The 144,179-nt window shown below is 37.7% G+C and overlaps 1 protein-coding gene across 2 annotated transcripts; it reads right to left on the bottom strand.

Annotated features, from left to right (window-relative positions):
• Positions 1 to 27,261: 27,261 nt before the first annotated feature.
• UGT8 (UDP glycosyltransferase 8) lies at positions 27,262 to 119,302 on the bottom strand. 2 transcript variants are annotated; one of them, XM_036851947.1, is made up of 7 exons: positions 118,569 to 119,302; positions 93,886 to 93,914; positions 91,869 to 92,692; positions 38,300 to 38,442; positions 36,769 to 36,845; positions 34,001 to 34,220; positions 27,262 to 29,901 (listed from the first exon to the last, which is right to left on the bottom strand). In XM_036851947.1, the coding sequence occupies exons 3-7, from the start codon at positions 92,688 to 92,690 to the stop codon at positions 29,538 to 29,540; spliced, it is 1,626 nt and encodes a 541-aa protein (XP_036707842.1). In that variant the 5' UTR covers positions 92,691 to 92,692; positions 93,886 to 93,914; positions 118,569 to 119,302; the 3' UTR covers positions 27,262 to 29,537. The 2 variants fall into 2 exon arrangements, with proteins under 2 accessions (XP_036707842.1, XP_036707843.1); XM_036851948.1 differs by lacking the exons at positions 93,886 to 93,914; positions 118,569 to 119,302 and having other exon boundaries at positions 91,869 to 92,694.
• Positions 119,303 to 144,179: the final 24,877 nt, after the last annotated feature.

The raw sequence follows: 144,179 nt of genomic DNA, 5'->3' as shown, positions 1-144,179 counted from the left end.
TTACGCAAAGGAGTTGAAAATTTACGTCCATACAAAAATCTGCACACAGATGTTTATAGCAGCTTTGTTCATAATTACCAAAACTTGGAAGCTATCAAGATGTCCTCCAGTATGTGACTGGATAAGATCTCCAAACCCATAGAGTGTACAACACCAAAACTCAACCCCAACTATGGACTTTAGGTAACAGTGATGTGTCAATGTAGGTTCATACTTGATAAAAAAAAAAAAGTGTCATCCTGGTGAGTGATGTTGATAACGGGGGATGTTATGGATGTACTGGATGGGGAGGTGTGTGGGAAATTTCCGTGCCTTCCTCTCAATTTTGTTGTAAATCTAAAACTGCTCTTAAAAAAAGTAAATATACATATAATTCTCCCCCTTGCTCTAGTAAATAGAGTCCCCAAACAGGGCATCCAGCATAATCAAAGGCTTCCCCATCTACCCTATTTATAACTGTGACTCCTCTCCCCACTCCCACTTCACCAGAACTCCCTTTCTTCCCTCTTGACTTTATTTTTCTCCATTGCATATTATATTTCTCACTTGTTGATTTTGGTTATTTTCTCTCTCCCTGCTCTATAATGCAAGATCCATGAGGATAGATATGTTTGTCTGTCTTGTTTACTATTGGATCCTTAGTGCCTATAAAAGTGCCTGATACATAATAGGTGCTCCATTATTTCTCGAATTTATCATATTTTTGAATAAGAAAACCTAACATACTTGAAACATAATGAATGCGATCACTCAGAAAGAACGTTTAGAGTGAGAAAACATGGAGCAGAGGAAACAAGGAAGGACACTAAGAGGGAATGGTTGAAACATCTGACTTGATTTCAGCCCCCCAAACCCATAATAAGTCAATTGCTTCCTATGATAGAGTAAATCATACTGATGATTCTTGAAGTTGTCAAATTATTTCTAACAAGGACTGTGTGAGTGTGAGTGTGTGTGTGAGTGTGTGTGATGGGGAATTAGGAGAGGGGAAGAGATGACTAACAATTTTAGTCTTACCTTCAAAGATCAGAAATCTTTGGGAATTCACTCCAATTAATGGCTAGCTTGGAAAACCTCAGGCTAAAGTAAATTAGACAACCAATGCTCAGTTGTATTCCTGTTTATCTTTTCTCTGATTACTGTCAGTCTCTCACAAAGTACAAAACCACAAGTGGTGGAAATAGCTCAAAATAGGTGTCAACAGCTCAAAAATCAAAGCAAGCAGCACTCACATTTGAAAATCAAAAAATAACACTTTGCCTTATCATTTTCTAATAGAAGATCTAAATTTTAAACTGCATTGATTTTACTAAAATTTTATTCCTTTGCATCAGTGTATCTTCCTGGTACTGAGTCTTTTCAGTTAGATTGTAATTCAGTCAATTACACAGAAAATATTAGAAACTTTTAAAAAAGTAACTTCTTTGCTTTCTATGCTCCTCTGTTTTTCACCTCATAGGACGTCTCCTCTCTATTTGAATGTGTTCACAAACTGCATATGTCCACTACACTGGAACTTCCTGAGATGAAAGACAAAATCACCCAGCTGCACCATTACATGCATAATTTATCAGACCAGTTTCTTTCTATGGAAACAGTTGTGAATTCTCTGTTCTATGATGTCAATTCTCAGGTTCGTATTATTGTTCATTGTCATATTACTTGCTGAAATCAGTTCTAAAAGTATGATTCCTGATCCTGTGACATTGGATTCCAACTGCTAAAATACCAGTTGCAATGAACAGCATGCTCTGACTGTCAACTCACATTAACAGACTGCTCTAGCCAGGTCTCTTCCTTGCCCTTTCCATTTGCCTAACATTTGTCCTGTTCTACTAGCCAACTTGTATGAAATTAATTGCTTAAAATGGCCAAATGATGTTTAGACTATATAGAAAGCAACTCTAAAAAATGGTGTTTTTCCACTTAAAGTTGCTTATTGGACAAACACTGTGAAAGACCTTTTGGGGACTAATGGCAAAGTTTGACAGTGAACTGGGGAGTGGATGGCATTTAGAAATTTTTATTTTCAGATGTGTTAATGTTATTGTAGGTGTTTGTGTGCTCTTATTTTTGTAAAGATGCACATTGGAGGTGGTTAGAGATGAAATGTAATGATGTATGTAATTTATTTCACAATAGCTCAGTGAATAAAAAATGGAATTATAAGGTAAAAAATAAAGCTATCAATTCCCAAAACATAATTGATGATCTTCATTAGCTCTCATATTGGCATGTATTCTTCCAGTTATAAAATAAGTGTTACTACAACATAGTTATGGAATGCTTATTTAGTGCCAAGCACTCTAATAAGTATTTCATATGCATGATATCAATTAATTATCCAACAAATTGTTTGCTACGTAATAATATTTCCATTTTAAAAATGGGAGAGATTAAATAATGTTCCTACATTATATAGTTTTGTCAGTTATCCTCCAAGGTGTATACACACACACACACACACACACACACACACACACACACACACATATACTATAACAAGAAGACACATACCTCCCCAAAGGCTTTCACTCAGATATGATCTTTGTTTCTTATATGTATCCCTCACTACTCCCAAAGTTTCTTAGACACAGACTCATATACCTTCACCCGAGCAGGTCTCTAAAGACATTTGGGCTTGCAACCCCAGATTTAGAGCAGCGGCTTTCAAACTGTTCATTGCAGAGCTGTGGGTTCCATGGAAGGCATCATGGGTCCCATCTCATTCAAAAGAGACTCCCTTTGGGTAGCCTCCTCTTTTAATCCACTTTATTTATCAGGCTGCACATAAAATCCCACTTGATAAAAGTATCCTGCTACTAAAAAATGTTTGAAAAATACATATCTAGATGAATGGATGGATAATACCATCTCCATGCAGTCCTTTATGACTATTGCTTATCTTAACCAAGCTTTTGAAAGCTATTGAAAGACAGGTCAAGATTATACTCCTGGAAAGGACCCTGAGTACAGTCGCTTTCACTGTGGGACGTCAGTGCAGTGCTGTCTGCTTCAATAGGCAGGTGCGCTGGGAGTGGGATGACATCTTCTTGTAAAAATTTTAAAAGGGCATGTACCTGACTAGGGCTGATCACCTCTGCTCCCAGGTGAGCCAGGTAATACCCACGGGTAAGACTAAGATGCTCATCAGACAGCAATTCTGGGTGTTATCTTATACAGCAACAACTGGGCAAGCTAGCCTTCACAATTCCAAGCCATAGTGCATGCCTGAATAATTTTAGCTTGGAACATGTTTACAGGGTTCTACCCATTGCCCCTTAAACTATATGAAGATGCCCAATAAACCATGTAGAACACCTGATGAGCCTCTGTATATTAATTTGCAATGAATTGTAAATAAGCCAAACGTTTTCCCTATGTTAACTTTCACTTTAGAATATTTTATATGTAATTCTTTATTCTGCCAAGAAATAGATAATTGGAGCTAGCTTCTATTGAGGCCACTATTAGATCCTGGTAATAAAACGAATTCATTTTCATACAAGAGAATGCTTATCATTCAATTGCCTGTAGCAGGGGACTATTCATCTAGAGATATAAAATATTTATAGAGTATGTTAAAATGGTGGGGGGAGGAAGAGTGACCAGAACACATCTGTTTCCTTCCTCTTGAAGGCATTATCTGATGCATCAATAGCCCATTCCTAGTGACTTGATTCTCTTAGTAGTATTACTACATAAATCTTTAGACGTTAACTAGTTGATGTTAATTAGTGCAGTATAATCCTTAATAATCTCTGTCTACAAATTTAAAGACAGAACACTTCAGTGAAAGCCAGTTTTAGTTTCCCATGGAAATTTTGGGCAACAAAGTGGTACAAAGTGTAACAGTGGTTAGTCCTGGAATAGCAGTGCCTAAATGCAGCTTACATTTCCTATGGAATATTGGCCTGAGTTATTTGTACTTGTATTAAGCAAGAAAATAGCCACATTTGCTATTGAAATCTTAATGGGTTCATAGTTTGGGTGAAATAAAGAGCTGCCTTTTATAAAATAGGATGGACCATGTTCAGAGTTATACCAAATAGGAAAATAGTGACAAAAGGACCTACTGTGTAACACAGGGAACTCTACTCAATACTCTGTAATAACCTATATGGGGAAAAAATCTAAAAAAGAGTGGATATATGTACATGTATAACTGATTCACTTTACTGTACACCTGAAACTAACACAACATTATAAATCAACTGTACTCCAATAATTTTTTTTAAAGCAAAACATGAAAAATCTTTATACAGTCATAAAAGAACCAACTTCCCCACCCCCAATACACTATTTAGCTAGACTTTATCATTTCAGCTCAATTACTATACATGGCCCAATCACAGAGTAGCCAAGAATCTGGCAGTTGGGATTGGTATGTTATACTGAGAAAATTAAGTCACTCCTGTGTGAATTTGTATCTGAGCTTCAACAGCTTACTTACCAAGTTCATATATGGATGATATGTCTGCTTATCTATCTATCCTCCTTCCTGGATATATCCACCAGCACTGGTTCCCCCCACAGAATCACGTGTAACTAAGTTGCAAAGTAAACTTATGCATTTTTACGTTTAATCAGATTCTGAGTGATCACTTCCAATTTTCATCTTTCTCATTATCTCGCTAAGATGGTTAGAAATTTTTCCATTGTCTAATCTTTAGCAAGAGCAGATACTAAACCAGAAATTTCTAGTTTCCTGGGATACTGTACAGATAAAATAAATGTAGGTTATTTATCCTCTATGGTGAGGAAAGGAGAAGCTCTCCCTCAAACACCAAGAGAGTTTTCAGTGGTCTTCAAGTAGCAGCAAATCTCAAATACAACCTGAAAAGACTCTGTTCCTCTTAGCATTTTCTCTGTTCCACCCATCTTGCTCAATTCAAATTTGTGTACAGAGAAACCCAATATTCTGGGAGAAATGTGCTAATTAAAATTATGCTAAAAACCACTCATTATCAACTGTACCTCAAAGGAAAAAAAAATGTAAAGAAAAAAAACACCCAACCCCCTTCATCTGTTCCTATCTCAAATAATAGAGCATTGATATCTTTTATTTTTCTCAAAATAAAAGAAAAATACTCTTGCAAAGTGCCTAGAGCGTAGTAGGCATTCTATAAGTACATGTTGAATGGAATCATTGAATAAATGAATGAAAAAATGCTGTTAATTTGAATTTCCACATCATGTCCATCATGGTTCCCTTTTCAATTTTTTTTCAATGTGGCTCTTGAGCTCTCAGTCTAGGCTATTGAATTTATCTGAGTTGTGAATAAGAATCCATTCATTCCTGTTGGGAAGGATCCACATTGCTTTCTGCTGACAAGAATGCTACAGGCCTAAGGTTCTGATTTCCACTGACATCAGTGGTATTTTAGAAAGACTCATTTACACAGACTATGATTTAGTACACCAGCACTAATGGCTCGTTCACGTTTTTTAATTGTTAAAGCACATCTAATTATTTAATATTAGAAACAGCCAAACGTTGACTCAGCCCAACCATACCAAATTATGAGGGGAAAAGCCCACAGTAACTCGTTGCCTTTAGGATGAAAAACATATCTTTTATAGGTTTATTTTAATGTCACAAGTATAATTATTTGTAAGCAAATGATAGATATTTACTTAGTGATGAGAGTCTGATGACCTAAGAAACAAGTATTTGCCTACAGCTAGTTTCCAATAATCAACCACAACAAAAAGAGATTACAACAGAAAACTTTTAACATATTTATACAACTATGTTGATAATTTCTGTTTTAGATGGACAATATAGAGATATGAATTTATATGAGTTAAAATTGAATGAATTCTTCAATGTGGACAATTTCTTAGAATAAGCAACCCCTTCCTATCTCTTCAAAGGAGATGAACAAGGTTTTATTTGTCTCTCCTTTGGACATCAGTATTTTACCGCTAAAATACCACTGGCACCTTACTGAAAAAAAAATTAAGCCTTTATGGAGAAACTCAAGAATCAAGCAGCTTCAAGTAATTTTACCTGCAATCCAACTAATAATCTCACTGTTTTTGCCTGGTATACTGTCTTTGTGATGCTTCTTTTTAGCAGCTACAGAATCCTGTTGGTTCAAAAACGAATGCCTTTGAAACACGACTTGAAAATGTCACCACCACTTTGAACAACCTTCAAAAACGCTTAGAGGAGGTCAGTACTCTGTCGAGGCTGGTGCACAAGTGAGGATGATTAACTTTTTAAAAGGCTAATAATTCAATTTTAAAAGATACACAGTTACTCACCTTGAGTGCAAGAGCCTATTTGTTCATTTTGGAGGTGGTTGGCAGGAAGCTACACAATGATTTCTGAAACTGCAAATGGAGGTATATAGCATATCATAATATATTTATTAAGGACTAATGCAAACCACGTTGAGTTATAGGAAGGAAAGTGTATTCCCCAGTGCTTAGAATTTACTGAACATGAAGAACTCAAATGAGATTGTTTAGTGAGAAGGAGGAGGAATTTCCATACATACCTCCCCAAACAAATAAATCACCACTTATATCCTGGGAGTGTTTTCAAATAGACTGTGTTTAATGATACGAGTAGTATTAATAACTGAGTTTACATTCATATGTCTTTTCTGCTTTACTTTTTTTTTTTTTTTCTGCTTTACTTTTCAAGTGTGTACTTCAGACCAGGACTGCGAATATTTTATGCTTAGGATATAATACAGGATATCAAGTCAGTTATCCTTGAATTGTTCTTTTGGGTTTAAGACAGTGGCAGAGTTTCTTCACTGAATGGTTAGCTTGTATTCATCCATAAACAGCACAGAATAATTTCATACAATAGCATAAGAGCACCTTTGAAATCATCCCTATTCCAGCCCAGAAAAAAGGGTCAGTAGGCTAAATAGAAAAAAGGAGGCTTTCTTTCCCAGATTTGTCATCTGTTCATGCCATTTTGTTAAACCTTTTTCTTTGTTTCTGAGTCAGTGTCTTGTTGCTAATTGATCGAATGTTAAGTGATTCACAAATAGGCAGACATGGAGCTTTTCTTGGAAAAAATGCTGTATCAAAAGAATGAAGCTGTGTTTTCAGAAGTCCTCACATGACACATCTGAGATCAAACATATTTAGGAGACATTTGAACAAAATCGCATTGAAATGAGCAAAGGAACAAAATGTAAAAGACAGACATCTAGACTTGATGTCAGAAGATCCGAGTGCCAATTAGCTTATCAGCAGACATCATAGGAAAAATGATAAACATCATTCAATGAATATTCGTCAAGGTCAGTGATGGGCAAAGCATGTAACAGGATGAAACCTGAACAAAGAAGGAAAATAGACACCTTAAACAAGACACAGACATTGGCGCTGATAAAAACTTTTATGTGACAAAGAAAGCGTGGCCAAATCAGAGCGAAGAAAGCATATAGTAATGAAGGCTGGAATTATTGTTTATCAACTGGGGAGAGAATCAGTTTAGGCAAATATCTCACATTAAACACTAAAGCTAATTTATATTGATTAAAAATTAAAATACTCAAAATGAAACAATGTACAACTAATAGAAATTAGAGCTAAATATCTTTCAACACTCTAGAGGGGACAGAGGTGACTTTGTAAGTCTGAAAACTCGTAAAGGAAAAGAGATTAGAGAAAAATTAAGCTGTTATCTACAAACATTAAAGGCAAATAATACAGTAGGAGATATTTTTTGCCAAAAAATATGAAAAGTTACAGGAAACCTGAAGAAAAAATTTAAATACTAACAGATAGACAAGAAACCATACACAAATATCTTTTTTAGTGAAGAAATGAAAATTAAAATCAAACGGAGACAAAAATTTTCACTCAGCAAACTAGCAAAAGAAGGAAAAACAAGTTTAACCCATAATAATGATGCGTTGTAGGAAAATAGGCACTAATGATACTGTAAACTGTTGAAGGTTTTTTTGAAAAGCAGTTTGACAACGCCTACCAAGAGCCATCAAATATTCCTCTCCACTGATCAATTGAATTTCAGTTTCTGGGCTCTATTGTAATAAAAGAATGCAAATATATGGGAGTAACAAACTCAAAGATATTCCTGAAATCATTTTTCTTAATAGTAAACAATAGAAAGATATAAAACAGAAAATTATATTTATACACACATGCACACAATGATTAAGCCATGACGTATCTTCTGATGGACTATTATACAGGACAACAAATGTAAATATAATCCTTAGCAATGTGGAAAAATGCATATTCTTCAATGCCGGGCAAAAAAAGAAACAGAAAAATTATATATATATTACCATGATTACGCTGAAGAAAAAAGTTACAAATACTTTAATGAAGATAAAAAAGAATACTCTAAAACAAGGACATTCTCATTTGGAGGGTTATGCACGCTTTTGTTTTGCTTTGTCTTTATTTTTCCAATGTTGTTAGCTCTATGTTACTCAGCCTCTCACAGCGTCCATTTCTTTTTTTTTTTTATGTATAATGGACATTTAACTTTGTATTAGTTTCAGGTATACAACATAATGATTCAATATCTGTGTATATTGCAAAATGAATATCAGGATAAGTCTGGTTAACATCCATCACCATGCATTACAGATTTTTTTTTCTTGTGATGAGAACTTTTAAGATCGACTTTCTTAGCAACTTTAAAATAAGCAATACAGTATTATTAACTACAGTTACCATGCTGTACATTACATCCTCATGATTACTATTTTATAACTCAAAGTTTGTGACCCCCTTCACCCATTTTTGTCCCCACCCCCTACCCTCTTCTCTGGCAGTCACCAGTCTGTTCTCTGTATCTACGAGCTAGTTTTGTTGTTGCTTTTAGATCCCACATATAAGTGAGAACATACACTATTTGTCTTTTTCTGTCTAACTTATCTCACTTAGCATAATGCCCTCAAGGTCCATCCATGTTGTTACAATGGGAATATTTCATTCTTTTTATGGCTGAATAATATTTCATTGCATATATACACCACATCTTCTTTATCCATTCATTCATTCACCCATCAATGGACATTTAGATTATTTCCATGTCTTGGGTGTTGTAAATAGCGCTGCAATGAACATGAGGGTGCATATATCTTTTCGAACTATTGCTTATCAGCTTCCATTTCTTTACATTTAAAATCATGTTGTGGGAATCACATAACTTGGGCAGGGGTGGGTGTTTATTAGGGTCTCAATTAGAGTTGTGGGATCTGAATCCTAGAGCCAAAGATGCCAGGTGCAGCTTTAAAATCTGTAGATTTCTTGCAAGAAGACAAAAATTGCCCCCTTTTCTGGAACACACAAGAACCCAAGAATCATATGACACCAAATCAGAGGAAAATCAAATATTACAAAAGATACTCCAAAGCGAAGGTAATGGCTTTGGTTTCTTCAACCTTCGTGTTTAGGACAGACAGCATTAACAAGCCCCTCTCACAAGCCTGTAAAAGTCCTGATGCACCAGGTATAGACAATTTCTCCCACTCACCAAAACATCAGAACAAACTTGAGTGAGAATAGCATTATTGCAGAGTGACTTTGAATTGCCTCTATTGTTAGAAAAGTAAGCCATTACTTGTGACACACATAGCAACTGATCATACCCCCCAAAGTCTTTCAATTCTGTATTTTAGTAATGCTCTCATTTTTAGTTCTAGCAAGAAGACAGACTAAAATAGCTGGAGAATCTTTGTTTTAGAGGCATCTAGAAGTAGTGGATACAATATACCTTTTTAATGTGCATCTTAAATTTCCTGACAAAATTAAGCCCTCATTATTATAAAGGCCCATAGGATCTCACACCACTCCATTTAGTTCTAATGCTGTCGATGCTAATTCTCCCAGCTAGGCTGGCTGGCCACTCTGTGAAGACCTGGGTCCGCTGTTCACTGTCTCCTTAAACACAATGCCCTTGGCATGTAGTAGGCATTCAGTAAATATTTTTTAATGAATTAATAAAACCAATAACTGGTCCTAAAATTTTGACCATGTATTTCAAATATTTCCTTGTTCATTTAGAGTATGATTAATGCATTGGAACTTATCTAGCGTAAAGAAAACACGCATTTCCCCTGAGAAACTCTAGTAGTTTAGATTATTATATACTGTCTCATTATCTCCCTTTCAGTTCACGGGGCTAAATCAACATAGCAAAGTGCAGACTAAACATTTAATTTAATCAATATAGACACATTAATGTAGGTAAATGAGGCTATGAAAAATTGAGTTTGGACTTAAATGCCTAAAGTAATTAAATTAACTGGATAATTAATGAAAATTCCAGTTCCGCTTGTAATATGTAGACACAGCCTCCAGAAGAATAATTGTGAATTTTTTTCCTCCTCTTTGATAGAATTTTGTTCCAAAGAGTAAATAAAGCATATGGATAGTCATATAAAAATCAAATGAGATTGGGATTCAGAGGGAGCTTGGAGTTTATCTAGTCCAATATGTTCATTCTAAAAATAAGGTTGAAGCTTAAAGACATTAACTAATTTGCCCCGATTTCTGTTAGTAGATACACATCTGAATACAGGCTCTGTCTCCAGCACTGTGTTTCTGCCACTGAAACGTGCTGACTCAAGCTCTAAGTTCATGTGTTAAAAATATAGATCATTTTGTACCTTATAGTCAAGTAAATATCTAACAACACTTCATTGTTTGGCAAGTTATTTTGCTTAAATAACATATAAATTAGAAACCTAGGTCAACAAAATTTGCTGCCACCAATTATAAGGACATCTTTACCCCATCATCCTAAAAATATAATGGTTATAAAATATAATGAATAATGGCAGGTTATGGAAAATAGAAAATATATACACAGGTTCCGTCTGAATTCTCTTAGAATTCCACATTTCTGGAATTTGCTCAGTCAGAGTAAGTGAGTGTGGTACTTCTACTCAGAAGTGGAGCATATCTACATCAGGAAAACATAACTTCAGAAAAAAAAATATTTATAATATAAGCTGGTGAACAAATTGTTTTAAATTTTATTCTCCACATAAATTTCTCACAATAAAATGTAAAAATCTTTAGTAAAAGTTGCTTTTTCTCTTTCATGATTTTCCCTTTGTTCTTAAGCAGTTTTATGGTATTTTTTCTAAAGAAAATAAGTTTACTAAATTTCTCCATTTTATTCCAATCTCCACATCTCAGCATCTCTGAAGATTGTATTCAATACTGACATCTTAGGTTAGAAAAAAGTGAATAGATAAATCTACATTTTACCACTAGATGTCACTAAAGGATTGTTTATCATAACACTACCTATCCAGCATTTAGCCATTGGATCCCCAGTTCCTGTCAGAAAAGTATTTGTTCTATTTCTCAACACAACCAGGAAACTAATTTTAGTAAAATGTTCTTCACTATATTTAATACCTCAACACTTAAATAATGTGTTTCTACATGCAACACAAAATAACTCAAGTACATATTAATAGAGAGGTCACTGTTTACCACTTTTTAATTTTGAATAGACCCAGCTGGCAGGCATTGCCAACTGGACAGTTATTTTGTAGTGAATACTTATATACTAACATAGTCATAATAAATATATAGAAATATACATATTCATGTATATTTTCTCTCCAGTTTTCTTTAGAAAATAAGCTTAAGTTGGCCTCTTTCACCCATGAGAGACCTCACTGATGTGGGGAATTATAAGACTATTTGTAATTTAAACTGTTCATATCATTATGAGCATTACTATGAGCCCCAGATGGAAATCTGACAATTAATTTTACATGTGTAATTGCCTTAAGTATTTGAATATATATTTTTCATTTATGGGGTTTATTTCCTCAAGAAATAATAATGGAATTGTTTGCTTCATAAGGTTTTATGGTAGAATTCCTTCACAAAGCAAGCTTCCATGCTACATGTGCAATTTTATTGGAAAAATCCAACCTAACCATCTCTTTTCTTTGTTTCAGGTGAGTAAGGTAAGACTTACCTGATGGGCAAACTTTTAAACCTAAATGGATCAAGAAGGAAAAATTGATAATAATATAATTTAAATAATGAATAAGTTATCTTAAATATGGAATTTTTTCTTTATAATATACTATCAGAAACCACCTTTGGGTATTAAATATTTTCCCTAGATGTGCTTTTTACAATAGCATCTCTTTTTTTTCCGGACATGATGCAATGTAATTGAAACTATTTTGATTGAGCATTTTTTATCTTCCTTTAAACACTCACTAATTATAATTTGCTTCTAGGACATGGATGGTGTTTTTTTTGCAGCTTTCCCAACTTAAAGACAATCTCTGTGTTATGGAGAATACATTGAATATCACCAGGATGGAATATTTAAATTTATATACATTACCAGCTCAACCCTTCCAAGAAAAAGAAAAGAAATTTTATACTACAGGACTCTCATATGTAATGTCTAGTTAAAATTATTATATTTCTGATATGTTGATCATTGGTTATATTGATAATTTGCTTTAGTATGATATTGAGAAAAGGGTGGGCATAGTACATGTTTAGTAACTCATTGTCTATCCTCAGACCTATTTCCTGGCACATATTAGGCATTCTGTATGTATTCATTGAAGGAATGAATAAACACATGAATGATACACGGCAATAATCATGAGAAGAGAGACTTTGGGTTTTTCCACACTAATCCCTGTTTCTGTAGATAATCCAAATGCCACATGTAATATTAATGGCAGCAACATACTGACAAAGCATTTTACATGGGAAATATTTTATTTGCGCAACTTACACTTGAAAAAAGGCAGAGATTATTACCAATAATGCATGAATGGAGAAAATTAGGAGATTGTCCAACTTGTCACAGCAGCCTGAGATAAATTGAGAAATCGAGTCACTGTATTTAACAGACCTTTCTTTGAAACTTTAGTATGGGTATTCCATATTCTTTGCAACTCAACATTTTTGGTATTCAAGTCCATGCTGACCAGGGGTAGAGTTTGGAGGGGGTTGTTATGCTCTAAGGAATGTATTGTTTACTTATATTTAAGGAAAGGACATCTATAAGATACAGTGCTACCAACAGAGAGAATATATGGCCTGTCCTTGATTATTCCCACATTTTATTAGAAACATCCCCTCTTGAACCTGCACTTATTCAACACTATTTATTTAACAAGTACCAGGTGCCAGGCATAGCTCTGCTCACTGAGGACTGAGCATTGGAGAAGATCCCTGCTCTTGTAGAGACTGCATTCTTATTGAGAGAAATAAACATAAACAAGGAAGAAAGAAATGCATAAATAAGGTGATTTTAGATAATGATAAGTGCTATGAAGATATTAAGAAAGAGTGATTAGATAAGAAACCACCAGAGAAGGGTAGTTTAAATTGAGTGATCAGGAAAGTCCTCTCTGAGTAGAATGCATTTGGACAGAGGCCTGCATGAAAAGAAAAGGCATCAGATAAAGATCTGAAGGAGGGGCCTTCTAGGGGCAGAACAGCAGTGCAAAGCCCTTAGGGAAGACATGAGAAACACAGAAAGTCTAGTAAGGCTGAAGCTCACTGAGAAAGCGGAAAGTGTAGTATAGCTGGTTGAAAGCACAGGTCATGGTGAGAACAGTAGGATCGGGGGGGCCACAGTAAGATGTTTAGGAAGCCAGAAGCTTTCAATAGGGTAGTGACATGGCAGGATAGATGTTTTTTAAAGAGGACTCTGGTTGTTGAGTAGAAACTAGATATTAGAAATCCAAGCACGGAAGATGAGAGACCTTTTAGGAGCCTTGTGCAATAAGCTAGAGGTCATCATGGCTGAGGCGGAGAGAAATGAAAGGTTTCAGGAAAACTCCCAGTGGTAGAGCAACAGGACCTCACTGTTTGATTGGCGAATGAGAAAAATATAGCCATCGAGGTGTTTAAGTAACTGGACAAGTATTAGTACTGTATACAAAATGGGAAAATCGCAGAGGAAACTAAAAATTCTGCTTCTGACGTTTTAAATTCGAAGTGCTATCAGGCTGAAAAGTGAAGACGCCAAGTAGACAGTTAAGTTGGGAATTGTAGGGACAGGGAAGATCTGAAGATATACATTTTGGACATCAACATATGTATGATAATCAAAGGCATGATGTTCTGTGGGATCATATAGGGAGAGAGTTCTGATAGAGAAAAGGGCCCAGGATTCCAGTTCTGGGGAGCTCCCACATCTGGAGTTCTAACAGCAGAGGAGTAGCCAGAAATCAAACCTAGAAAGGGTCACTGAGATAGGAGGGGAAACAGGAGAGCACATCTTGGGAAACAATAGTAGCTTTCATTTATTGAGAAATACCATATGCTAGGCACCATTCTAAATTCTGTTCCTGTATTAACTCATTTAACCTCCACAACAATCATGACACAGGTTAAACATAGTGCTATGTTCTCCTTTATAGAAAATGAGATGGAGACAGAAAAATTAAGAAAATTAATTATTTCAAGGCAGAGGGAATTATGTCAAATATTCTGAGAGATTGAGTTTGAATAAGATAAAGACAAAAAGTGATCCTTGAGTCTGACGAGATGGAGGTCATTGGAGGTCTTGGAAAAAACAGTTTAATAGAATAATGAGGGAGGAAGTCCAACAAAAGTGGGTTACATAAAGAATAGGGGGACCTTTTTGAGAAGTTTTGCATTGAAAGAGAAAGCAAAAAACAAATTAATTGGAGGGAAACACAGTATTAAGAATTTTTTTTAAAAGACAGGAGATGTCAAGAAATATTTTTATTCTGCTGGGGATATATATGGAGAGAAATCAATGCACAGGAAATATGATGGGTAATTGCAGTAGTAAAATCCTGAAAAATCAGACTGGGATCCAAACTGCAAGTAGAGAGAAACTGACTTCTGATGGCAACCAACACATGATGCGTTTTAACAATTACTAAGGCAAAAAGAATGCAGATACAGAGGCAGGGAAGACTGGTAGATTTGATGTAGAGTATGTGAGGAAGTTCATGACTATTTCTATTTCCTAAAAGAAGTGTGATGTAAAATCATCATCTGAACCTGAGGGAGAAGAGGGACTGTAGAAGGATTAATAAAAGAGAAAGTAAAAATAGCAAATCTACCAAGAAAGCATAGAGGGAAGGCTGGGCAGTGTTGCCAGCCCCGTTAAGATTGGGGTCAGGAGTATAATGAGGCTGACCAGCCCTGTGGTTTCTCCAGCAATATTCAGCTGTTCTGGAGCAGGTGTGGGGCTGGGAAATGAGTTTTCCCTGGTGAGTAAGTAGACGGGGGTTGGTTTTTCCCAGGAGAGTTTGATGAAGATCCACATCTGGAAGCTAGTGCAGTGTAATATCCATCAATGCGACTTTGCTGGACTAAAGTGAGAATTTCTGCTGTCTTCACTCCCTGCCTCCCTCTCTGAGTAGGAGAACTTCCACTTCGTTTGTAAGATGCTTTTGGAGCTATCACTCTCACGAAGTCCAGTGGTGTTGAAGTAGTACCGTGTTTGAAAAATTGGGGATGTTAACTCATATCATGAGAATTTATATGGGTTCATATACATTCATTCACAAAGTGAATCTCAGCAATTTGTCCTTTCCTATTCTCTAGGACCCCCAAAACCCTTGGGGATCTTCCATTCTTGCAGCAGAGTGAAGTCTTTCAAATCATGCCATCTGATGTTTTATCAATATACTTAGTCAAAATTTCTCTTTACAGTTCTCGAATGGGTAGATGTTGCTTAGTTTCTTGAACTACTTGGAGTCATTCTTTTTATGTCTGTCATTGTCACCATGGCTATTCGTTAAGAGAGTTGGTTGAAACTACATTTAAGAATACTAATTATACTAGAATTCTCAACCTGGGCACCTTCTACAACATCACACTTCGAAAAAACCTCTTGCCGTCAAACTTACCGTTAGACAGTAGAGTCTTTGTGCGAAAGACAATGTCTTATTCAACCTGGTATCCACACACACATTACTGTGCCTAGCACAGAGTGGGAGCTCAATAAATGTGTCTTTGAAAAGACAAAGAAGTGGATTATCCTGCTGAGGAGTCTGAATAACACACACAGGAAAGCACGAAGCCAAGAGGGGAGAAGGAAATGAAACATTAACTTGTGAGAACACGTATAACTGAAAAGAGCATGGAATTAAACATTCTGTTCCAGATCACTTGGTGAGATGATTATAGCGTGATAATTTAGACCCACATTTTGTTTGCCTAGATATCCTACACCAAGTATGTGACTATTCAGTTTCCCACTTCTCTTAGACCAAGGTCACTGACTGTTTTTCTCTCTTTAAAAAGCTGTTCCAGAACCAGCATCACGAGATCCTAAAGATGTAGTAGATTCTGAAATATTGGAAGAGAAACCCAAGACAGTCATTTCATTCATAAAGAATCTTAACAGGTAAGTCTTACAATTTGATGTAAGGCTGAGTGCCCATGCATATCACCTGGAAAAGATTCAACAAGTAAGAAGTAGTTTGTCTCCAAATCACCTGCCTTATTTTTAGTAGTATCTATCTTATAAATATTAAATGTCCAAATTTTAATTATATGTACATATACTTTTTCTTTTGCCGAAACATTCAATATATTTTTGTATATTTAACTCTAAAATAACTCTAAGGCTAGGGATGACTGAAAAGTGTAATTTCTTCATTTTGTCCTGCATCACTACTCTATATATAGTTTATTCTATAAAATGAAAGCAAAAATTATGTGAACTTAAATGATTAGTATCCAAGTTTTAGAAGCATAAAATGAAGTCACACTAAGACTAAGAGTGAAACTTGTCCAAATATAAAAACTTTTGATTAATTTATATTATCTGGATATTCATGAGTAACCTGTTAATATTAGTTCATAAAAAGATAACAAAGCCTTCCAACATGGGGGAAATAGTGATTAAAGAACTTAAGAAAATGACTGTAGGTTGCCTGCCTTTGACATGGCTAAAATTGTTATTATTTTAAGCTTTCCATTTGCATTAAAATGATATGTTTGCATGGGTTTATTTTTTAATAACATCTTTATTGAGATATAATATATATGCCACATATTATAACACATAATTATATATACAGTGTATAAAATCGTGGTAAATACAATATATTTGATTCATGTTTTCCACTAAACATGGAAAGCCAGTGTGTTTATACCTTAATTTGTAACATCTATAAGTTAATCAGGGCAACGAGGGAGAATGGTAACTACTACACAAACAGATAGTGTCAAAAAAAAAAAGTTTATCTTTAGAGAATCAAGAACAATGTGGACTCTTTTCTCTGCCAGTGGGTGAAGATAGCTAGGCTATAAAGTTAAGAAATGGGTACTGGAATAACAGGAAGCTAAGCCAGAGAGTGAGATACTGGCGTAGAATATTTCAGAAATGGAGAGTCTCCATGAAAAAAAGCCCAGATTTGGCTGGAGGTGATGATTGAAGAGGAGGGAAGAAAAGGTCAATGGCTTTGACAACACCAGGCAAATATGATACTCATTTGTCAGGTGGTCCACCCAATATTTGGAAAACCCTTAAAGGGTACTAATCCAACTTCCTTAAACAGAAACTTATATTGAGGCATAACCTTCAATAAATCTTGGCCAAGTAGCTGTCATCCTAATCATAAAGTAGTGACCCAAAATAGAACATTCTCTAGGAATGATTTTACTCACGTTCTTTAAAGCAAGTGTAAAATACAATCAGTGATACTTTTTGTTTGTTTGAAATTAATGATGATTTGCATACAGTGGTTTGTATTTTTTACTTTATTTTCAGAAGAAATCGTTGACATAATGTGGAGAGAGGGAAATTTTGATTCACTCTGGGTCAAAACCACTTGAACAAAACTTCTAGTGGGAGAAGCAGTCAAGGATGTAACTAAGGTTCTCTTCGAGTGGACATTTAAATTACTTTTCATGCACAGGCATGAAGCCAATCTCCGTTTTCCCAGCCCAGCTACTCTTGTTCAGCCAGCTCTATTACCTTAAATACCCAGGCTTGGCAACATATCAGACAGCTAAATTCTATTTTTTTAATCTTTATATAAATGCATCCTGGACTTCATATGGAACCAAACATGATTCAAGACATCAATACCTAACCTTGGAGTTTTGAATCTATCAGAAGATTCTACCATTATCGGCCTCTATCGAAAGAAAACTTAAAGCTGCTTGCTTCCCCAGTCTCTTTTTCTCTCTCTCCAAAAATGAGTCAAGATCAAGGAAAAAATGTTAATTTCCCCTCCTCCCTGAGAAGGAGTGTCACTTATTGCCAGCTGCAAGGCAAGAATAGGCCTGTTGAGCAAGAACAAGCTAATTGAACCCTAGTAAAAAGCATTAGAAGATACACGCACACGCTTCTTAAAATTTTCCTGAAACCTTTCTTAACTTTATAGCCTATCTTCACCCACTGGCAGAGAAAAGTGAATCTGAGAAGAGAGCTAACTATTGAATTAAGAGTCAGATGCCATGATTGCTTCATTTACCACACGCAGTTCCTTCAACAGTCCTGCAGTTGAGTTTGCCTATCCTTTCCTTCTGCGCTTTCGGGAAGCTTTAGGAGCCACAGCTGATCTGATTCTGGGACCTGGGTTTGGTGTTCGGAATACAAGCTTTTGTGACATGGAGATAAATAAAAATAGTAATAACTGCTAAAACAAAGCCCCAAACAAAACTCCAAAAACCCAAGTGTTAATTGGATAATATGCATGGTTAGATTTAAAAGCTCTAAAAATTGTAATATAGAACATTTAGTTATATTTCTTGTATATTGCTGTTGTTGCTATAGTAATTTCTCTTTCGCTGTCATGGACAACATTAGCTCATAACTGCTGTACTCACATTTAACCCATGACTGCCTAGAGAATCGTAATGCTTACTCTGTCACTGTCTTTCTCGAGCACTGTCAGTCAATATTCCTAGACATTTATTTTTCTTTACCATGTTAAGCAAAACATAAATTATAAACATAATTTATAAATTCATTTGTAAATGTAATTTCAGAATTTGGCTGAATCCTTTCATTACCAGAACTCATTTTCCTTCAAACTAGCTAAGAAGTTGGACTTATTACAACTATTTTGCAGATTTCCTAAGTCAAGCACAAGTAAACTTAAGAGTGTTAGAATCTGGTCTTTTTCTACAATTTAGCAGGATAGAAGGGCCTTTACATTATGTCAAATAATGTGTAACACAAGAAGCTTGACACCAACAGTAGTGAAAGCTGTGCCATAAGACCAGGTGTTCGGCACTCAGGCACAGACACAGGCTCGGGGGGCGGGGGGGCAGTTACTGCCTAGCTAAGGCAATGCAGGTTACATTTGAGAGTAATTAACTGAAGATCCAAAGGGAAGACAGTTGTCAGAAAATGTTTTTCCTTAGTATGTTGGCCATCCCGTCTTGAACACATACCGTCTTGTCACAACAAACTACTTGCAGTTTCTGACTGTGCCGCCCTGCTCCGTAACCCACGATCCGCCATAGGATCATGCCTTCCCAAAATTACCTCTACTCACTTCTCTGCCTGGTGAACTTCTCTTCATTCTTTATAATTCAACTAAAACAAGCCCCAGGTGGAACATTCCCTCATTCTTCTCTATGCCTCAACAGCAGATTGTCTATACCTAATTACAATATATATTCCACTGTTGACTGCAGCTGCTTACGTGCGGGTTTTGTCTCCTTCAAGTCAGGGACTGTGGCTTCTTCATCCTTGTATTCCCAGTGGCACATACAGTGAGTGCCTGGCACTTTAGAAACACAGAAAACAATGTTTGATTGTGTTTTAATAAAGGCAGTACTGAGATCAGTGAGATGGAGAGGATAATAAGAATACTGACAAAGGAATGTTATTTAGTGGTGTTATAAATGAAGAAACAACCTTTGATTATGTGTAAATTAAATGTTATAGATGACATCCAGCTTAGCACAGGAGACGTCGGTATGTTCAGAATTGGTAGCAAAAAGAGTAGGCTACTTTTGATGTAACATTAAGAAGCGTTAGAAAAATAGGAGGGAGAAAGTGAATATAAGCAAATGATTCAAGGGCTTGGGATAAAAAGATCATTACAATGTGGTCAGATGGATATTTTTGGTAACAGTTTGGTAACAGTTTTAGTAGAGAATAAAGATCCAATAGATACATAAAAAACTGTAGTATACATGAAAAAGAATCATTTCATTAAAACGCTTAATGAATGCAGCAAATAGAAAGCAATAAAAACACTGAGTTTATGGTTCAACTATAAAAACACCTTGAGAACACAGATAACAGAACGATAAGTATTAAAGTAAATGATCAGATAATTCAGAGTAGAATAAAGAGAAGTGATAAGCTGGTGTTAAAAGGAAGGTAAGGAACAATTGACTTGTTAAAGAAATGTACAGCAAAAGCCCAGGTGGGGAGTAAAAATGACTTAGGTATATCTGAAGAACAGAAGCACCAACCCAATGAGAACAAAGCACTGTTCTGATGGGTGGTAGATGTTTGAGTTGACACCAAAAATCAAGTCTTTCATTTCCATAGATCTTCAAATCTTTTTCTATGGTGCTGACAACGATGCCAATGGATGTTTGACTTACAATGAAATAGAGAGTCTACTAGGAGAAGAGACACCAGAACAAGAGTTACTGGAGCTATTTGATGCTGATAACAATAAGATGTTCTCCTATGTTGAACTAATAAGAGCATTTGGACTGACTGGTAAGGGGCTTCAGGGGCTGGGACATGGGTGAAGGCCAGGGGACAGGTAGCCTTGAACAGCATTCTGTATTACAGCCCCAAACTAAGTAACCCACAACTTATAATCTTTAGTTTAAAATTAAATCCAAAAGCAAAGGTGATAAGAAAACCTCAAAAGTAACAAATAAACATGGCATCCCATGCCAAATGCAATGATAAATAGGGTAACAAATCAGTGTAACTGCATGAGTAGAGGGTTTATGTCTTCTGGAGGTTAAGGAAAGACATAGTAATGAGTGTTCCTCTGTACTTGCTTAAAGGATTTTAGGATGACACTCTTTTAAGACTGAAACTTTAAAGCTTGACTAGTAGAAAGCAATGAGGTAAAAACAAAACTAGGTTACTTACTATTCATTGATAGAATAAAATGTTAAAGAAATATAAGTGACATGAAATCATACAGAATCTAAAGCACCTTTTAAAATTATACTATTTCCCTCATCTGCTTCTTTTCTATTTAGTTTTCATAGACTCCATGGTGTAAGGAATTTGAAAACACTTACATTAAACAGCTAGGGGTAGTTTCTTAACCAGTGATGTGAAGAACAGCAGAAGGAAATATGGGTGGCTATGGAAAGGGAGTGTTCAATCAATTAAATGAGAAAATTCTGATGTGAAAAAAAAGGAGACTTCTTAGGTCTAAATTTTTTGAAGACATTAGAGCTGACATCTGAAGCTGGGAGATTAATAGAACACACTTGGCCATAAAACAAAATTCCATGTAGTCAAATGCTAAATTCAATCTATTTACTTTTAAAACTGGAGAATAATAAATTATTAAATTGCTGTCATTTCCCTCTCATTTGAGAAAATATACAATAGCCAGCAGAGAGTTGTTCTGAACCGTTCCGTCTTGGCATGGAAACACATGAGCTGACTCTACCTGCCCCTCCAGTGCTGTGGCTACATTCTCAGGGATCACATCTGCTGCACGGTGAAAACATCTATGACGTAAGAGGACCCACATGGCTGTAGATGCCTGGATACTGCCAAGGTCTTGCATTCGCCAAATCCCATTGACTTCCCTGGGTCCTGTATTCAAGACTTTAAAGGTCTTTGCTTGATTTTGTCCCGTCCCACCTTCATTTCGGTGAAGAAGAACAGAAAAAAAAAAAAAAAATGATGGGCTAGCATTCCAAAATACAAATTGCATGGTTGGAGGAACCATTCATCCAAAGCATCCATTCTGAGGTAGTCATGGATCTGAAACTTCCGCCTCCTTCCCAGGACATCCTTGCTTTGTTCCCCACACCTGTTTACTGCTACAGGGAAGATGAACATGCCGCCATCCTAGGCTAAGTTCTTGAATGGCTGCCACCTATCAGGACTGGGCCTATCTCTGGCTCTACCTGACAGCTGGCTGCATTCCAGCATCTTCTTTTAATATCAGGGACAATGAGTGATGCTAAATAAATGAGAGTTAGAGAATCAGAGATAAAATGCATCCTGGTGCAGAAGATCCTTTTAGAAGCTCCAATAAATATGAGGCAGGCTCCCACGGGAGAAAGGTCAGGTCTCTATTTGTACAGACCAGTTAGATAAAAATTTTGATTGACCAAGTGGGAGGTAAGAAGGGGTATACATGGCTTGACAGTTTAAAGATCCCTAAGCTACACCCCAAACCAGTTCACAGGGTCCCCCAGCCAGAGGTCTACACAGTGCCCTAGTCAGTGCAGCATTCTTCCCAAACCTATGAAGAAGCACCACCTGTGTATTCATTGTTTTTAATGGAATTTCCATCCAAAATGACATTCAGCTAGTTCAGACAAAATATTTTTTTTGAATTTTATTTATTTTTTATACAGCAGGTTCTTACTAGTTATCTATTTTATACATATTAGTGTATACATGTCAATCCCAATCTCCCAGTTCATCCCACCACCACCACCACCCCCCGCGACCTTCCCCCCTTGGTGTCCATACGTTTGTTCTCTACATCTGTGACAGACAAAATATTTTTTAACACAGTTGAACATTTTCTCAATTTGGCCTTTGGTAATTTGGAATGCTTGAACTTCCAATTGGGTTTCCATACTCTGTTAAAAAACAAAGGCATCATTATATACATAAGCACAATCTATGCACCATAAACCTGGAAATGCTAGGGCAACTTAGAAAACATCGAACAGTAGACAACCCAAGAGAGGAAACTGAAAGCTTGGAAGCAAGAAGATGGTAAGCAAGGAAGGGAAGAAGGCAGTTTATGCAATAAGTAGTATGAAATCTGGAACCGGAAGCCAACACACTCAACTCAAAAGTTAATTGCGGGGCTTCCCTGGTGGCGCAGTGGTTGAGAATCTGCCTGCCAATGCAGGGGACACGGGTTCGAACCCTGGTCTGGGAAGATCCCACATGCCGCAGAGCAACTAGGCCCCTGAGCCACAACTACTGAGCCTGCGCGTCTGGAGCCTGTGCTCCGCAACGAGAGGCCGCGATAGTGAGAAGCCCGCGCACCGCGATGAAGAGTGGCCTCCACTTGCCACAACTAGAGAAAGCCCTCGCACAGAAACGAAGACCCAACACAGCCATAAAATAAATAAATAAATAAATAAATAAATACATAAATAAATAAGTTAATTGCGCTTTCACAAACAGCAAAGCTGGCTTATCCATTCTCTTGGATCTGTGAAATAGATTCAGAGGTACATAAGTAAATTTCTTCCTGTTCTCATCTCCTTGAGACCCTAAATGAAAAATTGTGTGTCAGTTGAATTCATTGTAAGAGAAAATATTATTCGTAACTAGGATCTAGTTTAAACTTCTAAATCTCAAAATATTTTTTACTCTAGAATAAATAAGAAGATGGAAGTTCCAGAAAGAAGACTATATGTTCAGAGCAGTAGCTTGATTTTATTTTATAACAATTTCATCCTGTTTTCCACAATACTTTAGCAAGAAGTGTTACAGAGGTCCATCTGAGTTAGATGCTAAAACTGGCTAGTTCTTTTGAATATCATTCAGTTTCAAAGAAGTTTTTGTCTTTTGAAACAAACTTTAAGTTTGTAATACCACCATTATTTAAAAAATAGGTGAAGAATTTTTGGTTTGAGTTAATTTTTATAATCTAATTCTAAAGAATTGTTTAGTATAATTTAAATGTTAACTACACATATGCATACAGAGACTTAGTATTAACATTATATATTTATATAATACATATATATATATACACACATTTGTATTTGCTTTTTTTCTATTGGCCAAGGCTTTAACCAGTTGTTCACAGTGGCATATTTAAGCACCTAGAAGCACCTTCTTATTCATAAGGTGAACTTGTTATATACAGAGGGCAGAATCAGGATTGGAAGCAGAATTGACGATTTTTATATGTTAACCTTGGGCTTTTCTAAATGCCTGATCTCTAACTACCAGTTCCTTCGATTTGAGAACAAAATGCCTAGACGTCACTCAGAAATATAACACCACACATCATCGTTAACTTGAAATTTAATGTTACATGCTATTTACCTAATATGTTTATACTCGAAGTTACCATTTTCTGCTAAAAGTAAGGAATACTCATGGACTTCAGCTACAGTTTCATGAGGGTAGCTAAAGCAGAATTAGCATAAATATATAAAATTCTTCCTAACATATTAGTTTTTGACATTCTAATGCAGTGCTGTGCTAAGAGTAATAGATCCTTCAACAGCAAAATTATTTGTTTGCATCTAGGCTCTCAATAAGAAACTATTTTTTGTTACGTTGTCTTTTACTTATTTCTGACCTGGATGGAAAATTGACCTTAATATTAGGACTAAGGACTTACGGCTTAGTAGAAATTACCTTTTAAAAGTGTAGATGTTATATTAAATTCAAGCTAATTCTGCCTTTGTAATAAGAAACAATCGCTTACTGCATAAAATACGTTACTGAAAGAGTCAAAACTAACTGTAGATAGAAACTAACACAGCAATGAAGTATTTTTAGTTCTATAAAATTCAGTGAGGACTTCAGGTTTTATTATTTAATAAATGAAAATGCTTTGTAATACCTGAGATACTTAATGTTGGTGTTAGACTTCTTTGAGTAGATTTACACTATAATTGTTTTATTTGAATAACAGTATAATTTTACACGTAGTTTTTCAATGTTTTGAAAAACAGTTTTTTTACAATAGATTTTTAAGTGTGACCTTGGATTATATCAATATTTTGCTTTCTGGAAAAAATCTGCTGGTTTTATCACACTAACTAGGCATATTATCAGTAATCTTGTGGATTATATGAATTAATTCTTTCTTAAATTATGTCTTGTTTACCCAAAAGTAAAGAGTGCAAATTACATAATTATAGTGGGCCTTTTGGTTTCCATATCTTGAAAAGTAAGACCATTCATGCCATTCCCCACCCTGGCCCCAAGTCAGAAACCCAAATACCCAAGTGATTAGGAACTTGTAACATTTTGCAGAATTTGTAGAAAAATGACAATATGTCATTTTGACATATGTCTTAATTGTATAGATTTCTAAGACACCACTAGCTAAAATTTGTTAGAAGAATGTTTTTGCTCTCTGCAAAAAATTTCACTGTCTCAGAAGTAAGAAGGATAAGAAGCTCTTTAATGGAATTCACATAATTCTTAAACTTTGTCATATAAGATTTAAAAGTTTTCTATTTCAAATTGTTTTTGATAATACCAATTGCAAATAAGCATTCTCTAATGTGATTTTATATTTATAAACCAGCTGAATTACTTAGAAACAAGAATGAAAATAATTATACTTCCAATAATAAAACATCACTGTATTATCCCTTGAAGTCGTTTTTGTCACCTTATACTGGTTCTCTCATTTTTAAACCTTTTCAAAGCGGAGTCATTCCATTTTAGCAGCATTTTGGGATCTGGTGAATAGCTGAGCTATGAAGAGAGAGGACAAGATATAACTGTGAGAGCCAAGTGCACCACTGACACCTAAAATACCACCAGGTGAATAGAAGCCTTAATAAATAGTTGAATAAATGAATGAAATGAATAAAACACATTTTCCTAAACAACTTTCAAAAACTGAGAGCACGATGATGTGAAAGAAGTTAGTCTATTCAGTATATCCATGACTAATACCACAGATCTGAGGGCTCATCCTGTGCGGGCCATTATGCTAAATGCTTTAAACACACGCACGCACGCACACACACAGTGTATTAAACATTCAGTATGATGGCCAGCACAGTGTGTGTGTGTGTGTGTGTGTGTGTGTGGTGTGTATATGTATTCAAGATAAGCCCATGAGGTAACCATCATCATACAAATAAGAAATTCAAAAGTTAAAGATTAGTAAATGTTGGGGTAAGCCTTCAAAGTCAGGACCCTCAGACAATCAGAGCTTGAATTCAATACATGATTCACAAAATAAATTCATGAGGATGTTCCTGATGAAGCAATTGATGGCATGGACATTGTGTTACAAGACAAGCCAGTAGTGAGTGTGGATTCTCTGGTGCACACAGAGAGGCTTCTTTGACATGTATTCTTGCCTCCCAAGTGTTCCCACAGTACCCTGCACATACATCTGCTATGGGCCCCAGCACTTTATAGTTACTTCTGTGTCCATGTCTCCCACTAGATCACAAGCTCCTTGAAGGAGAGACTGTCCTTATCATCTGTAAATTCCCCTAGTATCCAGCATACTGTCTGCAATGGGACAGGCATCCACTGAACGTCAAGTCACTTCCACTCCCCACCCCTCCATGGCAGTTCCTGAGTTCTTGCTTATAAATAAATATTCTCTCTTCAATTCACTACAGTTGTGTATTTCAAAGAAGGTTCTTACCGTTTATAAATAACAATGGTCCACGAAATGTTTCACAACAACAAACCGAACTTCTTTCATGTTAATTTCATCACAAGTGTTATGCCCCACAATGTCGAATTATCATGTCTAATCTACCTAATTACAAGGCAAAGCTGGGAGCACGGCACTGAGACAGGTCATCTGAGCATAAATATTCTTGTAGTTTTGGTGGAAACAGGAAACGGGTGGGAAAAAACCAGGATGCTACATCTTGTCTCAGCAGTGCCTCACCACTACTGGCTCCTAGAAGGGAAGGAGGGCGGGGCAGATAGCAGATCACCTGAATAGGTTTTTCGGAATTGGAGTCCGCTGAGGATCTAGTGTGGTGGATTCCAGCAGTTGGAGAGGGGTGTTGGGTATCACAATCTACGGGGAGAGGTGGTCAATAAGTTGTTGGATAGGTAAGGTTCAGAGGTGATTCATTAAGGACAGTACTCCCAAACCTTAGTTGATAAACACCACCAGAGACTTTGCCAGAAGATATCAATGTTGTATTTGGGAGTCTGAGAATGTCCCCAGATTGTTATACAAAGTGTCTACGTCCTCAAGAGAGAATCGCTAGCTTTCTCCAACTTCAATCATAAACCACCGCTTTAACCCAAACATCACTCCCCTCCAATCCCGGACATTCAAATTCTGCCTCTACGTCTATGTGGAGGGATATTAAAAGTTATGGCTCTAGAGGAAAAACGATTGATGTCTTAATTCTCATTTGCATTTGATATGATGACCAGCGATAGAAATACTTGCAGAGGTTCTTTTTAAAAAAATAAATGAATAAATACCTTCTTGAAAACTTTACTTTATTAGAGAATCTAGCCCAAGCGTGGAAAATTTAAAATCACTCTATTTACCAAAACTGGCTAACAATAAGCTTACTAAAAAAACAAAAAACAAAAAAAACAACAATGATCAGTAAATACCTACACTTAACATTCTTAATTATGGGACAATTTTAAGATCAATGTTGATGCACTTGTAAGGTAAATTCCTCTGTTTAATAATAATAAAAAAAAATTCTCACATGTAACACTGTTTTCACACTCATATACACATATAAAGGTTGGGAGACCTGTCTCAGAAACATGTTTATAATGGATTTACATAATATTGTGAAATAAAATCTGAATAAAAATTTTATTCCAACAACATTTCTCTATTTTTAAATAATGTTTATTGTTTAAGTTTTTATCACAGTGGAGATTAATTTATGCTTAATCATCCAGTGAATGCCTACTGTCACCTTTATCCAATTCCAAAAAAGCAAAATCAACTCATTCATACACTCTAAGTCCTGTTGCCATCCCACCATTCATTGCCTGTGTCTTTTTTCCCTTTTAACGGCAATATTATAAGATTGTGAAAAGGTATAACTAATAGGCTTATATGTGTAATACCATTTCTTCAAGTATTCAGACAGCAATATATTTGCCTGCATTGTACATTAGAAAACTACTTGTGACATTATTTCTAAGTACAGGAGAGTGGCTCCTGGTGGGAGTGTGATGAAGTTGTATGTCATAGTGTACGATAAGGATTTAAGCATTCTAGAATTTTCACAACTCTTTCCGTGTTAGCGAATGTCATTAGGTAAATGTTGTATTTTTCTACTCTCAGCTGTCAGACATAAGATTTCAAACTACAAATAAATAAAGCATACACTCAACATGTGTAGTGCAAATGCTAAGTAAACAGAATGGCAGGGAATGAACTCATAGTTGCCAGCAAGTGAATGGTTCAGTTGGGAGGTCCCGACTTTGTGATATCTGTGACTTGCACCCCTATCCTCAAATGAATACTATTCCTGTCCCATGTCAGCCACAGTGGATTGAAGTGGGGGTGAAGGCAGTGAGGAGGGGAGTGGGAACTCATTTTCACAAACAAGTAGTACAATTTCTCTGTCACTTCTGTATATCATGTAAAGTTTGACTTGGTAACCAGATCTCAAACCTCTCAGACAAAGCAGGTACCAATATGGAGAAAAGCAAATGTTCCAATGAAAAGAATTAAATGTTGGCACCTATGTAACAGACTGTGTGGCCCAGACAACAAAATAGGATGAAGGAGGTGGGTTTTTAAAGTTAAAACTTTGGAAACACCACACCTGAACATTCAAAAATTACATTACAGAAAAGCCATCAAACAGTTACAAAACATTCAAATAACAACCCTGTTTAAAGATGCCATATAAGCAGTTATCTTCAGTACTCTGAACAAAAGTCAGAGCTTTGTTGCTTTGTTTTAATTATACATTTAACATACTGTTATTCATTAAAATGAAATAGAAAAAAACTATAAAATTCTCCCAGAGGCAAATTATTGGTAGGGAGAAAATAGAAGTAAAACGTGACAACCAATTTATACATTTACTTAATTGTATGTTTTTTCCCCCAGAAGTATCCACAGTCTGTAAGAAAAGTAAAACTAAAACAAAACAAAAAATCTAAAATGAATAAACAAAAAAACCCTAAAAGTACAAAAACCAGTGTCACCTATCTTTTCATTTTCTTCCTCTGCATTCAGTTTTGAGGGAAAAGTGTTCTTTCATTTTAGTGTTCTGAGCTCCCATATATTAAATATTAGAAGAGAAACATTTGTATCCTAACCGTCTTTCTATTTCATTCTTGAATGTGTTGTACCATCAACAAATATAACAAGCAGCTGGCTGAAATAATCTTAATTAGGAAACATACACACACACACACACATACATACACAAACAAATCTTTTTAAGAGAAAAGAAACCATTCCTTAACCGGGACACACATATATCAAGACTTAAAACTAAAGTCTGACATGGTCACTTAACTGATTTGAATAATTAAGGCTTCTAAAAGGTTCAGTGCCAAAACTCTCTGCATCAGTATTCGAATAAAATACATTTTTGCATTTTAGGTTTGTGCTTTTTACAGCCATCTTAATTCCACAGAATTTCATTAGTAAGATCAGATAAGGGAGTGTTAGAATTGTTTACTGATGTTTTCCTTTTAGTAGTTGTTAGACTAAATTATAGCAATAAAAATTCAATGACTGAAGAGATTTGTTACTATCAGGTGGGCTGTTGGCTCATTTCACCTTCTTTTCATGTTTAATGTGGCCATTTCTTTTATACTTGCCATTGGGGATTCCATTATGGTAATGTCCATTAACTGTGCTATGCTTATTTCTAGACCACAAACTTTTGATTTTTCTGTAGATAAATTTTGTGACCCAGGACAAGAGGAAGTAAAACAAGGCAGCACCAAGCAAAAGCACAAAGGCAACATCCAGTAAAAAATACTGACAGAAAGAGATTTGATGGACAGCGGCACGTAGGTGATGGGCTCCATTGTGACGGAGAATGTAATCGATCCAATAGACAGTCCGATTGACAGGGTGACCTGGTTGATCCTTGTGGATTTCTGAAAGCTTCTGAGCCCTCTGACGGTAGCTATGAGGTGGAGGTAAGACACAGAATGATCATGTAGCTACAAGGCTCAGGATCATAACTCCCTAAAGTTAAAAATGGGGAAAATAATAAAAATAGCTATCCTGTATTAAGTACCTAGTATGTGCCAGGCACTGTGATAAGTGCTTTCAACACATTACCTTATACTAACACAGTAAAATAAATTTTACACAGATAAGGAAAATGAAAATCAGAGAGACCAAGTGAACTGACCATGATTACAAATTTGAGATTCAAATTCAAGTTTTTCTGACTCCAAATCCCATGCTCCTTCTACACTAGACCATGCCTCTTATATACACGTAATCCTCTTCATATGCTTTTAAATACTATTAATCAATGAGTCTCAACCAGGAAGAGGAGCGAATTTATTAGATTCTGAAACAGAGGGATGGCGGAAAAAAATGCAGAATTTTGTCCCAACACCTTTTCCTTTTAGCAGTGACATTTAATTTTGTTCTGATTTAAAACAGCACTAGGTGACAGAGTGAGATTATTATATTTAGTAAATCGATGAAAAGGAGTTGACAAACACTATGAAGCCATATGTGACATTATATGCAGTAGAGATACATATATGTATATGTATATACATACGTATAAAGAAAACACTCTTAAATGATTGATAAAAATCAGCTAAAGAGGGTCATCACAAAAAGTGATCAAATATAATGTAAACATTTTAATTTAAAATATTTAACTGTACATTTATATGCCAATCTTTGGCACAAAGCCCCTTTGAGCATGGATCTCTGATTAGAGTTTGCATTGTTCAAACGTAAGAAATAATTTCCACATGGAAGGATTACAAAACACATCATGGAGGGTGTGGTCCTCGAGCTGTGCCTTATACAGGAACAAAAGTTTGGACATGTGAAAGCTTGCTAGGCCAAGAGAAGAGTGTGAACTAAGTAATAAAGGTGGGAGAGCAAGAGTATGCCCAGAACAAATTTATCTGGAAAGAGTATGTAGCACAGGGGTGTTTGGCTGGAAGTTAGATTGGAACGTGAGGCTCCTTCGCGTGTGTTCAGAATGACAAGATATACAGCCCTGTTCTTAGAATCAAAGACCATTAAATCAGAGAGACTGGCTTTAAACCAGAGCTTTGGGGAGAGGATTAAAAAAAGGAAGAGACTGATGGTGGGAAGATCATCCAAAAGACTGCCCTCATGGCCATAATTTCCTGCCTCCCAGGGTCCATGATCTTTCTCCTAAGCCATACTGTCTACCATGTGTTGAAAAGTTTGTGAAAAAACTATAGAACACTGTAAAATGTTGTTACCTATTGTTATTTTTAATTGTTTTCTTGTATTTTGAATACTTATATAAGTAAATTTTTTAAAAGAGAAAGCACATTTTCTCTGTCATCTTAGCCTTACAACAAAATTAGTTATATAATAAACCCAGTTGCTTCAAAAGTGTAAAACCTCACCCAAATATTAAGAGGCCATCCTTGTAATATTCCTTGTACTATTAAGAGGCCTTGCTTTGTAATCTTATCATTATTTCTAATCAATGGCAAAAGGTAAATTAGAAACTTTTGATTACTCTGTTTTGTGAGAAAATTCTTACAGGATAAAAGGGCATCTTTAAAATACAGAAGTGAAACATGGTATCTTAGAAAACGAAATTCAACCTTCTATTTTAACATAGAAGAAGGAGGATGAAAAACAATCTTGGTCCTCAGGTACCTTAATGTCATGAGAATATGGCCCATTCTCTAGAGATGATTAAACAGACTGCATGTGACAAAGATCCTTCTGCAGGGAATCTGGCTTCATTGCCACCTATGAAATTCCAATAGGTTCACTGGTCCAGAACCAGTCCTTACCTGCCTCAGCTTACGTGAGTATGGAGTAAGGACTCATCACTCAGACCTTTACTTCTCCCCAAGAGCAGACTCATAAAGCTAGCTGCTCACTAACCAGCCCAATTTTCCAAGATTCTCCCTTTCAGAGGTAACAAGTGGCATTGTCCTTTCAGCATAGTTTGCTTTACAACTCAAAATTTCTTCCAGTAGGAATATAAAGTTTGTGGGGGAAAAAAAGAACAGTGTGATTAAAATGGTCACTTAAGACCACTTCTAAACTCTCCTTTCGAATGTCTTGGATAAAATTACTTTTAATAAAACAAATTACCTTGTAAGGGGCTCATGTGACTTGCACATTTTATTTTACAAAAGGGTAAGTGTCTCCTGTCAAAAGTAATAACCACGGGCTGGATATGTGTTAAGTTCATAAGGATTAACTACCCGTATTTCTCTACAACTTGCTTTAATAAAATCTCCAGAGTCTAAAGAATTCCTTCCAAAGAACAAAAGCAATAGCTTTCATTAAATAAATCCAAACAACTAGTATGGGAAGAAGGAAGACATGGTTTAAGTTGAGTAAAAAAGAAAGAAGTAATACTTCTTTAGCACTATTGGTTTAAACTAGAATATCTTGGACACAATATTAGTGAATCAAATCAGCCTTTTCAATAATTATGGCATGTTAAATATGGAACATTATCATGTATTTGAAACAAATAAAGATAAATGCCTTAAGTTTACATATAATTACTTTTAGCAAAGAACATACTACCTGAATCATTGTCATTTTTACAATGAATAAAGACATCTTCCTACCCTGAATGTGCAAAAGGCTTTAGTTAAATATTTAAACTTTTCAAGGGTTATATGCAAATAACTATTTATCTTATATGGATACTTTGTGGAAGAATGTAAATTCATTCACTGAACAAAATAAAACCTATTTTGAAATCAAGCACACATGTATACTTGAAGATGGCATAGCTGGGATTTAATCGCAGTGTGACCTAAGACTATAGCCTGGTCTCTGATTTGGCCCCTTTTACACCTCACAGAACACAGCCAGACTGATTTTGTGTGGATAATCCAGACTTTTGCTTTTTCTGCATAACCGACCCAACCTCGGCAGCTCTGCCACTATCTCTCTACAAACTCTCCTTGAGGGCTGCATTTTACAAATCTTCCTTTAAAAGCCTGTATGATACATTTCATCTTCCCTAAGAACATCACATTTTGAAAAACACTAGACTTTTAAAAGAAAGGCTACAGAACACAGACGAAGGGATCTCATATTCAGGTACCTCAGATCAGCAAACATACTGATCCAAGTGCCAAGAGCTGCGACCAAGACACTGGATCCTCTAAGGGGTCAGCACATGAAGGCCGCCTCTGAGCCCACATAAGACAGCATGATGAACTGCAGTGCCTTTTACATAAAAGCTACATCGCTTTATATGAAAGAATTGTTCTTATTGTTGGTTGTTTCTTAGAATACGGCAGCGTTTCTCAGTCTAGTGTTATGCCATCTACCCTGGGTATAAACAGAAAAAGCTCACACTCTTCAGACATTAATGCCATTTGAAAGGCAAGATCAATGAAATGTCACATAAAAATGGGAAATATTGTTGCTTTGTTTTAAAACTACACAGGCCAACTCTCTACTCTTTCAGGCTCAGTTGTGAACTGGGTTAACTCAAGACACATCAAGAATTTAAGAAAAAAAATAAAATAAAGATTCTGACTAGTCATTCACCTGAGTAAAAAAATCTCGGCATTTCATTGACGCCCCGCACTAGGGAAACCCAGCACCAGGCAGTATCAAGAGCACCAGCTTTGGAATCAGACAGGCCTGGTTCAAATTCCTACTCTAATAGCTTTGTAACTATGGGCAAATTACGTAAGCTCTCTGAGTTTCAAGTGCCTCATCTCTATAATATGAATAAGGAGAACGGTGATATATAGTTTTATGAGCATCAAAATGAGATAAAGGACACAAAAATGGACACACAGTAGGGACCCAACGGTTCCCATGGTAGTTTTTCCTTAGTTTGTCAAACCTTGGTAGAATATTATTCAAGGTCATACAAGGCTGGCCAAATGATTGCTATTTCTATTTTTCAAATGACAGAAACATGCACAAGGCATTATACCCAGGAATCTAAAGGATATTTCTATAATTGGTTTATTAACAACCTACTGGCAATAATCAGCTATTGACAATGTGCTGTGGTATATATATTTCATCTGCTTTAATATTAATTGAAACCTTACCTGGGATTATTGATAACCTTCACTAGGGCTTCATACAGCTCTCCTTCAGTAACTGTCTTCCATTCTAGCAGTATCCCCATACCTTTTGCCTGTACCCGGGTCATGGTATCATAATGGTCTCCAAAGAGTGGGATTCCCACTACTGGAACACCATGATACATAGTTTCAAAAATACTATTCAAACCACCATGGCTCAGGAAGGCTTTAATATTTGAATGCCCTAAAGAAGGATTAAAAAAAGAAAACAACTTAGAATATTGTGTATTATTCTAGGAAGAGATTTTCCAGAAATTTCTTAAAAGCTGATATTATAATAAACATGCATTTCAGATACAGGATTTTTAAAGGCACAGTTTCACAGATTCTTGCTCTACACCAATTACAATGCTTGTTATATACATAATTATCTGATTTATATATATCAGTTAAAAGCCATTTTTAAGCTAACATTTATAACTTTAAGAATTTTATCACAATATCTTCTCCCAAAACACAAATATCAACTGCATTCAAATGGCCAATAATTAACAGGATATCAATGAAAGCAAGAAATGACAAAAAGTACCAGGGGGCAACCACATTCTACTAAACACAGACACCCACTTTCTGGCTACTCAAGCATTTATCTATATTAAAGTCAAACACACTTTGCAAAAAAACATATGTAAAAATGTGGGGCTGGATTCCAGATGTCCATGAAGAGTTTCTGTGCTTATCCAAAGAGGAACATTGTATGGTGCTTAGCATTTACAACATTGAAGTCATATCAGCACCTGTGCTACACAATCTTAGGGTCTGATTTTACATTTTAGGTATAAAAACACGTAGGGACAGACAGTTACAAAAGTTAGTTGTAAGAGATGGGACATCACATAATATCTAGCTGTCATGGAGATAAAAGAGATAATTCATCAAAATTAATGAGATATTTAAAAATCCAGATCTCCTTCTGAGCAGAAAGTTTTGCATAAAAAGTTTAAGACAAAGAAACACTGCACTCAGGATAAGTGCTATACGGCCAGAAAGGAATTATAGCTTGCAAAAACACAAACATTTAAAATAAACATACATCAAGTAAAAAAACGAACTGTGTGTGAACCTGGGTCTCAGTGGGGCTCCAGGACTCTCCCACCTCAACATCTAGCGGGCTGGTCACTCAGTGTCTCTTGCTCTGACCCACAAGCGGCTTCTCAACTCAGCCCAACTAAGGGATCGACCCTCGCAGTGGATTTCAAACTTTCTTTTCAGTAGTAGAACCGACCCTTTTTCCTTGAACAAAATTTTATTATCACCAAGCCCAGCAGTGAAAAATAATGCAGAGCTGGTGTAAGGAGAGCAGGGGGGAGTGTCATGAGAGGAGGGGAGGGGAGACACACTGATTTGGTTCCTGCTTCTCATCCTGGAGGAATCCTCTGAGCATAGTTAGAAACCAACAGAGGACCCACAGAGGTCATGGCTAGAGTTAAAAAAGGATGCTAATCTCAGAAAAGGCAGAGAGCTGAGATTCTGAGGAACCCAGAAGAGATGTGAACTTGAGGAGGGCCTCTGGGTGTAGCTACACCTCACTGTAGAGCCTCGCAGAAAAAAAGCCATAAGACCAATTTAGATGCTCCCAGACAGCAGTGTCCCCTGCTGAACTGAGATGGCTGATGATCAAGATATCTTATTTAAATTTACTGCTTCCTTCCTACCTTCTATGGAATCTGAAGTCATAATAGTAAAGACATAAAAAAGAAAAAGAAAAAAAATATAAACATCAAAAAAGGCAAACTGTCTTATTATTTTTTTCTCAGTTTTACCATTTATAGAATAACATTTATAATAAACGAAACAAAAGGAATTATTTATATATATACTTACTGTTTTTCTTACTGTTTTTTAGTTACAAAATTCAATTTGCAGGTTTTTAGGGGGTCAATTTAGCTTCTAAAAGATATTCTTTAAAAGTCTATTTTTAAGAATATAACTTAAAGCTACTTTTACATAATCTGTTAGATTAGTATTATTGAACAAATGATGGTCGATATTGCCAAAATCAGTAACATTTTTATAATTTCCTTAATAAGTATTATCTTAAAGGATAATATGACCTTATATTTTCCTAGAGATTTAATGAATGAAACAATTTACATTTTACTATCTGTGCTTATTAAAGAGAATTAGATTTAGATTCAGATATCTTAAAAGATATGCATATAATTGGTATTTTAATTTTGAGTTGAGGATCAGAACCCCAAGAAATAAATAAATCAAAAGAAATAAAGTGTTCCAAAGTGCCCAGTGATTTAGGGTAAAATCTAGGCAGATAATCCAAGTAAAGTTAAAATAAACTGACTGTGTTTTTGGCTTCCTGCTTCTCTGTGGCTTCAAACAAATGAATAATTTCAAATTTCTCTGGGTTCTCGGATACATCCGTAGTAAAACTATGACATACATCTAAATTTTCACTGTTTTAATTTTACTACTTTTAGCTGATCGGCATAACTAGGTATAACTTTACTCACCACTAGCTTATATAGTATTAAGTATATTTTTCAGAAAATTAAAATTTGTGACTGGTCTAAAAATTTTAATTTATAGGCCTAAATGATTATACTTTAAAATTATTTGCCAATAACTAAAGGTTTGACTTGTTGGTCTGAAATCTAGGACTTAACGCACTAGATAACATAATGATTCTATCATACACCATACATGTATTGTATAAACTCACATTTACACAATTAAAATCTAAAAGCCGAGTAAGCACCCACATGTCACTGACTTACCAAGCAGGTCATTTTGTGGTAACCATTCTATGAGCTTGGTGTTGTTTCCCAGATTCTTTGGTTTGGTTCCAGAAAACCTGAAATTTACACCAGACTATGAATCTTCCAAAAAATCACACTTCACTCCTGGTATGAACTCTCTGGTTAAATTTTTGGATTTAAAATAAATGTTACATGATCTTTCATTGATATTCTTAAGAGGGAAGCCATGTTTTAGTAACAACAAAAATTTCAGTTTCTTTTTCACATTTTCACTGACTGAGGGATAAATAAGAAACACTCTGATTATACTGAGATCTATTTTCCTTCAGCTCTCCTCACCTATCCACAGAGATGCGGGAAATAGCAACCAAATTACCCTATGCTAGAAAGTCATTTTCTACCAGCACCTAGAAGGTGAAACAGGAAGGACCAGCAAGGGCCACCACTGGGCAGTCAATAGCTCCCATCTGGACACCCAGAAACTGAAGGAAGGCTCGAGAATTGGAAGAAAGCAGGAGGTACTCTTCTCTAGCTGGGCCCCAGAGACAGTTCTGTGGGGCAAAGGACATAATTAGGCTGTTTCCTGCCTTGATCGTTGAAAGATAAACCATAAAGTGCTTATCAACTGAGAGAATGGCAAGAGTTTGAAATGAGCAGATACAAACTCTTCCAAATAAAGTAGAAGGGGCACTTTCTGGGTTAAGCCTAACAGAAGAAATCCAATAGGACTGGAATCTAAAGGGAGAGATCTTAAACCATTGCAATAAAATATGTATCCATTTCATAGCTTAGCCAGGAGAAGTAGGAGCTAATCCTCCCACAGGTGTTACAAAGGAAAAACCCCTATTAATCAGAGCCTACTTGTAATGGCTTGACACTGGGGCCAACCTTGATCACTGCTGTATCCCTAGAGCCCAATGGTGCGGACAGGTACTAAGTAAATACACACTAAATAAGTGTTCAGATCCAAGTTTAGACACTGGGTTAGAAACTCCAGAGACAGACACATGTTGGCAGTGCCTCCCAAAAGAAGTGGGGTCCGTTTTGACTAGCATTAACTGGCAAGTTACTGTATTTTTAAAGGCCTGGTCTCTTGGATAAAGGAAATCGAAAGCATTTATAGACAAAGTGGGAGCCCAAAAGGTTCCATGAAATATTTTACCTATTTAATCATTCATCCATCGTTTTTTCCTCATTCCAACACTGACTTGAAGGAGTATATAGAAATGCATGCAATTACACATTTTTAAGTGATAATAAATAATAGAAGGGTAAATGAGGGTAACATAAAAATGCACCCATCACAAAAATACATCATTGTGCATCAGATCTTCTTTTTATGCTATGGGCTAGATGTCTTTTTATCCATCACAGAGTATTATATAAGTTAATCCTTAGATTTCGATACACTAAGAAACAAAATGAAAAGTCAAAGGCATCCTGGTAATATTGCCAGGGAATCAATGGGCTGTGCTTACTCAGACCTGCGGGCTAGGTAAGAGGATATGGAAAATCAAGAGTGAAGAAACAATCTATATTATTACCTTACCTCCAAATCACTTTTTGGGGCAATCTCCCCAGAGCTCCTGCCAGTTTGTTAGCAATGTCTTCTGACAGATACTTGACACCAGCTCCGAAAGACACCAGGACAAAGCCATGTTGATTAGCACCATTCACCCACCTTTGGAGATCCTGCAAATCAAAATGTGGCAGTTAATTTTATGAAGGAGTAATACAGTGTCATCACAGCCCAGTTTTTAAAAAGCCTTCAGACAATTTTCTTAAACAATTAAATAGTGAAGATAATGTAATATCTTCCTTTAGATAACTGCTTTTTAAAAAAAATATTTCACTGAACGATGTTAACTAAAATAAGGAGGGCAGATAGTTCATTTGGTTAAGATCAATAAACAACAACAAAAAATCAGTAATTAATGACCTAAGAGCTCAGACAGAAGTAAAAAACAAAAAATTGAAACTCATGTTTAAAACATGGTCAGAGATAAATTTGTATGAGGACACAAGTGAAAGATTAGACACATGACAAAGACATTAACTACCACCCCCCCACACCCACCCAGGGAGACTTTTATTTTAGGAGTGGGCTGATTTTATCTTGGTCTAAGTTTGATAATTTTCATTTCTGAAGAGCATACTGTATTAATGACAGAAAGAGAAGGAAGTAGCTAATAGTTCCAAACATCCATAGGCCTAACAAGTTTTACTATTTCTCTAATTATTTCTTCAACTCACACAGAATAGAAATCATGCATACTGTATAGTGAGGCATCCAGGGGTTCTGGAAATCTCTGAGCAGAAGCTTTCTCTCATTGAGTGGGAAAATGCTAAATTCTCAAACATGTCCATCTACAGCTAATAGATAAGGGGCCATGGCATATCTGATGTTCAATAGGGACAACTGTCAAATTTCAGGAATACTCATTTCATAGGAAGACACATTAACACATTTCAACCAGCATTATTGATTTAACTGAAGATGAAAGAAGTTCGTTTTAAGGGATGCCACCCTTGCTTGATTTTATTCTGTAGGCACCAGCTTGTTTTTATGGTAAGTTATCCCTTTGAATAAGTCTTTGTCAAAGACACTGAGCTTCAGTTTCCCATATAAAAATGAATAAAGCCACAGCACTTTGAAGAACACATAATTCCGTTGTAAGGAAAACAAACATGCTGTCTACTGGCAACACCTATGCCATAATATAGTCATGGAAACGGGACAAACCCACTGTGTATTCATAATGTGCAGAGCAAGCTGTCACTGCTATTATCTCGCAGACCCGGTAGGTCTCTCGTTCAGGATGAAGAAGTTACCGAGACGACTGTGTCGCCCGTGCTCTTTGCATTTCACACCACTGTCTGGCATAACCTGATTTGCAGCTGGGAGGTAAGAAGTACAGTAAGAAGTATCATCGCAATGGCATCACCACATAGCTCAATACTAAGTATTTATATGGAATGTTAGCCCTCTTTATGTCTTTATTTTCTTTGCTTTCTTTCCCTTTTCTTTTCCTTTTCTCACTTAATGAGATCTGTGTTAACTGGCTCTATCCCACTTATATTCTTAGCAGGGAAGAGAGGACCACATTTTATGCCTCAAATCAATTAGTGAATAGTGTCATTATATGACCAAGAGTGATGATGGAAAGGAGGTACATCCTTCCAGCTACTGAGTGAGTAAAATAGGCTATAGTTATTCGGGAGGGAAGAAAACCTTATCAAAACACCTCATTTTCTAGGAAACTCTATTTGTTTATGAACATATAAAAGAAATCGAGAATATATCAACTGTGGATTAAAGCTTTTAACTTATATTCTACCACATTTACCAAGACTATCACGTGCTGAAAATTTAACAGCGTAACTTGTAGATTCAAAGTAGGAAACAAAACAAACCGATTTAGAATTTTCAATTTATATATAGTCTTAAGCCAGATATACTTAGAACAATAGAATAATCTGCACAGTAGAATAATCTGAATTCATATGGTGTTTTCTGCCTATGGTTTGTCTTCAAATAATTTATCACCTACTATCCAATTCTCTAAAGACAAAAATTTCAGGGTCAATGCCATTTACAAAATGTTTACATTCAGAAATACTAAGCGTTATGGGAATAACATTATTTAAATTTCGTTTCCCGAGGACTTAAAAGGTCTTTGAGTTTCAACTGACTCTTTGTATACATGTTTGTCCTTTGTTTTGCATGATACAAAATGAAATCCATAAACCTATTTTTCCAGCTTTTTTCCTACCATAGTCATTAGCCGTAACAAGAATATATTCAAGTATATAATCTTTATTTGTATGGAAGGGAATAGAGAAAATGTTATTCATTATGGTTCCCTCCAGGGAAAGTACTCAGCATTTTTAGAAGATAATACTGCACTTGGCTTAGAGGGGAGAGTGAGGCCCCGAGGTGATATCCCAACTGCTAGGTCCTGAGCTGGAGACGGAACAGGGGAGTGAGAGGTGGGAGTAGAGAGAGTGAGGGGCAGGGCCACTGGGCCGCTTGGGGATGTAACCCCTCCCCGTGATCTGTGATCGCCAATCTGCAGCCTCAATTCAGAAAATGTCTGGTGTGACTGATGTTTTATGGGAACATAGAAGGGGCTGGGTTTGGGGTTTGGCTGATACAGTGACCTTCTGGTAGCATGACTAGATGCACGAGCCAGAGGCTGAAGGGATCTAGAATTTGCTCAACTTGTGGTGAAGGCTTTGGAACCAGAACTTCACAAAAAGTGTGCTTAGGTCTCCAAAGGGCTGGAAGGCCAGGCGGCATCTCAACTCTATATATACATACCGTATTTTCTGGAATTTAAGACCCCATCAGTTATAAAATATAAACTGATTTAATAACAACTCTTCACTAACACCCCCCCTTCATAATACATGTAATTAATGTTAAAAAAGAAATCCCAATTCTAGAAACTTACCACTGTTAAAAATATAGGTAACTTTAGAAACCCCCTGTCCTGGGGCAAATACCAACTTAAAAAATTGGACTGAAAAAAAACCCTCACAATATCAACAAAAATAATACATATTTAAGACTAGAGTAAACCTAAGGATGCACATAAAGAAAACAAGAAAATTTTACCGAAGGACAAAAAAGAAAATCTATTCAAATGGAGAGATGTAACATGGGCTGGGAAGGAAACATCAAAGTTATGAAGATGCTGATTTTTTATAAAATTAAGTTCAGTGCATCCTCAGCCTACATTCCAAAAGGACGGTTATGGAACTTGAAAAGCTGAGCCTAAAATGTACAAGAGAGGCCAAGAAATTTTTGAAAAAGAACAGAGAGAGTTTACCCTTCAAGATATTAAAATGTACTCTAGAATCTAGAACCATCACAATGCATGTCTTCATTATTAGGAGAAGGAAGATAGGAAGTCAGCGTTTTCATCAGCGGAGAAAGGAGGCCTCCAGCTACTGATTCAGAAAAAATAGTGAGTTAGATCCCTCCACTAACACAAATTACAGAAGGATTAAAAAGTTAAATTGAATTAAAATATATGAAGTACTTGAAGAAAACCCCCAAAGATAATTTTAGTGTATTGGGGTGGGGAAGGCCTTCCTGAGCCAGTCACAGACTCCAGAAGTCATAAAGAAAAGACTGACAGATCTGACTGTAGAACAACAAAAATCTTCTAGAGTATGAAAGACATTTTAAAAAGCAAAAGAATAATAAATAGATGCAGAAGTATTTGTAACACACAAAACAAAGAATTAATACCTAAAACAAAATAATGAGGGAAAAAAACCCCGCAAACAACACGAGAAAACACCTCTTTCACAGAAGGAGAGCAAATGGCATAAAACATGGATAGATGCTTAGCCTCAGATGGATCATCAGAGAAACGTAAATTCAAATTGTTTTCATCTCTTGTTCTCTCGGTAGTCTGTATAGTACTCTATTAGATGCTGTCAATATACTATTACTTAATTGATTTTAACTTAAGAATTGACTGTAGTATTTCCCTTTAAGTATTATTGCTGTATAATTTTCTGTCAACTATTTTGTTTTGCTAGAAGGATAAAATGCCTTTTCCTAAGTGGACTCTGGGTTTATTTTCCAATTATTTAGCAAACTTTTCCCACTTTAAGATTATCTTTTAAATAGCTCTACCTGTTTTTTTTTAGTAATTTTACATAGTTTCATGTCTTTAATTTTTAACCTTTCCTCACCAGACTTTTTTTGGAGGAAAGAATGAGACTGCAATACATCTTTATTTTTAAGCAAACAGCCAGCCTTCTCAACACTACAGAGTATTTCATCTTGTCCTCATTTATTTGAAATGCCGCCCTCTCAGTCAATTTCTAAATTCTATTCTTTTCCACTGATCTATCCATCCATTCCTGTGTCCTGTCAAAGGGTTTTACTTACTGCTATTTTATAATACATTTTAATATTTGCAGGGATAGATTTCTCAATACTTTTCATTTAAGGACTTTGTTTTTTAAACACATCAACTGCCACGTGTTAGCAGTACCACTTTTTCTTATGTATGTTATGGATATTTGTGCATATATGTACAGAATACACACCTCACATCATGTACCATAGGAGTTTAGTAATTGCATTCAGTCCTTTATACTTAATTGGCCAGCACTGCATGCTCGCTGGTCCACTAGATGGCAGGGCAGGAACAGAGCATGGATGTCCGGGCTCTGCTGAATTTCCCAGGCTTTCAGCCATCATCACAGACCCAAACCCAGAGCCTGTCTCTATGGTTTCTCCTGCTTATTGTCCAGGGGAAAAACTGCCATTTCCACAATGTCAGTAAAAGCCAAATCGTCACAGGAATAGAACAAATACTGAGCAGGAAAGCAGCAATAGTCATAGGTGCCTCTCTCACTTTATGACCATGAATACTTCCATTTCTATGCAATTAAAGTAACCAATTTAGATACTTACCTATACTTTGCTATAATTTTATATACATAGCTTTTGAAAAGACCTTACAATAAGAATAATCATTTTATCTTCTTGTAGAGTTAAATAGGGAAGGCGTCTTATGCCCTTTGTGGAAAAAAGTAGCATAATAAGGAAATATGGCTAACATATTTATCATAATCAAATGCTATATACTAACATGTTTGCTTTTTTTTTTTTTTTTTTACAATTGTGACCTGGTCCACATGATGTGTTTCCTGGTATGGCCAGATTCCTTTCCCTAGAGTAATTATACACCAAATGCCTTGACTTGGTTGTTGGAAGAATAAGGCAATGAAAAGTATATCATCTTCCCCCTCCCCACTTCCCTCCCTGGAGCGCCGTTCAGGATGAGTGGGTAACGTAACCTGGCCCTGTGAGACAGCAGGTGGGGGTGGAACAGGAGCCAAGAGATGTACCAGAGTTAGACTGGGGCAGCAAACGCCCCCAAAGTTTAAAACTTCCAATAACTTCAGGTAATATTTTGACATGGTGAATGTCGAGAAATGGAAGATAGTGAAAAAATATTCTAAGAAGGAGTAGAGAGCAGATTCTGAGACTTTTAGAGAAGACAGTCATTGGGTGACTCCTTTCTCCTTTTTTATACACTTAGCCTCCTATCCAAAAACAAAACTTCCTCTGAATTGTACAAATGTAAAACATATCCCAATTCCAGAAATGTAAAAGTAGACTTTTAAAAGATCATCACTTCAGAATCAATGAAAGAATATCTAATGAAAAGGTGGATGGTACAGGCCCACCTCTATCCTGTCTAGGCTTAATTTTGAGGACATCAGCATCTGGATAGACCCCAAGGAAATCTTTAACAGCTCCGAGCCTGGGGACAGACTGGGCTGCGGAGGTTAGCACCAGATCTGTCCTGACGGCAGCCTATGACCCAAACTTACTCCTTTCTCCCCACAAAATAGAGCCTTGAGAGGGGGCCAGTGCAGTGGAGACACCAATAACACTGCATCCTTTGTCAGCCCCATCCACTCTGAGGCAAAGAATGCCTGGACTGTGAGAGAATCCTACACAGAGATGGTGACGGGAGAAGGGGGGTGGGTGCTGGGACCTCTGTTCTTGTTCCCAACACCAATATCAATGGGCCTCTTTTCCCATTTTAAAGGGCCTGATACAAAGAATGCTCCAATTTGGTCAGGTGGGCTGCACAGAACTGAAATATTCATTCTGCAAAATCTAGTAGATAAGAGAATAATGAACATTTTTGATATAAAATGTTTTAAAAACACCGCGGGACATCAAACGTGATCTTTGACGACTGCTAAGATAGTTAGCCAAGACTTAGTAAACAAACAATAATTAAAAATACCATTGAAACTATAAAAGTTACCATTCAAAACAAAAATGGACTAACCATTGTTTTTACTGAGTTAACTGGCAAAGAATTTGGTTTAAACCCCAATTCCACAGTTTGCTGTGCAATCTCCATCAAGTGCCTATTTTCTCTGAGGCCCAGCTTTCTCTTCTTAAAAAATGCTGATAATACTTCACAGGGACATTGTGAAGATTAAATGGGATCAAATATATAAAAGTGCTTTGAAACATAAAAATTATGGTGTTATTTTCCCAGGGCAGGAAGTCTGAGAAGCAACACACAGATGATGGACTGAAATGATAGCCACATTGAGAAAAGGAAAAAAATAAAGTTATTCTGCACCAAGACATTTTCTCTGAATTATACATACTCTCTTCGCCATGTTTTTGATTCTTCAGAATAAAGCCAGTTAAAACAAATACATAAATGAGAAAAAGTACAAAAAATGTTTTATATGCAGTATCAAATCTAGTTGTCAGTTTTTCAGAACAGTCAAGTAATTTCTAAGATTATCCAAAGGGGTTAAGCCACAACTAACCTGAAGAAGCAATACAGTGACCAATGTCAAGGAGATGGTTCTATTAAAAAAAAAAAAATCTCAGAAGATGCCTTCATTAACACAGTGAACATTTTCAGGAGGATGTAATAAGTACCTAGAAGGGTGTATTCATTTCCACTGAGATTCTGCAGTATCTTTTTTCTTTCTCATAAGGCTTTTAATTGTTGCCAATACAGTTACAATTAAAAGAAGTAAGCAAAATTTGAAACCCTGATTTGACTTTGAAGACAGTTAAATTTTCAAGGTTCTTAAGACCTTCAAGAAACTGCACACAGTCAGGATGTCCCAAGGATATGATCATGGCAAGGTACCCAGGCACTATGGAAAGTAACCACTGGGTGTAAAAAGATGAAAATCTCATCAGGAGAAAAAAAAAAAAATCAATGCAAAAAATGACAGCTAAATCTTTATGTTACAAAAGGAAATGAAGAATCCAGAGGTTTGGGGAGGATGAGAGAGATTTGAGCATGATGATTTGTAACAGACAAGGAGGATGGGGGTATGAAAGGGAGGGATAAAGATGCAGAAAGAGTAGGCGTATGTTGTCTTTGCACATGTGAGTGTAGTGTACAGATCTGTGATCCTGGAACATTCCAAAACAATCTGCTGTCAACTCTAAACATTCACATTCCTGCAGGGAAAAAAAAGGACCATGGCTAACAAATACTTGTTTATCAAATAGTGTCTCAGCAAGTGAGGAGTCCATTCATTAATTCAGCAAATACTACTGACTACGTGCTGTGTACCATACCTGGCATTCTTCTAGGCACTTGATACACCAAAGAATACATTTATCACCAAAAATTCCTGTCCCCGGAAAGTTTACATTCTCAATAACGTGGCCACAACCTAACTTTCTACCCTCACCTCCCATCAGGTTTCCACCCCTCATCTACTCTTTCTTCTTCAAATATAGCCTGCCCCTCGGTGCCTGGCATATCCTCCTCACCTCGTAGTTATTTATCAAAGTTCTCACAAAGGATACTAACTCTGTGAGATGTGCTCTCTCAGAGGACACACATCACATACCTTGTAGTGTGTGAGTTTAGGCACAAGATTTTCTCTTCTTCCTGGGTTGTGAGACATCGTAGGTGCTCACTACTTATTTCTTTTCATAACTCAAGAAAGGCAGTAGTAATCTACATCCTTAAAAGATAAACAATAAATGCATTGCTTTATTTTTTCATTCAGTTCCTTAGATAAGTGACACCGTCTCTTCCCTAGAATTTGAGCTAACGAAGAGAATGTTGGGCATTTTAAAATTCGAGTTTAACTACATGGCCTGCCTGGAGAAAATAAAGGTAGGTTCGTCAGCCGGTCCACCCGTCTGCCTTCTTTCCTTCCAGGAAAGGCAAAGTGAAAGCTTCTTTGTGATAATCACAATATTATGCCAGAAAGACACGATGAGGGAGGCAAAATTCATGTCTAGTGTGAAGGCGGACAAGGGAAATGGCTGTAGCAGAGTGAGATGGGTGCAGGAGGAGACCGTCACAGGACAAGATGAGGAGACCGGGGGAGATAAGGTGAGGCTCGAAGGCTGAGAAGAGGAAGCAGTGGGTGCAGGTGCGTGTTTGTTAGAACCAAAGACAGTGAGGGGTTGGGAGAGGATGGGGCTAGCATGATTTTCAGGTTTCTGGCTTGGAATAATTCTGTAATTAACCAAGAGAAGAACCCTATAAGGAGAAGCAGGTCTGAAGGGGGGAAGAAGAAGAAGAGTTTATATTTGAACGTAATGAATTGAGATTTCTGTGTAATATCCAAGTGGAACTACTTAGAAAGCAGTGGGAAACAGAAAACTTGGGAGGGAAAATTGGGTTGCAGATACAGTTTTTTAGAGCTCTCAAATACATCAAGAGGAAACACATGAGTGTTATGGACAACCGGCGGCGACACAGTGGCCTCTTTAAGGAGAAGCGAGAAAAAGAGATTCTGGGTCTAGAATACCTAACAGAATAAATCAGTTACATTTGTGCTCAGAGCGCTGGCTAGAACGTGGTCCCCTAGTTCAGTAAGTAGGAGTGCAGAGGACCCACGGCACCCGCCTGCAGTTCTAGCCCAGGGAACCCCGCAAAGGGTCGAGTGGGCCCTATACTCAATCCAGTGCCTTCAGGGAGGATCCCAAAGCAAATCAAAACCACGAAATGACCATCAGTTACTCTGATTCCACAAAGAGTCCTACTTAATCTGATGGCTTTAATTCCGTGCAGTCCCCTGCTGGGCTCTCCAGACGCCCTTCATGCTGAGAGAGGCTGAGCTTTTCTCTGGAGTCTCACTCACTGAATTCAGTGCTATTCAGGCAGAAAAGACAATGACTTCCTGACTAGCAAAGCTAGCACCTGGCCTAAAAGAAGGTGATATAAAACACAAGAAGCAAGTTTGAGAAAGGGAGTCCATACCAGTTTTTATTTTTCTTAGAACTATTTTCCATTGAGAAATTCCTGTATAAGATATCTGTATAACTCCCTGTCCTATCACAAAATATAGCTTAGTAACATAAAGAAATGGACATGGTAGTTCACTGACAAGTACGTCTTTGCTATATGTCTGAATTAAGATGTCTTTGATTAAAATTAAAGGCAAGAGAAGAGTGAAATAGCATATAGCAAAAAGAAACTGGAAAAAATTACCTAGAAGGTGAGTATTCATTATTGTGCAAGAGAAGGATGAAATCATTTTATTCCTTTTACAATCTAATTTGATTATAAATCCTAACTATTTGCTCTCCAAAGTATTAACAAACCTATAATTGCCTCACTGGGAAATACAAATAAAAAATTCTAGATAATCTATTAATTTTTATTTTTTAATTTAAACTTCCCTTCGTCAATTTCAGCATGTGATCAACACATTTAACAGCAAGTTATTAAAAAACCAAACAAACAAACAACTAGATACAGGGAATAAGTAGACTATTTGGTAAAAACAACCTAGAAAGATACAAATTATTAATCATATGTGAAAATTACAGCAAAAGACATGGGAAGTATACGGTGTGGCAGACTGTATTTTCCCCGCAATAATTCAAGCACTAGTTCCAGTCTTGCACGTACTTTCAGAACCTTGCTGCTCCCTCTCACGATGGGGCTGTGTCCACACCCCTTGAACCTGGGAAGGCTTGTGACTTTCCTGATCAATTGATATAGTAGAAGTAACGTTATGTGACATTCAAGGCTAGGTCATAAAAAAGGCTACAGATGCCAACTGCTTCTCTCTCTTGGAACATGCACCGTTGATGCCCAATCACCATACTGTGAGCAAATCCAAACCACATGGAGAGGCCACAAGCAGGTGTTCTAACTAACAGCCAAAACCAAAGCCTCAGCCACCAGCCAACATCAACAGCCAAACATGTGACTGAATGAACCTACAGATGATTCCAGCTTCTAGTTCTCAAGTTGTCCAGCTAAGGCTGCAGACAATGGGAAACACTAGAAAGCCCTTCCCACTGAGTCCTGCCTGGATTCCTCATCTACAGATTCTGTGGGCCAAATAAACGGTTGTTTAAATGTCACTAAAGTTGTCCTTACAGCTCTAGTAACTGGGATATCTCAATACATCTGCATTTGGTTAGTTTCTCAAGAGTCACAGATGGACTCTAAAAACAGGGCTAAGAGATCCACATGAAGTCCCTAGCAGAGCATTTTGTTCTCAGAAAAGACTGGGAGAATAGGAAGTAACTGTCACTGAATACCTATTCTGTGACTTTCAACCCATCTAAATTACTTCTTCTAAGAAAATAAGATAATGAATAAAGGTGAGGCCCAATAATACAAAAGAACCTAATTCTGAGCCATGGACCTGTGGTCCTCATCAATACTTCAATAGAGAAAAATGTAATATTTACCTGGTATTTTTCCAAAATAATTCTTATAGCCACATTCCCTTTTGATGTGTACTGATATTAGCAACAGGGACTGAGTACAGTGCCCTTAATCAATCTGCAGTCATATTCACGTCATCAATAATTCAGCCACAGTTCAACTGTTGCTGGTCACTTGCTTTGCTCCAGGTAACAGGGGCCAGGAATACAAAAGAGCAAGACATGGTTCCCTGCCCAGAATGTCACTGTCCAGGTCAGACGCACAAGCTTCACTATCAGCATCGCATGAACACTGCCTTTGCCCCATTTCTTCCCTCCATGCTGGGGAAACGGAGACTCTAGGAATAAATAATTTCAGAATATGCATTTACATTAAATTTCTGTAAATTCATTCTTGATTTCAGAGTTGAATTTCCAATGGAAGAGTGTGGCAACAAGCAATGAACACTTGTATGCTAATAGTTCCAAAACCAATTGGAAACACATTGATAGTTCAATTAAATAAAATGGCAAAAAAAATTTCCTTGGCAACTAAAGAATCCCTTCATAAATCAAAGAAAATCTCCCTTTTTCTGATATTATAATACTGATATTGGTGTTTCTAGATTCTAAACCTATAAGAGAGGAATAGTAAATGCAGAAACTGGCTAAAACTAGTCTAGTTCATATCACTTCCGGGGTAAATCATTCAACTAGGTCCTTGCAGGTCAATGACAGCATCAGAGTGCACCTGAGTCAGCTTCTCCCAAATGCCTAAAGAAATACATAAGAAGCTAGACAAATAGCAAAATATGCAATGAGACTGAATCCTAGGACCTAATGGATATTTCCATTAAGTCTTGTGTCTTTCCATGTTGAACATGAGTGGTGCACATGGCTGTGAAGAAGGCAGGAGAAGTCTTTGGTTTCCTTTGGCTGTCAGCTTAGGGTAAGAGGCTATACAGACTAGAAAACTAGGAACTGACCCACCTCTTCCCCTCCATCTCACTCCCCCTTTAGATAATCTACTTTTACAACTCTTCAGGAAGTACGACTCCCCCTATGCAACAAAGCCAATGACACAGAAGGGTCTGGGCAATGGCGCATTGATCCTGGGATGAGTAGGTGAGTCATCTTAGGGAAAGCATTTCTCCCCTGGGGCAGAAACACGCAGAGCCACGGTAACAGTGCCAGCTAGACTGTGTAACCTTCCATGCACTACCCTACGTAAAGACAATTTACGAAACACATCTCACTCTCTGCTTGGATAGAGAAAGGGAAGCTCAGAGTAAGATGAAAATCCTAGCTGGGCCCAGCAAAGGCTATACCAATGGAGGAAAATCATCAGAAGGCTGTGTGGGTTGTTATGCCTCCCGGTCTCCCTGCGGGCATGAGAGAGGCACGCTCCCTCCAGAAGCACTCCCTCAGCATCTTCATACCCTCAAGTCAATTCTGTGGAACTACAACTTGGATTGATCTGTTCTTCTACTTCACCATTATCATGACTTCCTTCCATCAACACAATTAACCACTGTGCTCCTAGAGAAGCTTGCAGTAGAAGTCTATCTTTGAACAAGAAACCCCAAATTTCCTTTCTCACCGATCTGCTTTTTGTCCTAAATGCCTGGGCCCTCTCAAAAGTTTACTGCCCAACCTGAACCAGTGTATTTTAAAAGTCTTATTCAAGTACTCTCCACTCGGTGCTTGAGTACTCAATTTCTCTTAACTTCATCTATGAGAAAAATCTTAAAATTGTCATTGACAATGCAAGGTCAGTCTGTTTCTCACTTCTGACCCTGAACCACACCAGATCATTCCACATTCTCTTAGCCTATCCCATCCTGCCCTCACTGGTAACTGGGTTCTCTGTTTCCCCTGCATCATGGTATTCCTAGCTATCCAAATTCAACAGGCCCTTCAAGGTCAGAACAAACACCACCTACTACATCAATCTTTGCTCTTGCCAAGTTTAAGAATTTATTCTTTATTTCTCTTGATAGTACTTTACATCTCCATTATGGTACTGTCCACATTTGAACTTGTTATAAAATTATTTGCATACATATATCATCTCCTTTAGCAGACTATAAATTCCTTGAATACCAAAGCACCCAAAGTAGTGTATGGCCCATGACTCATCTACACTCAATAAATATTCATTGGATATATATCTATCCGATGGGTTACATTAAGTTTTCATTATTGTTTTGCTAAACCAAACCCATGCAAACATCCATCAACTTATAAACGGGTTTATTCTTAAGGTTCATTTGTAAATCTTTTTCTGAAATCTATGTGCATTTTCACAAAATGTTATTGTTATACGTGGTAATTTAGGATAATTGAAGTTGACTTCAGTACTTCAAAGATATTATGGATAAATAATTAACTTAAAGGTCATGTGGGAGATGCCGTAAGAACCTAGCTGTGATGGATAACATTGTTCCAGTGGGAACTTTGGGACAACAAATTCACCTTCTCTACTCCTATTCCTGGGCATCAGTGACTGATGGACTTGCTGCATCTGTTAAAAAAAAATCATCTCTCTGCATATCTTTAAATGTAAGCAACTTAAAGAGTTTATGAATCTGAAATATGTTTGTAAAAGAGGAGACATGAAGGAAACCCGTAACAGAGCATTACAGCAAGAGAGCAGAAGTGATGTATATATGGAAAACCAGCCAGTATTTGTTTTTAATCTTGAAATTGTCTTAAATTTCACATAAAATTAAAAGATGTGAGACTTTTATCTTATAAAAGAGAAACATGGCTAAAGGAAAGGGCTTAAGTAATACTTCTCTTAGAAGAGGAGTCTTCAAGTATTCTCAATTGAGGAAAAATGGAAAGAATAAAGACTTGCCAAATCTTTTAAAGTCAAATTGTTCACATATTTTCCTGATATACGTGATTTATTTCACTATGTGGCTCCAAAGGAAAATCTGTATGATGATCATCCACTAGAATGAAAATTGGAAAAATGGGTAAACCAATTTTCCCTCTAAATTAACAGCTACAAGGAAGTTTGCCGGCAAAAATCTCAACTATCTCACCTAGTTCTGAAAATATGTCTGAGACTAGGCAAACTGAGAACAAAAGTACAGAAGAAATACTGCGAAGAACAGAGATCAGATGTGAAGAACAGAGATCAGATGTTTCAAGGATCGATCAAGTAAAGAGTTTTTGACGAGAGGTGAGTTTGCACATCTACAGGAGAAAAAGCCTTTCTATGGAAAAGCAAGAAATGAACATGGTCAGTTAAACAGCACGGTGCCAGAGGGCTCAAAGGTTAAAAAAACAAACAAACCACCCCCCCTACCCCAATTTTGTGAGTTCATCTTGGATTCCTGTTACCTGACAGTTGATTCTGACAAACTGAATAATCCTCAAAATAGATGAAAAACCAACAACAAAAAGTCAAAAACAACACCAAGAAAGAAATTATTTTCATGGAATTAGAAATCATAGTCACAATATTAGACTAAGTATTGCAAAAAAATGTAAGAATGTACATATATTAATTTAAAGTAAAAATGGACAAATTAGCTTTCATATATTTGTAAGTAGTAGCTGTACACAGATGGCTTCTAAGCATACAATCCTTAAAAAAATAGCTCATATATAAGAGAAATGTGAATGTGGGAAAATTACCCCACAAGTGCTATTTGTAATACTGTAATCTGCTCCAGGAGGAGAACATGCAGATAAAGTGATAAAAAGTATTCCAAGGCTGGTCAATTGCCAGTCATTTTGAAATAATGCAACTCAAAAGGCAACGAATGTGACCACACAGCTGGAATCACAGTAAAGAATTTAGCACCTGGGAAAAGAGGAACCAGTGATCCCTACACACAACAGGTCCTCAGGGCAAATGCAGAATCTCCAGCTCAGCTTGGGAAAAATCTCTGCATACCAATCCAGTGTGGTAAAAAAAAAAAAAAAACCCAAAACTCAAAACCCACTGGTCCAAAACACTGCTGCTTTTAATTAACAGTTCATATACCATTTTAAGTCAGTGTTTACTGAATTTAAACAATCACACATAAATCTGTACTTCTCAAAGTGAGGAAACACCCAGGTGTAGGAGGGAATGCACACACCACAAAGCCATAAAATAAATACAACATCCTGGAATGTTAATTTTAATCTACAAATAATGTTAACGTCCTTTTTTTTTAAATAATAAAACAAATGAAGGTATAAGATTGTAGGAGAGAGTGCTAGTTGCCTAGCAATATCTATTTTCTCTACTTCCTTAGTAACAATTCCCAGCTTTTAGCTAGGCATATTGCAGCCCAAGTAAAGAGGACATTTTCCAGCCCTAGCTGAAGCTGAGCATGAAAGGGTGAGCAGCCAATGTTCTGGACAATGAGATGTAAGAGGAAGTAATTGGGCCTAGCAATGGCTGGAACACAGCAGCCATCTTGGCTATGAGGACCAGAGCTGCACTCCAGGAGGGCAGAACAGAGAGCTGGATCCCTGTTGACGTCTCAAAGTTGCCATACCACCCTGAACTGCCAACCTTAGAAATTCCTTTCTGTGACACAAAAATACACTTCCATTGTGCACGACTATTTATTTGTTTTCTGTTTTTTGTGTTAAAACATAATTCCTAAGTAATGCAATTATGAAGAAGAATGCAAAATAGGAGACTTCAAATAAATGTCCATGTTTATGGCTGACTGCATACGGTTTTCCCAGTATCACCCAGGTGAACAAATTCATTACTCTGTGGTGTAGGTTTAAGAAGTACCGCATTGCAAATTATTAATAAGAATGCTAATTTCTGGATCATTTGGGTTGCTTTAAAGCTAGAATACTCTACCCATACTATATCATCAATCTCTAGTACCCTGGTGACTAGGAGTTGCACCTGAAAATCCAACCTCATGCCAGCATCACAAAGTCTGAAGAGCTAAAACTCATGATAGTCCTACTAATTTATTTTACAATTGAAGAAACTGAAGAAAGACATAAACTGAAACCAGGAAATCAGAAGTGGAGCTAGAACTGAGTTCCAGTCCTAAGTTCTAGTGCCCTCTATTATAAAATGGTGGGACGGCCATATAGTCTATGACACAATTCAGACTATTTTAAATTCCTCAGAAGAATAATGTTATGTAAATTGAAGATATTAATCCAAGTAATCCACAAAGAATTTTTTTTACTTGATCAATGAAAAGATACTATGTTGCATTATATCCTCCAAGACTACATTTTACCTTCCCCTTTGCAGTGCACTGGAAGGTAGTGAAAAACAGTGATATTCATGAAAAACAAACTTAACTGATTTTGCTACTGGTAAACACTGTGTGTCTTATTTTCTCTTTTATTTTCTTTCCTTTAGTTTTTTTTTTTTTTTTTTGCTTTAGTGCATATGTATTAATCCACCTGAAGCACAGCCAATGGAGTTATTAAAAATGTGCCAACTGCTTCTTCTTCATAAATGTATTTTTATTTAATTATGATACATGACAAAATTGGACTAAAAGTACACCTATGTCAAATCTCATTCTTGTGTCATAATGGAAAGATTTTTTAAAAAGGCCTTTCTCCAAAACCATTACATACAGCCTAAATAGTACCCTGGATTTGATTTGACTGAAAAAATATAAAGAATACAAAATAGGTTATCTGTGTGTCTGAAGACACATGTAAGTGATGTTACTGAGCATACATGTTCATGACACAATCTTCCTTCCTCAGCACAGGTAAGAAGTGTATATTCTTCACATGCTTCTGAATGTTCGTAAAGCACATAAACGTCACCACATACTGATCTGCTGAGAGTGAGCTCAATATGCTGGAATGACATTCCATCTTACCTAATGAAGATAAATAAAGGGAATCAAACCAAGAAATGTTCTGTTCTATATGCCCAGGTACTGAATAGGCAAAGGACTTTGGAAGAAAAGCTAAATTCATTACATTTTAGATTCTTCATGGTAGAAAACTTCCCTAGTTGGCAAACAAATGACACTGAATTGATATAACATAACTATAATAAGCAAGAATACTATGCTATACATGAGCTGGGATATTTGCTTGTGTTCACAGGTCTTCCACAGTTTTGTCCTGTAATAAGCATGAGGATGAGATGAAATGGTGCCTGTAAATCACTCAACGCCATGCCTCTTCATGGTAAGCCCACACCAAAGGACATCCACCAGTATTATTTTCAAGGACCCTTGGTAGTGAAATTCTTAATGCTTATTCCCATTCAAGGAATTCTACAATGGCTTTCCTAACAATTCTGACCAATTCTTAGACTTGTTAATTTAATTGCTCATTAAATTTTTTCTTCTATAAATACAGTCTGAATTCCTTCCACAAAGCATCCTTATTTACTTTCAGTTCTTGACTATGGTTAGGAAGTCTGTATCTCTGAGCCTTGTATGTAGTAGGTGTTTTATGAATATTTAATTATAGTAGAAGCTGACGTGACTTTAATGAGCTAAGAGCACGTTAGCAATATTAATATGTAAAGACCCAAATAAATAACTAGCGATGTGATGAGCCCCAGTAAAGGGGCACATCAAATTGTTAATGGAAGAGGCAAGCACGCTGCTTTCAGCTATAGAGGGACCAGGCAGAGAAGCATGTTCACCACTGCATACTCAGTACCCAGTAGAGTATCTTGCAGACACTTAACACTCAGTAAGCTTTAACTGAACAAAGGAAAAGCAGGAGATATGGGATTTTAATAGGCATAAAGCAAGGATAGGACATCTTAGGCAGGGAAAGGTTTCAAAATGCATAGACCACAAATTATAAGTTGCATTAACTCGTTCTTTTGGTGCATATTTATGAAAGGCCTATAATATTCCAACTCCAAGGACACCAAAATGATGAAACAAGATGCCTACCTCAGGATGCTCGTAGCCCAGTGAGGGAAAGATGAGTAAATAAATCCTTGCAATTCAATATGATGTGCTAACACAGACTATGGAACTCTGATAAAAGTATCTAAGGGTTCAGGAAGTCTTTCAAGCGAAGTGATGTTAAAAATGGGGACCAGATCAGTTGTGAGTGAATTGTGAGAAATAAAATTAGAAAGGTAAGCAGGTAGTCCTGACTGTAAGTATCAGGTTTTTGAACTTAATCATTTATGTATGGGAACCACACAGAATTTATCAAGAGAGAAATACCAGTGCTGTACTGTTTGAAGATTAATTAGTCATTGTTTTTAGGGTAGATTAGGTTCAGGGAAGAAGGACACTGTGACTTAAGGGTGAAGTCTGGGAAAAAGGTGAGCAGCCTTTGTAATTGTCACACATGAGGTCATTACAATTTGCAGAAAATGGGAATGGAAAAATAAAATGGAACAGAAAGGGACAGAAAACATATCCAAGGAAGAACCACCAGTATTTGCTGAAACCAGAAAGAAAGATGCATTGAAGTAGTTTAAGAAATATGTTATTTCATTTTTGATGTGTCATGGCTTTCAAGAGCTTTCAACAGAATATTAAAAAGGAATGCATGTGGTTGGTTGGCTATTGTGCAAGATTTAGAGTTTGGTGTATATTTCTAATACAACATCTGGTTGAAAACCAAACAAAAAAAAGAAACAAAAAAAAAAGAATGCCTAAGTTAGCCAAAGTGATTCCCTTTCTATAACTCCGTAGGTACTATACTTAAAGTCTTTGTTTCCATCTAAGCAACTAACATAAAAGTTACAAGTGCGTTCATGCATCCAACAGAGATCCACTGAGGACCTACTGTGTATATGCCAAATACCGAGCTCAGCACTGTCAGAAGGAAATAAATTTGAATGATTTATCTGTGAAATAGTACCTTACTCTACAATAATGGCAGGAAGAAGCTATTTAAAAGTCAAGTAATACTAACCTCACTCAGGAATACGTGATAACGTTTATTCTAAGCCCCACAAGGGCCTTTTTATCAGTACCAAATGGAATACCACAAAACACATAACTACTTCTACATGTTATTTTATGGCTCAGGACTTTTTTTGCCCCCAAGGATTTTCCCAACTAATTGTCTCAACTGTAGTTAGGTGTCATGCACCTTACTTAGGTCCTTTATCATTCACCAATACTGTGTAACTATTAAAATTTAAACTTAACGGTTATAGTATTTCTTTCCATCCTTCTGAACATAAGTGCCTAATGGCCTAGAAGCTGCTTTCAATGCCACTGCCATCATCTTGCATCCAGAATTGGTTTTATAACTTAATGTTTAAACAAAAAAGTCAGAGAGAATGTGACTGTGCATCTAAAGTACTGGCTCCTGCCATTTCACAGTTTTTACCTTGGACCTTAAGCCACAATTTTACAAACTAAAACACCATTAAAATAACAAGAACAAAAAGCAAGCTTGTTTTTCTTTTAGGCCCCCCCCCCAAAATGATTTCCCATTTTGGAGAAAAACAATCTTTTAAAGGGTCAGCTGTTTCTAATTTTGTTCTGATTAAAGTGTGATACATATCAGAGATCACATCTTATCTCAGAGGGCCACCGGTAATATACACAAAAGAAAACACCATATTCTGCATTAAAAATAATTTCTTGGACTTCCCTGGTGGCGCAGTGGTTAAGAATCCGCCTGCCAATGCAGGGGACACGGGTTTGATCCCTGGTCCGGGAAGATCCCACGTGCCATGGAGCAACCAAGCCCATGCACCACAACTACTGAGCCTGCGCTCTAGAGCCCGTGTGCCACAACTACTGAAGCCCGTGCGCCACAACTACTGAAGCCCACGTGCCTAGAGCCTGTGCTCCACAACAAGAGAAGCCACCACAATGAGAAACCCACGCACCACAATGAAGAATAGCCCCCGCTCGCCGCAACTAGAGAAAGCCCGCGCGCAGCAACAACAACCCAATGCAGCCAAAAATAAATAAACTTAAAAAAGAATTTTTAAGAAAAGGAATTTCTCTAAATGCAAGAGGAAAATAGTGTCTTTAGACAATTCCACCCTATTAATTTTTCTATAAGTTATCTTTTTATGGGACTTTAAAACAACGTATTTTTTTAAAAATAAATACATTTTTCTCTTATACCAACAGAAAGTCAAACAGCAAACTTAAATCCTGTTGCTTACAAACTAAAGCAGATGAGAGAGAAAAAAGAAATAAAATGATGTTTTATTTACTGAATTGTTGAGTGCTAGTTTATTCAGCTGTCCATACTGGGTGATTCATTACAGCTGCTCATTCAAGTGAAAATGGAGAAGTGAATTCAGGAAGCAAAATATTCATAGCCCAATAAGTTGGTAAAAAGAACAGGTTTAGCTAAAGAATCTCATATTGAAAAGTATACATCAATAAAATTTGAACTAAAATATTATAACAGTATGTTTTTCTTGCTTTAAGCTAATTGCTATTGATTATTGCATGCCTAAGTATATGCTGGGCATGGCATGAAATAATGTGCTTTACTTACTCTACTACCCTATTTAAACTGCAAAATACCACTATAAGGTAGCTAGTTTCCCCTTAATACAGATGAAAAACCTGCAGGCTCAAAGTGCCAGTATCTCAAAGATATAAATGGCTTAAAAAAGTTCCACCAAGGTTAATGTAAGTTGGAAAAGCTCATGATCTTTCTGCCAGCCATTAGTGCATCTGACCTCACAATTCTGTTAAATACCTGGGGGTCAAGTTACCAATTTTAACAAGAGAAGGCTGTTACTCAGCTTGATGGTAGCACTAACTCCCCTATACTCCCTTACAAAACATAATGAGCCGATTTCCTCCTCTTATTGATGTTTATTTCTTTCCCTTTAATAGAAATTTCCACATGCTTAAAAACTATTAAATTTCATCTTGTAACATTTCAAATTCACTTTTTAAACTATCCTTCATGTTGTAATATGCACAGATGGATGGAAAAATAATGACTACCAATTTTTCCTTTTTCTGTCAAATTGCAAATGAAGATGAGAAGACTAATTCAGGCAATGGAGAAATCTAGATCTTGTCATTTCTTCAAACTTAATTGCATCTAGTTTAGGTTCTAAAAATCTAATAAAATCCCAGCCATGCCAGGCTGGTTTAACATTCAAAAATAAATTAATCTATCACATCAACAGGCTAAAACAGCAAAAAATCACATGATCATATCAATATATACAGTAAAAGCATTTGACAAAATCTAACACCCATTCATGATAAGAACTGCTAGTAAATTAGAAATAGAGAAGTACCTTCTCAACTGGATAAAGAATATCTACAAAAAACTGTAGAGCTAACACCATACTTAAATGAAATAAACTAGAAGCTTTCCAACTAAGATCAGGAACAAAGGAAGGATGTCCCCTCTCACCACTCCTTTTTGACACCGTATGGGGATGCAATACATTAAGATAAGAAAAGGAAATAAAAATTATATCGATTGGGAAGGAAGAAATAAAACTATCTTTGTTCACAGATGACATGATGATTAGAAAGGCCAAAAGAATCTCCTGGAACTAATAAGTGACTATATCAAGGTTTCAGGATACAAGGTTAATATACAAAAGTCAATCACTTTCCCATATACATACCAGCAATGAACAAATGGAATTTGAAATTAAACAATATTATTTAAATTAGCATCTCCAAAAATGAAATGTTTTGGTATAAATTTAACAAAATATGTACGAAGTCTATATGAGAAAAAGTATACAACTCTGATGAATGAAATCAAAGAACTAAATAAATAGGAGATATTGCATGTTCACAGGAAGACTCAATATTGTCAAGATGTTAGCTCTTCCCAACTTAATCTATAGATTCAATGCAATTCCATCAAAATTCCAGCAAGTTATCTTGTGGATATCAACTGATTCTAAAGTTTATATAAAGAGGTAAAAGACCCAGAATAGCCAACATAATATTAAGAAGAGGAACAAAATTGGAAACCTGATGCTTCCCAACTTCAAGACTTACTTTACAGCTATAGTAATCAAGACAGTACGGCATTATCAAAAGAATAGACTAATAGGTCAATGTGACAGAACAGACAACCCAGAAATAGACACACAAACTGCTCTTTGACAAAGGAGCAAAGGCATACAATGGAGCAAAGACAGTCTCTTCAACAAATGGTGCTGGAGTAGCTGGATATCCACATGCAAAAAAAATGAATCTAGACACAGACCTCACACCATTCACAAAAATTAATTCAAAATGGATCACAAATGTAAATGTAAAAGACAAAAATATAAAACCCGTAGAAAATTACATAGGAGAAAACCTAGATGACCTTGGGTGTATCAATGACTGTTTAGATAAAACGATAAAGGTATGATCCATGAAAGAAAGAACTGATAAGCTGGACTTCATTAAAATTAATATCTTACTGCTCTATAAAAAATAATTTCAAGAGAATGAGAAGACAAGCTGCAAACTAAGAGAAAATGCAAAAGACACATCTGATAAAGGACTGTTATCCAAAATATACAAAGAACTCTTAAAACTCAGTAATAAAATGAACCACCTGATTTTAAAATGGGACAAAGACCTGAACAGATACCTCACTAAAGAAGATATATAGATGGCAAAGAAGCATATGAAAAGATGCTCCACATTCTATATTGTCAAGGAAACACAAATTAAAACAATGAGATACCACCACACACCTATCAGAATGGCCAAAATCCAGACACTTGACAATACCAAGTACTGACGAGGATGTGGAACAATAGGAACTCTCATTCATTGCTGGTGAGAATGCAAATATAATACAGCCACTTTGGAAGACAGTTTGGCAGTTTCTTACAAAACTAAAAATATTCTTACTATCTGATCCAGCAATTACTCTTGGTATTTACTCAAAAGAGTTGAAAACTTATAACCATACAAAAATCTGCATATAAGTATTTATAGCTTAATCATAATTCCCAAACTTGGAAGCAGCCAAGTTGTCCTTCAGTAGGTAAGTGGATAAACAAACTGTGGTCCATCCAGACAATGGAACATTATTCAGTACTAAAAAGAAACGAGCTGTCAAGCCATGAAAAGACATAAAGGAACCTTAAATGCATATTCTCAAGTGAAAGAAGCCAATCTGAAAAGGCTACATACTACATGATTCCAACTATATGCCATTCTGGAAAAGGCAAAATTATAGAGACAGTAAAAAAAAAATCAGTGGTGGCTAGGAGTTGGTGTGGGGGGATGAAAAGGTGGAGTGCATAGAACTTTTGGGCAGTGAAACTATACTGTATGACACTATAACGATGAATACACGTCGCTATACATTTGTCAAAACCCACAGAATGTGCAACACCAAGAGTAAACCCTAATGTAGACTATGAACTTTGTGGGGTTATGATGTAATGATGTGACACAAGGTTCATCAATTGTTATAAACGTACTACTCTGGCAGGGGGTGTTGATAATGGGAGAGCAAGGGTATATGGGAAATCTCAATTTTGCTGTGAACCTAAAACTGCTCTTAAAAATTAAGTCTTTGAAAAATTTAATAATTTTTTTTCTCCATCCTCCTCTCTCATTTTCCTATCAATTTACTTCAATGGTTAATTTCTCATTTAATGAATCAGTAAATATTGTCAAAACACTCCGGGTCTTAATCTCGTAACACCAGTCATATAAATGTATATGAATAAAGCTGTAGCTAACATCCACTGAGGTTTACAGACATCAAATATTCTTTTTTTCTTTTCTTCTTTTTAATTAACATTATGAAAAATTTCCAGACCAAATATTTTACGTAAGACATAGCTTTCTCATCACTCATATGAATTGGAATCTATGACTGGGTCATTGAGAACAGTCACCAGACAAAAATTTAATATGATCCAAAGTCAAGTACTGCTTTGTTTATAGTAATGGAAACAAAATGAGGTTGAGCAAAGAGGGACAGATTTCTTACTTGGTTGGAAGAAAAGGAAGGAATAAACTAAAAATGATGCTGTATTTTAAAGTAACATTATTACCTATGAAGACAACAATGCCACCAACAGTAGGGCTTTTGTGATCCCTTTTTTAGCAACTGATTATTAGTTGACAAAGATTCACTGCAAATTTTTAGTTCAAACTTCATCCTTAGACCTCCTAAAGGCTATTAATTTAGTTTTTAAATTTAGATTTTGCCTGTCATGTTTGAACACTGTGACAGTCAAAAGTTTACCAGAATTTATCCACAGAAATTACTCTAAGATTAACAATAATGATTAAAGTGCCAGAAAAATTAGGGCTTCACTTTTAAGGTGAGACTATCCTGTCTTTTTGGCGGTATTTTCTAGGCTACATCTTCAAATTAAATATAATCCAGCAATATATGGCTCTAGGACATTATATATATATATATTTTTTTTTTAACACTATGTTTTTAAACACTTTATTTATTTTAGATGGCAGTGAGCAGCTACTGGAGTCAACAGCTATAAATGCATTCATCCTAAAGAATATTATAGATGTAGGAACCTAAGGAATGTTTCTCTTCTAAGGAAAATTCTTAAAAACTTTTCTAATGTTTCTATACATGAAAATGATCCATCTATGAGATCAAAACAGGGAAAACCAAAGTGCAGTAAGTGCCACACGAAAGTAAAGTCAACAATGAATCCAATAAAACATCTGTCATCTCTGTTCCAGTTCAGTGCTTACCTGTGATCCCCTTTGCCTCCTATCAGCTCTATTTCTGGGAGACAACGTTAGGCAACCAAGGAAAAATAAGTCTACATGTGCCAGGCACTTACAACTTATCACGTTTATTTTTACAATGGAATTATTTTTCTTATTTCATGGATTAAAAAAGTTGAGGTTCAGAGAAATTAAATAACTTGCCCAATAACCTAAGACTAGTAACAGGGAAACCATGATTAAAACATAGTGCCTGGCCTTAAAGCCTGAGTCCATTCTAGTAGCAGGAGGCCTCCTTCCATCAGTTCCAACAAAGACGGTTTCCAAATGGAATGGTACTTGGATCTTATGAGAAAAGTCAAGGGACAATAAAAGAAAAAAAGGCAAAGCAAACACATGGTAAAGATTACAGGGCAGAGATTCTTCATTCCGTATTAACAGGAGGCTGCCTTTCCTGGCACCACTTTCTGAGTGCATAATCCCAATCCTACTCTTTGCCTTAACTGTGTGCCTAGGCATAATGGGGATATGAAAATCCTTATTCAGCAAGAGAGCTGGGACATCAGAATGTCCATAAGGTCAGGTTTGGGGACGGCAGCCTCTTCCAGTTCCTTTAATGGAGGGCATGGTTCATATACTACTTGGCCGTGGCATTTAGAATAACGTCTAACCCTCAATAAATATTTGTTGACAGAACTGATGAACGAATGATATAAGTGAATGGAGCCTATAAAGAAGGTGACAGAGAGCTAGAGATTGCTGTCCTTTACTTCCACTTGGGGTTTTCTTTCACAAGTGGAACCAGCATGGAAATCCCAATGGGCTATAAAACTGACAGACTACATGTAAGACCCTTTGGAGGTTTAGGGCCTATGATGTTTTACTCTGAATCCTCAGCATCTAACGGAGTGTCCTGCACAAGGCAGGAGCTCAACAAATACTGCTCCATCAGTGAGGGAGTGAATAAACAAAGGCTATAGGTATGAAGGAACTGGGCATTTTCTTTTATAAGGATGAATAATGTCCTCAGCTGAGATCCCCATCGGAGTAGGAAAGTCTATGAGCCTTAGAGATCCTCAGTGAGCTTGGGATGGAAGCTCAGGAAGACCTTCTGCAGTAAGAGAAGTCTAAAAATGATGCTGGACCTAAGCATGGATGTGCTGGTGACAGCCAACCTGTTAAACTTAGTGAAATTGAAAAATGACAAACAAGCAGCTAGTGGGAAGGAGTAACTTTGCAATAACTAGAGAACATTCAGCATGAATCAAAGGTCAGAATGACCTAAAGGGGGCTTCCCTGGTGGCGCAGTGGTTGAGAATCTGCCTGCCAATGCAGAGGACACAGGTTCGAGCCCTGGTCTGGGAGGATCCCACGTGCCACGGAGCGGCTGGGCCCGTGAGCCACAATTGCTGAGCCTGCGCGTCTGGAGCCTGTGCTCCGCAACAAGAGAGGCCACAACAGTGAGAGGCCCGTGCACCGCGATGAAGAGTGGCCCCCGCTCGCCACAACTGGAGAAAGCCCTCGCACAGAAATGAAGACCCAACACAGCCATAAATAAATAAATAAATAAATAAAAATTAAAAAAAAAAAAAGATCTAAAATGTCAGCCACAGTGGTGGCAGAAGGAGGTCCTTGCTCCTGTCAAAGGAGATGAGTTTTAAAATGTGCCTCACACATGGTGACCTTCAATAAATTATTATGGAAAGAATGGCAAGAGAAGGAAAAGAGTGACAGAAGGAAGGAGGGAGGGAGGGAAGGAGAAATGAATGCCCCCAAATCTGCCCAGCCTGATGTTTTCCTTATTACTCCTTTGAAGGAGCTTTAGTTCTGCGTTCCCCAGAGGGTCTTATTATAAGGCAGTGGTCTTATCCTGTAAGCATTTCATAGCACAGATCCAGAACCCAGGGATAGAAAAACTGCAGTGGACTATCCTTGGGACTCCCAGGTAAAAAGCTCCTAATGGACACTATTTGTTATTCCTAGGTTCTAATGCCACATTCTTTAGGTACCTATGTTTTCCTTCATAGCATTTCCAAGTATTTCTTAATGTGATTAGAAGTTTAATATCTGTCTCTTCCACCACACTTAAGTTTTCTTTTATTCCCAGGAGCTAACACAGTCTCTGGATTTAAGAAAGTGCTTCATGTATATTTGTTAAATAAATGAATAAACAACTTAAGTGTTATTTTATGGTCTGATCTTAAAGATAAAAGGATTTTTTGGTGTTTTTAAGTGAATAAAGCAAGTACTGCATGCTATTCCGTCTTTATCATATATATATATATATATAGTTTATGTAAGAATTGATTTCAAGAAATGTGGCTGAGTTTTAAAGTATACAATATTATTCTGGTAGAAGAGATAGATGAGGTTACATATTTAGCTTGTAATTCTAAAGGTTAGTTTAGCCCAAGCTCTTCATTTTGCAAATGAATACATTGGGCCTATCTTGATGAAGTAGTTCTGGATCCCTTAACCTAAGTACAAATACAAGCTATCTGAATGAAGCCTGTTGTGAATTTGCATCTTTCTGGGTACTTTAGTTTCCATGATAGCTAGAGCCTATTATTGATGGATGGACTTACAAAGGTGCTATGCACACTTCATTCTTTGATTATGCAGAGAATATATAACATATGAACTTAATTTTGTTTTTGTGTCACTGTAACAGAGTGATGTCCTTAGCGTCTGTAACACTAAATGGCCCAAGAGGGTTACGTTCTTTGAGTTACTTATATTCTTCTTCTAGTTGTTTCGGAAGGGGTCTCCTTTTTCTGCCAGATTATTCGATTGTTATTTTTCACTATTTTCAGCATGCCAACATGAAAAATTTTTTTGCTTTTTTAATCTTCCATAGTCTTAGAAATAAAATAATCCAGCTGTTTTACAGGTATATAATTAGAGTGAATTAACTCTGGGGGAAGAAGGTCTAAGGGTATCTACTGTGAGTCAAGTGTATGAATTTTAGTTCCCGGACATTTTGGCAGACATTTTGGCTTCCCAAATGTCTTTTTGATTTAGATTTTAGCTCTTGGTTTTCATCCAGATAAGCAAAACTGCCAGAAAAAGCCTGTTTGTTATTGAAGTTTGTGGGGGACATGGCACTAAAACTCAGATCTTTGGTTCTCCACTAAATGTTCTCTTAAAAATGCAGCTCATCTTAATATATATCTTTTAAAATCCATAATGTATAGTTCCCATAAAATGGCTCAATAATCCTTTACTTTTATATAATGCTCTGTAATTTATAGATACAAATACCATTTCAACAGATCTTCAATGAACATTTTTGACATAGACGAAAATATTATTATCCCCCTCCTTTTACAAATAACTGCAAGTGGAAAGCTCAGGTGACAAAGCTAGTAAGTGGCAGTCATGGGACACTTCAGTCTCTCGAATTCCAGAACTCTTCAGCTACTTACAAGGACATAGGTTTAATAATATGAATTAGTGGAGCAGAGCTAGTCTACAAAGGCTAAAAACAAACAACAACAGAAAAAACTAAGAAGTATGTATTTGTTGAATTTCAGACAATCATAACTTCAGTACTTCCCCGAATGCATCCTTCTAAACCAGGAAATGTTTTCAACAAAATCTGTGCCATTTAAACATTTTCGATGCATTTGAATATTTTCTGCACATCTTTGCTTCTCAACATAGTATTTGTCTGGCTTATTTAATCTGTGAAATCTACAAGAGTGTTAAGCACCCATTGTATTAGCACCACATCAGGCCCCGTAACGCTCCTATTACCACTTAACTCATGAGGACTGTGAGATCCGGTGCCGTAAAGAGCTAAAATGGCTGCATTCCCAGAATAAGTTAGAACTTTTAAGAGTATAATCACCCACGTGAGTGGGTAAAACACCCAGCAAGTGCCCCTCATTCTCTGGAACCATTCTCTTTCCCTTTTCCTAACCAGACTAGTTATGCTGCTGGTATTGATTCATCTGACTTGATGTCTTACTGACACGAGACCTCCGATTTCAGTATAAAATATTCACTACTCCTAGAAAGGTAATACGTTAAATTGCTGTCAGCCATTAACACAGCACTGAATAAACTTCTTAGTTCTCATCTACACTACAGCTAACTAATTGCATCTAAGTTTTGGAAACAAGGTGTTTTTTAATAAAAAGAAAAGGAGAAGGGGATTGATTTGGGAGCATTGGGCAGCCTGAGCCACAGTAAGGCTGACTAAAGGGGCTACAGCGGGGTTCAAATCAGAGGGAAAACACAGCAGAGGAGAGGAGAGCAGTAGAAAGTCGGTGTGTGTTTAGTGGGGGGTGGCTGTCAGGTTGGGGGTGTTACTGAAAGGGAACAGAATAAGGAAAGCGAAGAATAGAAAGAGAAGTCGAAAAGCCACATGTAAACTTGACAGTTCTGACTAAAGCTGGCCACATTTTAGAGGGATTATAGATTTCTGTGAAAGGATGATATTGATAAAGTATTCCCAGCGGGTTAAAACATTTTGCTAAAGATTGCCTACTTTCCATACTCGGCACAAAAGCTTATTAATGAAACCACTACTGCGTAAAGATTATTTATTTATGTTTCTCAAACAAAAATGGCATTGTCTCGACTCCACTGGGTATGCTTTGTCCAGTTTGATGTTCTAATTAGCAATTCTTAGCATGATTAAATGCTAAATACACAGCTGTGTGAGGCTTCAGCTGGTAGTAACCAGTAGTGCCTAATACTGACTTTTTAAAGAGAAAAACAAAAGTACTCAAATACTGGATATAAAATTTTTGAGGCCCTATTCAGCTGAAAGAAGTAAAGTTACCAATATAAGCACTGATTATGTACAATGTGTGCATAAAGCTAATAGCTATGTACTATTTTTCATCTCTTGAAAAGTTATTTAGACTAGGAACAAAATTAGCCTAAGCTAAGTAGCTGGTTTAGTTTAACTCACATAAATAACATACTATATATGATTGCCATTAAATCATCAGTTTTAAAAAGACTTAATTACTAAGCAAGTCTAGAGGGATAACCTATAAATATTCAAACATTATTATAGGAAACCTATATACTTTTTTGAATAAAACGAATTTTTCTACGTTCAACTGAAAATAAGTTGTACATAATAAACTAGTAGATAAATAACTCCACTTTTTATCTTTACCTAACTTTAGTCCTTATAACATCTACCTATCTAAATAGTTTAAAACAACGGAGACTTTTCTATCTTCATAATAGAAAAGTGATCCAAATTACACGTCAGCATAAATTTCTACCCTTTCAATCTGTAAAGATCCAGTAAATAAACCTCGTTTGAAGTTTTATTTATGAAGCAAGTTACTTAAAACTCTATTGAAATAAGTTGTAAAGAGAAAAAAACACCTTATTTGGTAAAGGCATTGTTAACAGAAAACAGGTTTCTGTTTCGTGCCTCCGATGACGGACAGTTCTCAATCTTACACGTATTTCTATTTATAACTAACCCAAGTTTTCATGCATCTAAGCTTTGGCAGCATAGTGGGCAAATTCCTTCCTTTTTTTTACTGCTCTCCATGATATTCAACTAAGTATGAACTCTACCAAAATGAAATCAAATTTGCAAAGGCTTTAAGCATTTTCCTATCATTTCAATTTTTGCCTTTGAGAAGTATATTTTACAAAATCTGTTCACAAATTTTCATAAAAAACTAAAAGATATAATCTTTAAGGTGAGAAGAAACCACATTATGTGTATGACTTGATGTGTTTTAAAATTCTCTTTAAGATTACACTTCAGGAAAATATCCTTTAATAAAAGTGGTAATTCAATTATATTCCCTGAAAAAAATGCATTTTGTGTATTGTGCAAAATAAAACCAAACGATGATTTGAATTTTAATCCGTTTTAAAAAGCAAAAATTATTTCTCTTAATACTATTTCTAATTATTCTTTATGATTTACCAGACAATCAAAGCTTCACCATATGTAAACTGCAAAATCAATCCTCTTTCATACCTATCCCTTGTCCACTCTCTGCAAGCCTCCACTTCCATGAACTAGGACTTAAAACACACCTACAGAGAGGTCTGCTTGACTTTGATTCTGTCAACATTAATTGCACCAAAAGTAAAAATGTTTTAATTTAAGAATGTAAGTCTGGGGCTTCCCTGGTGGTGCAGTGGTTGAGAATCTGCCTCCCAATGCAGGGGACACGGGTTCGAGCCCTGGTCTGGGAGGATCCCCCGTGCCGCGGAGCAACTGGGCCCGTGAGCCACAACTACTGAGCCTGCGCGTCTGGAGCCTGTGCTCCGCAACAAGAGAGGCCGCGATAGTGAGAGGCCCGCACACCGCGATGAAGAGTGGCCCCCACTCGCCGCAACTAGAGAAAGCCCTCGCACAGAAACGAAGACCCAACACAGCCATAAGTAAATAAATAAATAAATAAATAAATAAATAAATAAATAAATAAATAAATAAATAAATAAAGGCGCAGTTATAAAAAAAAAAAAAGAATGTAAGTCTGGATTTTAATGTATGTATGGTGCTCAAAATGTTCGATTTCATACCATCACTGAAGTGGAAAAACCTTTAAAAACCAGTTCAATCCCCATCCACTCACCCACCCACGGCTTAGTGATAAAGAAACAGGAGCCCACAAAGAGAAATCGATCTCTCCAGGACCTAGCCAGAGACTTTGAATACGCAGCTGACCCCTGAACAACTTGGGGGATAGGGGTGCCAACCCTCCCCGTGGTCAATAAGCCCAGTATAATTTACAGTCGGCCCCCTGTATCTACGGTTCCTCCGTATCAGCGCATAAGTGGACCCATGCAGTTCAAACCCCTGTTGTTCAAGGGTCAACTGTATATATTCGTCCGGTTCCCAGTGGGTGCTCTTTCAACGTTACCAATGGACTGATGCAGCAGATGCAAGCCTGATTATTAAAGGGGAGCATGAATTTAAAGTCTTTTGTTGCTATTATCTACTTAGCAACAATTAAAGTTGTCCGGTGACATACGACCACATGTAAATGTCCCCAGCTAACACATGGAAACATCTGATTTGGTGGCAATGATAACTGATGGACCTTCCCTTCCTGAAACACCCACTCCTTGGATTCTAAAACACCACTTGACTTCTCAGAGTTCTTGGAGGCTCCTCTGAGTTTACCCAGCTGCTACATGATAGAGTGTCAGGGGCTCAAACCTAAGTCCTCCTCTTTCTCTACACTTCTCCGTAAGTAATTTCATTTATTCCCACCACTTTAGTACTGTCTTCTGGAAGATCACCCCCACCTTTGAATACCCAGCCCTGGCCTTTCCTATCAACTACATGCTCACATGTTCAAAGGTCAGCTGAACATCTGCACTTAAGACATCCACAGGTTTCTCAAATTCAGTATGTCCCGACCTGAACAATGCATTTTCCCTCAAAAATCTGTTCATCCCCCACTCTTTCCCATCCAGGAAATGACACCTACTGGTTATTTAAGCAAGAAATCTGCCTGTTTTCGAAGTATCCCCACTCCCCAAATTCGACCCCGGTTAATTCTTCCTCCCAGTATACTTGGAATCATTCCTCTGCTCACCACCTCCGCATCCATCAACCCACCTCTTTCCTGAGCTACAGCAACATGCACTCATTTGGTCCTCCTGTCTTCTCTCTTCCTCTCCTATAATACTTTCTCCACAAAGCATCCAGAGGGAGTCTTTCTAAACACAAATCCAATCACATTTAAACTCATTTAGTGAAATCCAAGCCCCTTTTAGTGGCAGGATCTTTGCTCACCTCTCCAAACCCAGCTGAGCCACTGCCCTAGCCTCACGCCTTCAGCTCTTCAGCCTCACTGATTTTTCTGGGGTCTTCAAAGTGCAAGTGCCTTCCACCCTGAGGACGGGTGTGTCCTTTGCCTGGAAAGCTTCCCTCCCCTTGGCTCCACCTTCTCCTAAGGCCCTACCCCGTCTCCTTGTTCTCTGTCATTGCACCCTGTTGGTTTCCTTCCCAGCACTTCAGCATCGAAATTATACATCTTATTAATCTGTCTACATCTTTACTAGTCATTTCTCCCATTAGACTATAAGCAGCACAAAGAAACTAACTTGCACTTATCATTACTAGCCCAGTGCCAGGCACATACTAGGAACTCAATAAACATGCACTGAATATATAACTAAATAGCTATCTATCCTTTTTATGAGTGGCCATCCCTTTGTGTTTTGCAAAACCTTTTCCCTTCCACACGCAGGGAAAAGTTCTCAAAGGACTTTGCAGTGAAAAAGAAAACATCAAGCTGGTTTAGCTGTTCTTCACACCCGGCTGACAGTGGTAGGCAGGGAATTTAGTTATTAGCCTCAAGGTTTTAATAATATTTATCAAGCCATTTGAGCTGCTTTTCACTGATAAAAACTCTGGCAATTTACAATGTAAAAACAATTTTATCCCACTTTTGCAAAATAAATTGGGCAAATGCATCAGCTTTTACAACTTGAAATTATATTAATTCAAAATGTATGTATGAGGGCCTATACTTCGCAAAGTGCTGCAATACTAGGTGTGAAAGTGGGTGGGATATAAAAGATGACTGAGCCGAGAGCACTGCTGTCAAAGAGTTTCTTGCATTACTCTTTCTGAAAGGTCTTCAGTTTTTCAGAGCCTAGTGACTTTCTTAAAGATCTACGCAGATGAAATCTTTTCAGTTACTATCAAAAGGACTTTTCTCGAGATCTAATTGAGCATAAAACAATTCAATGCAACAGACAATTATTAAGTAGTTGCTATATTCAAAGATGTATAAAATGAGGTCAGCTTACTTTGACAGGTTTATTTTTACTATATCATATATCTAGGGGAAAAGAAGAGAAGTAAATCGAGGAGAAATAAATAATATCCTGAACATGGCATTAAGTTTTCCCTTCTTGCATTTGAACACCAATTTTCCCAAAGGCCACCCTGACAAAAAGCCACCCATGTGAAATAATCTAAGTATTAACTTTAACAGGCACTCTTCTCAGAAGCAAACTTTTTTAGTAAAAAAGAAGACATGCCTCTCTCTCACAGCACTTTCTAGAATGAATGCTCTGTTAAGAGACTAATTAACTGACTACATTTATACTGATAGAATCAGAATTCTTAAATCTCCTACTAAAAGTGATTCCTACAACAGCAATAAATGTTGCTTTACACAAATATACCTTGATAGAAAGCCAAAAGAAAACAGTGGAGGTATGTATATCCCACTCTGGTCCATTCAGTGCCCATCTAGCAGCACAACTGCTTTTAATTGTACAGAAGGTCTCTTGGGCTGCAATTGCTTCGTGATCAGGGTTTAAGGAACAGGCCTTCCACCACAAATACTCAGGGTTCTGGTCTGCATACTTTTATCATTTTTATTTTGGTGCCAATTTCTATTACTGAGTATAGGCATTGTGAGTGTCCTGCCACCCTCTACACTGTGTGAGGAGGAATTTTCTATACTCCATGATTTCAGATGGAATTAGAATACATTCTGGATTAAGAAGTACCTGATTAACAAGGACGTAGAAGAACTAAAGAGAAACCAAGCAACGATGAAAAACACAATAAATGAAATTAAAATTACTCTAGATGGGATCAATAGCAGAATAACTGAGGCAGAAGAACGGGTAAGTGACATGGAAGATAAAATGGTGGAAATAACTACTGCAGAGCAGAATAAAGAAAAAAGAATGAAAAGAACTGAGGACAGTCTCAGAGACCTCTGGGACAACATTAAATGCACCAACATTCGAATTATAGGGGTCCCAGAAGAAGAAGAGAAAAAGAAAGGGACTGAGAAAATATTTGAAGAGATTATAGTTGAAAACTTCCCTAATATGGGAAAGGAAATAGTTAATCAAGTCCTGGAAGCACAGAGAGTCCCATACAGGATAAATCCAAGGAGAAACACGCCAAGACACATATTAATCAAACTGGCAAAAATTAAATATAAAGAAAACATATTAAAAGCAGCAAGGGAAAAACAACAAATAACACACAAGGGAATCCCCATAAGGTTAACAGCTGATCTTTCAGCAGAAACTCTGCAAGCCAGAAGGGAGTGGCAGGATATACTTAAAGTGATGAAGGAGAAAAACCTACAACCAAGATTACTCTACCCAGCAAGGATCTCATTCAGATTTGATGAAGAAATTAAAACCTTTACAGACAAGCAAAAGCTGAGAGTTCAGCACCACCAAACCAGCTTTACAACAAATGCTAAAGGAACTTCTCTAGACAAGAAACACAAGAGAAGGAAAACACCTACAATAACAAACCCAAAACATTTAAGAAAATGGGAATAGGAACATACATATCGATAATTACCTTAAATGTAAATGGATTAAATGCTCCCACCAAAAGACACAGAATGGCTGAATGGATACAAAAACAAGACCTATATATATGCTGTCTACAAGATAACCACTTCAGACCTAGAGACACATACAGACTGAAAGTGAGGGGATGGAAAAAGATATTCCATGCAAATGGAAATCAAAAGAAAGCTGGAGCAGCAATTCTAGTATCAGAAAAAATAGACTTTAAAATAAAGACTATTACAAGAGACAAAGAAGGACACTATATAATGATCAAGGGATCGATCCAAGAGGAAGGTATAACAATTGTAAATATTTATGCACCCAACATAGGAGCACCTCAATACATAAGGCAAATACTAACAGCCATAAAAGGGGAAATCAACAGCAACACAATCATAGTAGGGGACTTTAACACCCCACTTTCACCAATGGACAGATCAACCAAAATGAAAATAAATAAGGAAACACAAGCTTTAAATGATACATTAAACAAGATGGACTTAATTGATATTTATAGGACATTCCACCCAAAAACAACAGAATACACATTTTTCTCAAGTGCTCATGGAACATTCTCCAGGATAGATCATATCTTGGGTCACAAATCAAGCCTTGGTAAATTTAAGAAAATTGAAATCGTATCAAGTATCTTTTCCGACCACAAAGCTATGAGACTAGATATCAATTACAGGAAAAGATCTGTAAAAAATACAAACACATGGAGGCTACACAATACACTACTTAATAACGAAGTGATCACTGAAGAAATCAAAGGGGAAATCAAAAAATACCTAGAAACAAATGACAATGGAGACACGACAACCCAAAACCTATGGGACGCAGCAAAAGCAGTGCTAAGAGGGAAGTTTATAGCAATACAAGCCTACCTCAAGAAACAGGAAACATCTCGAATAAACAACCTACCTTACACCTGAAGCAATCAGAGAAAGAAGAACAAAAAAACCCCAAAGCTAGCAGAAGGAAAGAAATCATAAAGATCAGATCAGAAATAAATGAAAAAGAAATGAAGGAAACAATAGCAAAAATCAATGAAACTAAAAGCTGGTTCTTTGAGAAGATAAACAAAATTGATAAACCATTAGCCAGACTCATCAAGAGAAAAAGGGAGAAGACTCAAATCAATAGAATTAGAAATGAAAAAGGAGAAGTAACCACTGACACTGCAGAAATACAAACGATCATGAGAGATTACTACAAGCAACTATATGCCAATAAAATGGACAACCTGGAAGAAATGGACAGATTCTTAGAAACGCACAACCTGCTGAGACTGAACCAGGAAGAAATAGAAAATATGAACAGACCAATCACAAGCACTGAAATTGAAACCGTGATTAAAAATCTTCCAACAAACAAAAGCCCAGGACCAGATGGCTTCACAGTCGAATTCTATCAAACATTTAGAGAAGAGCTAACACCTATCCTTCTCAAACTCTTCCAAAATATTGCAGAGGGAGGAACACTCCCAAACTCATTCTACGAGGCCACCATCACCCTGATACCAAAACCAGACAAAGATTTCACAAAGAAGGAAAACTACAGGCCAATAACACTGATGAACATGGATGCAAAAATCCTCAACAAAATACTAGCAAACAGAATCCAACAGCACATTAAAAGGATCATACACCATGATCAAGTGGGGTTTATCCCAGGAATGCAAGGATTCTTCAATATACGCAAATCAATCAACGTGATACACCATATTAACAAATTGAAGGAGAAAAACCATATGATCATCTCAATAGATGCAGAGAAAGCTTTCGACAAAATTCAACACCCATTTATGATAAAAGCCCTGCAGAAAGTAGGCATAGAGGGAACTTTCCTCAACATAATAAAGGCCATATATGACAAACCCACAGCCAACATTGTCCTCAATGGTGAAAAACTGAAACCATTTCCACTAAGATCAGGAACAAGACAAGGTTGCCCACTCTCACCACTATTATTCAACATAGTTTTGGAAGTGTTAGCCACAGCAATCAGAGAAGAAAAAGAAATAAAAGGAATCCAAATCGGAAAAGAAGAAGTAAAGCTGTCACTGTTTGCAGATGACATGATACTATACATAGAGAATCCTAAAGATGCTACCAGAAAACTACAGGAGCTAATCAATGAATTTGGTAAAGTAGCAAGATACAAAATTAATGCACAGAAATCTCTCGCATTTCTATACACTAATGACGAAAAATCTGAAAGTGAAATTAAGAAAACACTCCCGTTTACCACTGCAACAAAAAGAATAAAATATCTAGGAATAAACCTACCTAAGGAGACAAAAGACCTGTATGCAGAAAATTATAAGACACTGATGAAAGAAATTAAAGATGATACAAATAGATGGAGAGATATACCATGTTCTTGGATTGGAAGAATCAACATTGTGAAAATGACTCTACTACCCAAAGCAATCTACAGATTCAATGCAATCCCTATCAAACTACCACTGGCATTTTTCACAGAACTAGAACAAAAAATTTCACAATTTGTATGGAAACACAAAAGACCCCGAATAGCCAAAGCAATCTTGAGAACGAAAAATGTAGCTGGAGGAATCAGGCTCCCTGACTTCAGACTATATTACAAAGCTACAGTAATCAAGACAGTTTGGTGCTGGCACAAAAACAGAAACATAGATCAATGGAACAGGATAGAAAGCCCAGAGATAAAGCCACACACATATGGTCACCTTATCTTTGATAAAGGAGGCAAGCATATACAGTGGAGAAAAGACAGCCTCTTCAATAAGTGGTGCTGGGAAAATTGGACAGATACACGTAAAAGTATGAAATTAGAACACTCCCTGACACCATACACAAAAATAAACTCAAAATGGATTAAAGACCTAAGTGTAAGGCCAGACACTATCAAACTCTTAGAGGAAAACATAGGCAGAATATTCTATGACATAAAATGCAGCAAGATTCTTTTTGACCCAGCTCCTAGAGAAATGGAAATAAAAACACAAATAAACAAATGGGACCTAATGAAACTTAAAAGCTTTTGCACAGCAAAGGAAACCATAAACAAGATGAAAAGACAACCCTCAGAATGGGAGAAAATATTTGCAAATGAAGCAACTGACAAAGGATTAATCTCCAAGATTTACAAGCAGCTCATGCAGCTCAATAACAAAAAAACAAACAACCCAATCCAAAAATGGGCAGAAGACCTAAATAGACATTTCTCCAAAGAAGATATACAGATTGCCAACAGACACATGAAAGAATGCTCAACGTCCTTAATCATTAGAGAAATGCAAATCAAAACTGCAATGAGATATCACCTCACACCAGTCAGAATGGCCATCATCAAAAAATCTAGAAACAATAAATGCTGGAGAGGGTGTGGAGGAAAGGGAACACTCTTGCACTGTTGGTGGGAATGTAAATTGATACAGCCACTATGGAGAACAGTATGGAGGTTCCTTAAAAAACTAAAAATAGAACTACCATACGACCCAGCAATCCCACTACTGGGCATATACCCTGAGAAAACCATAGTTCAAAAAGAGTCATGTACGAAAATGTTCATTGTAGCTCTATTTACAATAGCCAGGACATGGAAGCAACCTAAGTGTCCATCATCGGATGAATGGATAAAGAAGATGTGGCACATATATACAATGGAATATTACTCAGCCATAAAAAGAAATGAAATGGAGGTATTTGTAATGAGGTGGATGGAGTTAGAGTCTGTCATACAGAGTGAAGTAAGTCAGAAAGAGAAAAACAAATACAGTATGCTAACACATATATATGGAATCTAAGGAAAAAAAAAAAAGGCCATGAAGAACCTAGTGGCAAGACGGGAATAAAGACACAGACCTACTAGAGAATGGACTTGAGGATGTGGGGAGGGGGAGGGGTGAGATGTGACAGGGTGAGAGAGTGGCATGGACATATATACACTACCAAATGTAAAATAGATAGCTAGTGGGAAGCAGCTGCATAGCACAGGGAGATCAGCTCGGTGCTTTGTGACCACCTAGAGGGGTGGGATGGGGAGGGTGGGAGGGAGGGAGATGCAAGAGGGAAGAGATATGGGAACATATGTATATGTATGACTGATTCACTTTGTTGTAAAGCAGAAACTAGCACACCATTGTAAAGCAATTATACTTCAATAAAGATGTTTAAAAAAAAAAAAATACTGCTGCAATGAAAAAAAAAAAAAAAAAAGAAGTACCTGAGGGCTTCCCTGGTGGCGCAGTGGTTGAGAATCTGCCTGCCAATGCAGGGGGCACGGGTTCGAGCCCTGGTCTGGGAAGATCCCACGTGCCGCGGAGCGGCTGGGCCCGTGAGCCACAATTGCTGAGCCTGCGCGTCTGGAGCCTATGCTCCGCAACAAGGGGGGCCGTGATAGTGAGAGGCCTGCGCACCGTGATGAAGAGTGGCCTCTACTTGCCACAGCTAGAGAGGGCCCTCGCACAGAGGCGAAGACCCAACACAGGCACAAATAAATAAATAAATACTTTAAAAAAAAAAAAAAGAAGTACCTGAAAAATTCCATCCCACTACTTCAATGCCTATTTCTCTCTGGCTATCTGTCCTGTTTTCTTCCTACAAAAATACCCCTTACAAAGCAACTCTCAGCTCCAGGACAATACTACTGGGTTTATCAGGCAGGGGCCAGTGTTTGCCTTACGTACATGCTCAGGGTTTGTTAACTTGCAAGAGAGATGCCTTCAAAGTAAAAACAAAAGTGGTTGTCGCAGCGTAAAAATACACTTGACCCTTGAACAACATGGGTCTGAACTACATGGATCCACTTACACATGGATTTTTTTCAATAGTAAATACTACAGTACTACACGATCCATGGTTGCTTGAATCCGCGAATGAGGAACTGCAAATAAAGAGGAACTGTGTATACAGAGACAACTGTAAATTACACAGGGATTTTTGAGAGGAAGGAGGGTCAATGTCCCTAACCCCTGTGTTGTTCAAGGGTCAACTGTATTTTCTGAGTAAGCAAGCTAATGTAAAGACTGGACACTAAAAAACAAACCCTTTCTCATTCTGTTATATTTATAATATTGATATGTTATAAATACAAAGAAATGTTAATGGGTAGTGAGCATTTACAAAATGCTACATAAAGTAAATGACATTCTGCTTGCTACTAGATTTCAGATATAAGATTGTACATAAGAACAAAAACAATTTCAGCATATAACTTCTTAGGATTTTAGAAATAGGCATTTCTGTAATATGACTTTAAAATCATAGCCTGTTTTGATCCAGTGCTGTATATTAACCTGAGATAAAATATTTTTAGAATGTTGTAAAAAAAAAAAACAGTGATAGTTTCACCTTCTCCAGAAGGATAGTCCCCCAAATTTGGCAATACCTAAATCTTGCCATTTCTTCCGCATACTTAAGGTCCTGTGTGCGTCTTCCCTTCATGAGCAAAAAGATTGGAAGATTAAAAAATAAAAACCATAATAACAAATGTTAAAGTCCCTAGAGGATCGACCTTCAAGATGGTGGAAGAGTAAGATGTGGCGATCACCTTCCTCTCCACAAATACATCAAAAATACGTCTACGTGTGGAACAACTCCTACAGAACACTTACTGAACGCTGGCAGAGGACCTCAGACTTCCCAAAAGGCAAGAAACTCACCACGTACCTGGTCATGTGGCTGACAGGGTCTTGGTGCTCCAGCCGGGTGTCAGGCCTGAGCCTCTGAGGTGGGAGAGCCAAGTTGAGGACACTGGTCCACCAGAGACCTCCCTGCTCCACATATTTTCAATCGGCGAGAGCTCTCCCAGAGATCTCCATCTCAACGCTAAGACCCAGCTCCACTCAACGACCAGCAAGCTCCAGTGCTGGACAACCTGTGCCAAACAACTAGGAAGTTAGGAACACAACCCCACTCATTAGCAGAGAGGTTGCCTAATAAGTTCACAGACACACCAAAACACACCACCAGACACAGTCCTGCCCATCAGAAAGACAAGATCCAGCCTCATCCACCAGAACAGAGGCACCAGTCCCCTCCACCAGGAAGCCTACACAACCTACTGAACCAACCTTACCCACTGGGGGCAGACACCAAAAACAATGGGAACTACGAACCTGCAGCCTGCGAAAAGGAGACATCAAACACAGTCAGTTAAGGAAAATGAGAAGACAGAGATACGCAGCAGATGAAGGAGCAAAGTAAAAACCCACCAGACCAAACAAATGAAGAGGTAATAGGCAGTCTACCTGAAAAAGAATCCAGAGTAATGATAGTAAAGATGATCCAAAATCTTGGAAATAGAATGAAGAAAATACAAGAAATGTTTAACAAGGCCCTAGAAGAACTAAAGAGCAAACAAACAATGATGAACAACACAATAAATGAAATTAAAAATTCTATAGAAAGAATCAATAGCAGAATAACTGAGGCAAAAGAACAGATAAGTGACCTGGAAGATAAAATAGTGGAAATAATTACCGCAGAGCAAAATAAAGAAAAAAGAATGAAAAGAATTGAGGACAGTCTCAGAGACCTGTGGGACAACATTAAATGCATCAACATTCAAATTATAGGGGTCCCAGAAGAAGAAGAGAAAAAGAAAGGGACTGAGAAAATATTTGAAGAGATTATAGTTGAAAAATTCCCTAATATGCGAAAGGAAATAGTCAATCAAGTCCAGGAACCGCAGAGAGGCCCATATAAGATAAATCCAAGGAGAAACACGCCAAGACACGGATTAACCAAACTATCAAAAACTAAATACAAAGAAACAAATATTAAAAGCAGCAACGGGAAAGCAACAAATAACATACAAGGGAAACCCCATAAGGTTAACAGCTCATCTTTCAGCAGAAACTCTGCAAGCCAGAAGGGAGTGGCAGGACATATTTTAAGTGATGAAAGGGAAAAACCTACAACCAAGGTTACTCTATCCAGCAATGATCTCATTCAGATTCAACAGAGAAATTAAAACCTTTACAGACAAGCAAAAGTTAAGAAAATTCAGCACCACCAAACCAGCTTCACAACAAATGCTAAAGGAACTTCTCTAGGCAGGAAACACAAGAGAAGGAAAAGACCTACAATAACAAACCCCAAACAATTAAGAAAATGGTAATGGGAACATACATATTGGTAATTACCTTAAATGGAAATGGATTAAATGCTCCAACCAAAGGACATAGACTGGCTGAATGGATACAAAAATAAGACCTGTATATATGCTGTCTACAAGAGACCCACTTCAGACCTAGGGACACATACAGACTGAAAGTGAGGGGATGGAAAAAGACAGTGCATGCAATGGAAATCAAGAGAAAGCTGGAGTAGCAATTTTCATACCAGACAAAATAGACTTTAAAATACAGACTGTTACAAGACACAAAAAAGGACACTACATAATGATCAAGGGATCAATCCAAGAAGAAGATATAACAATTGTAAATATTTATGCACCCACATTGGAGCACCTCAATACATAAGGCAAATGCTAACAGCCATAAAAGAGGAAATCGACAGTAACACAATCATGGTAGGGGACTTTAACACCCCACTTTCACCAATGGACAGATCATCCAAAATGAAAATAAATAAGGAAACACAAGCTTTAAATGATACATTAAATAAGATGGACTTAATTGATATTTATAGGACATGCCATCCAAAAACTACAGAATACACTTTCTTTTCAAGTGCTCATGGAACACTGTCCAGGATAGTTCATATTTTGGGTCACGAATCAAGCCTCGGTAAATTTAATAAAATTGAAATTGCATCAAGCATCTTTTGCAACCACAACGCTATGAGATTAGAAATAAACTACAGGGGAAAAAAACACATGGAGGCTAAACAATACACTACTAAATAACCAAGAGATCACTGAAGAAATCAAAGAGGAAATAAAAAATACCCAGAAACATATGACAATGAAAACACGATGATCCAAAACCTATGGGATGCAGCAAAAGCAGCTCTAAGAGGGAAGTTTATAGCAATACAATCCTACCTCAAGAAACAAGAAACATCTCAAATAAACAACCTAACCTCACACCTAAAGCAATTAGAGAAAGAAGAACAAAAAAACCCCAAAGTCAGCAGAAGGAAAGAAATCATAAAGATCAGATCAGAAATAAATGAAAAAGAAATGAAGGAAAAGATAGCAAAGATCAATAAAATTAAAAGCTGGTTCTTTGAGAAGATAAACAAAATTGATAAACCATTAGCCAGACTCATCACGAAAAAAAGGGAGAAGACTCAAATCAATAGAATTAGAAATGAAAAAGGAGAAGTAACAACTGACACTGCAGAAATACAAAGGATCATGAGAGATTACTACAAGCAACTATATGCCAATAAAATGGACAACCAGGAAGAAATGGACAAATTCTTAGAAAAGCACAACCTTCCAAGACTGAACCAGGAAGAAACAGAAAGTATAAACAGACGAATCACAAGCACTGAAATTGAAACTGTGATTAAAAATCTTCCAACAGGGCTTTCCTGGTGGCGCAGTGGTTGAGAATCTGCCTGCCAATGCAGGGGACACGGGTTTGAGCCCTGGTCTGGGAGGGTCCCACATGCCGCGGAGCAACTAGGCCCGTGAGCCACAACTACTGAGCCTGTGCGTCTGGAGCCTGTGCCCCGCAACAAGAGAGGCCGCGACAGTGAAAGGCCCGCGCACCGCGATGAAGAGTGGTCCCCGCTTGCCACGGCTGGAGAAAGCCCTCGCACAGAAACGAAGACCCAACACAGCCAAAAATAAATTTTAAAAATAATAATAATAATTGCCCAATTCTAAAACAAAAAAATGCATCAAAAAAAAATAAATCTTCCAACAAACAAAAGCCCAGGACCAGATGGCTTCACAGACGAATTCTATCAAACATTTAGAGAAGAGCTGACACTTATCCTTCTCAAACTCTTCCAAAATATAGTAGAGGGAGGAACACTCCCAAACTCATTCTACTAGGCCACCACCATCCTGATTCCAAAACCAGACAAAGATGCCACAAAGAAAGAAAACTACAGGCCATTATCACTGATAAAAATACATGCAAATATCCTCAACAAAATACTAGCAAACAGAATCCAACAGCACATTAAAAGGATCATACACCATGATCAAGTGGGGTTTATCCCAGGAATGCAAGGATTCTTCAATATAAGCAAATCAATCAATGTGATAAACCATATTAACAAATTGAGGAGAAAAACCATATGATCATCTCAATACATGCAAAAAAAGCTTTTGACAAAATTCAACACCCATTTATGATAAAAACCCTCCAGAAAGTAGGCACAGAGGGAACTTACCTCAACATAATAAAGGCCATATATGACAAACCCACAGCCAACACTGTTCTCAATGGTGAAAAACTAAAACCATTTCCTCTAAGATCAGGAACAAGACAAGGTTATCCACTCTCACCAGTATTATTCAACATAGTTTTGGAAGTTTTAGCCACATCAGAGAAGAAAAAGAAATAAAAGGAATCCAAATCAGAAAAGAAGAAGTAAAGCTGTTACTGTTTGCAGATGACATGATACTATACATAGAGAACCCTGAAGATGCTACCAGAAAACTACTAGAGCTAATCAATGAATTTGGTAAAGTAGTAGGATACAAAATTAATACACAGAAATCTCTTGCATTCCTATACACTAATGATGAAAAATCTGAAAGAGAAATTAAGGAAACACTCCCATTTGCCACTGCAACAAAAAGAATAAAATACATAGGAATAAACCTACCTAAGGAGGCAAAAGACCTGTATGCAGAAAAGTATAAGACACTGATAAAAGAAATTAAAGATGATACAAACAGATGGAGAGATATACCATGTCCTTGGAATGGAAGAATCAATATTGTGAAAATGACTGTACTACCCAAAGCAATCTACAGATTCAATGCAATCCCTATCAAACTATCACTCGCATTTTTCACAGAACTAGAACAAAATATTTCACAATTTGTATGGAAACACAAAAGACCCCAAATAGCCAAAGCAACCTTGAGAAAGAAAAACAGAGCTGGAGGAATCAGGCTCCCTGACTTCAGACTATACTACAAAGCTACAGTAATGAAGACAGTATGGTACTGGCACAAAATCAGAAATATAGATCAATGGAACAGGATAGAAAGCCCAGAGATAAACCCACACACATATGGTCACCTTATCTTTTATAAAGGAGGCAAGAATATACAGTGGAGAAAAGACAGCCTCTTCAATAAGCGGTGCTGGGAAAACTGGACAGCTACATGTAAAAGAATGAAATTAGAACACTCCTTAACACCATATGCAAAAATAAACTCAAAATGGATTAAAGACCTAAATGTAAGGCCAGACACTATCAAACTCTTAAAGGAAAACATAGGCAGAACACTCTATGACATAAATCACAGCAAGATCCTTTTTGACCCACCCCCTAGAGAAATGGAAATAAAAGCAAAAATAAAAAAATGGGACCTAATGAAACTTAAAAGCTTTTGCACAGCAGAGGAAACCATAAACAAGATGAAAAGACAACCCTCAGAATGGGAGAACATATTTGCAAACGAAGCAACTGACAAAGGATTAATCCCCAAAACTTACAAGCAGCTCATGCAGATCAATATCAAGAAAACAAACAACCCAATCCAAAAATGGGCAGAAGACCTAAACAGACATTTCTCCAAAGAAGATATACGGATTGCCAACAAACACATGAAAGGATGCTCAACATCACTAATCATTAGAGAAATGCAAATCAAAACTACAATGAGGTATCAGCTCACACCGGTTAGAATGCCATCATCAAAAAATCTACGAACAATAAATGCTGGAGAGGGTGTGGAGAAAAGGGAACACTCTTGCACTGCTGGTGGGAATGTAAATTGATACAGCCACTATGGAGAACAGTATGGAGGTTCCTTAAAAAACTAAAAATAGAATTACCATATGATCCAGCAATCCCACTACTGGGCACATACCCTGAGAAAACCATAGTTCAAAAAGAGTCATGTACCACAATGTTCACTGCAGCACTATTTACAATAGCCAGGACATGGAAGCAACCTAAGTGTCCATCAACAGATGAATGGATAAAGAAGATGTGGCACATATATACAATGGAATATTACTCAGCCATAAAAAGGAACGAAGTTGAGTTATTTTTAGGGAGGTGGATGGACCTAGAGTCTGTCATACAGAGTGAAGTCAGAAAGAGGAAAACAAATACCATATGCTAACACATATATACGGAATCTAAAAAAAAAATTAAAAAATGGTTCTGAAGAACCTAGGGCAGGACAGGAATAAAGATGCAGATGTAGAGAATGTACTTGACACAGGGAGGGGGAAGGGTAAACTGGGAAGAAGTGAGAGAGTGCCATGGAAATATATACACTACCAAATGTAAAATAGATAGCTAGTGGGAAGCAGCCGCATAGCACAGGGAGATCAGCTTAGTGCTCTGTGACCATCTAGAGGGGTGGGATAGGGAGGGTGGGAGGGAGACGTAAGAGGGAGGGGATATGGGGATATATGTATACGTATAGCTGATTCGCTTTGTTATACAGCAGCAACTAACACAACAATGTAAAGCAATTATACTCCAATAAAGATGTTAAAAAAAAAAACAAAAAACAGTGATAGAGATAAAGGAAAATAGGGAGAAAAGTTAAAGGACTTTAGTACTGAAGACCTTACCTATTATTAACATGGTTGCACATGGATATTCTATGTAGATCTGCTTCCTAAAGCAAGGGAAATCTTGATGTGTACATACATTTATGGTGGTACAATTTATACTGAAAATAATTTTCTAGAAGGAAAAAAATCTATAATGATCAGGAAAAAAATGACTCTCATACAAAATATATTACATAATGTAATTAAAATGTACAGTTCACACTTACTGTCTGAATCTAAATGAGTGGTTCCCAAAGTGTGGTTAGTCCTTAAACAGCAGCATCAACATCACCCAGGAACTTGTTACAGATTAGTAGGCCCATCCCAGATCTCCTAACTGGCCCTAGAACCCATGTTTTAACAAGAATGTGATGAGATTCTGATCTCAACAATACTGCGGAGAGTGAAGGAGTGACAGTATACAAAAGCTACAACTTGGGCAGGCTATAGAGATATAGGAAGAAGTAAGGATAAACACTGAGGTTGATTGCAGTCTGCACTCTAGATCTTAGAAGAAAATCTCAAACTTTTTTTTTTTTGAGGGTTATGGGTTATCTAATCTAATAATCTAATTCAGCAGGGCCTGAGCGTGGAGGAGAATCTGGGTAGAATCTCTGTCTAGAAGGCAGGTATTTATTTGTCTGGAGCTTCCCCAAAGGTCCCTCAGGAATGAGAAGCCCAGAAGGAGAAGGAACAAGCCTGGAGGCAGCAGAAGAGGGGCTGGAATCCCTGCTCCTCCATTTAAAGGATTGAAAAACCACAGATAGGATCACTGAACCTCAAGAAGCCAGCATTCGCAAGTACCAGAGGGCTACTTCCTTAATTCTCCTGCCCTTACAACACATCCCTGTCAGCTTCTGCTCATTTCTTAAGACACTCAGATGGTCTAAGGGGCACCTATCTCACTTGTCATTTTCAGTCTACTTCAGTGAGAAAGACAATGAAAGAAAGGGAAATAAACATCCCCGAGATGGAAGTAGAAGTACCAAGTGCCAACCCCTAAAATGAGTAGAGGTGACGCCATAGACACTTCCTCCACGTACTCCCTACGCCTCTGAAACCATTCTTCTATCTGCCAGGTGGACGACAGCAAGTGACAGTGATTCAGTAACTATAGCGCATCTTAAATAACGAGTTATCACAACAATAATAAGAGCAACAACTACCACCACTAGTTATTGCCATTGCGCTCATTTATGGAAACCCTCCGAGGTAAGCACTGTTGTCCTCGTTTTAATGAGGCTGACTCCCTCTCTTGTCCAAAAGAGTCTTATGAAGGCCAGGACTAAAAGCCAGGACCATTTGGCTGAAAAGGCCCATGTTTTTCCACTTTGCTACTTTGCCGCAGCCCCTGGAAAGTTGGTATAAAAAATTCCGTAAACAAACTATGAAATAGGTAGCTTGTCTCCAGTGCCACTGCTTCTTCAGAAGGTCACGCTCACTCCATCCTGTCAAAATCTGCACTCAGGAATAGATCTGACAAACTCATTGACAGTAGCAATTTTAATTTCAAAACTAGAACTGTTCGGCTTGGAATGAGACTATTTGTGAAGAATATCATTCTAAAAACTGGTGCCAACAGCAATTTAATTATGAGAACTATCATTTGTAAAAAAATGACCAGTTAAAAAATATTTCCCTTGACATCGCCAGCATTTGAATTAATATCTAAATGAACAATTCTGCAGGGCATCTTAAATCTTAAATACTTAACAGCAGAGGGAGGAAGGTGTTTAAAAATCATGTCAGACTCTGCAATTTCAATTATATTCAGGTCTCCTAATGTATCAGGAAACCCTTGTAAGCCTATGATGCTTACAGAAGCAACTGATAAGCTATTTAAAACTACAGTGCTTCTTAGAAAATTACCACATCAGTGAACTAAACAGTAACTTATTGATGTTTGCAACAGTGCCTGATTTACTTCTTGGATAGATTCACTTAGCCAGGTAATCTGGTTTCTTACTACAAAATAAAGACAAAAATATATGATCAACCTACAAAACCTTTGCAAGAAATATCTGCAACAACATTTTACATTACTGAGTTCCCATAGGGAATCTATTATTTGTGCCCAACTATCATGTTGTGGTGAATATTTAAGCTAAGAATCAGTAATTGGAATTAAATCATTCATCTCTTCCAAATATTAGAGTTCTCAATTTTCTGATCCCTGCACAGCTACCAATATAGCACAGTAGTACTGCATGGATGAAGACATCCTAAAAAATTATTTGTGAGTGATGGTATCCAAAATAAGGAACTTACTATAGAAGATATATATTTTGATTAAATGATACTTATTTAAAAGGGGACATTTTAATCAATATGATACAATGGTTATAATTTTATCTCTAGCTTTATATTTCAAGAGATAACTTATATGCAACATACTATTAAAATGGCCTTAATTTTCCACATCTGCTGTGCAACCCTGGATCAATCTGTTAGCCCCAAGGACTCTGGTCCCATAACTCAGCTTAGACATCCATTCACTCTTGGGGAGGTCAGCTTTCCATTTCCATATGTAATAATAAGTAATGGCTTCTAGGTGACTCAATGAAAACTAAATAAAAAAGCCACTGTCTTGCTTCTTGGATTTATTCTTCTTCTCATAACCTGATCTGCTCACAAGGGGGTTAATCTAATGAATCCATTGCACAATATCTCTTTTTCCCCCCAAACCTTTCTCTGTGAGGGAGTTCAGGCAAACTACAAAATGACAAAACAGTGAGTATCTCATGACACTGTCCTTGGTCTCTTGCTCTTTCTTATCTGTTTATCTCTTATCTGTATCTTTCCCCAGGACTGTGTTTACCTAAATTAAGAATGTCTCTACAAATGGTGACACGAAAATGCCTTTCGTACTCCTAGCCTGGCCATAAAGCACCTCTGAGGTCCGCCAAATGAGTGCCGTGCCGCCCCAGATCATCTTTAACACAGCAACAGCTGGCCTGACTTGCGCTACTAGCCCTGTTCACATGTATATTTGGAACACAGTAGAGCCCATTTAGCTCACCAGTTGTGTAATGTATGATGATCTCCTTTTCTCAATATCAGTATCATTAAGGGGCTATTCTAATTCATTAAAATAACTTAACCTGGAATGTTTGGTTACTTAATGGCTGCAATGGCATCTGGACATAATTTGGAATAAACAAATAATGGTTATAATATTAACGACACTGTTGTACTAGTTCAATCACCTATTTTTTGGCAACTATTTCTCTTTGATGCAATTCATTTAATTTTAAACATTCATTGAGTGGCTACCATTTTCCAGGCACTCAGGGTACAGAGGTTACCCACCTTGTTGCCCACCCTTTATGGCATCCACACCCTAGTTAGGGAGAAAGCCATGTGAAAAACCAATAATTAAGGTACAATCCATTAGGTGCAATTACAGTTCAGGGCTATCGAAGCTGAAAAGGGGCTGAGGTCAACTGCTTGGCAGGGCTAGACCACTTCCCACCAATGGGAAATCATCTAAAAATTATCACCTGAAACATGTGAATTTTAATCATCAAAAGACTCCCTAAGTAAATGTACTATTCTTTGATAGTATTATTGTTATTACCCCCTAATCAAACCACTAAAAGCGACAGTCACCCCCTATAAGATGTTATTATTTCATTCACATTTAATACTTGAAGGACCTAATCAAATAGGGATCTATTTACAGACCTCCTTCCTGACCTAAGAAAAGCTTTTTATTTTTTAAATTTGTTTCCATATTCTCTACCACCCTGTAAAGATAGAGATAAGCCACTATATGGATATAATCCAAACTAAACCTCTGTCCCCTTAAGGACATTTTAAGGCCTCCTACTGTAGGCAGCCCAGTAGTAAATAGTATGATAAGTTAGGTGCATGCATTTAGAAATGATTCTATTATCAAGGCAGACAATTTCTTCACTCTACACCAATGCAACATTTTGTAATCAAAAGCATTTGGATTCTGCCTGATTTCTATCATTAAATCTCTAAAGCACAAGGAAGAGTCCAAATGGTGTAATGTGACTCTTATATTAAGTCCTCACAATCTTTGAGACAGCAAATCAAGATTAGCAAAATTGTCTCTGCATAGTTTTGTATACACTATAAATGTGTAAATGAGTAAAATGAGTGACAAGAGATGCAGGCATCTTGACAAAATATCTAACTAATAGCAAAACAATCCACTTGGCTTTGTTTAATAGCAAAACAATTCACTTGGCTGTGCCACAAATTCTGGCCTGGACAAAACACTCAAATTCTTTTAATCTCCTATGTGACAAACGAATTTTTATATTTTGAGGAGGAAAAATAGAGCTGAACTAGATGCTCTCTAGAGTTTCTTTGGGCTCAAACATTATGAAAGCTCCTGGAAAATGTCTTTTAGACATTTTCTCTATCTTTTCATCCCAGGTGTGAAATGAAATCCCACTGTCAAATCATTTCCAGACATCTGGAAAATTTAATCCATTGCCAGTGTAAGATACCAAGGCAGTTAACAATTAAGCTGTTATTAGTGAATCATGTGTTCTAGGAGGCCACTTGCTGGGCTCTATTATTTTAGTGTCACAACCATGACCTGTAAGTAATACAGGCATTTGAGAAACTCATTAACTTTTAGAAACCTGAGGTACAGTTTACTGTATCAGACAAATCTACTAGAGAAATCACAATAGGAACACACGTGTTCCTACACATATAAAGCCTCATTAGTGTGAGGAATATATGAAAGGAAAAGACACATCATTCTTCAAAATACTCCCTATTGAAGAACTTTGTAAATGGCACACTGAAGTGAAAAAGGCCCTTCACACTTATAACCTAACAGATTTTCCATGATAATAATATACTTATCTGGTCCACATACATAACACATGCACATGCCAGATGTGTATGTATCTGAGTGTGACACCTAACTGTCACAGTTAAAGCAATAATTGTAAATAAAGAGCACATTTTCAAAAGAATCATTACAAAAAGCCCAAAGAGGAAAAAAGAACAGGAAAGCCCACAAAGTAGGTCAAGCCAGTGTCAAACTAGAAATCATGGCAAATCAGAAAACATTTTGGGTAATAACCTTATATGAAGCTCCAAAAACCACACAAAAGATGCTTTTAAAGTAAAACAAGGTACAGTAGCCCCCCCCCTTTATCCACAGAGTATATGTTCCAAGACCTCCAGTGAGTGCTTGAAATCTTGAATAGCACTGAACCCTATACATACCATGTTCTTTCCTATACATCCATACCTATGATGAAGTTTAACTTATAAATTAGGCACAGTAGATTAACAATAACTAATATAAAAGAGATCATAATATACTGTAATAGAAATTATGTGAATGTGGTTTCTCTCTCTCTCAATATCTTATTGTGCTCTACTCACCCTTCTTGTGAGGACACGAGATGATAAAATGCCTGCGTGATCAGATGAAGTGAGGTGAATGACGTAGGCACTGTGACACAGAGTTAGGCTACTGTTGACCTGATGATGACACATCAGAAGGAGGATCATCTGCTCCAAGCGATGCTGGATCATGGAGCCATGACGATGGCAATGATGTCAGGAGCAGACCATGTGGATGGCTGGGGATTCTGGGCCGGACAGAGCTACACTATGTGAGATTTCATCAAGCTTCGCTACTCCAAATGATGTGCAATTTAAAACTTATGAATTGCTTATTTATGGAATTTTAATATTTTCAGACCGTGGGTGACCGAGGATGACTGAAGCTGCAGATAAGGGAGGACTACCATAGTGAAACTAACAGGCATAAGGACCTATGCTATTTGACTAAGCGTACAATAGTATTCTGTACTTATACAGTTCAAGCTGCTGCAACTCAAGAAAAATGTACAGGGATGGAAGAAAAAAAAAAGGCAATCAGAAGATTCCTTATCATTGGTTCCTTCTTCAACCTGAAGAAGGGAGATAGCATTCGACCAAAAACCCAAAGGAGCAAGCAGAAGGGCAGTACCCTGGTTGGGAAAAGATGAAGATCTGAGGGAGTACGGTTGATCTGCCTGACATTACGAATGACTCAGTTAAAGTAGAGACAGACTTGCTTCCAGGTCTCTTGGAAGCTGCTTCTGAAGTTTGATTTTAGTTACCTTTAGGAAAGGGATAATACATCACACAGTGACTCTGGCAGAGACTATCTGGGATTCAAAGTGGGCTTAAGTAAATTCACAAATGGCTGAGACGTGCTGAGACTAACCCCTATCCTTCACAGCTGGTGTCAGAGAGAAGGCCTGAGCTCACTCTCACAGCGTCTACCAGCGGCATCTAGGGTTTATGGGCCAAAGATCTGGCAAGTTCTATTTCTTCATGTTACATGAACTATATCAAAGTATTATTTATTAAATATGCTTCTAATGGAGGTGTTAAAGAAGTCTACAGGCTGTATATTCCAATCACCTTATTTCCCCATGAGAAAATTCTGCCTAGTGATTGTGCTTACCTGATACCTATAGGAGAAAACTAGATTTACTCTTCATCAAGGCCCTGGCAGATTTTTTCTTAAATGTAGTGACCAGAGTTAGGGATGAACAATTTAACAGTTGTTGTGAGTGGCTACTTTAAGAATTTTAAGAGTAGAAATGGTTGCAATAGCAAAAATCATAGAACAGGCCCTACACTTCTGGTAAATGCCATTAGATGTTGAGATTAAATCCAGAGTCAACCTGAGGTTAGAAAATCCCCTACAACAACCGATACGCAATATGGCTCCTGTCAGTTTGAGATACCTCATAAAAAAACAAACTAGGATGGAGAACAGAACACAAGGGTGTGTGCTGACAGCTCAGCCAGCAAAAAGAATTCAGGTTTGACTCAGAGTAGAAGGGTTTTGTTAAAACATAATTAATTCCATCTTTGAAATGAAATCACGATGGGGCATGATTTCTTTAAACAGTTACATTTGCTTACTAACTTAAAATTAGTTAGCTTCCTAGGCTAATGGAAGTTACTACCTCATTTTCAATGCTGGACATAAACTTTCTAGTGGTCAGGACGGCTGAAAGAAGAACCACTATTCATGTCATCCTACTTATTTGAGTTCACGGGACCTAACCGAGATGCAGGCAACTGTGTCTGTGCTTTCTGGGGGAGATCAGAAGGATCTCTGTGTTTAATTAAAAGCAAAATCACTTACACTCATTAAAACGAACTATCTAACTACATTCTCTGTTATAGTAGAGTTATAACTTAATCAAAACTCTACTTTCCAGTCTACCGACCATATGGCAGAGTGGCCTCTTGGGATTACCGAAATGCTCCTCTGACATAGGAACGCATTCCAGGGGAGTGAGGCACCCACAGATAAAGGGACCTTGGTAGGCTCTGTGTCTTAACCACTTTTTAGAATAGCATTTGTTACCCGACAATGCCCAACTCTTATCTCTTCTAAAACTCAAAGCTGACAAATTGACATTTATATTTAGAAAAGATTCCCAAGGAGCTCAGCAAACCTTACTTCTGGTAGTGGGCTGGCCGGTTTGGTGAGGATCCCTCCTACATAGACAACATTAGGCAGAGTGGGTCTCGGAAACTCCAGTGCTACGTCTGTACACAGCATCCACAGGCTGGACCCGTGGACCAAGTCATACATGGACTTCTCCGGCAGCAGGTTGTACTTCTGCATTATCCTTTCGTATTTGGGAAGAACCAGAAAGCTGACCCCTAATCTGGAAATGAGGTAAACGCCGGTGTTTTTCATCCTTTGCAGCAGGTTCATGTGGTCTGTGAGGAGTGAGTTAAACTCCGGGACGTAAGCTAATGGGGCAGGAGCACCCACTTCAGCAGGATACCAAAGGCCAGTTGAAAATACAGCATATTTAACCCCTAAAAGATGAGCTATCAGAAATCCACACATGTCATTGGGGTCCACCAGCAGCAGGTCAAACTTTTCCTTTTTTAGACCCTGAATCAGGGCACGGTTGCCAACCATCATATCACAGTTCTTGGTATAGTGATCCAGTATGTCAAACAGTTCGATTGCTGTCAATCTCCCAGAGAAAATATTCCGCATTTTGGACTGCAGGAAAGCATCCGAGGTGGTACTGTTAAAGATCCCTGGGTAGCGCTGGAGGCTGTAATGATTAGATGGCGTGATGTCTCTGCCTTCAGAGAGGAGGAACACTGTGTGGTGCCCACTCTCGTGCAAGGCAGAGGCTAGTGTCTTGAAAATGTACATATGGCTTTCGAACATAATTGGCGGCACGATGATGATTTTGGCGGCCTTCGCTATCCCAACAGCACTCCACAGGAGCATGAAATACAGAGTGTAAGACTTCATAGCTGAAATGACAACCAGAAAACTACTGAAAACAGAATGCAACCCTTACCATTCAAAACAACCATAAAGACACTTTTTCAAAGTATCTGCTGATCCAGTACTTTGCCTAAGGATCGCTTTTAAAAATTATCCCAATGTTTGTTCTAGTTGCCTCTTTATTTTTGAAAGGTATTTTTTAAAGTATAGAATTGACAGCAAAACTGGCATAAACTGAAATATATTTTAAATGTATCCGTTTTGGAACACACAATTGCGTCAATAATGGAGAAATAATTTTTTTTAAATTTGAAATGAAACCTGTAAGATTGAATGACAGAAGATCTCTCTTCTTTGAATAATAGCTATGAGGTATCTATGAAACATCTATTTATCTTTTAATTGAACATCACTGTTAATCCCAGGAAAAAGAGCCAAGACTTTTTATTTCCAGGTATATCAGCATGTATGTCTCTTTTTAAATCATTTTATCACAGCAGTAACATTCCCAGTTGTGACTAAGGCACACCAAAGAAAGATTATGTTTTAGAAAACAACTATTTCAAGTAGTAATTCTATAGAAAATACATTTTTCCACAGGAAAAGATGACCTTGAATGTGACTTTCTCCTTTGTCTAAATACCCTTAAGTATCCTGGCAGACTCTGTTTATGTAATTTATATCAATTTGCTGATTCATTTCAGGGCGTTATCTAGAGGAGAAACTTTTAATAGAAAAGTTCAAGAAATTTAACTGGATCTCACTAAATGTTTGTGAAAGAAGTGACTGATGAGTGACTATGTCCTTGACTACACTTCCTGTGTTGTACCTGTAACTCAGGTGCAAAGGGCAAGTCAGATGATGGCTGTATCCTTGACGGCTAATGCTTCTTCTATTCTTCTGTGTTAATAGAGTATATACAATAGATAGACTCATCCTCTATCATTTTTCAGAAATAATACCTATGGGGGCCATAGAGTGTGCAAACTCCCCCTACCTATCCAAAATAAGTTTTACTTAGACTCTAAATTAGCCTCCAAATAGGGAAAGATCTGAACAATAGTTACCCAAGAGAACTGGACACTTTTATTTCAAGGAACAACTCAAAATAGATTTATATGCGATCACCAAATCAATATCTATTTTTACTCATTATCATATATTAATCATCCTACTTGTACAAATTCCCACCACGTAAATGCAGTTTAAACAACTATACCTTCTCAACATTCAAACACTGCAAGCAACCTAAAAAAAAAAAAAAAAGAAGAAATCAATAGCAGGCAATGATAGATTCTTCCAATACCAAGATTAAACTATAAATATTTCCAGGTGATTTTTCCCTCTCTCATTACAAGGAAAATTTCAAACCATTTCTAAATGATACTACATCATTAAGAGTAAACAGAAGTAATATGCTTTATAAACATATAAAAGTCTATGCTAAATGTTGCTTGAATTAACGTGAGGGCTTTAAAAAAATAAATTTGGAGAAAACACTGTTTACGTAGCAATAAAGTAAGTTTATTCTATAATTACAAGGTCACTGAAGGAAGAAAATTAAGTAGCCAATCTTGGAGAAAACTTTCCAGGTCTTTATTCTCCTGTGTTGTCTCTCCAATGTGTCTCCCTAGTGTAGCCTCCTTCCCATGCCAAAGAGGAAAAATTGGGAATTTAAGTAGACATGTTATTAATTTTAGGAGTGAGATTTATGTAGAAACAGCTATTACAGCAGAACTGTCCACTGCTGTGATTAATAGTGCCTGTTACTACATGCATGTCCAAGAAGACATGCAGGATGATGGACCAATGGTAGGCAACTGCTCTGCTGACTGTGTTTTGCATTTAGCTGAGCAGACTCAGTTCCTTCAGCTGCAGTTAAAACTATTACTTTATCATAAATCACTAAGAAAGAAAACAAAAAATAATAGTAGGGAAACAAATCCTTTTACCATGTTTCTTATTTTTTTCCTTTTATTTTATTTTAGTAACTACTGCAAAGTAAAAAGAAATCGCACAAAATGACGATTTAATGCACAACTGCTTACATTCTAGAACAGCACTATCTAATAGAACGATCTGTGATGATGAAAATGTTCTATCTCCTTACTGTCCAATATGGTAGCCTCTAGGGAGCAGCTAAAATGTGATTAGTGTGACTGAGGAACTGATTTTAAATTACTACTACTGGCTACTGTACCAAAATAAGGTTAGAAAAAGTACATAGATTCTGTACATAAAAATTCTAAAAGTAACTATTCAGAAATACCAATATTCATGTGATAAAATATCTTCTAAAAATAATGTCTACTAGGCCTGCATATGTCTTCATGAAAAAAGACTGATCACCAACAAAGAAGCATCATTTGCACAAGCGTGTTATTCGCTGTTCAAATACAAAGTTCATTATGAAGGATTACAACAGCACTTTAATCTCAGAACTATCACTTTCATGGATAACAGAATGACTAACGCAACTACCAACAAACGGTGAGATTCTTGCTAGTCCAGAAGTATCAGAATGTGTCTATTGATAAGCTGGACTTCATTAATATTAAAATTTCTCCTCTGAGAAAGATAAGGTCAAGAGAATGAGAAGATAAGCAATAGACTGGGAGAAATATTTGCAAAAGACATATTTGAAAAAAGGATTGTTATCCAAGATACGTAAGGAAGGAACTCTTAAAACTCAACAATAAGAAAACAAGCAACCTGATTTAAAAAGGGCCCAAAGGGGGGCTTCCCTGGTGGCGCAGTGGTTGAGAGTCTGCCTGCCAATGCAGGGGACACGGGTTCGAGCCCTGGTCTGGGAAGATCCCACATGCCGCGGAGCGACTGGGCCCGTGAGCCGCAATTGCTGAGCCTGCGTGTCTGGAGCCTGTGCTCCGCAACAAGAGAGGCCGCGATAGTGAGAGGGCCGCGCACCGCGATGAAGAGTGGCCCCCGCTTGCCGCAATTAGAGAAAGCCCTCGCACAGAAACAAAGACCCAACGCAGCCATAAATAAATAAATAAATAAATAAATAAATAAATAAAAAGGGGCCAAAGATCTTAATAGACACCTCACCAAAGAAAATACAGATGGCAAATAAACATAAGAGAAGATGTTCCATATCATATGTCATTAGGAAAATGCAAATTAAAACAATAATGAGAAACCACTACATATCTATTAAAACGGCCAAAATCCACTGACAACACCAAATACTGGAGAGGATGTGGAGCCACAGGAACTTTCATACATTGCTGGTGGGGATGCAAAACAGTCTTTGGAAGACAAATTGGCGGTTTCTTACAAAACTAAACATACTCTTACCATATGATCCAGCAATTGTGCTCCTTGGTATTTACACAAAGGAGATGAAAACAGATGTCTGCACAAAAACCTACACAGGAATGTTTATAACAGCTTTATTTACAATTGCCAAAACTTGGGAGTAACCAAGTACACAACCTTAGGTGAAGTGAATAAATAAACTGTGGTTCCCCTGTATAATGGAATATTACTCAGCACTAAAAAAGAAATAAGCTATGAAGCCATGAAAAGGCAGGGAGGAAATTAAAATGTATATTTATTAAATGAAAGAAGCCAATCTGAAAAGGCTACATACTGTATGATTCCAATTACATAACCTTCTGGCAAAGGCAAATCTCTATGGAGATTTAGGCAATCTCTAAAGAGATTGGTGGTTGCCAAGGGTTGCAAGGGAGGGAGGGATGAACATGTGAAGCACAGAGGATTTTTAGGGCAGTGAAACCGTTCTGTAAGATGTTACAATCGTGGATACATGTCATTATACATTTACCCAAACCCACATACTATACAACACCAAGAATGAACCCTGTAAAGTATGGACTTTGGGAGATAACGATGTGCCAACATTCACTGATCAAAACAAATGTACCTGTGGTGCAAGATGTTGATAGCGGAGGGAGGTATGCATGTGCAGGGGGAGGGAGGATATGGAAACTCTATGCATTTTCTGCTCAATTTTGCTGTGAACTTAGAACTGCTCTAAAAAGTAAAGTTTACTAGTTTAAGAAAAAATTTTAAAGCAACCTAAAAAAAATAATGAGAAGAAAATAAACTAGATGATAAAAAAAAGGATGTGGATGTATTAAACGCACTATAAACAAAAGTAAATGATAAATGATATCCTAGAAAAACAGCCTGCAATATACATAATAGACATTTAACTTCTATAAGCATTTTCATGAAGCCATTATTTAGGGCAGGAGAAGACTGTTACTAATTGCAAACATTTAGAGGTATGTTAGATTCCCAACAATTGGAGACTGGTTAAATAAATTGTCGTTCATGCATACAATGCAGCCCCGAAACAACCCTGTAAAAGAACATTTAACGGCACGGAAAGATGTTCAAGATTAGGTTACTAAACATGCTTATAGCATGTAGCACTCTGTAAAAGATATATATGTATATATACATAGGAATGCTAAACACCAAAGGGCAGTGGTTTTTTCTGGATAGTATGAATTATAAGGGATTTTAATTTAACTTTTTCTACATTGGACACATGTTACTCTTCTCTTAATAAAAATAATGGGAAGTATTTTTTAAAAATAATATGTGATGAAAAAAGATCTCATTCACAGTGACAATAAAGTACATAAAATACCTTTAAAATTAATTTAAAAGGATATATATATTTTGGCTATACTAAGTATGGCAAGCCTTTCCCTGAAGATATACATGCAAATAATACTAAGTGTATAGAAAAACTATATTATTTTAATGGAATACGATATTCTAAAAAAGCCAATCCTTCCCATATTATAAATAGACTGAATAAATTCCTCTCAAAATTCCACTGGATGGCTTTGTTTTGTTTGGAATTTGACCAAACTATAGCCATGTTTCTTGGTTAGAACAGGCAAGAAGAGAGAATACACTTTTGAAAAAGAAACAATAATGACTTGGGACAGAAAGGTAAATATTAAAATACATTTTGTAATTAAAACACTCTATGTATATGTGTGGTGCATATATACAATGGAATACTAGTCAGCCATAAAAAAGAATGAAATAATGCCATTTGCAGAAACATGGATGCAACTAGAGATCATCACACTAAGTGAAGTAAATCAAAGAGAAAGACAAATACCATATGATATCACTTATACGTGGAATCTAAAATATGACACAAATGAACCTATTTACAAAACAGAAACAAATTCACAGACATAGAGAACAGACTTGCAGTTGCCAAGGAGGAGGGGGAGTGGGAGAGGGATGGAGTGGGAGGTTGGAGTTAGCAGATGTAAGCTATTATATATGGAATGCATAAACAACAAGGTCCTACTGTATAGCGCAGAGAACTACATTCAATATTCTGAGATAAACCATAATGGAAAAGAATATGAAAAAGGATGTGCATATATATATATAGAAAGAGAGAGAGAGAACTAAATCACTTTGCTGTACAGCAGAAATTAACACATTGTAAATCAACTATACTTCAATAAAAAAATAAAATAAAATAAAAACACTACGGAACTAGCCCCAGAATCCTAACTCAAATCAATGGATCAGAGTAGGTAGCCTGTAAGAATTTCTTGAATATGAACATAATATGAGATGAAGGAAGTACCACAAGTAAACGAAGAAAGAACAACTCACTCAATATGAAGTGTTAAAAACTGGCTTTATATTTGCAAAACAAAATCACTAAATTTTTTACCTTAGAGTTTCCCCAAAGTAAATCAGACAGAATAATGTCAAAATTTTTTTTTCTAATAAAGTCGTTAAGAGTGTTGAGCTTTAAATGATCTCTGGAAAGAGAAAGATAATTCTGAGCATAAAGCAAAGGAAAAAAATCACTATTATTCGATTCTATTACATAATCATTAAATATTTTTAGAATGTTTAAAACATCTGGTGCAGAGGTTTCCAGTCCGAGAGGGCTGACTGAACCCAAGTGTTTCTACTCCTTTCCTCCCAAGGCTCCTTTGGAATTATAGTAAAGAATATAAAAGGGAATAAATACCTAATATCTCTGAGAATTGACATGAGGAGGTGAGGTATGGGCAAAACTGCAGTCATCAGTGGAATGGAGTTGTGACACTGTTTGTGTCAAAAACTTGACAAATAGCTTATTGACAGAAAAGAATGCAGGAAGTCATGGCCCAGGCACACAGAGGGAAAGCCTGCAGCAGGGATGAAAACTGCTTCCAGAATGGCTGAGAGCTTGACAGGACACTGGAAGAGCAAGAAATGAAGGGGAGGCGCTCTCTAAAGAGGAACTGAACCAGTTCCCCACCCATCACATCTCCCCTTCACTCCCGCAGAGGCAAAGCAGGGGCTGCTGCATTCGCCCCCAAAAGTAAAAATGAAGAGCAGTTCTCTAGAAAAAGTGGATAACCTGCCTAAAGAGCAGTGAGAACTGATAACTCGGGCTAAAACCCTCCTAATGTTGGCGTATGGGAGGTGGCAGACGGCTCCTCGCCCGTGAGCCCTACAGGTGGCACTGGGCACGCCACCCCTCCACACGCAGTCTGAACTCAACCTCCCAGTTAGTCCAAGGAGCTTAAAACTTGCTGAATGGTTGAACAAATGAACAAACGAGATTTCTTCTTTCATGAAATCAGCAAGGATGTCATTTTTAATGATAAGGCTCAGTCCTTGCAAAGGGATAGCACAGTCTTACGCAGTTGGTGAGAATGTAAATCGGCACGAGTGTTCTGAAAAACAACTGGCACATTATTTTACATTTATGAAACTATCCCGAATCAGAATTACCAACAAGTATGTACGAAGACATTCCCTGCATTCACTTCCGACAGCAAACAGGCAGAAACTACTAAGAATCCAGCAGTAAAGGATTGATCAAAGTATGGTAGATCTTACAATGGAAAACCACAGAACCATCAAAAACCATGATTTGCAAAACAGTTTTGAGAAAATGCCTATAACATAATAAGAAAGCAAGAAAACAAAATTTTACATGCATATACTCGATATATGCATACATAAAATGATTATAATGACAACAAAGTAAATATCAAACTGTTATCAAGAGTAAATTTGGATTGTCAGATTGAGTGATATTGTTTTATTTTCCTATTTATATATTTCCAGATTTCTGAAGTTTTCTACCAAAAATATATAATATTTATGACACATTCCTTCAACTTACATGCCCCTTGATCATGCCTTAAACTCACTCTCCCTTTGGAGTCGAGTGTCGTAAAACATCAGTCTCTGTTTGCTGGGCCCTACTTACTCTCCAGATGATTACAGCCTGCCATTGGCTGCCCCACAACTCTGCCTGCACACTCATTGCCAAGGGCACTAAATACCTCCTAACTTTCACACAAATGCCCTTTTTTTCCCGGCACTTATCTGATTGGACTTCTCTCCCACCCTAAATACTACTGATCCCCTACCTGCTCCAAATTCTCTCTTGGCTTCTGAGATGCTACGGCTACTTGACAGTACCTCACTGCCAGAATACTGAAGAAAATCCACAATGCAAAGACTCTAAACAAATTTCATTTTGCACATCGGTCTGCCCTTCCTTCTTTACATAAAAATTATTCCTAGGCCTGCATTCAAGACAAGAAACAATGCCAAGTTTAATAAGTGTGCCCACCCCTCACTATATGGAAGCCATTCAACATTTAAGAGTGAATTAACTGGGGCAAAACAACACGGATGTCGGGGTGTACCTAAATGTTGCATGTGCAAAACACTTATTTGCAAAAGTGATCCCTCCAAGGCCCCCCAAAATGGTTGTAAACCCTTAAGAGCACCAGAAAAAAAATCAGATTAGCTATATATTGTTCCTGCTCCTAAGCAACAATGGTTCACATACGCTAACATTTAACACAGGAACACCGCAGCACACCACTGAGATTTTTAAAGATGACAAATAGACTTCATGAATCCATATTGCTCCCATTTTCGCAAACACCAGAGCCTAACACCATACTAGACCTCTGGCAACCTTACTATTTCCATCTCCTTATTTTTTTTTAAAAAAGTGGGGGCATCACCTTTGGCCACCATTTGAAAGAATCATTTCTCTGGTTTTTTCTATTTGAAGTTGGATCGTTAATAACTCTGAACTGAGCACACATGAGGATGAACTATGTAGGAAGAAAAATGACAAGCACATAAACCAAAGGAAAGAACTTAGGTTTTGACAGCCTACCATCCCAGCAGCTCAGCGATTCACAGTCTATCACTTTAAACAAGAATTAATCAAAGTGTTTTCGCATTAAAAGAAAAACAAAACAAGAGCTAATGGGAAATTTAAGATCATGTCTGTACGTGGTGAATTGGGCTATTTAGAAAAATGAAGTGAGTGACAGTCCTCAAAGTGGATTATGTAGTCTAGCAAGCTGAACAGCTGAATTTCTTTGTGCTTTTAAGTTTCCTTGGCATTTAGTATTATGTGGACTGCCATAAGAGAAAATATATCAGTCACAACTGCCACCACAGGTTGGCCTTGGTAGTATACGAAATATTGTTGAGTAATTTCATCTCTCTTCAAAGCACCTTCTACAAGTAAAGCCTTGGAAAAATGCCATCTAGTAAAATTAAAATAAATCCAGCAAAGTAAAAACTAATTGGGCATCATTACTAGTGCTTTTAAATAAATGTAAATTTTATTTTAAAAATCTATTTTTCTCTGGCACAATTTAAGCTCCGAAAGGGTAGAAACTGTAGTAAAAGTTGACAACTGTTTTATTCCCATTGCCTAACGACATAGTGCTCAATAAAGATTTACTGAATGAACGACTGCGACTGTGATTCTGAACCAGGATATGTAGTTGGACCACAGGCATCTCCACTAATGGCCTCGTTTTTGTCCTTTAATTTTAAATGAACGAACTTATAATTATATCTATTGCCTTACTTCTGAATAAAATTCTAAATCAAAAGCTTTGGTTGGCTTGAGGCACTGGAGTTAGTGACACATCTCAATCATGGAGAAAATTTCTGGGGTAATGGATACTGCAGTTGGAGAAAGTTATCAAGTTAAAGCACAGATTCATTACAGCTTTTCCTTAAGTCTAGGGCTCTTTTTTCATCTTATTTGTTAACTTCCTACACATTCACAGCAATGTTGTGAATGGCCAAGAAAATTACCACTTATTAAATAACAACTAGAATATGAAAGGAAACTGGAATTTGTTGGATGCCATGTATGGGCATATAAGAGAGAGCTGTGGCATATATTTTCCTTCTCTTTTCGAGTAATGGAATCCTCTACTTTAGCTTGGCTCATAGCCAAAAAGACTAACGATGACATTTCCCAACCTCTCTAGGGGTTAGTTTTAGCCACAGTGAGTAAGTTCTAGTAAATGGGCATGGGATGGAAGCATAGTGATAGGTGCAATTCTAATTTATACACTTCGAGATTTCACTTTTCACCTTCCTGCTGGCTGGAGTGAGGACGTGGTAATGATTAACATCCTGGACCACGGGACAGAAGTACAAACCAGGAAAGGTGTAACAACAAAGACACCTGACACTGTGGAACCAGAATATCAGCTCTGCCTGCTTCTGCCCATCGTAACCATCATCTGCGAGACAACTCAACTACCTTCTTAGAGTCATTGTTATTTTGACACTGTTTCCAGCACTAGGGTGACCAACCATCCTAGAACTGACGGCATTTCCAGGATGTAGAGTTTCAGCACTAAAACTGGGAACGTCCTGGGCAAACCAGAAGGAGCTGGTCACCCCATAGCTTGAAATCTATATCCTAACATAAAACTATCAATAAACAGCAGCCTGTAAAAAGAGCTGTATTATGTACCTTCCCTGCATCACAGGCTTTATGAGTATTATCTCGTTTTATACTGAGATAAAGGCAAAAATAGTTGTTCCCACTTACAGATGAGGAGAATATGATTGAGAGTAAGACTGAGATAAGAAATTATCTAGTATATTGCAGAGCTTCATATCCATTTTTAATCCACTTTCATCCCACCACGCGAAGAGAGGAAGAAAACAAAGCTGAAAAAACATATTGTAACTGTGGTCAAACTGGGGGAAAACTCAGCTTTATTGCTATAGAGTTGTTAAATGGCCCAGGTTTAAACATTCATCTTTCATATGTAAACGATATCTTGTGTTCTGAAGTTAATTATGACCATCTATTTGCAATTAAACTATGAAAGCAAGGAGTCCCCTAAAATCACACTGTGAAGTGGGAACACCTTGACTTGGGGTGGGTGATGGGGAGAGATAATTCAGGAAGTTAAGGCCACCTGCTGTTGGTTAATGATTCCCACCAGAAAAAAGGGGTGATCTGGTAGTAGCCTGGCATCTTTAATTAATCAAGAGGGCAATCTGGGTAAAAACCCTACATTCGGTTGGCTGTTGGCAGTTAATAAAGAGAGAGAACAGATTTTAAAAATCTGCCACTTTATCAAATTAATGGTTTTGATTCATTCAGAAAAATTAAAGACATTTATTTGTTTGGAAGTGCACAGCTTAACTAGAGAAATGCAAACTACTGAAGGAAATAAACCATTAGCAATACCGTTCAAAAAATTCATTTCTGCACTTGGTCCTCTGATGAGTGCCAAGGGGTACAGGAAAAGCCTCCTTTTGAAGGAGAAGTTGTAAGGAATGTTTTTGTTGTCATTTATTGTTGCTGTTGCTGTTATAACACTCCAGGCTAGCTGCACTTACCACTTGTCTACACTGCCAGCATTTGCAGTTACCTCTTCCCAGACATCTATAGTACGGGTGGTGAAGCTGCAATGAGAAACTCGATGCTATTCGCTTAACAGTGATAGCTGGCCCAGGCCCACTTGGGATCCTTCTCTGAAATCATCAAGTGGGAAGGTAAGATAAAAAGCAAGAAAATAAGAGAGAAAAGAAAAATAGGATCATATGGATACCAATAGACATTGCACTCAGTACCTAGTAAATTATATGTATCCAATTAATGCTCAATGACGGTGATTAAATTTAACTATATTAAGCACAAATTTAATCGCCTAATGAAACGATTCTGAAATGTTCACATCCAAAAGAAACACCCATGGTGCTAACTAAAAATGCAGATTCCAGGGTCTTTTCAACACACAGGCTATTATGAAGTCTGGGGAGAAATCCCCAAATCTGCAATTGTAAGAAGCAGCTGGAGATTTTGATGCAATTCAACCACCAGACTGAGAGACAAGGATCTCATACTTAATCTTTATGTGCAATAAGAGAAATACAAGTGATGCAGTGGACGTGTGGATCTGAAATTTAAAGACCTGATAAAGCTCAACTGTCCTGGGGATTCAGAAAATGACAATGCCCAACCACAGATCCTGAGGAACCCAGAATAAACAAATAAACACTCCCCAAATATTTTTAAATGTCCTGTGACAAAGTGCCTGCAGTCTCTCAGGAGCGTGTGAATACAGTTTTAGTAATTTATAAAGACATGCGGTACCTTTCAATTTGCATTCAGTTTAATATCACATATTCTACTTTCCCATTATGACTAAATTATACAAATTATAAGATAATTTGAAATATTAGTGTATTAGTAAAGTATTAGCAATGTCCCTTTGGATAGATAATCTAAATAAATGTCAATGTGTATTTAAAATTTTGGTGTTTTGGATATGTGTCATATTTAGGTAACCTAAGATTGTCTTTTCAGGTAGCTCACATTTCAAGTTGTTTATATTATGATAATAAAATCATTTTAAGTGACCCTATCATGAAGTCCCTAAAATTAAAGGAAAAAAATAAATATATATATGGCATGCATCTATGGATGCCCAAATCCACAGCCTTTGTAATTTAGGCCAAGTTATTTAATTTCTCTGCACCTAATTTGCTTCACCTGCCAGGTGAAGATATTAAATTAGATGGTCTGGAACATCGCTTACCGTTCTAAAGCTTACTGAAAAATGGGATTAAGAATAAGTTTAATGAGACTGATATGATTTGGTTCACAAAAGTAGTTAAGACCAGATCAATGGATGCTGAGGAAAAAAATGAAGAAAAATGAAATTCACCCTGATTTTAAACTTTATGTTCTAGAGAATCTTTACTGTGAAGACAAATTTCATAGGGATACTTGTAAAATGCAATTCTGATTCAGTATGTCTGGTATGGGGCCCCAAATGATTTCTTTCTGACGAGCTCTCTGGTGACATGAGATGCTGTAGGTGTGCACACCGCACTGTGAGTAAGCAAAGATTTAGAGGCAAGTCGAGAGGCAGAACGAAGAGTAATAAAACGTGATCAATAATGAGGTCAACCAGTCAACAATACCAATAACCTACTGGAAAACAAATTATTTTTCAATCACACATAAACAAAAGACAATTTGCTTAAAATAATGAAAGGACCTAATGGACTTAATATGCAATTTTTTTAAGGAACTGATATTTGGTAGGTGAGCCAATCTTCCAACACACAGCTACACTCCAGTGGCTCTCAAGTCTGACTGCTCATTATAACCATCTGGGGAGCCTGTGAAAACTAGAGACGCCTGAAAACCTGCCGCTCCCAACCTAGATCAATTAAATCAGAATTTCTGGAGGTGAGGCCTACCTAGGTCTTAAGAGTTTTTTGTTTTCTTTTTGATGCTCCCAAGGGATTATGATATTGAGAACCAGTGAGCTGCACTTTCACAAAGTCATAGCAAAATACACAAAAGTAAACTAATCCAACCCACTTTTTGTTGTTGTCTTTTAATAAATTGAGGAGCTTGTGTGTGTGTGTGTTGGCAAAACTAAGAATACCTGAATAACCCTAAACAACCAATTAGTAAATAAAATACAGTATCATGAATTTAGGTTATAAAAACTAACCAGGAGGGCTTCCCTGGTGGCGCGGTGGTTGGGAGTCTGCCTGCCAATGCAGGGGATATGGGTTCGGGCCCTGGTCTGGGAGGATCCCACGTGCCGCGGAGCAGCTGGCCCCGTGAGCCGCAACTACTGAGCCTGTGCGTCTGGAGCCTGTGCTCTGCAATGGGGGGGGGCCGCAATGGTGAGAGGCCCGCGCACTGCGGTGGAGGGTGGACCCCACTTGCCGCGACTGGAGAGGGCCCTTGCATAGAGGCGAAGACCCAACACAGCCAAAAATGAATAAATAATTAATTAATTAAAAAAAAAAAAAAAACTAACCAGGAAAAGTGTTAACCAGGAAAACATTTTGAAATCTACACTAGATTTTTCTTTTGTCCCTAGAATGATAAGAAATTTTTTCATCACATGAGAAAATTGGAACTGATTATATTTAGTATCATACATCAGTGGTTCTCAAACTTTAGCATGCAGCAGAATCACCTGAAGAGTTTGTTATAACAGACTTTTAGGCCTGTCCTCAGTTTCGGATTCTGTAGATCTGGGAGGGGCCCAAGGATCTGCACATCTAACAAATTCCCAGGTGATGTTGATGCTGCTGTTCCAGGGACCATTTTGAGAATCACTGATAGAGAAAAAAGTCTGCAGTTTTAAAAACCGCAATTTTATAGATATCCATATCCATATCCACAGATACAGTGTGGATTTCTTTTTCTGCACCTCCTCAAGACCAGCCTGGTACCAGTTATCTCCAGGCTTCTGCATCATGTGATCAACATTCAGCAAACAATAAGGAAATTCTTTGTTTTGGTTCTGATCTCATCCTTAAACAAATGAGACAAGTTTCATAAATCATCCAACTGAGTTTGTATGAGGCTTTAGGTTCTCATAGGTATATGCTTTCTTAAGAAAACTGATGTTTGATTAATGTTTTAAAATGTTTCATTAGGACTTTTTATAACTCTTTCATTGGGATTTAATTAGCAGAATACCACAATGAACGTGGAGGAAATGCAGATCAAATTATCTTCTCCCACAATGGGACAAAATCACCTGTGCGGGAAACAGCTTTTCAATACACCATTTCTTAGAGAATCTTCAGGCTTCAAAAATGTACTAGGATCACAAAAGATCATGGGATTGTTTCTCTTATTATTAATAATATCCTTTCTTTAATATCACTAGTTTAAGCGAATTTTTAACATTATCTACATTAACATTATTTAAGAGTCACAAAATAAATCCCCATGTGATATCTTAAACATGTTTTGCGACCAAAAATGTCTGGCCAAATATAACCAAAAAACAAACTTAAAATAATTCTGGATATATCCCTATTCAATTCCTTGCAAGTTCTGCAGAGTGAACAAATAGCAAACTTCCCCACTGCTGTCTCATAAAACGCTAGTCAAATCACAAAGAGAAGGTTGTTATGGAGTATTAGATAAAACAGCAACCTTACATTGTTCTCCAGAAGAGGAAGATTTTGGTAGGCAGAGAATGCATTTCTCTGATACTCCCTTACAAACAAGTAAAAATGTAGTTTTGTGGCTTCTAAGCATCTAGGATTAGACTTGATAGTCAACACAACAAAGCAAGTCTAAAGAAGTCTTTTTGTATATCATTGCCATTGTTAATAGTCTTGCAAACATAATATTAATATGCTTAAATATTGGTACTTAATATATTTGTTATGAAATGATGCCAACTATATTTTAAAATATGTATTTTCATATTTTATGAAATAAATCAGAGTCCCAATTTAAAAACTAAAGATAACTGTGTCCAAACCCTCTCATTTGTAGAGAAAGGGACAAGGTCTCCTGCGGGTGGTTGCCAAGCATCACTCGGCTAGTTCGTAGTTACTCATTGGCAGAGTCGGAACTAGCACTCAGGTTTCCTGGGTCCTAATCCAGTGTCTCTTATCTATACCACATAAAGACTCTCCAAAGTTGCCACTGCCACATGTCAGATAACAGGCTTTTTCTTGAATTCTGGGATCCACAAAGCAAATCAGCAGTCTTTGAAAAGCCTTACTAATGACCTTCTTACACTTTTATACATAAAAACCTTTCAATATTACACTAGATTTGAAAAATCACCGTATATTTTGTCTCTAAGGCAGAGGAGTTCTATGATATAATAGGCCGCTTGTGAACGAATGGCTGGATTAATTCTTTCATTTTTTATTTTTTTGGCTGTGTTGGGTCTTTGTTGCTGCACACGGGCTTTCTCTAGTTGTGGTGAGCGGGGGCTACTCTTTGTTGCAGTGCGTGGGCTTCTCATTGTGGCGGCTTCTCTTGTTGCGGAGCATGTGCTCTAGGCCCGCAGGCTTCAGTAGTTGTGGCACGTGGGCTCAGTAGTTGTGGCTTGCGGGCTCTAGAGCGCAGGCTCAGTAGTTGTGGCACACGGGCTTAGTTGCTCCGCGGCATGTGGGATCTTCCCGGATCAGGGATCCAACCCGTGTCCCCTGCATTGGCAGGTGGGTTCTTAATCGCTGCACCACCAGGGAAGTCCCTGGATTAATTCTTATGTTACAGATGCTCACTAGACAAACCTCCAGGAATTCAACATGTCTGGTTCAAAGTGTCTCCCCTTCCATGCCTTGTGAGCAGAGTAGGAATAAGAGTAGGACTGCATTTATGTAGTATCAAAATGATAAGCTAAATTACTTTTACTGGTAAAAATAATGATGAGAAAGCATAAAGCAGTTGGGCTCATATAGAGGCTGGACAACTACTATACAGGCTGATTTGAATAAAATGACCAGATCCTACTCTAGTGATGGGCAGACTCTACCACCTTCCCCCAGCCCCCCAAACACACGTCTACCCACATCCTTACTGACAATTTGGAAGCCAGTCACTGGGATTTCTCTTCTGAACTCCCCACCAAAGGCAAGGACATTATCTCCAGAGAGGCAGACAAATGAAAGAGTGAGACAGCAAAAAGAGGGAGCAGGACAGCCGGAGGACCTTGTTTCTGCATATTTAGCATTGTTTAGAAATGTGAACAAAAAGTATACTCTAAAGCATATGCTGGTTAAAATAACAGTCACCTCTCAATGCTCTCAAGAATTATTTTAAACTGGCAAATAAGAGTCAGGCATCACTTCTTATTAATAATAGTCTTATCTAACCCATTAATTTCCTTTTTTTGAAGAGATTTCTTAAAATCTATTCTTATTCCTATTCCTACTCCTACTGCCCTGCCCAGAAGAGATGGAAGAGGAGACATTCTAAACCAGAGAACTTTGGTAAGAGGGAAAAGAACTCGGCCTGTGCTTTTGGTTAATCGATATAAAAGGTCTTATCTGGGGGGTGGGGGGAGAAGGGAGCATTTAAATGCTTCTGAAGTCAGAGCTTCCTAATATGTGTAATCATTCTCTTTTCCAACTACTATTCCTTGACATCAGACATATTTATATTCAAATATAAATACAAATTAAAAACTAAACAATTATCTCTGTCATTATTTCCTCTTATTAGCCTTTCCTAGAATTAGCTGTGAATATACTTCCATCCGTTAGAAGCCCCAGGTAAATTTTAAAAGAAAAATCTACTAAACCATTATAAATTTTATAATGAAGAGTTCAAAGAACTATATATAACCTTTCTACAGACCAACTGTTTTCTTCTGTTATAACTAAATGATACAGCAGTCTATACAGAACATTTCATTTAAAAACAAAGGAAGGGAACATTTCAAGTTTGAATATGTGGTTTTGAAAAAAAACAAAAGGAAAAAAGCATCAATATACATACAGCATTTTAGAGAATTTACCTCCTTGCCTGCTTTATGAGTCACTGAAGGTATCATTCAATTACATTTAAATATCTTACCTCTGATTAATATGTTTGTCCAAGGCCTTATAGGGAAACTAAGAGTGAAAGTCCACACTCTAATTGCGCATACTCTTCTTAGAGGGAGAATTAACGTAACTAAGTGTTCAAATATCATGGACAAATGTAGACATGAAAGTCAAGGAAAAGCAAAAGAAACTGGGAAGCAACAGTCTGAGGTGGGACAAGTATAGAGACCATGAAGGATGAGAATGTGAAAGCACAGACGAAAAAAAAGTAGAACAGTTCAGGTGTGGGGTATCCTAAAGCAAATGCCTAAAGAGAGAAATGAACCCAATAAATGGAACCATGCTGGGCATAGGAGGAAGTAAACAAGGGTGATCAAAAGGCAGCCGGACGATAGACAGTCCTGAAAGCCAGGATTCCCATGGGAAAATGAATAGCCAGGAGCCTGGGTTCGAACATCAAATCCCCTGCCGACTGTCCTGGTGATTTCAGAGCTCTGCACCCCCAGGTCATGGTTCGTAAGATGTGACTACCTACCGGACAACGCTCAGGGGCAGAATGAGGATAAAATGACAGAATGTATGAGTCAGCAATTTGCAAAAAAAAGCTGTATGAATGTAACATTTTACTGTTGTTCAAAGGAACTGAGAATTTCCCACATAAAGGTAGTGTCTGAGATGGTAACTACATTTTCCCACCAACATCCTTAGTAAACCTCAGCCCTGAGCCAGTAGACTGTTCCTTCTTTGGGATATTGAGGATCACAGCTATTGGTTTTAATTAAATTCATGCTCAGATCAATACTATGGTTTCCTGCTATGATGCTCCAGGTTCACACAAAGCCCACATACGCCACTGAGACACCTGTCCTTTTCCCCTTGTTTTCTTCTTCCCCTCCACTACTGTCTTTCCTTGCCCACTCTCCATCTTGCTCTAATTCCCTGTTTCTTATTTATTTCTCCTTCCAGTTTCCCTTACTCTCACTTTAGCTCCATTAAGATATATTCTCACAAATGTCCCCGAAGTATTTTCAAAACCAGGAAAAAACAGAGTCAGTGATTAGCATTAATATTCCTTAAAATAGTTTCACCCTTGACCTTATCCACAAATTTCACTGCCCCCCCCCCCGCCCTCCCCCGCCTCCCCCCGCCCTTCTAAGTAGACAGACAAACCTGTTTGACTAGTTTTCCTCTAAGCCCCGCTCTCCTGATTGGCTGACGAGTACATGTGAACCACAGGTACAGCAGCACACATGCAAAGGCTATGTAAAGCACATGGCCTTCCTCAGAAGGAGAAGCCACAGCCAAGGGGCTGCAGGGCCTGTGTCATCCGCCCAGTCTCAGGGCAGCTCTCTCAAAACAGGAAGGCAACACCACTGGATGGCTTATTCCATTGCTAGTTAAAAAAAAAAAAAAAATCTTCCTGTCAATGCCTTCTCTTCTGAATAAGGGATAGTAAGGTGGGGATGAGGTCTAGAATCAGATTAAGCCTGTATGTTACACGCTTAAGATGGTGAATGTGACTATATTTACAATGTGGTACAGAGGTGTCCCCAAGTTTTGTTGTTGTTGTTGCTGTGTGTGTTTGCTTAAGTCCATTAGGAAAGTCTGAATTTGCAAAACAGATTAACCAAAATGGGATTCCTTTTATAGAGAGGTGGACTTTGAGATTGCTTTAAATAAGCAAAGTCTCTGGGTACCTTTAAAACAGGATATGCTTTGAAATCATTGCCCATATATTTTGGACTGTCGACTATTTCAAACCTATGGAAAAGTATAAAGATTAATATAGAAAACATCTGTATACCCGTCACCTGTATTTTAAGAGCTAAAATTTTGCCTAACTTTCAAGTGCTTTGAAAATTTTAAATTCTGTAAATATGATTCAATTTATAAAAACTGAATTTTATACTACTTTTCAGGAACATATTATAAAAAACTACAGCATATTCGTACACTTGATTCTACTTTTTAAAAAGTTTTTAAATCCATGGGAACATTTTGTTTACACTAAAATATACCACTTGAAGGAAAATCAGCCCCATGGTTATTATTAAAGCAAGTTATAGCCAATGTAATAGCTAAAAAAGTATAACTCTTGGAAATGTGTCAAGTATTAAATTTCTTTGAAATAGAATTGAAAAGTGCAAAATAATTTTACACATATGTTTGTATTCATAATATTCCCAAATCAAGCAAATATTTACCAAATCAGTTACAATGTAAATTTATTTAGTGGATTGGAATCCCTAAAGGTTCATTTCTGTTCTCTAAATCAAGTCAAGGGAAATTACACCTCCAATATAGTGACTGATTCCATTATTAATAATTCAGACAAATAGCACAAAGCTATTAGCAAAATACACAGTATCTCTGAAATGTTCCTAACTACACACTCTTTCTATCTAATCCAAATGTTTTAATACTTACATAAATTTCCAACCAGAGTAGGAACTGACCTAGGCTGTCCTACATACCCTGCCATTCACAAATCCAAAGGTTCTGTTTTTGTGTGGGCTCTGCACTCCTAAATGCTGACCTCACGTCTAAGTTAATTTCAATGTGGCACTTGTCATCTCTGTAAGGGAGTCCTGAGCAGGACAGTATAGAGTCCAGAACTGAGTTGGTGAATATGTAACATGGAACTGTCAGAAGTCCTAAACTGAAAATCACCCGTACAGACCACTATGTTTTGCAAGAGTGGGACCATACACTGTGAGGGAGTTAGCATAACAGACTGAAACTCAACTCCAAAATAGAGAGGTCCTGATAACAAAAAAATGTAGCTAGAGAATTTCAGGGAAAGAACGTCATCAAAGATTAAAAACCACATACATAATGGACTTCAGTTCACCTTAAAAATACTGAACATCTAATTTCATTTTACTCAGAAAACATTTATTGGGTGTCCTAAAAACTACGTACTATGCTACATGTTATATAAACAAATGAGGGACTTCCCTGGCGGTCCAGTGGTTAAGACTCTACACTTCCACTGCAGGGGGCATGGGTTTGGTCCCTGGTCAGGGAACTAAGATCCTGCATGCTGCACTGTGCAGCCAAAAAAAAAAAAATATATATATATATATATAAACAAATGGTAAGTAGTGAATATTGATAAGCATGTATTGAAACAGACTTACTAATTTGAACTAAAAAGGAATAGATATTTATAACCAATTAATCACCAATATGCCTAAAAACCAACTAGTAAACATTATGCACCATGTTCAATTGTTGATTGGTTCCCAAACCAATTCACATATATAAGTTATTTTTCAAAATACCCATTAATTACAGGGTAAAAAAATATATACATATTAAAATAGAAATCTAATTTTAGATGTTTATCTCTAATATAAAGCATTACTTCATCCAACTAGAGAAAATCCTAAGGAAAAAAGTAGATTTTATTTTATTTTACTTTTTTATTTTTGTGTGCGTTGGGTCTTTGTTGCTGTGCGTGGGCTTTTCTCTAGTTGCGGGGGGCTACTCTTCATTGTGGTGCGCGGGCTTCTCATTGCAGTGGCTTCTCTCGTTGCAGAGCACAGGCCCTAGGCGCATGGGCTTCAGTAGTTGCAGCACGTGGGCTCAGTAGTTGTGGCTCGCGGGCTCTAGAGTGCAGGCTCAGTAGTTGTGGAGCACGGGCTTAGTTGCTCCATGGCATGTGGGATCTTCCTGGACCAGGGCACGAACCCGTGTCCCCTGCATTGGCAGGTGGATTCTTAACCACTGCGCCACCAGGGAAACCCCAAAAGTAGATATTTTAAAATATTACTATGGTCAGCTCAATTTTTTAAGAAATCTACAAATCAGTCCTTCCCCTATTACACAGATTAATACCTGATTTCCATGGTGTTGACTTTTAAGACCCCATGGAAATGCCTTCCACATGCCTTAGACATGGAAATGCCTTCTGAATTAAACATTAAATTACACTGTGCTCAGTTTTAATATCACCTATCTTGTTTTTGTTTTCAGAGTCTTTTAAAATGAATAATCTTTGTCCTTATTAGATTATCTAAGAAACTAGAACTCACTTAAACTCACTTAAATACCAAGAAACCTTAAATAAGACGTTAAAAATGTCTATGATTTGATTACCAGATGCTTTTAAAAAGCAACAAAGATGCTGTGGACCCTCCAGGCTGGTGGAAGCATGGCTTGTCCTGAGGAAGCTAACATCTCCCCAGAGCTCTTGGGCCAACCCCGCCCCCTAGCCAAGGAACATGTGCCAATGGCTCTCTCTTTTCCCTTTAAAATTTTCAAGTGCCCCTATTGTATTGGCTTCCTCCTCAAAGGCTATAAATATGATCAAGTTTCCATCTGAAACATATCTTTTAATCACCCTCCCTAAACCCTGAGAGCGAGTACTGCTGAAAGCAGTAGTCTCTACAGACCTATCACCAAATCCAAGTTCTGTTTTCCATAAACACTGCTAGCACTTATTGAACAGAAACCAGATAACTTCCAGTCACTGAGCTTGATAGACTTTATCTCATTTGATCCTCACAGTGGCCCTGGGAGGTCACACTTTGATCTTCATTATGTAAATGAGGAAAGGGAACTAAATTCTGAGTTCAAGGTCACATACTAGTCAGGTGCAGAACCAGGACTGTCTGATACCCCTCACTTTAGTACTTAGCCCCTCATTTCTTGAAATTCTTTCCTCCTTCAGCTACTAAAAGTTACTCTCCCCTAATTTTCCTCCCGACTTTCACTCTGTACCTTTTCCTTCTTTACTGCTCCCTATATCTCTAGCCAACAATTTGATTTTAGAATCTCCCCAGGCCTCTTTTTTCATCTTACTCTCCGAACCTACCCTAGAAGATCTACTGACTTCCTTTTTTTTTTTTTTTTTCCGTTAATCTATCCATTTATCTACCTACCTATCTAGCCCAGACCTCTCTGCTCAGAAGTTCTGTGCAATGATCCATCGGACACTCATCTCCAGCTGAATTTTCTATAAGCACTTCATATTCTACATGTCCAAAGCTGAACTCTGTCATCCTTGGTCCTCAAATCGGCTTCTCCTTTAAAGTCCCTATCTCATCCTCCCATACCACCCACCATCTAACCGGTCAACCTAATCTGAGAGATTCTACCACCTTAACATCTGTGTGACCAAAGTCTCTTCTTCATCTCACTGCTACCACTTTGATGTAAGTTCCTCAACTTCTCTTAGCAAGATCACCCCAATACCTTCTAACCTGTTATTCCTGTCTCACACCTCAGATCCATCCTTCTAGACTGCTGGGAGAGCTGTGTTTTCCCCACTCCTTTGTTTAAAACAACCTTGAAGAGAAAATGGTCCACACGCCGTAGGATGGCAAACAGTCCTCCATGATCTTGCCCTTGTCTACACTGACTCCTCTGTTGTCACCTTCTCTATGAAGCCTCTTTAGTCTCTGTCCCCATGTAGAACTGGCCACTTCCAAATGCCTGTTCAGGGCACTCTGCATTTCTCTATCAAAGCACTCAAGAACATATAGCACTGGGCTTCCCTGGTGGCACAGTGGTTGAGAATCTGCCTGCCAATACAGGGGACACGGGTTCGAGCCCTGGTCTGGGAAGATCCCACATGCCGCGGAGCAACTAGGCCCGTGAGCCACAATTACTGAGCCTGCGCGTCTGGAGCCTGTGCTCCGCAACAAGAGAGGCCACGATAATGACAGGCCCGCGCACCGCGATGAAGAGTGGTCCCCACTTGTCGCAACTAGAGAAAGCCCTCGCACAGAAACGAAGACCCAACACAGCCATAAATAAATAAATAAATAAATAAAAATTAAAAAAAAAAAAAAAGAACATATAGCACTATTTTGTACTTATTGAAACCAACTTGTTTTCTATCTATCTAATCCTCTTAAACCCAGAGTCGTCCCATGGTCTTATGTGTCTGCATATCCCCAGTGTACAGGACCATAGTGCCCAATGCATAGTAATGTTTTTTAATAAGTATTTGCTGAAAAAAAGAAGGATGTTTGTGAAATGCTTTAGATTAGGAAGATATGATTATCACCGTTTTCAACACTAAATTAAACAACTTTATTCAAACTCATTTGATTATGCAACCCCATATGTGGGTATGCAAAGTAATACTGAAATGATTCACCTAGCTTCAAGTATGGGCACCAGGCTTATCAAATCACACTTCTTATTCCTAGCTTCCAGAGTAGAGAAATAGTGCCAATATTACATACAGCTAGTCAATTTCAACGGCAGAAAGCAGGATGTAAAATATCATCGTACACGTATTCCTGAACAAAGACAATCTGGGCCTACCATAAGAAAAGTAAACTTTTTTTAAAGCCTGCTTCAATTTCTCGGAAAAGCAAAGATCTTCCAGAAGACTGAATGTCTGAAATCAAGACACCCTTCTAAAGATCTCATATACAAAATTTTCTATTAAAAAAACACATTAAAACCATTTATATAGAAGTTACCCTTCTAGGAACCTCAGCCACTGAGCTCACTATCTAGCCCAGAAACAAAGGATGAGAACAGCAAGTACCTGTCACAAATTACACAAGCTTTATACTCGAGCAATAGCCCACATCATTTCAGAAAAAAAAAAAAAAGAAAAGAAAAAGACAACACATAATAGAGCAGCAGGGCCCGCTCACAGCCTGACAGCAGCAGAAAGTGATAGCTGATAACAGAAAGAGGACCCAGAAAAACCATAAAAAAAAAAGAATAGTACTTCTGTCCCCAATCTAGTATTTCAACCAGGCAGGCTGAGGCCATTTACTATAAACAAAAACAGCTCTATACACCTCAAGGAATAGCACTATTCAATTCTTTATGAATTCATGTTCATAAAGACAGTCCAACAAAAAAAATTAACTTACATCCTAGGGAGCAAGTAAGAGTGTAATATTTAGAAATTACTTGTTTTAATAGCTAACTTTTTAAAGTATCAGTAATTAATGGTGTGAGGGGTCAGCTATTTTGAAAATGTGCTTATGTAAATAAGTAATAACCCAGATAGTGTCAAATAAATGAGATATTATGACATACTGCAAAAACAATCAAAAGTTCTTACTCTCCTGGTGTACTTTGGAAATCTAATGTGAATTAAACAGCATCAAGTCAATACTATCTTATAAATAAGCACATAAATAACTTTGAAAAGGAGTCTGACAATTGAGAGTGTGGTTATTTTCTTCCTTTGTCATCAATATTTACATGGTAATTAAGCTGATAGTTATTCATAAGGTACCATGAAATGTTTTAAGTAATTTAAATCAAATGTGAACTGTCAAACTCTTTACCCACAAAAAAGATTTTACAAAAAATAAATTTTTTTTTACAAATATTTTTTACTCCATTGGTTTACTTATTCTAATATGCGCACCAGGCATTAGTACAACAAGCATAAAGCTCTGGAAATTTTAGACTTAAAAAGAGTTTGAATCTCTACAATAGTATTATCAAGAGAAAGTCACAAGTACAGTTTTTACTCAGTTATGCCCGAGCTACTAATATACTATCAAGCTATTACTAAATGTCACGGAAGTGTGCTTCATTGTAGTTTTTAAACACTGCTATAGCACTAAATCACGCAACACAAGATGTCAACCTTACCTTGTGGGTGACAGGCAAATCAAATAGCACTTGAGTGTTTCCCTCTAGAATTATCTAGAATAGTTGCCGAACAGAAACAGTCCAAAAGCAATTATCTCAAACTGCCTGGAGATAGTTTCCATAAGAGAAAACTAGTCCACAGTTTCTCTCTGAGACAGAAAAAACAGTCTGGTTTATGATCTAATTCAATTAACGCAAAGTTCAGATTCCCTCACTATACAATATTGATGTGCATGGCTCTTCCATTAATTTAAAACTCTCCAGGGAATAAAATGTGATTACTCCTAACACTATTAACATACCAATTAAAAAGCACTTCCTAGCCTTCCTTCAAGTGGCATTTTTTTCTGGGAGTAAGTGGAAATAAAGCACACCAATTACACCAATTCCGAGCGGAGACTTTTTTTTTCTTTGAACATGAAATTATCATAAATAGAAACAACAGCACACTTGACATCTAGCCAAACTACCACACCTTCATTAATCTTAAAAAACTCATTGTACGAGATGACAGCCCAAGGGAAACCGAAGGTTTTTAGAGTAGTGTTTTTCCTATCGTTTCTGGGTGGAACCCACTTGAAATAAAAGGCTGCCTCTACTGCTAAAACTGGTTCATAATGCAGGTGACTCGAATGCTACCCACTCCTCCCCCTTGTGATACGCCCTCTCCCCCGTGAGAATGACTAGTTAACACAATCTAGCCTTCCGAGTTAGAGTACTTTCAGAAGTTCTCTCACTTTCTCTCCTCCTCACCGCCCCCCCAACCCCTTGGGATTGCTTTTCGGCGATGGGAACCAGAGGTAGAGGTACAGAGGTCGTACATTCCCTAAGGAAGTGCTGCAGAGTGACACGTTCCCCGTACTCAACTTCATAAACCCTCCATTAAACCAGCGAATTTACACATACAGATTGAGTAACCCCCTCGCCACGCATGACTGTCCTTTCGCCCTGTCGCACTCCGATGCAGTTTGCCTCGTACAACTCCAAACCACGCATCCCAGGCCCCTCGACGCTCCTCCGGCCCGTGGAAGGCGCCCTACTTCCTGCAGCGCGTCCTTCTCTCGCCTCCTAATCCGCACACGCTTCTCTAAAGCAAGGGCACGCCATATAGTTCCCGCATCCGCGCGGAGACCCTGCCACCACTGTCCATTCCCGGGGGTCGCACAGGCTTGCCGGCACTGAAAGGTCCCTGTGTCTGTGCGTGTGCGTGTGTAGCCCCAAGACACGCGCTACGCCCAATGCACCCAGGTCTAGTTCCCCCTCAGGAGAGAACGAAGTAGAGGAGAGTTGCGAGTTTCCCAAACACCTCCCGGGCCCCCATCCCTGGCTGGCGGCGGGGGCTCCGCGGTGCCCATAGCTCCAGGGTCAAGTGCAAGGTCCTTGGCCAGATCCACGCCGGGTGATCCCCTCTCTCAGCCTACACGCACGAAACGCGAGAGGACCCTCAAACGGGCGCCATACGGCAGGGAAAGGAGCACGGGCGCGAGCGGCGCAGCAAGGAAAGATCTCCTTTACACCCCTCCGCCCCACAGCCTACCCACCCCCAACGCCTAACCCCCTCAGTCCAACCCCATCCGCACTTTCTGCTCCCTAGCCCCCCACCCCTAGGTCGCAGCCATCCGCCCGGCACTCACCTCTGGGAGCAAACAACGCCCCTCTCCTCTTGCCGCCCCGCCCCCCTCCCGCCCTCTGGAGCGGCGTGGTCCCTCCGCTTACCTCCGCTCCTGGCTGCTGCGCGTGAGTTTGAGTGTGTCTCCGCCGCGAAATTGTATCCGGGGACAGAAGGGACCCGTTTGTGTGCTGGATCAGGTGTCGCCGCCTTCGGTGGCTTGGGGTCGTGAGGAAGGCTGCAGAGTTAGTGTGTTAGCTTAGGGACTGGCCTCTCCGGACTCACAATTGATGGCAAGCTTTAAACCGTGTCCTCCCTCAGGTCCGCGGCGCGCCTGCTCTTCGCGGCTCTCGGCGGGCGGCCGCGCCCCCCCGGCCACGCCCCGCCACGCCCCGCCACGCCCCGCCTCGCGCGGCGGCTAGCAGAGCTGGAGCGCGCCCCTCTCACTCCCCGCGCCTGGCTCAGCGGGGCACGACGAGGTCAGCCACGCGCTCAGTCCTCGCATCAGACGCTGGGGCTGCGAGCGCCTCCAGCTCCTTCGGCTGAGGCATGGATGCGGGCGCGCCTTCGTGCCACGCGCTCGCGGGCTGAGCGAGGGCTTAGAGTCCGGGGACTGGGATGCTCGCGGGCGGAGCGGTGGGCGGGCGGACAGGCTGGGACGCTCGCGAGCCCTCCGGTGCTCGAGCTCTGAACCCTGGAACCGGCACGTGGCCCCGCCCCCTGCTCCCCGAGCGAGGCGTGTCCTGTGCCCTCTCCGGCACCTCCCGTCTGGTCCCCGTGCCCGCCTTTTTTCATCACGCCAGCGCCGCGTGAATCTGCGTGTGTGGTGGTCGTGCGCCTTCCTTCCCTTCCCAGCCTCCTAGTCTGCCTCAGACCTCCCGAATCCATTAAAAAGTCAAACTTGGGCTAGGAGGTGGAGGAAATACGCGAAGGAAAGCGGGGGAGGGGCACTTAGGTGATCAAGCCACCTGCCTCGTGAATCGGAAAGCGTTCGAAAACACGAGTTTGGGGATCCCGGAGAAAAGAAATTGGGTTGCTGCGCTCGGTAACATCCCTCCTCTCAGGCTTGTGCTGAAAGGGCCATTTATGCTTTGCTTGGTTGAGTCTGTGGCGACTTTATCCTGACTAATCTGTGTTTGCCAACAGCAGATCCTCGCCAAGTTGGCGTCCCAGCCAGGAAGCACCTTTGCGTACCCAGGCCTGCTGGAGCGGCCCTTCCTGTGGCGCCTCAGACCCGAGAGCCCAAGCGCCTTTAAGAGTCTGACCCTAGGGTGCGAGCTTCCTGGGAACCAGGAAAATCTAACAGTGTTGTTGGCTTTTCCTTTCAGCATGATTGGTAATGTATTCGATAAATATATATACGACATAACTTTCAGAAAAGCAAAAATCATGTCGGGTGTAAGCTCCAGAAGCTAAGATGCCGCCACTGCACGTGAACGTTATACGTTTAAACACTGGAATTGGGAAAAATGCCAAGTCAGGCCATCCTTTTCTTGCTCCAAACCGAATTTCAAAAATAGATTGGGACTTTGTGCCCTTAGAAAAGGAAACGGAAATTATGTTTTATTGTATATAGTATTACTTAATGTTAAGTGGGGGAAAAATCTAAACATACACTGTATTTCTTCATTTTACTTATAACTCTATATTTAATAAGTGCAGGGTCCGAAGTCCATATACTAAAGAATGTTCACCGATAGACTTCCAATGTGGATTTCAGAAAAGAATGTGCTTACTTTCTTTGCAGATCAGAAATTTGAAATATTGTGAAAAGCACAGGGGATAGTTTTTTCAGCTTCGTACCTAATCCAAGGAGATTACTGTCCTCTATTTTTTTATTTAATTTCATAGAAAAACCTAAATGTGAACATAGGTAACAATCTAACATAAGAGAATTTAGCATTTACTTTGAAAGCTCTGTTCTCTCAAGTGTCAAGCTTCAAACACTTGTTCAAGCAGTTGCAAGCTGTTTGTTGCATAATGCAACTGTAAATTCATGGTCAAAAAAATTACTAGAAATTAAGTGAAACGTTAACTTTTATGTGGTGAAAAATTTTTTTAAATCTGTGTCACATTTCTTTGCTTATAAAGTCATGTAAACTGACCACTGTATAAGATTTTGGCAGACTTTTGGGAAGAAAATGCATTGCTCTATTATGTGTGGATACGTCCATGTCTGTTGTTTCTTTGGTTTCTCTGTTGCCTCCCACATTCTTTATATAATGATTATCGAATTTCTCACAGCTCTGCACACAAAGGACATCCCATAATTTAAAACAAGTTAAGTCAGTCATTGTATAAATAGTTGAATTGCATTTTGGGAGCTTGAAAGTATAAAGAAAATTGGTGAGTGTCTCTCTCTTTTTTAAAAAATCTACCAGCACTTAGCACTTCATATTATTGACTGAATGGCTGGATAAAGTAAATAATGAAAGCATTTGCTCCTTCTCTTGAAGGTAGAGTGCGTATTTTTCATATTTAATCCATCTTCCAAGCTCCCATCCAGATTCACACAAAATTCTGCCTATCAGCTTCAGTTTATAGAATGTTGAATTGAACAGCATATCTGTAGTAAGGAAGTTCTAGCCAATGTGAAATGTGATATTAAAATTCCCTCATTATTTCAGTAGACCAAGTGTATCAATATACTGATAATTTTTAAATTTTTAATTTTAATTTAAAAAATTAAATTTAAAAATTTTTTAATTTTTAAAAAATGCTTTTGGTTCTTTAGTCATTTGGGGCCAGTATGATTTTATTGGGAGATAAACAATAACTTATGAGAAATACTAGCTTAGCCTGGTGATTATTAACCATGAACTCTGGGACTTTAATCAGTTATAAATGGTACAGTTTTACATCATTTGCCTTGTAATATAGACCATATAGTATAGAATACAGCAGAATGGATTAAAGTTTAATCATGGGGAGAAATATGGGTGGCTGTACATTCCAAAACCCCTTTGCTAATAGTCCCAAATATCTGAATATATTGCAGTGGGGTACCTTATGACTGGAAACATCACTGACTTCACAAACTAGGCCTTTGAGCTCTGCTTAGTTCCCAAGAAATGTGATTATCTACTTTGGAGCTCTGAGGAGCATAGAGAGTCTAAATGCACACAAAAACTCTTTAGGCCTAATTTGATGCTGCTCTCCATAATAATAATAATGATTATTATGGCTCCTACTTGAGTTTTCAAAGTGTAATTCCTGGCACAATGCTAAGTTAATGAGTGATCTCATTGAATCTTCATAAAAATCCTGGAGGTAGGTACTATTATTTTTTCCTGTTGAAGACAGAGTAGCAGAAGTTTGGGGAGTCAAACTGGAAAGTGGCAAAACTGGGAACTGATTGAATTCTGAGTCAAAGATCATGCCCTGAGCCACTATGTCTATTCAGACTAGATCGCATAGTGGAGTTCAAGTCTTGGTCAGAGAGAATGTTGAAGTACATAAATCCAACCTGACTATTTGGGGAACCCTTGGAATTCAAAAAGCACATAAACCCAGTCTGCCCGGCTGTGTCTCCTCTTTTACCCCAGAACAGCTGCTAAATAGGCAAGTCACAGTACAAAGGTACCTAGTGATGAGAGGGGCTTAATTTTCTGTGTATCCAGTTTTAAATTGTTGCCATTATTTTGTTAAATTCCTGTTTCCTATAGACTCTGACTTACTGTAAGAACACTAAACCTGAGGACAAACAGAATGAAGATCATACACAAAGTCCATAAGATAAAAATAGGCAGATTATCACATCTTCACCTTCTCCTTTTGGCTCTTTCCTTTTTCCTTTTCCATCATCTCTTATTTTCTTGCAAACATCAGCTTCTTGCTTTCAGTTTCAACTATACACTCTACTAGTGCCATATCCCATTTTTTTAATACGTGCAAATATTTTCATTTTTATAAGTTTTAATATATGCAGTTTTTTTCATTTTTCCTCTTAATTCTGTTTTATTATGCATTATAGGTTTCTTTAGAAAATGTTGATCTATGGATCAAATTGTAACAGAAGGATTGGAGAAACAAAGAGGGATTTCTAGAATTGTGGAAGTGATGGATAACTACTCGATTCTCATCAAAAGATATATTTTTTGAATTGTCTAAAGGAAAACCTGATATAAAGGGCAAGCCAAAAAAAAAAAAAAAACTTGTACGTTTAATAATTTTGCTTACATGATTATAGACATCACTAGCGTAGACATCACTAGCTTATTCTGTATGTTCTTCTGAAGCAGTATTTCTTTTCATGATTAGAAAATGTCATCAATAAAACTTTGCTCTCTAATCTAGTACCCAGTAAGTTAAATCTTTTAAAATAATTTCTGAAACTTCATGATGAGCCCTGTTCAGAGTTAGTCGTGGGAAACTATGGAGATAGAATATCTGTCTTAAGGCCTTTGGCCTTTCAGAACTGGAAAGTTTGCTATCCTGGATTCTTAGGTAGCCCTATTTGAGTCTCTGTCGGTGATACCAGCCAAGATTTTACAAGAGAACAGGTGGTACTACGTGACATCATACATAGCTAAGCCTGGGTCCGCAACAGCTTCCTTTCCCACCCATTTTGCAGGTGTTACAAAGTACAGCCTTTCTATGTTCAGCCTGTGGTGCCTCCTGGGAATAAAGAGCTGCATAATATATTACAATTATAGCATCATAATTTATTTGACCTAAATACCCTGCAAACTCAAGGCAATACCAACTAATTCTAATGTTCCAGCACTAGGTGAATGAGGTTATGTTTACCATATCTGCTTTATACTTTCATAGATACCCATCTTCATCCATATTTTTTTTATTAATCACCCTTGTACAGTGGCTCTCAGATCCACTGAACATGATTCTAAAATATCAAAACTTTATGACCTAGATTATGTCCCCCTGGTACCATGGTCTGTGTGCTTCCCTAAGTAAACGTTAATTTATCTGCCTAGTCAACTTGCATTTATTGGGAAAGTTAAAGAAGAACCCCAGAATCCACAAAGTGTTTTAGAATTATACACTCTGCCTTTTAACATAAAGAACTAATTGTATTATTTTCAGAAAAGAAAGAAAGGACTTGCCCTGGCAGATTGGTATTAGCAATATGTTGTGACTCTTATTTAATATGGTTATCTTAAAATCATGGTGCTTAAATAGTCACTTTCTCAGGTCAGGCTTTAACTCCCAGATGAAACTATTAAGTATATTTTTGTTCATAAGTGTCAGGCCTAAGCCTGACCCTCCCAAGGTCTGCAAAGAAAGTAGGTTTCTGTATCAATGAAAAACAATAAACACTAAGGACTTTGACCCTAGTGTTGAGATCATTATATTACCTGAGTGTATTTAATTTTATGGTTGGAATCCTGTTCTGAGTATCTCTTTTCTTGCCTTGTTTTTCATTCACTGCCTCCCTTACTTTTGTGTAATAAAGAACTATGGTGTAATAAACTGTCTGATGGAATAGCCCATACAAAGGGCAAGCCAAGTAGGAAAAACCTTTGTCAGTGACAGCACTATTTCTATAGTGTGAGGACATGAAGATTGAGTGGGTCTTTCCAGGGTATAATTAGAAGCTGTAAAGCAGGTATAGACTACTTTTAAAATTGTTTTTAAAAATGTGATGGCTAATTTTTAAATGCCCCAGTTATATTGACCAATTCCCTATCCTTTCACACCAAAAATAATCCTGTCTACCAATCCATCTTCCCCAAACCATTTGGATAAATACTTCTTTACCATTAAAACATACCCAAAAAAATTTTAAAAAAAATATTAAAAAAACAAAACATACCCAGGGTTTCAGAAACTTGTCCTGACCCTGATAAGGTAGAAATTTTTTGATGGAGTAAGATGGCTTCATATGTTTATGCTTTTACAAAACCTTTCTGTTTCAAACACAAATTTATGCCTGATAAAATATAAAAGGCTAAAACACAGCAATTAGATAGACATAGAGGAAGTGAGAAACAAGGTAAACATCTTCCTGAGCTAGTAATAGAAAAGAAATGCAAAGCAGGAGGCCAAGCTGGGGCCAAGATTTGTGTCTTCTGGGACTGGACATCGATGCATCGATGGTGGTTTGGGGACTAAAGGTGCTTGTAGCAGACACACCCCAGGGTAACCCCATGATTCTCACCTCCTGACATCATGCTCTCTATAATTCCCTCCCTTTGTGTGTGGGTGGGACCTTGACTTGCTTCTGGCCACTAGAATATGGCCTTTATGTAGTTAAGGCCCCAAATCTGGTAATGTAGAATTAATCAAAAGGTAGATTATTCTGTGTGGGTAGGACTTTAAGGGTATCAGGTGAAAGCCCTTAAAAGAAGTAGAGGGTCGTTCTTGAGAGGAGAGACTCTCCTTGCAGGCTTGAGGATATAAGCGGCCAAAAGGGGGAAGTCCTCATGGCAAAGAACTGAGAGCAGCTTCTAGGCCCTAAGAGTGGCTTCCAAGCAACAGCCAGCAAGAAGTTGGGGTCCTGAGTCATACAGCTGCAGGGGAGTGAATTCTGCAAACAACTGAATGAGCTTTAAAGTATATTCTTCCCCAGTCAAAAGGCAACCTGGCCAACACCTGGCGTGTAGCCTTGAGAATCCCTGGTTATAAGACCCAGGTAACCGATGCTCATATTCCTGACCCATGACTGTGAGTTAACAAATGTGTCTTGTTTCAGTCTGCTGGGTTTGTGGTAATGTGTGATATAGCAATAGATAACTAATTCAGTACTCCATACAGGAAGAGGAACTAAGGGCTGCACCAGAACTCCCACAAATGTGAATGGAGTCTGAATAAAAAGGCTAGAAACCTAGCTACATAGAAAACAGTGGTTATAGGGGGTGTGAGGACCGAAAACTAGGAATCAAATCAAGTTGCTAGCTGACTCTAGTTGCATGGACCTTTGGTGTCTTCAATATCTCCCCAGAGCAGGAGACTTAAAATGCTGTTATAAAACTTGGTTCTAGATTGGTGGCTCAGGAGTGCCAGGTGAAGGCAATCACAGGCACCTGAAAACTATTAGATGAGAAAGGCGAGACCAGGAGAAAAAAGTTGTCCCTCTCCAGTCAGGATAAAATATATACTAAAATCCAAAGACAAACGAAGAACTCTAAGGTTAAAAAAAGGCAAACAAAAACCTCAGTGCTCCAAGCATGAATTCTTTGTAAATTATGTTAATTTATGGAATCATTTGACAACGACTTTAAAATACACTTAATAAAGAAATAGCATCTATTAAAAACCAAAATTAAAAATTCATTCTGAATTTATAAGGCAAAAACATCTCAAGAAAAGTTTGGACATGCAAAAGGAAATAGAAATCTTAAAAATTCATTGTAAGGAATAAATTCTATACATCTGTGAAGAGAAATTAGTAGATCTGAAGATTGTTCTGAGAAATTCACTCAGGATGGAGGAGAGAAAAACATACACATATACGTGCGCACCAACATTAAGAGACCTAGAGAATGCATTAACTCAATTATACATGTAACTGGAGTTTCAGAAGAAAAGAAAGGATGAAATATCAAAAGAAATTTTGATAGCTAAGAATTTTCCAGAACTGAAGAAAGATTAGATTCTCAGATCTTAATCCTTAACTGGTGTCTGGTGGTTACTAGACAGAGCAAATAGCACCCACCAGAAGTAATGATTGAACCCTGAGGAAACTTTGAAAAATTTTAAATTCTCAGGCCCCATCCTAGATCCACAAAATTATAAATACAGAAATGTATATTTTTAAAAAATCTCCAGTATTCTTCTTCAGAGCTTATAACCCCAGTCTAATCATGAAAAAAGCATCAGGTAACCTCCAATAGAGGGACATTCTACAAAATACTTGGTATTTCTCAAAAGCGTAAAGGTCTTGGAAAAATAAAGTCTAAGAAACTACTACAGCAGAGAGGAGCCAACGGAGACATAATGACTAAATGTAATGTATGCTGGATGGGGTCCTGAAACAGAAAAAGGACATTAGATAAAAAATAAGAAAATCTGAATAAAGCGTGGACTTTAGTTAAAAATAAGAAAATCTGAATAAAGCGTGGACTTTAGTTAATGATCATGTATTAGTATTGGTTCATTATTTGTAACAAATGTACCATATTAATATGAGATGTTAATATTATGGAGAAATGGATGTGCGGTGTATGAAACCTTGATGTACTATTTTTTTTTTTTTTAAAGGAATTCCTTTATTTTTATTATTTATTTATTTATTTATTTATTTATTTTTGGCTGTGTTGGGTCTTCGTTTCTGTGTGAGGGCTTTCTCTAGTTGCGGCAAGCGGGGGCCACTCCTCATCGCGGTGCGCAGGCCTCTCACTATCGCGGCCTCTCTTGTTGCGGAGCACAAGCTCCAGATGCGCAGGCTCAGTAGTTGTGGCTCACGGGCCCTGTTGCCCCGCGGCATGTGGGATCTTCCCAGACCAGGGCTCGAACCCGTGTCCCCTGCATTGGCAGGCAGATTCTCAACCACTGCGCCACCAGGGAAGCCCTTGATGTACTATTTTAGCAAGTTTTTTGTAAGTCTAAAATTATTCAAAAATTTTAAAAATCATTAAAAATAAAAGCTCCCAATTTTATTTTGATCAGCCAGATTTCAGAATAATCAATTGTTTTACCCTTTTATGTTATAGGTGAGAAAACTGAGGCAATTTGATGGTAAGCATTTGTGTAGTTCTAATAATTTTTCGAGATAATAGAAGTGTTAAAATTATGATTGTTGTAAATTATGATTACAAGTTTATTTGCAATATCTTAGAATTAACCCTGATTTTGGATTCTGTAGTTATAACTGAAAAATAGCCATATAATAATTGTAGCTAATTACAACAAATGCTTATCTTTTTTTAGGAATGTTGGCACTCAAGAAAATTATTTTAAAGTCCATCAGAAAGAGTGGACATAGGAGAATATCCATTTGTGAAAACTAATAACCTGTAAGTGTATTGCATAGAGTTGTGCTGATGTTCAATCTAATCATATGTATAAAGCTGTATTTATGTCCTAGAACATATAAAACATGAAAAAATTTTCAATTTCAAAAATGCACCATAAATAATACGCAACTTTAAACAACTCATTCAATAAATATATATTAAGCATCTACTACTGTAATATAATTAAAATTATATTTAAAATTTTAAAAGCATAGCCTTGACCCAGTTTGGAGGTCCTGGCTAGAGTCTGGTCAGTTTTCGTTCCTGAGCAGCTGATTAAGGACACATTATGCCCACTTCTGTTATCAGGCTCCCACATTCCCTGGTCACTATGCACCAGGCCTACTCTCCCCAGGGTAACAACTAGGGACAGGTCCTATGCCCCAGAGCCTTCAGAATTATTCAAATTAAACAAATGCTTATTTTTAAAACCATTAAAATGGTAATGAAAAATGGAGTGGATTGCAGAATCAGCTCCCATTAATAGTATTAAAGTTTGTTCCTGAAATATTTTTCCTGCACCATGCTAGCATTCATGCAGTGTACATGAAGTTAATGAGAAGCATGCATTCTTAAAAGAATAAGAAATTCTTTCTTGCTTTCTTTCTTTTCTCTTTTAGTCACCTCCCCTTAAGTATTTCCTTAAAGCATTCCACCTTTCTTCACACGCACTTTCTGGTCGTTTCATAGAAGAGAGGGATTCTGTTAATAAAGGCATAAGACCATTAACTAACTCTTGCAAAGGAAACCATTAGTGTCTGTAATATCACACAAGATCATTAAGACATAGACAGGAGACATTTGTTAGCCTTGGTTTTCATTAATTAATAAAAATACCTGAAAATCCTTTAATGCTTCATTATTGAGTTTCAAATGATCCCTTCAAAGCTTGGGTGAAGTGGCAATAAGAGCTGTGTTAATTTATAGGATCTGTAAATAACCGTAAATAGCAGAGTAAATCACTAACTCACAATGCCTAATCGAGTAACATAAATTAATGAAACAGATTGTTTAAACAAAAATACCAGAACTTAGACATCCAAATAAATCATTTCCTACCAAGCCCTTACCTTGGGAAACTGTGTACCCGTCTACAGTAGCCATTAGTCAAGGAAAGCTAGAACTAATCTTGAAAAGTTGCCATCACGGCCTGTGGCACAATTCTCAAGAGCATTTTCAATAATGAGAAATCTTTGTCTTTTGTGAATGAATTCGCTTGTTGGAAATAAATGCTATTCTGAGCCAAGCAAACCTGGTGAACTGGATCAAGTCAAGATGGTAAGGTCATATTTTGGTAAAACAAAAAATAACATGACTACTAAGAAACATCTTATGTAAAGGGAAAATCAAAATGAAGTTGGTATTGCTAGGAGAGTTCTCTTAAAATGGAGTCGGGAGGCCACTGAGAAAGGGTGACTTACGCACATCTCAGAATCTGACTTTTGACCACTTATTTTCCTAATGAAGGCAACCAGAACATCTGCCAGAAACTCGAGATACTTTCAGACCCTTATCCTAAAATTACTCATGATTCCTTAAGGAGAAATATTTCCTGACTCGTGTCAGAGTCGATCACAGTTCTTGCCAGACAACCTTAATCGTGTGGCTTTTGTCTGTATAAGACCCTGACCTTTTCTCTTCTCCTGAACACTCTTTCAATTTTACCCAAATCTGTGTTTCTCACATCGCAATACTTAAGACCCCACATAAAGCTCTTTTGTTCTTTGCAGCCTCGATACTGATTACTGTTTGACACTTACATGTTTAATGTGGCTTGTTTACCTGCTCTAAAAACAGTTCCAAATGGGAAATTTCAAATCTACTTTGAGAAATAGAAACAGAGTTGAAGGGCATCCCAAAGCACAGCTGAAGGACAACTGTGTTTTTAGGCAGTTACATTTGAAAGTATTTTTAAAATCAGTTTGTATATGTATAGCCACTTTCAAATCAAATCAATTTTTAATAATATTAGCGTCAAACCTATGAGTCAATATAATTTTTTTGGAAAATGTATCTTTGAAGCGAGATTTGCAATTATTAAATACATTTGTCCTACTGCTTAGAACATAATAGGCAGTTGATAAATGCTATTGGATACTTGAGTTTCAGTCAATTTAAATGAATAATAGGTTGAAGAACACTTGCTTGGAAATGGTAGTTTTTTAATTGTGATTTTATGATTATTATCTGGTAGTAAACGTAGCCTTACTATTGACACAGAGTATTTAGAAAGTGAGCTTATAGAAGAATAGCCTACTTAACTGTATCATAATAGAACCTATATTTGTCATTCTGCCTACTACTTTCATATTTAAAGATACATTCCTGTGAGAGAAGCTTCGTAATATAGAATAAGTGCCTAGGTTTTTAGAAGCAATACAGATTACATAGATCAGGATTGCAAATCTGACTGTGGATTTGGCCTGTAATAGAGATCGCAACCATTAAAACATTACAAAATAAGTGACTAAGGTAGTTGACACAGCCCTAATGGTTTGAAGGCTTTGCTCTCCCCTGTAGATGTCTTAAGCACTAAGATAAGCAATTAGACCACTAAGTCATTTAGAACTTTAGGTATCGAATTATGTCTTACCAGTACTTTATGGAAATTACCCGGAAGTAGCAGTAACTAGTTTATCTAACAAGATGACTGGGCTTAATTTTAACTACCTGTGAAAAGGGAAATTTAGTCCACAAAGAAAGGTATATATTAGTATAGGCGAGTGTGCCCTCTAGATGCAGAGCTACTCCTATCTTTAACTTAGTACACTGTAAAAACAGACAAATATAGAATAGTGAAAGATGGTCAGGTTTTTTGAAAGTGTAACTGACATGGTATCTTGGTGTACTGTGCTTGTATTAATTTGATGAATATTTATTCTTAGTGCAAAAATGCTTCATAACAGATTTTGTTCACCTTTAACCTGTTGCATTTCCCTACTTTGTTCTCCCAAAAGAGTTACCTTTCCAATGTATATAGGATATTATATATTATATACATAATATATATAATATGTATATAAATATATAAAACATATCACTCTGGATGTCTCAAAATGATGTATTTTTATTACAAGGACCCCCAGTTCATTCATGCCTTTCTTCAAATTGCTTCCCTTAATACAATATAAATGTATGAAGAGCTGGAAACCATACTAAACTGTATATTCCTGAGGAACTGTCCCTTACTCCTGCATTTCCCAAAAAGGATGTTTGGCACGTGCTTATTATTTATTGATTTAATGTGGAAGGGGAGCAAAGTATCCTCTCTTGGCCATCTCTCTATTTGTGTGACTTCGGAAAAATAACTTTCCCTTTCTGAGTCTTTTTTCCTCATTTGATTACTGAACAATTTATGGTTATTCTGTGTATCCTATGATTAGTCCCACTTTGCATGTGTGTACTGTCTCTACAGAAATTAAGGCATCAAGAATCTCTGTGTTTTCCAATTATTCTCCCCCAAGCTAGTTTCTGCTCAAAACATATATACACACATATGTAGACACATTTCTATTTCATCATGTTTTCCCTCTTGATAGAGAACATTATAAAAATAGTCTGTTGACTTCTTAAGGTTTAAGAGTACACAAAATGTAAAGGATTATCATTATTTCTCATTTGTATATGGATGCACTCTTCTTTTTAATGCTAATTTCATGCAATGTATTTTCCCCAGAGAACACCAGACAGCTTTGAAATCATTGTCTCACTAATCATTTGTAGAATTCTTGGAGGTAGGCTGGTGATAAATATCACATGTATTTTATAAAGAAATAATGGCCTAATGCAAGGTATGACTTATGAGCTCAGAGAATAAGAGATCATTAAAGGCAGATCTGCAATTGAACTGAGACATCTAGGTTTTCTGGCCAATGATATTGTACAGCAAATAACGTCATATATGAAAACGGAATACAAAAAATTATCTTGTATAGTCAAGTTGTTATTTCAACTATAAAAAGAAGTCAGGAACATCTAGAGTCATTTCACACTGAAACAATAACTCCACCAAGATGTTCGCAGCAATAATTCTTTGATCTCTATAACACATGGATGTACAATCAAAACCAGGGACCAAGAGGGAAAAAAATGTGATGCAACAGCCTTAGAAGCATAACCCCACTACTGTTGTGTGTAGGAGTTCAGAGCTATTCATATATATATATATATATATATATATAAAATAGAATTCTGAAATTATGTATATATGATATATAAACTGGATTATTATTAAATGGATTAATAGAACACAATTCACTTCCTTCCCCACTTTGTAATCTCTGTTCTAAAATGTCAGGGTGCTCAGCTGATAACCCCAGTGTATGATGGATACCAATCTCACCAGACAGACCCTGAGCCATAACAGTACAAAACTATAGACCTGTACTTTCCAACAAATATATATTGAGCTTTATCTACTCAGCACTCCACTGAATTCTCTAGAAGGATTGAAAAAATTATATGACATTGTCTTAAGCCTTTCAAGAAATAGGATTAAACATTCTCACTGTACAATCTGAAGATCTTAATATGTTCCTTGAATGCTAGCTTTTCCATTGTCACTAGTGGTGCAAAACCTTTTGCTTATAAATTCTTTATTTTTAATTTTATAAAGTATGTGGAGTGCTTCTGTTCTCTGCAAACTTTGCCTGGCTAGGCTACTCAGCTCTCAAGCTTCTCTTCCTTGGAAAATATCCTATGAGCCGTTGTTGAGGTTGGTTGCCCATCTCTGTTATACCCTATACTTTCCCTATCCTGGCCTTTATACTGCTTTATTGTAATTGTTCAGTTGTCTCTATCCTCTGCTAAACTGTAAATTCTACAGTGACGGGGACACAGCACATAATGGGAAGATTATGAATTAATGAATGACTGTAGTTATACTTGCAGAATCTTATTGCTTGAAATATGCATATTAATTTTCAGGAAGGTTACTATAAATCCAAGCCTTCCCAGGTACTAAAGACTCATAAGTTGAAAACCACTGATCTGTTATGTAAGTCAGAAGTTTTTACTCAAAATATATCAAGGTACTATCTTGCTATATAATGCAAATAAAATTTATAATAGCTCACATTTGTCACACACTCATCTGTGCCTGTATGATAAGGAGTTTACCTCATTATTGAATTTACTTCTCACAACAACTCCAAGATGTTAACACTCTTCCTATTTTATACCTAGGGCAAATTAATTTTATCAAGTATAAGTAACCAAAGATCACATAGCTATTAAGTGATGAGGTCAGGAACTAAATTAGGGCAACCTACCAGTCTCCTCTTATCTACCATGCAACACTTATCACTATGCTTCTCGCATCAGTTATTAACTTATCTCTCGGCCTTTCTCCCCTGTGATTTGTGATTCTCAGGCTGAGAAGCCATGTTTCTGCTTCTCCAGCTGTGTCTATGTTAGTCTCTGCCAAGAGGGGGTGTGTGAGGGTGACTGGAAGGGGGGAGGAGGAGGAGGAGGAGGGGCAGGAGGGGGAGGAGGAGGGGGAGGAGGGAGAGGAGGAAGAAGGCGTATGCTCTTTCCTGTTTCATGTGGGATTCCTCTAGGCTTCTTGTCTGCATGTGTGTGCTATGGGTATTAGCCCTGAAGGTTTCTCACTCCAACAGAAGTCCTTTCTCTAGCTGCATGAAAATCCAGTTTGCAATTGTGCAACTTTTGCAGAACCAGCTTCATTAAGCTCTTCTCCTTGGAGGTCCGGGTCCCATGCCCTATGGTTCCAAATTTCAATAACTTCGTCTCTTTTTCCCCTAGTATTAAGAGATGAGGGCTGCTTCCAGCACTTGCAACCTCTGAGAAATCTGGACTTCTACTTCATTTAACTTAAATAACAACTTACACTGAAGTAACAGTCAAGCTACTGGTGTTCTCTGTCCTGACTGGACCTTGACCCATACAAAGTCATATGTACAGCTATTAAATGATAGTCAGGAACTAGAATTGGGCCAGTCTACCAGCCACTGCTCTTATCTCATGTGAAATACTATTATTACTATGCTAACCTATATGAAATTTCATTGTCATCAATTTCTAAATAATAATACCAGCAAAGAAATAAATTAACAAAAACAAATTAAGTATAAAACTTAGAAATTGTCAAATTTAAATCATGCAACCCTATGGACTTCTTTAAATAATCTTTTCACTTCTCATATAGGCCATATATATAGATATGAAAACATGCACCTCAGATTGGGACTTGAACCCACATGCCGGGACTCGAAGCCGGCCAACATCCACAGTCTTCCAACTGAGATCACACACCTGGTTTGGGGACTAAATGAAGCTCAGGTTCTTGACGTCTCATTGCAGACAGAATTTAGTGAGAGACAAAAGTGATAGGAAAGAGGTGGATTTACTTAGAGAGAAACACACTCCACAGACATAGAGTGTGGGCCATCTCAGAAGGTGAGAAAAGGCCCCAGGATATGGGGTTGTCAGTTTTTATAGGGGTGGGTAATTTCATAGGCTAATGAGTGGGAGGAGTATTCCAGCTATTTCTGGAAGGGGTGAGGATTTCCAGAAAATTGGGCCACCGCCCCCTTTTTGATCCTTATGGTCGGTCTTGGAACTGTCATGGCGCCTGTGGGTGTGTCATTTAGCTTGCTGACGTGAGTGTATACTGAGGCTCAAGGTCTAGTGGAAAAAGTCGACTTGTCTGCCATCTTGGATCCATTTGGCTCTAATCAGTTTATGTCATGTCCTCGGGCTATGTCATTCTTTCAAAGGTTATGCCCTGCCTCCTCCCCTCCTGTTTCAGATACATATTTTGCTAGCTTGAGAACCAGCTATATCTGTAGATATATAAACATAGGTCTCTACATAGATAGAAAGCTATATTAAAAAGCTAATATTAATTACATAGCTAATATAAAGCTAAAAATACCAACTAGTCCAACTCCTAATTTGGGCTTTGAGATGTTTGCTGAGGGAGTTAAGAATCATCACTTTTCACATCTAAAATAGATAATTAGAATGTCTGTACTTCCTATCCAGAATAAATGACATAAGGAAATCTGTGAGTTTACTTTGTATTTCCAAGTTTAAACTTACTAGATTGTCACTGCTGCTGCTGTTATTGTTTTCCACACCATTCTAGTTATAAGTTTAAGTGAAATTTTTTTATAAACTTGTCTTATTTGGAGAATTTTCAACAAGTGATATATATGGCCTTCATTTGACCTTCAAATAATCAAATATTTTAATCACGTATATGCTAGGTAGAGCGCCAAGTGCTAGTTACACAATGGCAAACAAGACAGAATATGCAGTTCCTGCACTGCCCCACATTCTAGCGGGGTAGACATGTATTTTATAAAAAGTATTTAACTTTAGGTCACTTATTTCTGAGGGGTTTTTTTGGGGGGGCTGGGCATCTTTGGTGAACATAAGCAAATACCTCAATATACAACTGGATGATAATAATCAAAATTTTAAGATTTTTTTTCTAGAAAATGAATTTATTATCTCAAGTCTGTGCTACACAGAAACCTCGCAAGAACAAGGAGCTACAAAGTGACTGTGTATTGACAACCCTACTTTCCCTAATTTTAGGCCACGTTCTCACTTAAATGTCTACACAGAGTTAAGTATGTTTGTGGAGTAACAAGGTGTGATTTCATTGACTTGTGAGTCATATTTACCTTTCATATGTACAATGCTCACAGTCGACACGTCAAACACTTTCAAAAGCTTTCTCTAGTATTACCACAGAGGGGCTTAGTTTGCCTCTATGAAAGGTGCCCTGACTGGAGGAAATGAGAGCAGGATATTAGTATCTGCCTCTTGTGCTCGCACCATTCTTTGTCTTCTCTTGCTCTCGTAGTCTGTAACTTTTGCCGTACCCAGGTACCACCCAGGAGGCTTAGAAATACAAATTTCTGAATTGTTAGAAATGCAAATTTTTGAACTCCACCTTCAGAGATTCCCACTCAAAAGGTCTAAGGTGTGGCTCACTGCATTTTCAAGAACAACTGCCAGTTGGGAAGCTCTGATGTAACAGAATCATTGCTTAGAATATTAATCAGGTGCACCAGAGTGAGAGTGAACCAAAGACAGGTGTGATATGGGGTCAGGATCCGGAACATAATGTCAATTAAACCCCACATGGGTTCTGAAAACATCTTGGGAAGAGGATCATCGTCATTCAAGATGATCATCTGAAGTTCTACAAACCTGCCTGATGATTAGGGAACTTTGGGGAACTTCGTGAAGCAGATCATTCCTGGCTTTGTCTCCTGGGACAGTTGTTCCCAACTTCTCATGCTCTGTAGAATCACCTGGGGAACATTTAAAAATCCAGATATCCAGGCCACATGATAAAATCTCTAGGGCTTGGCCTGGGTGTGAGTATTTTTTTGTACTTATTTTTGAAATATAATTGACATATAACATTATATTAGTTTCAGGTGTACAATGTAATGATTCGATATTTGTAAATACTGTGACATGATCACCACGATAGGTCTAGTTAACAACCATCACCATGCATGGTTAACAAATGATGTTCTTCTTGTGAGGAGAACTTGTAAGATCTACTCTCTCAGCAGCTTTCAAACATACAATAGAGTACTAGTAACTATAGTCACCATGCTCTACGTTACATTCCCATGACTTATTTTATAACTGGAAGTTTGTACCTTTTGACCTGCTTCACCCATTTCACCTCACCCCCTACCCTCGCCTCTGACCTCAGGCAACCACCAATCTGTTCTTTATATCTATGAGCTCTTTTGTGTTTGTTTGTCATTTAGATTCCACATATAAGTGAGATCATATGGCATTTGCCTTTCTCTGTCTGACTTATTTCAAAGGCATGAGTATTTTTTAAAGCTCCCCAGTGATTTCAATGTGCAGCCAAGGTTGGAGTGATTAGAGAATGATCTCAGAAATCAAGGGTCAAAATACTGACCAAGAATCAGTATTTTTAGCAATAGCTTACAGGTGATTCTTATGAACACAAAGTTTGGAAGTTATTAAATTTGATACACAAAGATATATTTCAAGTTATTTAAAGAAATAACTATGCACATTTGACTAACTTCAAAATATATAGTTTGTAATATAGATAATATAAAGTTTCTCTTATTTGGGATTGATGATTCTGACATTTCCTGGGTCAAAATGCCTACTTTTAGTTGTCACTGACAACTGCATTAAATACACACACACACACACACACACACACACTGTAGCATTTTTACCCTTATATTGTGAAATAAGGACTAAACACACAGATGACAAGTTATTATCTTAATAAGATTTGCTTTTTGACTAACGTGATGAAATATTACTTCCCTGAAAGATGATTTTTTTTTTAGGGTGTGGTGTTAAAATTGCTTTTCCTGATTTAAACTTAACATTCATTTCCACAAAGCCCTTTAAAAGTCAAAGTGGAACAACCTGTTCCCAAGAAGAAAAGATTCCACCCACCTTCCAAAAACTTAAACTGGAACACAATGTATGTCCCACTGAGTACAGCAGAACAGAGGTTATGTCTTAAACTGTACCCAAGAGGGCAGAAGGTTACTTATTAAAATACCTCAATGATATCCTACAACTCAGACATCAGGATAGCACTGTGGCTTGAGTCCATGAATCTTTTTCTTTTTTAATAAATTTATTTATTTTATTTTATTTATTTATTTTTGGTTGTGTTGGGTCTTCGTTGCCGCGCGCGGGCTATCTCTAGTTGTGGCGAGCCGGGGCTACCCTTTGTTGTGGTGCGCAGGCTTCTCATTGTGGTGGCTTCTCTTTTTGCGGAGCATGGGCTCTAGGCACACGGGCTTCAGTAGTTGTGGCTCGCGGGCTCTAGAGCGCAGGCTCAGTAGTTGTGGTGCACAGGCTTAGTTGCTCTGCAGCATGTGGGATTTTCCTGGACCAGGGCTCAAACCCGTGTCCCCTGCATTGGCAGGCGGATTCTTAACCACTGCACCACCAGGGACATCCCGTGAAATCCTGACTGTGATTTCCTCCATCATGTTCTGCAACTATCTCACAGAATCATAAGACCTCAAATCTGAACTAGACAACAGAGACCTCTGGTCTAGTCCAACTGCCATGTTTGAAAGAAAAGGAAAATGATGAACAAAGAAATGAAATAATTTGCCTCCAGTCAACACCAGGAGTTAATGCCTGGTTTCCATGCCTCCTGAATTGAAGTCCAGGACTCTTAACCGCCCCCCACATTGTCTGTTTCCTAACTCACTCACCTTTAGACCAGCACTCTAAACTCTAGTAATTTAGGGGGGATCTAACACTCCTTCTCCTTCACCTCTGAGGAGTTAAAAAGCAAACACTAGTCTGCTAGGAGGATGGAGCTTTGGCTGTGACTCAGAAGGCTTTAAAAGCCTTTGTGTTGTGCCCTTTCAATAGGTTTTCTATCTTTCCATTCCCTTGAGTCTTTTAGGGGTAAGAGCAAGGCCTGAGTCAGGAAGATAAATACATGAGCAATTTATTAAGCTGTGTTCTAGTCTTTAAGGAGATTTCACTTTCTTTTGACCCTTGTTTCCTTATTTCTGCTCATCTTACTTCTACTGTAGCCTCTGTGATGTTAAGATCTCATGAACAGGGTATGTGTTCCTGGAAATGGCCTGTTTTTCATTTAGGCCAGAATTTCTCCAACTGGTATGTATTCTTTGGCATCCTAGAATCCTCTATGAGAAATTAAAATTAATTTGAGTGCATTCTGTAGCTTTTGGAAGACAACCTTTTATCCCAGTGCCCACATTTCTGTTGTGTTCATCATCAAATGAAGCCCAAATAACAGCACAGGATGCTATAGGAAGGAAAGTTTTGCAGTACAGTAAGTCCCCTACATACAAATGAGTTCTGTTCCAAGAGCACGTTCATAAGTCCAATTTGTTCATAAGTACAACAAAGTTAGCCTAGGTACCCAACTAACATAATTGACTATATAGTACTGTACTGTAATAGGTTTATAATATTTTTCACACAAATAATACATAAAAAACAAACACAAGAAATAAAGAAAACATGTTTAATCTTACAGTACCGTACCTTGAAAAATACAGTAGTACAGTACAACAGCTGGCATACAGGGGCTGGCACTGAGTGAACAGGCAAGAAGAGTTACTGACTGGAGGAGGGAGAGGAGGTGGGAGATGGTAGAGCTGAAGGATCGTCAGCAGTAGGAGAGGGAGGGCAAGCTGCAATTTCACTCACACCTGACATTGATGGCACAGGTTCTGGTTCCTTGCTGGATTCATTTCTATCCACCCTCTTGAAAAAATGATCCAGTGATGTCTGGGTAGTAGCTCTTTTTTCTCATCATAGATGACAAGGTAGCACTGGATTGCATTCTGAACGGCTGCTGCAAGCTTCGTGTACGGTTCTACCTTCAGGTCCTGTGCCTCAAAAACTAACAGTGTCTCCTCAAATAAAGAAAATCCCCTTGTCATTTCCTGCGTCATGAATCTCTTCACTTCTTCAGTTATTTCTTCTTCCTCTTGTCTCTCTTCATCCTTTCTCTGGGCCTCCAATTCCATCAGGTCTTCATTAGTCAGCTCCTCGTGTTGCACAGCAAGGAGTTCAGTGAAGTCATCCTCTTGCAGATCTAGATTCAGCTTCTCGCTGAGGGTCACTACGTTGCTGAAGACCTCTTTGGACTCCTCATCCACCTTCTCAAATCCATGAAAATCGTGAACAAACTGCGGGCAAAAGTTCTTCCAGACCTTATTCACGGTGATGGCCGTAACTTCACGTCAAGCAAAGTCAATGTTTTTATGGCCTTGTAGATGTTATAGTGCTTCCAAAATTGTCACAAGGTTGTTCCAGATTCATCACTCACCTTTACTGCCTGATGAAAAGTGTGACATAAATAATATTTCTTGAAAATCACTATAACTCCCTGGTCCATAGGTTGGATAAGCGACATTAGTATTAGGTGGCAGATGCAGTACTTTGACGTTGGGATGAAAGTTGTCCATGAATGGAGGGTGGCCCAGAGCATTGTCGAGCAGCAAAAGAATGTTGAATGGGACATCCTTCTCTAAGCAGTATTTCTCTACCTCAGGGATAAAGTGGTGGAAAAACCAGTCCTGGAAAATGGCCTGTGTAACCCAGGCTTTGGGGGTTACTCTTCCACACAACAGGAAGAGAGCCCTTGGTTACGTTTTTAAGGGCTCTTGGGTTCTCTTGATGATAAACTAAGAGAGGCTTCAGCTTCATATCGCTGGAAGCATTGCCACAAAACAACAGAGTTAGCCTATCATTTGTTGCTTTATAGCCTGGCATCAACTTTTCCTCCTTACTGATATAACTTCAGTCTGGCATCCTCTTCCAGTACAATCCATCTCATCCACATTAAAACCCTGCTAGGGTAAATATGCACCTGCATCAATAATTTCTCAATGCATTTCAGGAAATTCCCGGGCAGCTACCTTATTTGCACTCACTGCCTCACCACTTACATTTACGTTGTGAAGGTTGGCTCTAGCCTTGATCTGATGAAACCAGCCATGGCTGGCATTAAAAGATGCGCCCTCTGATTCTTCACCGTGTTTCTACTTCAAGTCTTCATAAAGGCTTTTACCTTTCTCTTGAATCAGCATTAAGTTGAGCGGAACTTGACGCTGATGCTTATCTTGCATCCACACACTGAGAATTTTCTCCATCTCCTTCATCACTTTTCCATGCTTCTTCAGTTTCATTGTCGACATCATTGGCACAGCAGACTTCACATGTTCCATGATCTTGTCCTTGTTCTTTAGAATTATGCCGATGGTTGAATGATTCATGTTATAAGAACGAGTGACATCTACCTCTTTTTCACCTCGTTCTACCCTATCAATTATCTTCACTTTTGTTTCCATTGTTGTTGCTTGGCACTTCTTAGCAGTACCAAATACATCATTGCTGCTTTTATGCTTGCTTCCGGACATCCTGGGCTCGAAATAAAGATACTGTACTACTGTACTCTATGCAGTACTGTACAGTAAAGTACACAAAAGTACAACCACTTGTAGAGGATGCACGAACGTGACAATGTATGCCAGACACGTGAACTAACTTACGTGATTGGACATGTGAACTCACGTTCGCATCTTTGAAAGTTTGCACCTTGAAGGTTTGTATGTAGGGGACTTACTGTAGTTCAAGTAAAGAAAAGTGGGAGGATAATTGAGTCATTACAGAACACATGGTAGGATAGACTCCATGGCAGTCAGACTCTATTTTTATTGTAATTGGTAATTTGTTGGTTTGTAGCCACTTCTTTGTGCAAAACAACTCATTTCAGGAAAACATCTATATTTTTTCCTCCATCATGCTCTTTAAACATCTTGCAGAATTACTTCACCTGTAAGTAATATGGCAAAAAATAATTTTTATGTTCTCTGTTCCAGCAATCATCAGATAAGATACTATATTTCAATGGATTTCATATTCGCTATAATACTGATCTTTAAGTGAATAAGACAGTCCTGTCTTACAGTTATCAGATGACATCTCATTAAATTAACATTTTATATTGCTTTAGGGCAGTTTGATTATGTATGAAATTTGATTATACAGACTGAGCAAATGGTGATGGAATAAATCTTCCTGGTCAAAAGCTCAGGCTCTAGAATTAGGAGGCCTGGATCCAAATCTTAGTTTTCTAGAGCTAGATCATTTTACTAGACAAGTTATTGACCATCTGTCTCTTAATTTCCTGATCTGTAAAATGATAATAATTTCTACTTCATAGAGTTTTTTTTGAAGATGAAATTAGTGACACATGAAAAACAGTTATAATAGTGTTTGGTGTTATACTAATTGTTCAAAAACAATGTTGTTGTTCAACAATAGGGTTGAAGTTGAAATGTAGAACATTTTAATTCTGATTTTACACCTTTCTACCATTTCTACCTTTAAATCCAGCACTGGTGATTTAGGTTCAGTAAAACAGCATTATCTGTCACAGCAAAAATATTCATTTGAAATTTCATTTAATGGGTAAAGAAGGTGCTGCCTTTGGAGTTAGGCAAGCAAGTCTCAGGGCGGGGGAGGGGGTCAGTATGTTCCGGGATGAATAAGGAGCATTTGGAAAAGTATTAAGAAACAAATGTTACTGCTAGTTTGATTTGAATGGGGCACAGGATTATATGGTACAAGATAGAACTGAAAAGGTAGCTTGTTTTCATTTATTCATTCATTAGATATTTAGTGAATATTAAATAAGTACCTGGAACTAGGAATATAAAAACCAGGGGACTGCCTGTCTACTAAACCTATAAACCTGTCATTACAATTATTTCCAGTGTTTTGGGAACCCAAGAGGAGATAAGCCATGGAAGGGCCAAGTAAGGCTTCTCCAAAAGGGTGATTTGTCAGCTTGGTCTTATAGGTCAGCAAGAGTTTCTTTTTCATGTGGAAACAGAGGTGGCAAAAGCATGTCAGGTCAAAGGAAAGCAGATAGTATGAAAGATGACAGTGAATTCCCTGGTTTGAGATAGAAATGGTGGAAGGTGCCAATTGGAGTCCGACCTGAGACTTTATGTGGTAGGGAGTGGAGAGTAGTGATCAGAACTGAGGGAAATGAACCCAAGTGGGGAGACGTCAACATTTCAATAAGTTATAAAACAAGACAAGGGGCTTCCCTGGTGGCGCAGTGGCTGAGAGTCTGCCTGCCAATGCAGGGGACACGGGTTCGAGCCCTGGTCTGGGAGGATCCTACATGCCGCGGAGCAATTGGGCCCGTGAGCCATAACTACTGAGCCTGCGCGTCTGGAGCCTGTGCTCCGCAACAAGAGAGGCCGCGACAGTGAGAGGCCCGCGCACCACGATGAAGAGTGGCCCCCGCTCGCCGCAACTAGAGAAAGCCCTCGCACAGAAACGAAGACCCAACACAGCCAAAAATAAATAAATAAATAAATTAATTAATTAAAAAAAAAAAACAAGACAAAAACAATAGAGTATAAGATCTTTCTTTATGACAGAGCCAATGAGGAAGGTGAATGTATTTTGAAGACTATTCTTTTTTTGTGTGTGTGCAGCTCAGATGTTTATTTTACTGAAAATATTTGCAAAATTACAATATAAATACATGATTATATTAAGATAGGATCACTAATTCTTTTGAGTATCCTGGATATCGTAGAAAGAAGGGAACTGACAAGTAACTTGAGAGGTTAAAAAGAGGGAGAGATTTTTTTTCTTTTTTCTTTTTTTTGTTTTTTGAGAATAAGTTCAAAGGGAGAGAGAGAGAAGGCCCAGGCATCAAGGAGAAGGGAGTACTACCAAAAAAGAGGGAGGTGTGCATGGAGGAGTGAGAGACAGAGAGAAAGAGGAGAAGGGAGACAGATGGAGGGAGAGAGATTAAATATAGGAAAGAGAGAGAGAGAAAGAGAAGTACTAAAAGGAAGAGTTAACCTTGTAATATCTGATCCTCTCCACCCAGGCTCAGCTTCATGAGGACCAGAACCAAATTTATCTTGCTGTGCACTTAGTAGGAATTCAATAGATGCTTGTCTCAGAGGAGATAAGAGGGGCCTGGGTCATAAATAAGAAAAGGATGGTCTATGAGACTGCTCAGGTTGCCATAACAGAGTAGCACAGACTGGAGGACTTAAACAACAGAAATTTACTTTCTCACAGTTCTGGAGGCTGGAATTCTGAGATCAGGGTGCCAGTATGGTCAGGTTCTGGTAAGAGCTCTTTTTCAGGCTTGTAGGCAGCTGCCATCTTGCTGTGTGCTCATTTGGCCTTTCTTTGGAAAGAGACAGAAGCCAGGGTGGGGGTGAGGGGAGCCTCTCAGAGATTCAGAGATCCCTCTCTGATGTCTCTTCTTAGGAAAACATTAATTTTATCAGATCAGGGCCTCAGCCTTATGACCTCATTTAACCTTAATTACATTTATAAAGGTCCTGTCTCCAAATACAGTCACACTGGTAGTTAGGGCTTCAACATATGGATTGGGGGATGGGACGTGGGGAGAGGGACACAAACATTCAGTTTATAACAGATGGGTTAGGCTGTGAAAAAAGAGGAACAGGAAGGGTAAAGAATCCTTGCAAGAGAATAAAGAATAATGAAGTTGTTTCATTCTTTTGGCGTTAAATTTAGGCAAATTAGGGAGGAGAGCTGAGCTGCAGCTTTAAGGCTCTGGAATAAATTCAGAGGAGTTGCTATTGGGGAATTATGGTCTTATCTATGCATTGTTTTCTAAACTTACCAGATTAAAAGAATCGACTAGAATATTATTTTAAAAGCCAGTTTTTGTTGGAGATTGTTTCTCTGGGCCTGGGTTGAGGTTCTAAAATTTTTAACAGGCCTCTAGAGAGATTTTTCTAACTTCCAGCTGTGGGAAACTAGAAACCACAGAGAGAGGAAGTTAACTAAGAGTGAGTAAGAGGATTGGAAGATAAAGGTTGGGCTCAGGTCGAGGGGCGAAAGGAATCGGAAGTGTTGGTGAGAGTACAAAGACGTTGATCCCTACATTGCAGGCTGAACAGGGATAGGAGTGAAGCCAAGAAGGGAGAATAGGCTTGGACAAGGAAGAAAAATTAAGGGGCTATTAGTCCTAAAAAGTAATGAGGGTGTGTTTACTGGGAGACTTAAAGAGCAGGCAGTTATAGTAAATGATTTCAGAGATCAAGGTTTCACTAGTAGCGTAGATTCCGAATTTGTGTCGACATGAATGCCATGGAAAATGACATAATAGTTCTTCTGGCTTTACTTCCTTCAAATCCATGATCTATAATGCTGCCAAGGAGCTCTTTTTAAAGGGAATGATCATTTTTTTCTGTGGCATCAAATACTTTCCTCACTCCCTTCTGTCTAAGGTAATCC

This window comes from Balaenoptera musculus, chromosome 5 (assembly GCF_009873245.2).
Source record: "Balaenoptera musculus isolate JJ_BM4_2016_0621 chromosome 5, mBalMus1.pri.v3, whole genome shotgun sequence".
Lineage (NCBI taxonomy): Eukaryota > Metazoa > Chordata > Mammalia > Artiodactyla > Balaenopteridae > Balaenoptera > Balaenoptera musculus.
This window is presented reverse-complemented; position numbering and strand designations above follow the sequence as displayed.

What these genes read in the sequence shown, in the direction of transcription:
- UGT8 (XM_036851947.1), bottom strand. Translation starts at nt 92,690, where the DNA reads ATGAAGTCTTACACTCTGTATTTCATGCTCCTGTGGAGTGCTGTTGGG. An exon ending in CGGCCAGCCCACTACCAGAA is followed by an intron (nt 38,443 to 91,868) that starts GTAAGGTTTGCT and finishes TTTGATTTGCAG; the next exon opens with GATCTCCAAAGGTGGGTGAA. An exon ending in AAGGTTATCAATAATCCCAG is followed by an intron (nt 29,902 to 34,000) that starts GTAAGGTTTCAA and finishes TCCACCTCATAG; the next exon opens with CTACCGTCAGAGGGCTCAGA.